This window comes from Thalassophryne amazonica, chromosome 20 (assembly GCF_902500255.1).
Source record: "Thalassophryne amazonica chromosome 20, fThaAma1.1, whole genome shotgun sequence".
Taxonomy (NCBI): Eukaryota; Metazoa; Chordata; class Actinopteri; order Batrachoidiformes; family Batrachoididae; genus Thalassophryne; species Thalassophryne amazonica.
This window is the reverse complement of record NC_047122.1, coordinates 12,251,360-12,386,408: the sequence shown is the minus strand read 5'-3', so window position 1 is coordinate 12,386,408 and position 135,049 is coordinate 12,251,360. Positions and strand designations below refer to the sequence as shown.

Below are 135,049 nucleotides of genomic sequence, written 5' to 3'. Positions count from 1 at the left end.
AATGATTCCAATTGAAAATAATGGAAAAACAACATGAGCTTCTTCTGGTATTTTTACATAAAACAAACACAATAACAGTGTCTATAAACCCAAAGGATATATTCAGGAAGGTTTTAGGCACAATATACAAAAGGTTTAATGCTGTTGTCCACGTGGAGCTTGAGCAGAGCGTCGTAAATGCATTTCTCCTGTCGTGAATGCACTGAGATTACCCATAATGCACTGGACACAGCATGTCCACACTAAAACCTTCAAAATTAGTGCATTACTTTAAAACTCAAACATATCTGATATTTTCACTTTATAAAACTTCATAAGTGATGTGAATTTAAATAACCTATCCATAATTAGTTTGGTTAAAATTTTAACCATAAGTTAAAACCGTGTGCCTCTGGATGACTTGGGTGATATTGCCAGCAAACTAGTATGAGGTTTTCAAAATGATCTGAAAAACTTTGGAATTGAGTGGTGTCTGCATGCATTTCACAAAGTAAGGGGAGGTGATGGTGGTTAAGTGGTTAAGGTGTTGGGCTTGAGTCCAGAAGATCATTGGTTCAAATCCCCGCCTGACTGGAAAATCACTAAGGGCCCTTGGGCAAGGCCTTTAATCCCCTATTGCTCCCGGTGTGTAGTGAGCGCCTTGTATGGCAGCACCCTGACATTGGGGTGAATGTGAGGGATAATTGTAAAGCGCTTTGAGCGTCTGATGCAGATGGAAAAGCGCTATATAAATGCAGTCCATTTACCATTTAAGCCTGTACCACGTCGCAAAATTAACTCTACTGGAGTTACAGGGTGCCAGCCAGTGGGCGGGCACAGCTAACCAAAAAGTTTGCTTCGATAACAGATAATCAGCTAACTGAAAAGTTATCTTTTATAAAGCTAAACCGATAAACCACCCAAAAATTTATCGGAAACTACAGCTAAACGATAACTTCCAGTATTGTTTCCGGTACACTTACAACTACTAACAAGCTGATTTTGAGTTTTAACACCACGATCGTTTCTGGTAGCATCAAAGGTGACTACAGACCCAAAAAATGACTCAGCACTTCTGTCTTTGTGCGCCCTGCCCACTGCCAGAAGCTCATGTTTACTACATAACTTGCAGCAGTGAAGCAGTTGAGAGGAACAGCAAAGCCCAACTCTCTACTCAATGGTAATGTGGCCGTGAGGCGGAGGGCTTGGGGGAAGAAGCAATGCTGACTTATGGTTTTGATTTAGAAATAAAATTAATATCGATAGAATAACTCCATTAATGTCAATTCTGTCATTTGTACAAAGTTAAAATATAACATATATCTTTTAATTTTAAATAATGCACTAATTCTGAAGTTTTGTAACAAACACAGACAGATGCCAAAGGGATTATGGGTAAAATGTGCCTCCACTAACACTGATTGGTTGACTCATTCATTTTACGTAAAAACCAACACATTAATGTGAGGTGTGTGTGTGTTCGTGTTTACATATAGATGTGCTTTTGTAAAATATGCCTTTTTTATTGGTAAAAACAAAGCCATCTGCAAAAAGCCAAAAAGTCAAGTTGTGGACTGATTTGACAACTGTGATATAACCAGGGTCAAAATAAATAGAAAACTGCCATCTACTGCGTCCACTCATACTGCCATGAACACTGAACACTACTGGCCAGTAGATGGCAGTAGATACCGTGAAAACTTGCCAAAACAAAATTCCAGATAATCCGTGTCTGCTACGTTTAAGATGCATGGAACTTAATAAATGCAAACTGAATTTCGGACATTCTATATATATTACTCTGGAACAAAGACGAGAGACAGTGTATGACATAAGCAGGACTCTAAATACAACAGGAATCAACTGCAATGATTCAAATTGAAAATAATGGAGAAGCAACCTAGGCTTCTTCTGGCATTTTTACATAAAACAAACACAATAACAATAATGTCTATAAACCCAGAGAATATATTCATGAGAGTTTTCGGCACAATATACAAAGAGTTTAATGATGTTGTCTGTGTGGAGCCTGTTCAGAGCGTCTCAAATGTATTTCTTGTCATGAATGTACTGAGATTACCTATAATGCACCTGGACACAGCATGTCCACACTAAAACCTTCAAAATTAGTGCATTACTTTAAAACTAAAACATACGAGGTCTATTAGAAAAGTATCCGACCTTATTATTTTTTTCAAAAACCATATGGATTTGAATCACGTGTGATTGCGTCAGCCAAGCTTGAACCTTCGTGCGCATGCGTGAGTCTTTTCACGCCTGTCGGTTGCGTCATTCGCCTGTGAGCAGTCTTTGAGTGAGGAGTGGTCCACCCCTCTCGTCGTTTTTTTCATTGTTTAGGAATGGCTCAGAGACTGCCGCTTTGCTTGATCAAATTTTTTCAGAAACTGTGAGGGACATCAAAGTGGACACCATTCGAGAAATTCAGATGGTTTTTGGTGAAAATTTTATGGGCTTCAAAGAGATTACGGAGTGTTACTGTTGCTTTAAGGATGGCCAAGAGCAACAGGTGGTGCGCCGCGCTCTGAAGCCGCCATCGACAGGCTGAGTGTCCATTTCATTTCTAAACGTATGGCTGTATGAATCCGTGACCATCGTGTGCAATTTCTCTGGTTATCACAAGAGCTGGACATCAACCATTTTCCGGCAGATTTCACTTTTAACAAGAGATTTTGTCATGGAAATCCGAGCAGAGGCTTCGCGCGTCACGATGGATTCGCTACTGGAACAAGACAAAACCACCTCCGTTTTGGTCTCACAGGACGGCTTTGAGATGGCGTTCAGACAGCTGTCAGTGGTTTTTCCATCGAGTGATTATCCAAGAAATTGTGGATGTGCCTGGACATGCCAGAACATGTCCCGTGAGGCTTCATCACGGCGTTGCTTTGTGCCATGCGGCACCACCGCGACGCGCGAAGCCTCCTCTCTTTCCATGACAAAAACTCCTGTAACAGTGGAATGTGCCGTTTATTTCCAAACTGGACGCTGTGTTTTATTCGGGATGTCATCTGACTAGCACAGGAATTGTGAAAAGACGTGGACATCAGCACTTTTTCGGCACATTGAGACAGACATGCTGAGGAATTCTGCACGTGGCGGTGGTGCCGCATGGCGCAAAGCAACGCCGCGATGAAGCCTCACAGGACATGTTCTGGCATGTCCTGGCACATCCACAATTTCTTGAATAATCACTCGATGGAAAAACCACCGACAGCTGTCTGAACACCATCTCAAAGCCGTCCTGTGAGACCAAAACGGAGGTGGTTTTGTCTCGTTCCAGTAGCGGATCCATCGTGACGCGTGAAGCCTCCGCTCGGCTTTCCATGACAAAATCTCTTGTTAAAAGTGAAATCTGCCGGAAAATGGTTGATGTCCAGCTCTTGTGATAACCAGAGAAATTGCACATGATGGTCACAGATCCAGACAGCCATCCGTTTAGAAATGAAATGGTCGCTCAGCCTGTCGATGGCGGCCTCGGAGCGCGGCGCACCACCAGTCACTCTGGGCCGTCCTTAAACCGACAGTAACACTCCGTAATCTCTTTGAAGCCCATAAAATTTTCACCAAAAACCATCTGAATTTCTCGAATGGTGTCCACTTTGATGTCCTGCACAGTTTCTGAAAAAATTTGGATCAAGCAAAGCGGCATTCCTAAACAAAGAAAAAAACGACAAAAGGGGTGGACCACTCCTCACTCAAAGACTGCTCACAGGCGAATGACACAACTGACAGGCGTGAAAAAACTCACGCATGCGCACGAAGGTTCAAGCTTAGCTGACGCAATCACACGTGATTCAAATCCATATGGTTTTTGAAAAAAATAATAAGGTCGGATACTTTTCTAATAGACCTCGTATATCTGTTATTTTCATTTTATAAAAGGTCAGACTTGATGTTAATTTAAATAGCTTGTTTGAAATTAGTTTGGTTAAAATTTTATAAAGTTAAAACTGTATACCTCTGGATGACTTGGGTGATATTGCCAGCATAACAGTATGGGGTTAAAAAAAAGAGAGCTTTTTTCTTTTCTGTGACCAGTTCTCCTTTGCCTGCAGAGGGTAGAGCAGTTTCTTTTAAAACCAGCTCTTTTTTGTTTGCAGAAGATAGAATTGCACATCTACTGCAAAACATTTAACAGGTAGGTACTCAACTGATTTTAGACTTAATAGATGTTTGTAACTGTTAAGCTTTGTTCACCACGCTATATATTAGCAGTTTAAAAATGATCGGACCAAAACGTATCCAAAGATAATTGGTCCGATGATGGTTTTCAAAGTTATCTGAAAAGCTAATCCGATAATGAAAACATTAGCTTTGATAATTATGAATGAGTGGATTAGCGGAACTGTGGCCACCACTGGTACCAGTGCACACAAAAAACTGTGCAAAACAGTTATTTTTCAAGGCTTTTAGCTCTCCAGCCCCAGTCAAAAGCCTAACAAGGTAGTTTAGACCCTTGTCCTGGAACTTTCTTTTCCTGGCCTTGAAAAAAATGTTCATCTTTGTAACAGATATTAAAGCAAAAATCTGCACAGCCTAAGCGGTCCCATGCAACAAAAACAAAAACTATTAATATTTTTTATTTTATTAGGGGTGTCTAATAAAGCAGCTGGTCTGCTCTGTGTCAGCCTGATCCTATCAGATCTCAGAAGCGAAGCAGAGCAGGATCTGGTTAGTACTTGGATGGGAGACCTCTTTGGAACACCAGCGGCTGTGTGTGCTTCTCGAACTAACACTGGAGTTGCGTCAGGAAGGGCATCTGGCGTAAAACTTGTGCCAAATACCAGTGCGGATCTGGCTGTATCTGCTGTGGCGACCCGAACAAAAACGGGAGCAGCCGATTGGACAACAACAACAGGGGTGTCTAATAAAAGATTGATTATTTATTTATTTATTTATTTATTTATTTTTGCATGGGAGCACTTAGGCTGTGTGGATTTTTGCTTTAATATTTGTCTCACCTTGATCCAGCACACCGTTTTACACATCTTGGATGTGCGTGTCTTTAAGATAAGATAAGAAAAGCCTTTATTCATCCCTCAATGGGGAAATTTCAGTGTCACATTGCAGCATAGAACAGTAGGAATAGACAGAAGGGCATGCAATAAAACAAACAAGTATCTCTTAAAAAAAAAAAAAACAAGAACTAAAAAAGCACTGAGTGCCGGGTAAAGGTAAGGCTACCTTGTTCAGTTCAATGCTGCACTGTCGGGATGTAAAAGTGATCAGATAAAGTGACTTCAGCGTGAAATGTACGATAAGTTACTCTGATATTTACAGTATGAACAGGTTAAATATATAGTTGGTAAAGTGACTTGAGTTTGCACCATAAGTTAAATTATTGCAGCTAATAAATACAGCAGGTAATGACATGATTATTGTCCTGGTTGCTATGGTTACCACAGTGCTAGCACTGTTCATTGTACAGTCTGACAGCAGCAAGCAGAAATGATCTTAACCAGGTAAGTAAAGCAGAGGAGTGTGTGTGTGTGTGTGTGTGTGTGTGAGAGAGAGAGAGATAAATAAATTCAAATGAACAATCCAAACTTGTTTCTTTACTAAATTATAGAATTAATTCATACATTTATCTATATGCCATACCATATGTCTTTGTTAAAGAGCATAAGACAAAGTCTTTCAGCAGGAAAGTACGTATTTTTAATGTGTGACAGCATCCTGTATCGTAACTGAATCTCTGCTGTTTCTAACAAACCAAACCGTGGGAAAATCGGGTAGAAATTCGGGGAGTTACGGATTATTGAAGCTGGGAATACACTTTCCTCAGTACAAATAAATGCACCCGGGGCGCAACAGGGACCCAGTCAAGATGGCGGCCAGTTGATACATCAGCTAAGCGTCTACATGTATATAATGTCTATGATTGCAACCGTAAGCAGCACAAAATACCGACAAATGTGCTCACTCTCCATTGACTCTGTGAACAACAGATGGCAGCACTATGCCTTGGATGCGTCTAGTCTGCTAATGTACAGCGGTTGGCAGCAGTCTGGTAAGTAAAAGAAGAAGAGGAAGACGACTCCGGTAGACTCTGGTGCGAGCCTATCGTGAAGAGACCCATCCAATATGGCGGTGACGCTGGATTACGTTGCAGCAAGGTATGAGGCGTCTACGTATATAATGTGTATGCTCCTCCCCACTGCTCAGTGTGGCGCTCTCACCATAAACTAAGAGAGTATGATAATCTGCTTCCGGGTGCAAAACGTGCAAACGTTGTACCACGTGATCGACAATGAAAGTAAAAAGTCGGACAGAATTCCAGCTTCGACTTCGACCAAACTCGGTAAGTAACATAAAACGATGCTCAACTTTAAGTTAGAGAATGTTCCAGAAAAAAAAGCATTTATGGAGCTGTCGGACAAAGTGAGACTGAAACCAGAACAAATTAAATCACCACAATTCATCAGCAACATTCTGCAGCTCGTTCATCAGGTCCTGGCTTCAGAACAAGTAACTTGTACTCACATCACTGTGGAATGAAACAAACTTGAAAAAACAAAACATTCTTTTTGTGTGCTCATGTAGAACTGCCAGAATCAGAACATCCAAAGAAAACAAAAACGAATCAGAACAAAAAAATAATCAGAACAGCCGCCGTGTTACTCAACAAACTAGGTTTCAGAAAGTCATAGTCCTCAAGTAAGCTGTACGGACGTCTAAGTCCAACAGGACAACAGTCCTGGACACCGTCCCTGTCCATGCTTCCTTTGAAATGTCCAGTTGTCCGTCACCTCTGGGACAGTCGTCCTCACCAAAGGAAGCTGCCAGCAGCAAGTCTTCTGTTCTAAGATTTCAGTCACCACGGTTTGACCGCAGACAGAGACCGAGATCAACATAATCACCCAGAGGAACCTGAAGTCTGAGGGTTTGCTTATTGATCTGGGTGACATCTGACGCTGTCACAAGGACACGGTCCACCACAGCAGCTGTCGCTCCGCTGCAGCAACCAGACCAAAAGTCTGTGGATGCACCCACTCAGATCTGCCACTTCCAGGACTTCAAATCAAAGCAGCCTGGGCAGGGTGAAGATTTCTAGGCTCCAGCAACAGCAGCAAAATCTGGTTATCCTGAATGAGACAAAGGACACTGCAGGTGGGACCCAGTCAGGGGTCCCATGAGTGGACGGTCCCTCTGCACCACACCACTCGCACCTTTTTAGAGATGAAGCTCCAAACAGCTTCATCCCATCCCGTTCCTTACACGTAGCACCCTCCAGTGGAAGGCATCCGCAGAGTTTAATGAGGTCTGTTACAGTGTTGAGCTCTGTGACGTGTTTTACAGGGACTGAATCCCTCCACCAACCCCCCAGAAGAGCTTTCTGACAGGACGGTGCCCACATACTAGAGTCCCTTGAGTGAGGAAAGTAACGACATGATGAGTTGGGGTCACATGGCTGGCTCATGGTGCCATCTTGGGTTCAAAATAGCGTTAATCTGTCTGCATGGAAATCCATCTTATTTATTTATTTGCTGAAAATGCCGGGTTGTTGTGCATTTGGAGGCAATAGACACAACAAGGGCTTCAAGATGTTCAGATTCCCTTCAGATCCGAACAGAAGAAACATTTGGGAAAATAAAGTCAGCCATGTGGGATGGGAGCTGACTTCATCGTCAGTTTTGAAAGTTTTGTTTGTATATAACAGATTTTGTACAACGGATTTTTCGCTCATAAAATGTCCCGTCCAGTTCCAATGCATTTCCATTAAAAACCAGAGCAGTCTGGAGGTGCAAAGTAACAGAGGAAGAAATTAAAGTTCAGCGCGCCGACACTTGCCAGTTTCAGGAATGTGGGACCGGAGTCATTTCCCTGATTAAAAGCCGGACCATTTATTTTTTTCAAAACGTGTTCAAACTCAGACCCGCAGCCTGACGTGCACCTTTGGAATCAGACACAAAAGGCTGTGATTTGACACTTTTCTGCTTTCACTCCTTCATCTGCCGTCATATTTTAATAGTTTTTGCAGTGCGCACGCTGATTACGAATGGATCAGAAAAGTCCACACATTTAATTCAATTCAATTTTATTTTATTTATATAGCGCCAAATCACAACAAACAGTTGCCCCAAGGCGCTTTATATTGTAAGGCAAGGCCATACAATAATTACGTAAAAACCCCAACGGTCAAAACGACCCCCTGTGAGCAAGCACTTGGCGACAGTGGGAAGGAAAAGCTCCCTTTTAACAGGAAGAAACCTCCAGCAGAACCAGGCTCAGGGAGGGGCAGTCTTCTGCTGGGACTGGTTGGGGCTGAGGGAGAGAACCAGGAAAAAGACATGCTGTGGAGGGGAGCAGAGATCAATCACCAATGATCAAATGCAGAGTGGTGCATACAGAGCAAAAAGAGAAAGAAACACTCAGTGCATCATGGGAACCCCCCAGCAGTCTAAGTCTATAGCAGCATAACTAAGGGATGGTTCAGGGTCACCTGATCCAGCCCTAACTATAAGCTTTAGCAAAAAGGAAAGTTTTAAGCCTAATCTTAAAAGTCGACAGGTTGTCTGTCTCCCTGATCCGAATTGGGAGCTGGTTCCAGAGGAGAGGAGCCTGAAAGCTGAAGGCTCTGCCTCCCATTCTACTCTTACAAACTCTAGGAACTACAAGTAAGCCTGCAGTCTGAGAGCGAAGCGCTCTATTGGGGTGATATGGTACTATGAGGTCCCTAAGATAAGAAGGGACCTGATTATTCAAAACCTTATAAGTAAGAAGAAGAATTTTAAATTCTATTCTAGAATTAACAGGAAGCCAATGAAGAGAGGCCAATATGGGTGAGATATGCTCTCTCCTTCTAGTCCCCTCAGTACTCTAGCTGCAGCATTTTGAATTAACTGAAGGCTTTTCAGGGAACTTTTAGGACAACCTGATAATAATGAATTACAATAGTCCAGCCTAGAGGAAATAAATGCATGAATTAGTTTTTCAGCATCACTCTGAGACAAGACCTTTCTAATTTTAGAGATATTGCGTAAATGCAAAAAAGCAGTCTTACATATTTGTTTAATATGCGCTTTGAATGACACATCCTGATCAAAAATGACTCCAAGATTTCTCACAGTATTACTAGAGGTCAGGGTAATGCCATCCAGAGTAAGGATCTGGTTAGACACCATGTTTCTAAGATTTGTGGGGCCAAGTACAATAACTTCAGTTTTATCTGAGTTTAAAAGCAGGAAATTAGAGGTCATCCATGTCCTTATGTCTGTAAGACAATCCTGCAGTTTAGCTAATTGGTGTGTGTCCTCTGGCTTCATGGATAGATAAAGCTGGGTATCATCTGCGTAACAATGAAAATTTAAGCAATGCCGTCTAATAATACTGCCTAAGGGAAGCGTGTATAAAGTGAATAAAATTGGTCCTAGCACAGAACCTTGTGGAACTCCATAATTAACCTTAGTCTGTGAAGAAGATTCCCCATTTACATGAACAAATTGTAATCTATTAGATAAATATGATTCAAACCACCGCAGCGCAGTGCCTTTAATACCTATGGCATGCTCTAATCTCTGTAATAAAATTTTATGGTCAACAGTATCAAAAGCAGCACTGAGGTCTAACAGAACAAGCACAGAGATGAGTCCACTGTCTGAGGCCATAAGAAGATCATTTGTAACCTTCACTAATGCTGTTTCTGTACTATGATGAATTCTAAAACCTGATTTACAGCACAAAAGCTGACCTTTGAATTGGAGGTGATGATTGTAGAAAGAAAAGCTTGTTGAAGGTCAAATTAATCCAGAATAAAGCATAATCCAGCGACGGAGAACTTTAAAACTGTCACGCACGTCATTGCATGACACGGAGTTAAAGAGCTGCAGCTGCATAAATCAGGCTTTAAATTAATTAAATAAATCATCATAAATTGTAGATTTATGCAAATTTGATAGTTTAACTATTATTATTTTGATAGCGCCTGTACCTGGATGTGTTGCTGTATGTGATTAAATGATTTAAAAAAATGTTTAAAACATTAAAAGTTCATTCAGTAGTTCAGCGCAGTTAGAACCAAAATGGCGCCGTGTTCTGAGTTGACGTTACTCTCCTCAATCAAGGGACGCTACCACATAAAGAATAACAGCACACACATAAAATACAACACAAACATAAACATTTAAAAGTTCATTCAGAAGTTTAAGAGAAATAAAACATTTATGACAAGATCATTACAATAAATCAGCAACGGCATTCTGTTTGAAAAAGTCATTAAAACATGAACTAAAATACAATTTAAGTATGACGGATATAAAATTCTACTCTTTTCAATAATGTTTAAAAATTAGACAAAGGAAAACAAATGGTGCTTACAAAAGTTGCTTTCATCTAGAATTTGTAATTTTTTTTCATTGTTTTAAATGCTAATGCTTTATTTCTTTAGCATTTGAAACAACTAAACTTAGGACAAATTGTGGATGTAAGCGACTTATTCCCCAGACCAAAAGTTGTGACATGACTGTTTCATGGAGATCAAGTCACTGATGAATGACTGGTTGAACTTTGAAATGTCGACACTGCTTCACTTTCACTGGCTACTAATTTGTGAGACAGAGTCCTACGTTTATTAAGGTTCCATAATATTTTTTGCACAGTGATGTCATGTTTTGGTGGTGATCCCAACTTCTGTCCTGAATGTGGGAATGTGCTTCCTCTGCCTGGGATACAGGACACAGTCCGCTGCCGGCGCTGCTCCTTCTGCATCCCTGTAACAGGTACTGTCTGCCCCCCCCCACTCTCTCTCTCACACACACACACACACACACACACACACACACACACACACACACACACACACACATAGGATCCTCATATATCCCCCCAAAATAAATAAAGAAAACTGGTGCTTCACAGATCCTACGTCAGCATCTCATTAATGTTCTTCAGGTCTGCCCTCGCCATGTTCTTAGGTAAGACAAACAGTCTACGTGACCGCGATTGAATATATATGTTAAAGCAGAACAGTCATCAATTTTCTATCAGCCAAGAGGTTTAATATATATATTTACAAATGACTTGATGAATTTCACATTTTCAGCTTTAGAGCCATATAATATATATTATACAGTGTTATAGACAAATATGTCTCATTCAGAGAGGCAGGATTGTTCTGAACATTTTGTTGTAGAACACATGGACATTATACTACAAGAAAGTGCCTTTGTCCCTGGTGACAATATGTGCTGTAAAACCTGGACACATATTGTCGCCAGCGCCAATATATAGTTTTCATTAGGGATGTCCCGATCCGATCGGAAATCGGGCCCGATCACGTGGTTTCAGACTTGATCGAAATCGGACGTTGCATTCCGATCAGGAATCCGATAGAGATTTTATCCTCATTATTTTGATTAGCGCTATTTCTGGCTCATTATTGCAGATTAAGGGGCCTTTCACGCGTCGGAAGCGTCAGAGGCGTGAGACGTGTTGCTTTTTAGAGGCGTCAGAAGCATCGCTTTAGCTCAGCTTTTGATGCGACGCTTCTGACGGGCGCACGTATTGCTGCTTGTCAGCAGGCTGACGCGGTCAAAGTTCAACCCAATTATTTTTTTTTTTCTTAATTGAACAAAAGAAAAAAACACAAGTTCAGCTGGACAGAGGTGGGGGGAGTTACACGCGCAAAGTTTCTTTCGCAGAACTGCTGTTGGTGTGTTTACACGCTCAGCTTGACGCCTTGATGGAATGGCAAGAGGATGGACACTTCCCACCGAAACTCTTGCTCAGTCATCCCTCCGTGCTCAGCAGGACCCGGTGCTGACCAAGTCCTCAGGACGGCGATCTGTCATCTGATTAACAAAAAGAAAACGGAGCGAGAGATGGAGTGCGCACGAGCGACGTGGACACTCATCACATTTAGGAGCGCGTCTTAAAGAGCTTCCGCCTTCATTCACGTTCACTGCGCTGCTCTGAACTTGTTGAACACTGATAAAGCATCAGAGGGACACTGAGGACTGTCAGGACGCAAATGTAAGTTTTTTTTTTTTTTGTTTTTTTTTTTAACTTTTACTTTTCAAGTTGACTTTTGAACTTTTGATGCTCTGAGCTGTGACGTAGCTTCGCGCTGTCCAATAGGAACGACGCGTTGGGCCAAAACACGGAAGTGTGGCAGAAACCACTGATCTGTACAAATGGTAAATGGACTGCATTTATATAGCAATTTTCCATCTGCATCAAACGCTCAATGCGCTTTACAATTATGCCTCACATTCACCCCGATGTCAGGGTGCTGCCATACAAGGCGCTCACTACATACCGGGAGCAATAGGGGATTAAAGACCTTGCCCAAGGGCTCTTAGTGATTTTCCAGTCAGGCGGGGATTTGAACCACAGATCAGTGCAGAAACCACATGTCTGAAGAAAAATCCTTGGGAATGTTTTTTATTGTTGTTTGTTACCTCAAAATTTCTGATTACTGTTTAAAAAAGTTTAGAACACTTGTAATTAAAATAGCTAAATCAATAAATGGTTCTTTAGAAACCTTTCATCTATAAATTAAAACCACCTGTTATTTCAGATTAGATAATTTCTTGTTTAACATAAGGAACCTTTGACATGGATTTTTAGTAGGGCTGGGCAACGTTAACGCGCTAACGTTGCGTTAATTATTGAGGTCATTATTGCCGACAATTTTGTTCCTCCCCTTAACGCTGCGGTTTTTTTTTTTTTTTTTTTTTTTTTTTTTTAGCCTTATGACTGTTGCTCGTTGCCTTTTTATTTTGAAAGCGTCAGTCGGGGGCAAGCTTATGCTGCTGCTTCCTGCTGATAGCTGAGTTCACACAGAAAACGACACGAGGATTGAGAAAAGTACAGGCTATGCACAACAAAACAAAATGCAGAAAGACGCCGAACTTTTGAATGGACATTTTCGGTACAAAGTTCTACAGGATCAGGCCCAGATCCAGACCGGTTTGGACCGATGCAGCTGCATCGGTCAAATTTTTTTTTTTTTATGCATCGTTCGTCATTGATTTAAAAAAAAAATCTTGAATAATCTCGAATAGCCGAACGTGTCCCCGCGGTGAACACAGCTTTTCGGTGGTTTTCATGTCAACCTATAGTCTGTAAATTATACGGATTTTTCCGAGTTTCAGAGTCATACGGACGTACAAATAAAGTTGGATATTCAGGGTTTGGTCTGTAATAAACCATTTCTGCAGCGCGGCTCCACTTTGAAACCATGAACCATTGAAGCAATGCTTCGATCCAGTAGCGCGTTGGTTCTTTGATTCACTGCTCTTCAGAAACGGCAAGCCGATTCTTAACCCCTCACAAAGCCATTAAAATATCGTCAGTCACTTTTGTGTGGATTAAAGTCACTAACTGGGACTCTTGTCTTGTTGCTGTCAAGAAACGAGAATCGTCCTCCGTTCCGTTCACACAGCTAGAAACGCTGCGCGGCTGAGACAGTGTCCGGTCAGAATTAATAACTTCAAAATGAATCGCCGCTTTAAATAAAATGACACCTCTTTCCAAATGTAATACAGACAAGAATCTACAGTCGACTAAAACGTTTTTTTTCCTCCCAAAATGAAACGTGCTGTTTTCTTTTCAAATTACATCCTGAAGTGAAGCACAGCAAGTGTAAGCTCAGCTCAGATATATGGAAACACATTCATGCCAATAATGTCTGAAAGGAAATGCTTTTGACAAAAACTACAGATTTTGTTTATTCCTATTTATGTCAAGATATCAAGGATTCACCATGTAGAGTTCATTATGTACAAAGTTTAAGGATCCAGTGACCAAATTCATATTTATTTACTTTAAGACTCAATAAAATGTTCAATTTCAGTTCAATTTAATCGGCTTATAAAGTGCCAAATCACAACAAAATCTAAATATACTAAAACAAATACATCACAATTGTACACATATCAAATTGTGGTATGTGTACAACTGTGACGTATTTGTTTTAGTACATTTAGTCACTGACATGAATATTATTTTGATATGAAACAGGATAACAAATGACCTGCCAGTGGTTTTATATTTGATTTAATTAGTATGTTTCAGTTGAAATTTACATTTTCAAATTTATGCAATGTTCATTTACATTTTCAAATAAAACTGTGCTTTTAAGCATCTTTTGAATTCATTTTTGGGTTTCACATATACCATGCGATTAATCATGATTAATCACAGAAAGTCATTGAGTTAATGCGATTAAGATTTTTTATGTTTGCCCACCCCTAATTTTTAGACAAATAAAATAACATGGAAACTTGTGCATTTTTTAAGTCTGGTAGATTATTACTTGATTGTTCAAGCTACCTCAACGAGAAGTGCCCTGTTTAAGTGATAAATAATAAAATATGGTGATTAAAATGAAAATATTATATATTTAGCATTTGTTCATTGTTCATTCAGTTTTTTTAAAGTATCGGATTGGGACTCGGTATCGGCAGATACTCAAAATCAGGTGACTTGGAATCGGATCGGGGCCAAAAAAAAACCTGATCGGGACATCCCTAGTTTTCATGGCGACAATACATGCACTGCAACAATGTGTGCTGTAACAAGGTCTCGCAGACCCTCTATTGGTTGATGTCATGAATAAGATTTTCTTTTTTTTTTATTTCCCCTAAGGGCCACTGATATCAATGTTTTTAATAAATGTAAATAAATAAAGTAAATCCTGTACTTTTGTGGAGACCTGATGAGGTACTAGCAAACATCTGGATTGTTCACCCACACATCTGCTGGTGTCTTTGAAGCCCAACAGCACTTATTTTTCTGCTATACGTTTCTCGGTCACTTTGCATGTGTCAACTTGCAGTCGCCTTTGAAACTCGCAAACAAATATGAACCGTCCTACGAGGTGAAAGCCACACTTTCACCTCGTCAGATACGGTGCCCGCTGTTACTGTGATCGGCATGTCACGTCCATTCCGTGGTTCTTCCTCACGTCGATGCGTTTATGATGCAGCGTCGTCACATTGTGTCGTTGTGTACTTTATGGACGACTTAACATTTCTTCCTCAGTCTATTTTTGAATACCGCTTCTGCCTTTGTTCTGCTTGAGCTCCCACATGCAGTGCAAATGAAAACGCGTTATCAGTTCGGCAATTCTACAGTAACGGAATTACAATCTGAGCTAATCTGTCGTGGTTAGATGCCATATGTCCAGATTTTGCTGCTGTTGTAATTCCGTTACCACAGAATTGCCCAGTTGTCATTTTTCATGGGACGACATGTTCCTACTGTGGGGAGAATTTCTGCCAAAATATCTAGCAATATGCTGTGGCCCGTCTTTGTTTCAACATAAAATTTTACTACAGAAGATTTGATTTTTTTTTTTTTTTTTTTTTTTTTTTTCCTTTGTCCATTTGACCAGTTTCAAATTTTAGGTTGTTTGTTTTGTAGCAGGGCTTCATTTATTGATTGCAGCCAACATCTGGGCCTTTGATTGACCTGAGGATCCTGGAATCAGCAGTTGTTTAGAAGTGGTTCCATGAGACATTCCTGACTTGTCCGATCCTCAGGCGTTTCCCTGCCTGTGGCAGATGATTACTCTCTTGGGGGGGGGGGTTGTGTTTCTGCCTGGGTGGTTGCCATCCAGGAACCAAGGTGGTTTCATAGTGTGGTGGATGTGGCGATGTGCTGCACCAGAGTGTGCTCCTATACTTGACCTGATCTGTATTCCAAAAATGTTTCCCTTAGACATCATTCGTTCCCATAATGAGAAATCACTGGAGACTCAGACTCACCCTGACATGCGTTTTGTGTTTGTTTCCACGATGTGTTTGTGGACTCAGTGTTTTGCACAGGACCTTCTAAGATGATGTTTTGTGTACTCTGTGCTCGGGGTGAGCCGGATACTCGTTTCAGATGAGTATCCGGTACGGATAAAGCATTTTTGACGAGCATGCTCCGAATAAAACTCGTCAATATCTGTGCTTGTGCTGAAGGAAAATTCTCATTGGCTAACTGACTGTCTTCACGCTTTGTGATTGGCCAGTCAGACACAGCGCCCGCCCCTCCCTACACAGACACGTCTCACTGCAGCTTGTCACACAGACACACAGGATCTCTCTCTGTGCTTGTCTTGGCTGCCTCACGTTTTCTTCAGCTCGCCTCTTTTAAGTTACTTGGTGAACTTGTTTCGTATCATACGCGGTGCTTTTGACAAGACGGAACTGAAAACGGCTCATGTTGTGTCGGTCACTGTCTCCGGTCGGGTTTTTATTTATTTATTTGTTTATTTATTTAACCGTTTGTTTGCTCTTCATTTTGTTGGTGAACAAGACTCACATATTATTTCCCTGTTTGCCATCGCTGGATGTTTACATGAATCACCAAGTTCACACAGATCATTAAAAATAAACAGTCTTACAGACCACTTACACACATGTAGCTGAACACACAAAGTAGCCTATATTCATGTTTTTATTGAACATGGCTGCATGCAGTATCTGACACATTCTCACTGCAGTTCTTAAAAATAAATTGGTCAGTCAAACAACCTCTCTCTCCCTCTCACACACACATGCACACACAGGCAGACAGTCATGCACACACAAACACACACACCTTAATCAATATTGTTTAACTTTGTGTGGAAAAAATGGCAAGAACGTTAGGTCGTAAAAATAAATAAATAATTGAAAAAAAATCACATTTGATCATAAAATTTTTAAAAAGTTGTGTTGAGTGCGACAACTCTTGTTCATGCATACCTAGTTTATATAATTTCCTACGACATTGAATGTCAATTCTGAGGCTGTTCTGTTATTCATTCATAGACTTAAGAATATTCATGTTCTGAGTTTATAAAACTTGTTCTGCAAATAGTTCTGTTACTTTTTTGATCAAAAACATTGATTTGAATCTCAATTTTGAGGCTGTTCTGTAAATAGTTTTCCAATAAACAATAGATATAGCAACTTCTGATCAATCCATATCAATTTAAGACTTAAAATAATGTACTGATTTAAGCCCCAGCCATTTCAGGTTAAACTATGCCCACTTCTGGTTTAGGCCCCGCCCACTACGAGTACAGATACAGATAATTTAGATGGTTGAACAGTTACAGATATTGGTGTACTCGCTCATCCCTATTCTGTACCCTGTCTGGGGGAATGTTCCCCTGTAATATTTTTTTGTGTTTTATATGTGTGCATTTTAGAGGTGGATGTATCAGTCTGACACATGGGCAAAAACAGACTTTTTTTTTTTTGGTCTAGAGTTGTTAGGCCAGGCGATCCAGTCCACAATCATCTTCAACCCAGCAGAGCAGTCATCTTCATCTGTGGAGAATGAGGAGGAGCTTAAAGGACCTGTGGTAAGAAGAATAAACTTCCTGCTCTTGTGATGTTGTTTTGTAGAAAACTATGGAATCTTGACATCATCTGTGGTGGTTGGTCCATTCAGATTGACAGACGCTGTGGCCGCTGTGGTAAAGAGGGGATGGTTTACCACACCAGGCAGATGAGGTCTGCAGATGAAGGCCAGACGGTCTTCTTCACTTGTACACACTGCAGGTAATGAATGGCAATGTTCTGGTTATCATCAAGATTAACTTCATATCATTTCTGACCCCATTGCCTTTTTCTGACATCTAATTGTACAAGCCCCCCCCCCCCCCCCCAAAAAAAAAATCAAATACCCAATCGGGGCATGAAAAGTTGTGTAATCTAGTGTAGTGTAATCTATAGTGGTGTTGTAGAATGTAGTAACTAAATAGGGAAAATTTTGAACATGTTCAAAAATTTGTGACTTTGTGAAATATTGTGTCCACAAAGGTGAGTATTCTGACATAATCTGCGCAGATGGTGGGTAATACACACATTTTACTTTGCTACTACAGACAGCATAGTTTTTAATTTTGCTTGTACATTTTTATGCTGCGTTTACACATAACGATGACAAGTCACGAATGCCACGAAGTATACATTCTTGGCCGCTGATCGTGAATGTGAAGATTCGGGGCAGAGGCATCAGGAGTCCTCAGGAACTGCTGCAACCTTTTACCACGTGTTATGATTAATGGCATGTGTCGCTGGAGAATGATCAGGAACCATTACGCATGGCCAAGAATAATGTTGCACGCTATCGCGTGTAACAGCGCATCGTTAAGTTCTGTCACATTGTGAATGAGGCGAATGTCTCCACACACACCCCATATTCATCCAACCGTCAGTTGCAGAACAGTTCAGATCACTCCAGTTTGCTCCTCAAAATCCACAGCAGAAGAACTTTGTGATTGCATGCTTAGTTGGGTGGTTGGCTCTCACTGCGGTATTGTATCACTTCCTGTTCCGGAGCACAGCGGTGTTTTTCTGTATCTGTTAGCTGTTTACTCTGCGCAGTTAGATTGATCTAGTTATCTAGATTACGATTTGTTTCCCAGTGTAATCTTTACGTGCCTTAACTAAAGCACTCCTTCTGCTGAATCACCTATAAATTATTTACACATTATTCACTTTGCGTGTTTTTAGGAATCCGCTAGCTTAGCGTAGCTACTAGCTCTTAGCCGATTTAGCATGGCGGCTTCTCCTGTCTCTCCCGCACTTTTCTGCTCTGGGTGTGAAATGTTTAGTTATTCCTCGGCCTCCTTTAGCAGTAATGGTACTTGTAATAAGTGTAGCTTATTCGTAGCTTTGGAGGCCAGGCTGGGCGAATTGGAGACTCGGCTCCGCACCGTGGAAAATTCTACAGCTAGCCAGGCCCCTGTAGTCGGTGCGGACCAAGGTAGCTTAGCCGCCGTTAGTTCCCCCCTGGCAGATCCCGAGCAGCCGGGAAAGCAGGCTGACTGGGTGACTGTGAGGAGGAAGCGTAGCCCTAAACAGAAGCCCCGTGTACACCGCCAACCCGTTCACATCTCTAACCGTTTTTCCCCACTCGACGACACACCCGCCGAGGATCAAACTCTGGTTATTGGCGACTCTGTTTTGAGAAATGTGAAGTTAGCGACACCAGCAACCATAGTCAATTGTCTTCCGGGGGCCAGAGCAGGCGACATTGAAGGAAATTTGAAACTGCTGGCTAAGGCTAAGCGTAAATTTGGTAAGATTGTAATTCACGTCGGCAGTAATGACACCCGGTTACGCCAATCGGAGGTCACTAAAATTAACATTAAATCGGTGTGTAACTTTGCAAAAACAATGTCGGACTCTGTAGTTTTCTCTGGGCCCCTCCCCAATCGGACCGGGAGTGACATGTTTAGCCGCATGTTCTCCTTGAATTGCTGGCTGTCTGAGTGGTGTCCAAAAAATGAGGTGGGCTTCATAGATAATTGGCAAAGCTTCTGGGGAAAACCTGGTCTTGTTAGGAGAGACGGCATCCATCCCACTTTGGATGGAGCAGCTCTCATTTCTAGAAATCTGGCCAATTTTCTTAAATCCTCCAAACCGTGACTATCCAGGGTTGGGACCAGGAAGCAGAGTTGTAGTCTTACACACCTCTCTGCAGCTTCTCTCCCCCTGCCATCCCCTCATTACCCCATCCCCGTAGAGACGGTGCCTGCTCCCAGACTACCAATAACCAGCAAAAATCTATTTAAGCATAAAAATTCAAAAAGAAAAAATAATATAGTACCTTCAACTGCACCACAGACTAAAACAGTTAAATGTGGTCTATTAAACATTAGGTCTCTCTCTTCTAAGTCCCTGTTGGTAAATGATATAATAATTGATCAACATATTGATTTATTCTGCCTAACAGAAACCTGGTTACAGCAGGATGAATATGTTAGTTTAAATGAGTCAACACCCCCGAGTCACACTAACTGTCAGAATGCTCGTAGCACGGGCCGGGGCGGAGGATTAGCAGCAATCTTCCATTCCAGCTTATTAATTAATCAAAAACCCAGACAGAGCTTTAATTCATTTGAAAGCTTGTCTCTTAGTCTTGTCCATCCAAATTGGAAGTCCCAAAAACCAGTTTTATTTGTTATTATCTATCGTCCACCTGGTCGTTACTGTGAGTTTCTCTGTGAATTTTCAGACCTTTTGTCTGACTTAGTGCTTAGCTCAGATAAGATAATTATAGTGGGCGATTTTAACATCCACACAGATGCTGAGAATGACAGCCTCAACACTGCATTTAATCTATTATTAGACTCTATTGGCTTTGCTCAAAAAGTAAATGAGTCCACCCACCACTTTAATCATATCTTAGATCTTGTTCTGACTTATGGTATGGAAATAGAAGACTTAACAGTATTCCCTGAAAACTCCCTTCTGTCTGATCATTTCTTAATAACATTTACATTTACTCTGATGGACTACCCAGCAGTAGGGAATAAGTTTCATTACACTAGAAGTCTTTCAGAAAGCGCTGTAACTAGGTTTAAGGATATGATTCCTTCTTTATGTTCTCTAATGCCATATAACAACACAGTGCAGAGTAGCTACCTAAACTCTGTAAGGGAGATAGAGTATCTCGTCAATAGTTTTACATCCTCATTGAAGACAACTTTGGATGCTGTAGCTCCTCTGAAAAAGAGAGCTTTAAATCAGAAGTGTCTGACTCCGTGGTATAACTCACAAACTCGTAGCTTAAAGCAGATAACCCGTAAGTTGGAGAGGAAATGGCGTCTCACTAATTTAGAAGATCTTCACTTAGCCTGGAAAAAGAGTCTGTTGCTCTATAAAAAAGCCCTCCGTAAAGCTAGGACATCTTTCTACTCATCACTAATTGAAGAAAATAAGAACAACCCCAGGTTTCTTTTCAGCACTGTAGCCAGGCTGACAAAGAGTCAGAGCTCTATTGAGCTGAGTATTCCATTAACTTTAACTAGTAATGACTTCATGACTTTCTTTGCTAACAAAATTTTAACTATTAGAGAAAAAATTACTCATAACCATCCCAAAGACGTATCGTTATCTTTGGCTGCTTTCAGTGATGCCGGTATTTGGTTGGACTCTTTCTCTCCGATTGTTCTGTCTGAGTTATTTTCATTAGTTACTTCATCCAAACCATCAACATGTTTATTAGACCCCATTCCTACCAGGCTGCTCAAGGAAGCCCTACCATTATTTAATGCTTCGATCTTAAATATGATCAATCTATCTTTGTTAGTTGGCTATGTACCACAGGCTTTTAAGGTGGCAGTAATTAAACCATTACTTAAAAAGCCATCACTTGACCCAGCTATCTTAGCTAATTATAGGCCAATCTCCAACCTTCCTTTTCTCTCAAAAATTCTTGAAAGGGTAGTTGTAAAACAGCTAACTGATCATCTGCAGAGGAATGGTCTATTTGAAGAGTTTCAGTCAGGTTTTAGAATTCATCATAGTACAGAAACAGCATTAGTGAAGGTTACAAATGATCTTCTTATGGCCTTGGACAGTGGACTCATCTCTGTGCTTGTTCTGTTAGACCTCAGTGCTGCTTTTGATACTGTTGACCATAAAATTTTATTACAGAGATTAGAGCATGCCATAGGTATTAAAGGCACTGCGCTGCGGTGGTTTGAATCATACTTGTCTAATAGATTACAATTTGTTCATGTAAATGGGGAATCTTCTTCACAGACTAAAGTTAATTATGGAGTTCCACAAGGTTCTGTGCTAGGACCAATTTTATTCACTTTATATATGCTTCCCTTAGGCAGTATTATTAGACGGTATTGCTTAAATTTTCATTGTTACGCAGATGATACCCAGCTTTATCTATCCATGAAGCCAGAGGACACACACCAATTAGCTAAACTGCAGGATTGTCTTACAGACATAAAGACATGGATGACCTCTAATTTCCTGCTTTTAAACTCAGATAAAACTGAAGTTATTGTACTTGGCCCCACAAATCTTAGAAACATGGTGTCTAACCAGATCCTTACTCTGGATGGCATTACCCTGACCTCTAGTAATACTGTGAGAAATCTTGGAGTCATTTTTGATCAGGATATGTCATGCAAAGCGCATATTAAACAAATATGTAGGACTGCTTTTTTGCATTTACGCAATATCTCTAAAATCAGAAAGGTCTTGTCTCAGAGTGATGCTGAAAAACTAATTCATGCATTTATTTCCTCTAGGCTGGACTATTGTAATTCATTATTATCAGGTTGTCCTAAAAGTTCCCTAAAAAGCCTTCAGTTAATTCAAAATGCTGCAGCTAGAGTACTGACGGGGACTAGAAGGAGAGAGCATATCTCACCCATATTGGCCTCTCTTCATTGGCTTCCTGTTAATTCTAGAATAGAATTTAAAATTCTTCTTCTTACTTATAAGGTTTTGAATAATCAGGTCCCATCTTATCTTAGGGACCTCGTAGTACCATATCACCCCAATAGAGCGCTTCGCTCTCAGACTGCAGGCTTACTTGTAGTTCCTAGGGTTTGTAAGAGTAGAATGGGAGGCAGAGCCTTCAGCTTTCAGGCTCCTCTCCTGTGGAACCAGCTCCCAATTCAGATCAGGGAGACAGACACCCTCTCTACTTTTAAGATTAGGCTTAAAACTTTCCTTTTTGCTAAAGCTTATAGTTAGGGCTGGATCAGGTGACCCTGAACCATCCCTTAGTTATGCTGCTATAGACGTAGACTGCTGGGGGGTTCCCATGATGCACTGTTTCTTTCTCTTTTTGCTCTGTATGCACCACTCTGCATTTAATCATTAGTGATCGATCTCTGCTCCCCTCCACAGCATGTCTTTTTCCTGGTTCTCTCCCTCAGCCCCAACCAGTCCCAGCAGAAGACTGCCCCTCCCTGAGCCTGGTTCTGCTGGAGGTTTCTTCCTGTTAAAAGGGAGTTTTTCCTTCCCACTGTAGCCAAGTGCTTGCTCACAGGGGGTCGTTTTGACCGTTGGGGTTTTACATAATTATTGTATGGCCTTGCCTTACAATATAAAGCGCCTTGGGGCAACTGTTTGTTGTGATTTGGCGCTATATAAAAAAAATTGATTGATTGATTGATTAGTTGGACTCTATGCCATGGAGTGGCGCAGAAAGGAGGAGGATACTAAGAGCCAGATGTGTAGCTCCATGCGGCTCTCATCTTACTCATTTTCCCAAACGTCAGGCACATGCAGCAGGTGGAACACCTGCAGGAGCGTGCTGATGAGCACTGGAACGAGACTTATAGCCGACTTGGCGTCACTGTCCTTCAGCATACTGCAGCAATGAAACTGAATGCAGTGCAGCAGGGTTTAATTGTGCACACATCAGAGAAGAACGTTGTCACACTCTATTAAGGATCACCACTAATCAAGACGGATCAACACGCTCAGTTGCGACCTCCACAACATGAGGTGAAATGAGGGTGGTGCGTGACATTCGTGAAAGATTTTTTGACAGCCAAAAAAATGCTCCACGAAAATCGTGAATATCACACAGCAACACGCACTATTAAGAAACCTATTCAGATGCGTTAAGTCATGTTAAGAATGTCAGGAATGTGCCAAGAATGATGCAAATATGACATTTGTAATGAGTCTTGCCTACGTGTAAACGCAACATAAAATAAGTAATTTCTGTTTGAATGTGGATTTGGCTGCTCAGTCACTTTGGTGCCAGGTTAGAATTAAAGCCTAAAATTAAAAAAAATGTTGCAGATTTTCTGTTTTGGAGCAGATTTCATTGACTGGAATGAGCAACAGAGCACATTGTGTGTAAAGAATGGTATGATTCACTGTTTGCTAACCTCTGTAAATCTCCTCTGGAGATATATCCATAATCTCATGGAAGTCATGTTGCACTCTTCAGCAGAAGACAGTTTTCAGTTGTTAACCTATACAGCGAATCCAGAAAGTATTCACAATGCGTCAGTGTTTCCACATTTTATGTTACAGCCTTATCCCAAAATGGAGTAATTTTTTTTTCCTCCCCTCACAATTCTACAGGACATGCTGTGACATGCCCACCTCTTCCACAATTTCTCGGATAGTCACACGACTGAAAAGTCACAGAAAGCCGTCTGAATCGTCCGAATGGTTTCCACCTGGCTGTCGCCCAGTTTTTGGCAAAATTTGATGCGACACTGCTCCAGTTGTTACGTCTTTTTCCTTGGAATGAAAATAAGCCGAGCGCACTACACACGTCCCACACAAAGGCTGCTTACCAGAACATGATGCAATCGACAGGCATGCAAAAGTTCACTCATGCGCACGAAGGTTCAAGGTTTGCTCATGCAAGCACACGTGATTCAAATCCATCAGGTTTTTGAAAAAAATAAAAAGGTCCGATGCTTTTCTAACAGACCTCGTGTGTGTGTGTGCGTGCGTGTGTGCAAGAAATAAAAAAAAAAATTCCGTCAATAAAAAAAAAAGACTCCATTTCGGAATAAGGCTGTAACATAAAGATGTGGAAAAAGTGAGCGCTGTGAAAACTTTTGGGATGCGCCGTATATTGTAGCTTTGCGATAACATCTTGGTATAACTATGGTCGATTTGCTGGGCCAGTTATTGCCGTTTTTCCTGATTAAACAAACAACAACAAACAATACTGATGCTGATATTCAGGAGTAAAAAATTCCAATACTGATATAAAAGAAAATTGTTTTAAATAATAAATATAAATGCCTTGCTGTAACAACTTACTTTTAATTTCAAATGCATTGTCCAAAAATAATAATTATTGCAACTATTTTTGCTATTTTCAGTACTTCCTATAATTTCAAAAACACCTTAAACTATTGCAACTTTTTAGAAAAGCTGCCAGATCATCATAAAATATCAAGACCTACCAGCAGACTTACCATGTGTGGGAAGTGTAGTGGGTTTGATGTCTTCCTCCTCTGTCTTTACAAATAAAAGCAACTGCTTGCAGCAGAATGCAGAAAAGACAAAAAGCTCTGTTTGCATAGGTGTGTACAACTTAGGTCATGGACAAACTGGGGAGAGCTAATATTTGCTGGGTGGTATATTTATGTATTTTGGGTCAAGGATGACTGGCGCCAAAACAGAACATTGATATGACTAATATTTTTGGAGAAACTACGGATATTAGCTAATTAGCTAATTAATTATATTCTGGATTCACACGCCATTCCAGCAGGGGGTAGTCAGTCATCTGTATATTAAAAATGTGAGTGCATACGTGTGTGTGTGTGATTTTTATTTAGTAAGTTCAATGTAAGTACATAATATAATAGTAAATACTTTAAAAATGCATGGATGACACAAGAGAGTGAAAACTCTTATTTCCATTCTTCTTTTTATTTCCGCTGCTCCCCTTAGGATTCACCACAGAAGATCAGTCGTTTCCATCTCACCCTGTCCTCTGTATCTTCCTCATGACATAATAATACGATAAAATAATAATACTGATGATGATAATGATAATAATAGTATATACCGTATTTTCCGGACTATAAGTCGCACCGGAGTATAAGTCGCACCAGCCACTTTATCCATTATAAAGAAAAATAAACCATAAATAAGTCGCACCGGAGTATAAGTCGCACCAGCCACTTTATCCATTATAAAGAAAAATAAACCATAAATAAGTCGCACCGGAGTATAAGTCGCACCAGCCACTTTATCATTATAAAGAAAAATAAACCATAAATAAGTTGCACTGGACTATAAGTCCCATGGACATACAGGTATGTTAACTTAACATGAAAAGTTCAGATGATAATATTTGTGACGGCTACCGTTTTCAGATGCATATTTCACCAGTCATAACTTACAATCTGCAGAGTATGATTTTCTTTTTGGTGGCATTTTTTCGGGCCTTCTCCATTGTCTTGTTAAGTTATCAGTAACGTTGAAATTTTTATTTTTCTATGGTAGTCAGAAGTCGCAGGAACAGTCACACAAGCCTTGAGTGCCCCCTTGTGAGCTGCATTTTACCTACAGATATGTTTGTATTTTGCGGACCACATTGCGAGCCGAACCATGCAGCACCTACCTGCGCAGCTCATGACCACCCAGCGTTGTCGATCCAGCTCCTTCCAAGTGCAGACGCTAATCCTCCGCCGTCGCTCAGTGCTCCCATGCAGCTCTCAGCGTCAACTCTGCTCACACTGATATCCAAGGGTTGAAGCTGTTTTGTTAGCCGTCCCGGAATAAACACCATGTTCGTCTGCTTCAAACGCTATTCACAATCTTCGACGCCAGCTCCTTCCAAGTGCACACACTAATCCTCCGCCGTCGCTCACCCGGTGCTCCCACGCAGCTCTCAGCGTCAACTTAAACACTCTGCTCACACTGATATCCAAGGGTTGAAGCTGTTTTGTTCGCCATGCCGGAATAACCGCAAGCACCGTATTCGTCAGCTTCACACGCTGTGGGTGAGGTGAGGAATACGCGTCCAACGTTCTGTTCTCTGATTGGTTATCGCGACCAGCGTGACTTATAGGAAGGCCGCCATACTACAGTGTCCATGATGCATTGCATTTCCTTTTCTGGTGGCCATTTTAAAACATAGATCGACTCTGTCACGTAAAATTGTTTTGTTACAGTAAATTAATCCTACCGGTATATTTTTCATTTATAAGTCGCACCGGAGTATAGGTCGCACCCCCGGCCAAAACATGTAAAAAAGTGCGACTTATAGTCCGGAAAATACGGTATGATAACAAGAACCTAAACAATTTATAAATACATTAAGACAGTTAATTAACAAACAAATTATGTAATTAACAGGAAATAAAAGGATTGAGTTCTTCTAAAAATTGTTGAGGTCTAAGGTTCTAAAAACATTCTGGACTTCCATGCCATTCCAACTCATCATAGAAACATTGTATAATTTATTACCACCCTTGAAAAATGTCAGCTACCTATTTTATAAACACTACCCAATCTAGGGCCCATGAATCCCCACGGGCAGTGGTGGGCACAGTTCCGCTAATCCATTAACCGCTAATTAGCGAAGCTAACTTATTTGTTAGCAAATTAGCTTTTCAGCTAACTTTGAAAACCATCAGCAGGCCAATTAGCTTCCGCTAAATTTAGTTCCACTAACATTTTTTTTGCTGGCATAGTGAGTAAAGCTTAATAGTCAAAAACATTTGTAAATCCTAAAATCATACATTTTAGGCCCTGTCTATTGCAACAGTCAGACCGCTGTGAAGAGCTCCCCCTGCAGAAGGGGGCGGGGTGGCTGCTTCTGCTACTACAACAAAAAAAGTGTAATTTACTTTCCACATGCAACAGCACAGACAGTGGGCAGGAGACATCAAACACAAAGCACTTTTCACTCATGGTTTCATTTATAAACCAAACTAATTCCAGACAGTATATGGACATTAATGGCAACTCTCTCATTTTTCAAAGTGAAAATATCATGCATATCTTTTAAAGCAGTGGTCTCCAAACTATTCCAGAAAGGGCCAAGAGGGTGCAGGTTTTCTTTGCAGCCACTGACTTCAGCAGGTGATTTCACTGATTAACATCACTTGGAGCAGGTGGGATGAGTTCATCAGTGAAATCACCTGCTGGAGTCAGTGGCTGCAAAGAAAACCTGCACCCTGGATGCCACTGTTTTAAAGTAATGCACTCATTCTGAAGGTTTTAAGCATTAACAGACACATGCTCCAAAAGGCATTGCGGGAAAATGAGTCTCCTGTCAATCCCCCCCCCCCCTGTCAAAATGCATAAAACACTGCCATCTACTGGATGGGAGTATGAATAGCGACCAACATGTGATCGTTGTTGCTATGTTGTGCTGAATCACACTTCACAAACATTTTGTTTTGCCAATGCCATTTTTTTTTACAAATGAAAGACATATTTACAAATACACATTATTTTAAAAAAACCCAACACACGTTACAGTAATGTGTGTTGGTTTGTACTAATAAATAAACCAACCAACCAGTGAATCAGATGAGACTCATTTTCCCATAATGCTTTTTGGCACTTTTGTCTGTTAACTTGTTAACGCTTAAACCTTCAGAATTAGCACATTACTTTAAAAGATATGTGCAATATTTTCACTTTGGAATCCAAGGACAGAGTTGACATTAATGTTGATAAACTGTCCAGAATGAGTTTTGTTTGTTTTTAAAAGTGCTGTGCTTTGCATTTCGTGTGTCTTGTCCACTGTCTGTGTTGTTGTATGTGGAAAGTAAATGACACTTTTTTTGGTCGGGGGCAACAGCAGGCAGAGTGCATAAAGCTGTGCAGAAGCTGTGGCTCGTTGTTCGTTTGGGGGTTTGTGATTTGATTTTGCTCAGAAGCCTCGGTGGTGCTTAAACTTGAAACTGGCTTATCAGTAGACGACAGTGTACGAGTTAATACTAAAAATTAGCGGTTAGCTCTAATTTCCTCTTTTTTTTTAATCGGTTTAGCATTGGTTATCGAAGTTACGTTTTTGGTTAACTCTGCCCACCACTGCCCACGGGCAGCGCACTAATTATATTGATTAGCTTATTTTTATGTTACTCTATGCTGGTAACTGCTCACCAGCAATTGAGTTTGAGAAGCGCTGCCGCATGCTGCTATCCAAAGTGAGAGTGGAGATTGCAGCTTGCTGACATTGAGTCAGACGCGGCAGTTAATGTGCATCAGTGACATTAGATGCATTGCAAGCAACCTAAATTCAGATGCATTTCAGAAACTTCCAGTGATGAGATGAACACCATGAAGTCCAGTTGGAAGAAAATATCTCTGCTCTTCAAAATGGGACAAAAGTGTCAACAACTCCACCAGAGGTCAAAGCTGCAGAAGAGACCTTCATCTGGTTAAATGTCCAGAGAGTCCAGCAAACAATACCTGCTTCTACGTTTCTAAATAAAACAAAGGCTCTTTAAACGGCAACTATTTTATTATTTTTTAAAAACCTGTTTTATTTTATACTTTAACGTTAAATGAATGAATCATTGAAAACATGACTTTTTACCAAAATTGGAGCAACTTTAACTTCAGCTCACGCCCCATAACTCCATAACATTCAGTTACAGTTAGTCCTTTTTGGAATATTTATGATCAGACAAATACTGTTATAGTTTTCAATATGATTGGAGCATTTTTAAATTTTGACCCCTGTGTAATTCTTCATTGACCCCTACCTGGCCACCATATTGGATTTTCAAGTGGCCAGCACTTTTTTTTTTTTCCTCAAACACTGATTTATGGAGAACATTTATGGCAAACCTGATGCTGGTATCACCATGTGAAGGATTGTTTCCGTTATCTGCTGCACTAGGAGATTAAAGCTCAGTATTTAGTTTTTCCTGCTCCTAATATCATACGTATGCAATGTTTACTGTCCATAAGATGACATTTGCTGCAGTGTTTTGGTGATAGTAATTTGCTTCGTGAATCTGCTTCCTCCAATTAATCTCATCAATTTACCGTCAGAAGACAGACATATCCCACGGTTGTGGACAGAACACGGTTTACATCATCCTGACAAAGGTTAATGGAGCACATGGGTGGACTGGGATTCATCAAACCTGCCTGCAAAAAAGTTACCAGCTTCATGTATTGTCCATCAGCCGCCCTGCTCTCTAAATATCTGTGTCAGCGTTGGCCTTTGAGAATCCCGTACCAGATGATCAGTAGTTCTGCGCGCAGACTTTAGCACACAGACGTTAGTGCACGGTCGCACTGTGATTAGTAGTTTTCATGTCATGGTGCTGCGTTCAGGTCACCTGTAACCTGGTGTGTAGTTGTGTATGACATCTTTAGGCTGTTAGTCACCCAGTTCTCTCATTTTTGGAACCTGGTTGTCAGTCAGGACCTGGAATTGGTGGTGGGAGGCCGGTTTCAGCGCCCCCCTGCTGTTACCTGTTTAATGTGTTTGTTTTTGGGATTTTGCAGATATCAAGAGAAGGAGGACTCCTGAGGGCGCTTGTGTGCTGTGATACCCGTTGTCTCCGTGTGCCTGTGCTGAATTCAGACACGTGGCTGCTTGGTCTGTTTGAGACCTCAGCCTGGAGCTCTGACTGGGGTGTGAGGTGGTGCCATTTGGTAATGTGACCTTCATCCAGCCTCCAATATTCACAGTAAAATCTAACTGAACCATCACAGTGCTTCAGTTATTTTTTGTTATGAAGCCATGTGCAATGTAATCATGTGGCACCGTTTTCCAAAATTCCCCCCAAAAAGAAGCCAAATACAAAATGATAATTGTGACAAATAAGAATAACAAGCACAGGAATAAGGATGTAACGATGTGTTGTGGATCGGTTAAAAATCTGTATGAATGTGTGAAAGTTGAAATTGGATGAGGTGAAAAATCTTTTGAATCTCCATCCTAAAACAGCCAAAAGTGTGGATTATCGATGTAACGCTTTCATGAGAAGACCCAGTGACCCAGAGCGTTACTGATGTGAAAATGGCATTAATATTTATGTTATTGAAATAATTCAGGATGTGAAAGATTTAAAGCTTTTTTTTTCAAACCCATAAAAGGCTGATCATGCTGGATATTGTTGGTCTTCAACTGTTTTTCATGTTTAATAATAAAGTAATGTACTTTATCAGAACTTTAGTTTTTATTTCTTAAACAGCGGTGCAGCAGCCTAATTTTATTTATTTTAAGAAAACCTGTTGCTTTGCACAGTTCATAGAAATAAAGGCATATTTTTCAGTCATAATTTGTCTGTAGGGCTGTACATACTGCATACAGTATTTCAACAAGGGTTTCTCGGACGTGTTGGTCAAAGTTTGACGGATCGGAAGATGAGAACGTCCAGTAATGACAGCAAAGTTTCATCAAAGCGAAAAACTAAACAGTTGCTCAGGTGACGGCAACACAGAAAAGCCAATGGCAACCTGCTGCTCTGGGACAGCTGATGGAAAAATGCCTGAAATATTAACATTTCACTACTGCAGCTGTCCCCTGATACTCAGGAGGACAAAAACCACTCACATCTTCATACAGACACGTTTCAAATCTGATAACACACTTCCTCTTAACACAAAGTACATTAGGCTGCTCGTTTTTATGGTTATTGCATAGAGACACATTTTCATTATTTTATGTCTCAAAGCAAAGAAAAGCTAAACAAAGTGAGGAGTTTAAACCTCACAAATGTAACAGTAAATATACTGAATCACAGTAGGTGGGTTTTCATTACCATCCAAATTGTGCAATTTGAAGTAGCAAATTGAAAATACACTTAAAGGAAACACATGCATTTGAGAAAACTCAAATATCACTAAAAACATTTTATGATGTTGTTGAGGAGAAGAAAAAAAAAAGCCCTTCAAAAACTGAAATGGAAACATTTTAGATACAGCACTTTCAGTGTTTTGTTTCAGCTTTCTATTAAAACAGGAAGCGCTGTCTCAGAGTAGCTTAAAGTTCACTTTTTGTGAAGTTTTGAATTACTTTCTGAAATATCGCACAAATTGTTCACATTTACCTGTTTAAAACCAGGCGACTCTGCACTTGATTAATCCATCTTCACGACCTATTCTCCCTCCTCGTTCAAGATAAAACAATATTTCTTTGTCATTGTGGTTAGCAGCAAAAGTTGAAAATTAGCTTATCTAGCCAGCCTTAGCAGTGTTCATCGTAGCTTACAAAATAGTTAGTTCTTTTGTGTTTGATAACCCACATTAATTCATACTTTTGCCCACATTTATTTTATATGTATTTGTTAATACATTTACTGTAGGTTTAACTGCGCTATTATACTTTATACACTAATTATAGTTTTTTGTTTATTGTGTTAGCTTGCTGGGTACGGTTGCTTATTCACGGCTAATTTAGCTCTTCTACCATAACTAGCTTATTTTTACCATTTACAATTCTATTTTACATGGTGTAGATTTTTAATGATTCATCAGTTTGTGTTCCTCTAAAGACATCAGAAGTTCTTAGGTTTCCATTTGATAGCATAATGATTATATTTTTTATTTTCCTATAGTATGCTAACAGAGTTACTTTAGATAGATACCAGTACACTCATACACTCACAGCTTCTGCTTCTACAGCTTAGCCTACTAACTATATTTGATTTTACTACTAGTCTACATACTAATTACCTGTACTACAATCTTCTCCTGTGATGTCTTATCCTTCTTATGTCTTATTATTTATTATATATACCTTTTTCTTGAGCTGCTTGGGTGGGTAGGGAGAGTTCTCATGGGATAAAAAAGCTTTTTAACCTACCATCCCTGGTTCTCAAGACCAGGCACCTAAGTGGCTCTACTCTACTCTTTTCTACTCTCCTATTTTACTCTTCCTTTTTAGATATTTAGATATACCTTTGTATACTGGCATAGTTCAGGGCTGTGGAAACTCTGAGGATTTCATCATGGGGAGGGGGGTTGGATGTGTTAGTGATGTACTCTTTAATCGTGAACATCACTGAGTTTCTAAAATGCTTATCGCAAAGCGTTCTCTTTTTTTACGACATCGTGTAAGTTTTATAAGTCCACGGACACTGATCCTTGTGTTACAGATACAAATCAGTTTCCTCGGATCCGCGGAGTTTCGCGGAGGAAAAATGCCACTCAAAGTGTAGCTGTTACGACAGTTGTCGTAAAGCAGGACTGGTTGGTTGCTGCGGCGACGCTGTGTGGCTCCTGTGCGAAGCTTAGCTAAACGTAGCATGTGGACATCGCACACTTTTAGAACTTTCAAGTTTTTAAAAGAAGAATTTTGAATCATGTCTGTGTCACGGAGCGACGTCGCACAGTGAGATGATGGCGAGAAAGACGGTTTGAAAAAGTCTTATAAGGACAAGAATCCGTGGAATTGCTGGCTTCATCAACACACCTGAAAGATAAAAGAAACGGGAAAAGTGAACTGTGCCCTCTCAGGAAACATGGTAAGAATTTTTCTCTCCCTGGAAAATAAACATTCTGCTGTTCAAACAGGATTTTAGACATGATTATGTGACTTTTTTTCACTAATCTATTTTCTTTCATTTCATTGTAAAAAAGACATTGTGGCTTTGAATGGAAGCTGCATGAATTTACACAAGAATATAACTGACTTTTTACTATAAGGTATGTTATTAATATTTTACCATGATTTTCCAAATATTCTACAAGCTTTAGCTGTGGTTTTTGAAATGCTGTAACAGTCTTTAGATGAAATTCATGAAGACTGAAGTTTAATTGTTCTGAGTTAATGCATAATTTGGTTTACAATTAAAAGGTCCTACTTCCACGTCATACTCGTATTCTGTTATTTCAACATCAATGACGGGTTGAATATAGGATCATTTAAATATCCACTAATTTTGAGATTTGTTCTTCCAGGAGATGCTGAAAAAGTATCATTAGATAAAAATTTAATTCTGGGGCCCCACAGGGCCCTAGACCCCAACCCCCCCCCCGCAAATTCTCCTCGGATTGCACAGTTTTCATTTCACAGCCCTGTAGTTCCACCTTAGAATTGGAATATAATATATAAGATATACCTTACTGAATTTTCATGTCATCAGTGAAGTACCTAGGGCCATACGGGGTTTCGGATCTTTCAACTTCAGATCCACTTACCCTGGCAACCAGATCAGGAGTGATCAGTTCTGGTCTGTGTCCAAGCCGCATTCACTCAGTTCTTGTTCTGCGTGATCCACAACCACCTTGGGGCCTTTTCTGTGTCTTTTGAGGCCTTGCTGATGGTTTTCTATTTTACACCAGTGATGCTGTAGGCCTTGCATAGTGATCTTCACGCAACTCCCTGCTCCCCACTTTGATGGGCACACACTGTGCACGCCACCCACAACTGCGACAATCCTCCACCAAATCTGCATATTTCTCCATGTTCCTTTTGCTGGACTACTACATTCTCTCTTCCCAGGATGCTGTGAGCTCAGGCATGACCACCAGTTTGGATGTCTCAGAGAACAGCATGATGTCTGGTCTGCAGCTTGTCTCTAGTGATGGTTTCTGGGAATTTGAGTTGCTTCCCAAGGTCCACCCTTGTCTGCCAGTCATGAGATGTTCCCAGGAGTCCCGTTTGGGCTTTTGCCTGTTCTCCTGCTCTAGTGAATGTTACAGATGGTTTCAGCAATCGCTTTCAGAACCTCGTCATGGTGCCAACAGTAGCAGCCTTCTCCCAGTGCTTTGGGGCAGCTGCTGAGTATATGTTCCAGGGTTCCTCTTCCTTGGCAGAAGGTGCATGCTGTTGCCTTGCTGATGTCTTGCCCCAACAGAAGAGGTTAGATGGGTTTGGCAGCACGTTGTATACCGACTGGATGAGAAACCTGATGCGGTAAGGCACAGCTTCCCACAATTCAGCCCATGAGATATTTCTGTCCATAGCTTGTTCCCATCTGGTCCAAGCGCTCTGCTACCTCAGTCCCGCCATCTGGCTTGCACGCTCCTCCTCCAGCTCTCACCTCCTTTTGGACCAGGTCCTGCCTTACTTTGCCGTGTAAGGCAGCTGTAGTTGGCTGTTGGAATGCTGCCCAATCCTGCATGTCCTACTGCCACAGTTCCCACTGGTGCTTTGTGATGAAGCTTCGACTCTGCCTGGTCCGCTGCCTCCTGTGCCCTCCACTTTCTTCCTGTCCCCACATCAGTGCCAGCTTGGGAAAATTTTGGATCACTGGACAGCACGAGCGCCTCTCTTGTTTGAATAACCTTGATCGCTTCATAGAGGCTGCTGATGAGAAGGATCAGCCTGTTTGTATTGCCATAGAGAGCGATACTACTCAGATTTTTGGGTAATCCCAACCACCTTCGGAAGTGGCTACTGATCCTCCTCTCGAACCCTTGGAAATCGATATACCAGCAATGGCCTAGGAAGGATGCCATGCTGGTACATCCAGACTTTGAATTTCTGTGGTAGCCCTGATTTGTCAGCAGCTGCTAGCCACCCCTCTAGTTCTTAGTTTGCTGCTCTGATGTAAGCTGCATCCTTTAGGGTGCAATCAAAGGTCTTTCCAAGGGTCTTCACAGGTTTCTTTGTAACTGAAGGGATTTGGGTTCCTCTTAGAAAGAAATGGAACTGGTCTGTCACCTTCCCTTTTCTCAGAACCAACGACCTCAAATTTTCTGGCTTGAAGGACATCCGAGCCCGGGTGATTAGCCTCTCCAAGCCTTGGAGGATCCATCTGCTTCCTGGGACTGACAGTTGTTACTGTCACATCATCCATAAAAGCTCTGATGGGAGGTTGCCAGACTCCAGACTTGGTCTTGGGGCCTCTGCACTCTACTTCAGCTGACTAAATGCTGTGATTTTGCTATTGTGGTTCGTTGACGTTCTAAAAATATCGCTTAACTTTTGCACAAATCTCTAATGGAGTCCCGGCTTCTGTTTCGTAGTTGTTAGGTTGTGTTGCATTTCCGCCCTTTGCTGAATGTTCAGAACATTATTGATAGTCAAAGCACACGAAGCCCAGGACTTTTTCTTTAAAGTTATCTCAATACTCACCTGTGATATGAAATGTTAATCCCAGCTTGACTGTTGCTGTAATGTCTGTAGCAAGCGCACAGGTTGGGCACAAACACAGAACCAGGTTCCTGCTGTTGTGTTTGTGTTCTCTGTGGGTCTGATTGAGTAAAATGTTCCTGTCTTTGGTGATGGTGACTTGGTCTTCTTGGCAGCACATGGTCACATGATGGCAAACTGCAGGTTGACAAAACTCCTGTCTACAGGACACCTGCTGAGCAGATGATCTGTCCCCCAACATGCTCATCACTGCATCCCAACATGTACCCTGAATGCCCAGATGTGATTCTGCTAACTTCACAACAATTGCCATTTTTGATGTTCTAGTAGCCTGTGCTGAGCAATTTGTGGCCATAAATGGTACAAAATTGGTTTCTGCTCCCAGCAGCCTGACTCTTACCTGTGGTTTTTTACTGGAGGAAATGATGGAGCGGCTAAACCTCTTGATGCAGTTATTTGGACAGCCCCTGCCGAAGAAATCCTGAACTACACCTACAGGAGTCAAGCTGTTGTCCTTCTCCACATTCCCCATAGTCATGGTCTCCAGAACCTGACAGCAGACTTTCAGTCAGATCGGGATGGGCAGCATGAGCTGGTGCACAGTCATCCAACATGCTATAGAACTGACAACCACCCAGGCAAATCACCGGTCCATCCTCACCTCCTAAAAGGAGCCATCAATCAGCTGCAACCAGGTTGTTGTTCCCTTGGTCTTTTCTAGTTCTTGCAGCAGTCAGTCCTGAGGCACTTGCACACTGGATCAGGTTCTGCAGTCCGGTTAGCTCACAACAGGGCTGTAATCTCATAGCTGATACTGTCTCGCATGTAAAGGCCCCCCGACACGAGCATGACTTTTAATTCACGCACTTGCACGCCCATCATTGTGATGATCCCACCCACTGTGTTCCCAGCTGGACGCCGTTCTTTGTTCCACCGCCTGCCACCTGCTTTGCGCTTGATGCTGTGTATATAAAATAATTATTTTTTGTCGGATTAATCATTTTCTCTACAAATTAGCCGTTGAAAACAGCTGTAATCGCTTTCTGAATCACAGAGGGCCGCTTCAGCTTCAGGTGTTCAAGCTGCAGAAAGTATTTTGAGCCATCTAAAAAGGTCATTATTTGTCATGTTTACATTGTCATGGCTTGGTGTAACATTTGTGTGTTCTTTCCTTCTTGTGTGCAGCTGTTAAAGTATGTTTTTGATAGATTTAACATCTTGTTATAATCCTTCAAAGGAGCTGTGCTCTGATGCGATCTGCTGACGTCACCGCTTGCTCTGTTCACTTCTTCTTTACTCAACTTGATGAGCTGCACGTCGTGTTGGCGATTAGATCGAGCCACATAGCATGACATTTATGCGTGAAGGATTTTTTTGAACATTTCAAAATTCTCTGTGCGCAATTGCACGTGCCGGCGCCCCTCTCAGGCTCAGTCTACACCAGTTAAAGATGAGTTTACTCTCCTACATGACACAGGTCATGCAAGTGCGTGAATCAAAGTCATGCTAGTGTCGGGAAGCCCAGGGGGACCTGTGGCCTCATTTCTAAAACTGTACGAATCCTCCTAAAAGTTCAAATTCAGCGGGATCTTTAATTTGTGAGTTGATAAGTGCTCAGGCAATTGGGCACCGCAGTCTTGTTTGAGGGCGGGTGCTAAAGGGGTAAAACGACGCATACGATATAATTTTTCTACATATCAGAAACATGGCACTGTCTTTGAGTTTCTGGGAAAATTACATGCAAACAAAGTGAAAATGCAAAGAATAAAGTGATAACGCGGTGGAAAGTGGACGTGTTGTGGTTTGTTTATGACCCGGAGCTCAAACGTGTCGAGACGGATGTGCAGGCGAGAGAACACAGCTACTCTGGCTAGGTGTGTACACTTACCGACATGATCTCTCCCATTTGCCTTGTCTTACCTTTTCCACTGGGACCCAAAAAAATGCACTTTTCTCGACTTCATCGGTGATTGCAGCCAAAAACAAAATGGTACACCATTTTTCTGTTATAAGTGATGCTGTTTGTGGGCAGAGACTAATTCCCGGGCAGAGTGTGGGAGTGATGGCACAAAGCATTCGGAGGATGGGGGTTTCAGTGGAAACAATTTTAAACCGGCATGTCTTGTAGGTGGCGGCAAGTATGCTTTTAAGTTTACCGAGCTGGGTCAAATGGTTTGTGCTGAAACTCCCACACTACGCCGGAGATTAGGCTCTTCAGTGTTTGTGCATTCTGTTCCCTGAATGTGGTCAAAGCCCACGATAGCACGCAGGGATTCAAACGAGACTGCGCTGCCCTATTGTCAGCAAAAAGGGACAGCTGGATTGAGCCAAGGCTTCTGGAGAATGAGAAGCCAGAAGATCCTCATGGTCAGAGTAGGACTCATTTGTGGTTCCTCCTCGGCGACACCGGCATGTCCACCAGGTGGTGGCGAGTGTGCTTTTAAGTTTACCGATCTGGGCTGAATGGTTTGTGCTGAAACTCCCACACTCCACCTGGGAATTAGTCTCAGCCATGTTCGTGCAGGCTGTACCTAGATGTGGTCAAATCCCGCAATATCACGCAGGTGTTCAAATGAGACTGCACTGCGCTATAGCCTTTTTTTCCCCAAGTATCTACAAGAATACAAGGAATTTGACTCCGGTTTGAGCTGTACTCTCTCTGTACGAGCATGTATAAATATACAGTAAACACTGAATAATTCACAGTAAAAATCTGCAAATAAAATAAAATGTGTGCAAAGGAGAAACAGGAAAACAGACCAAAGGTGTTCATGAGGTATATGAATTAGTGAGTTTTTTGGCAGGTTAAGTTGTTCATCACTGTGACGGCCTGTGGAAATAAACTATTCCTGTGTCTGGTTGTTTTGATGTACAGAGCTCTGTAATGTCAACCAGAGGGGAGGAGTTTAAACAGTGTGTCCAGGGTGTGAGGGGTCTGTAGCAGGCATGTGGGGGTTAATCAGTATGAATCGGTATCTAGATACAAATGTGCGTGATGTGAGTGCATTGAATCATTCAGTGTGCATTGATTCAGTTGACAGGTTGAATTGTGTTGCATCGCTCGCGGCCTGCTTGTCGACCCCCCCCCCCCCCGTGGCCATTGTTTTTCAGGGTGTTTATCGAGAAAATGATTATTTCTCTACGTTGATTGCAGACTGCAGCAGGTCTGCTTGAAGCAATGAAGCAGTGCTTCGACCCACTGTTCGCTGTTTCTCTGCTTTGCTGGTTTTATGAAGCGGCAAGTCCACTGGCGTGAGCACTAGCTCCTGCGTAAACTGAAGTTGTCCATTGGGTGAAGGTAATAATAATATTATCCTCTATTTTGTGGGACTAAGTGCACAGCTCCAAAGAGCCGTGCAGATTTTGGTCAGAATTAATAACTTGAGAGCAAATTGCTGTTTTAAAACAGATGACACCTCTTTCAAATGTTATAATGCAAACAGTAGAACTACAACCGACCAAAACCGTTTTTTTTTTTTCTCACCCAGATGAGACTGTTATAAAAATGAATGTTAAAGCTTTTTCAAATATATTTACCATTCTAATTGTCTTAGCAATTGATTGAACAATGCTATGGAAGAGGAAGAGAAAAGAGCACATAACATTGAGGTGAGACATGTGAGACTGTTTGTCTTATGCTAAGTGATGAGACATGATTTAATCAGTGTATAATGAACGACCAGCAAGAGACTTTGACACGGACTGTTATGCTATCAAATCATTTCATTGAATGGACTTTGGAACACCTTGGGATTGTATATAAGTGGCATGAAAACTGAATGTACTTGTATTTTGTCTTCAGACCTACACTCTGTATGCCATCTACATTTAAAGCTTTAAATAACAAAAGGTCTTAGAAACTGAAACTTGTTTCCTCTGGTGTCTCATTTGTTGTCTGTGTCAGTGTTTTTAGGTAATTTTTCCTAACAGAGATGTCCTGCATTTTTTTATTAATTGCGTCCTGACATGCAGCAGCCGGCTGAAGAGCTCAGCTCAGAGTCTGTGGAGTTACATTTGTGCCATTAATAACTGAAAGGATATGCTATTGACAAATACTACAGATACAGATTTATTGATTTTTATTTATGTCCAGAGATCAAGGATCCACCATGTACAGATTTTATTGATTTTTATTTATGTCTAGAGATCAAGGATGCAGTGATCAATTTCATATTTATTTACTTTAAGACTCAATAAAATGTTGACATAGAAAATCTGTAAAGCTGACTTTTAGTACACAGAAAATTCGCAACAGGTATTTATAAGGAAATCGATAAAGAATCCGCTCGATAAGCGGAATCAATAATGGCATCGATATCAATAAAATCTTAATAACACCCATCATTAATCATATCGTACCAAACCACATCGTATCACATTGTGAGGAATTGAATAGCCATCAAATATATATGAAATTGCTTCGAATCAGGAACAGGGGTGAATCATATCATCAGTATTGTCACGTATTGCTATATGAATCGTATCACTGGTAGCGTATCAAGGTGCATATCGAATCATTGTCAGTGATGAGATTCAGATGCCTAGTCTGCAGAGATAATACCAGCTTGCTTCCTGAGCCTGGACTGGTTCTGCATGGAGGACAGGCTGGCTCCAGTGTTTTTTTTGGGTTTTTTTTTTTCTGCAGAGCTGACGGTTGAAGTCTGTGCCTGTCATCTTTGGAGGCAGAGGGAAACCAATCAGAGACAGAGATGCACAGGACAGACTGGATGAAGGATGTGTCAAAGATGAGGAGCAGTTCCTGGGGCAGGTTGCACTTCCTGAGCTGTCTGAGGAAGAACATCCTCTGATGTACCCTTTTCCTGATGGAGTCTATGTGGGAGGTCCACTTCAGATCCTGGGAGATGGTGGATCCCAGGAACCATGATGACTGCAAAGTGTGTCTGCCATAAGTTCATATTATCTTCTACTCCTAAACATAGGTTTTGTTTTGTTTTGTTTGGTGGTTTGTGCTAGAGAGGTGATGTTTGCGAATGAGTTGAGGCTTTTAAGTAAACGATGAGAACCTCTTCACAGTTGGGAGTGAGCCGTGTGTTTGCGAGCCATTATTAAGTGCAAATATAACCACCACGGAAGTAGGTCGACAAAACAAAGCCCCTGTTTAGGAGTAGATGATGATATAATGGTAGAATTTATTATATCATTGAGAAAAAATAAGTGGCAGAAATAATGTGTGCTGGAAATTCGATGGTGTCGCCGAACCAACGGTCCCATCCTAAAAATCGGTCCGTCCTGCCTTCACTGTGCATGTGTCATCAGCCACGGTTCACTGATTATCACCTCATTTCTGCTTAAAACTGCACTCCAGTCATCATCTATCTCAGTGACAGATATCTGAAGCTTTTGTACAACAATCATTTCCACATAAATTCAGCATTATTTCATGATAAAAGACGGAGGAAGTGATCAGAGCACCACAGCTACATGAGCAGCAAGCTGATGCATTCCTTGCTTGTCCGTCATTTCAAAGCATCACCAATTATCGCCTCATTTCTGCTTAAAACGGCCTAATTTCTGCAGAAAACTGACTTTAGAATGATTTAAGAGTTTTACCTTGTCATCTGATGACATGGTTATAATCCCATTAATCTATTTGTTCGCTTTGGGTGTAGAGAGTCCGTTGTTATTTCTACCTGGTTCTTTTTATGTAAAATTCTGCCCCTTATCAAAAACCAAACCATCGTAGTCCTCATTTTGAGTTTATTCAAGGTCACATTAGAAACCAGGCCTGGAACCCTCACAGACACTTTTTATACCTTTTGAGTGTTAACATGGGTGTGGTTTAGTCTCATATTTGTAATGTTACTGGCTCTCACCAGCAGGGGGAGCTCTCCCTGTATCTGAAACTTGGACAGATGATAGAGTAAAACAACATATTTCTCAGAATTTCCAAACAACACAAATACTTAATAGCTAACATAAAACAAAGATTTAGCACAGATATTATTTAACACTGCCGTGGTTGCAAATGAGGCATGCGCAGTGGAGGTAGGGTGGACCAATTTTTAGGGGCAGACTGTTCAGTCTGTAACAGTGGTTTTGAAATTTAAAGTCTGATTTTGATGCAAAAAAAAAAAATCATTAGAAATTCAAATTCAAACTCATGGCACAGATTTACTTCCAAAACAGGGAGCTTAGTTTTGCTACAGTTCAGTGTACGACATAATACAGAACAAATATAAGATGTGAAAAATATACCCCCTCCCCCTATCGTTTGGTTTATCCTGTTCTTTTTTTTTAATTACTGTGGGTAAATATAATTTTAAGTACATAATTTTGACAAAACTGCAGCTGCGTAGTTTACACCCCGAACCTGCAGGTGGCGGTAGAGTGCGGCAGGACAACCGCCGTGAAGGAAAAACAGGAAAACAAAAACAAGCAGAAGAAGAATCCAGACCGCAGAGTTTAGTTCCGGATGGGTTATTTGTGGAAATTAACATTTGTTGCTTTTATTTCTTGGCAAAGTGGACTTTTCGATACATACACACTGAAGCTGTTTTCACAGCGTTTGGCTGCTCCTTTGGGACAGTGTTTGGAGCAGAATAAGCTGTAAATCGCTGTGTGTGAGTCATGAAGCTGCGCGTGCAGCTGCAGTGTAAGAATCTGCACGAGTACCTGAGGGAGCTGAGTGCTGACGTCATAGACAGACTCTACAGCCACGCGGCCACGTGTTTAGCTGTTCACAGGCAAGTCAAACACCTGAACCAAAGGAGACACTTTTCACTTTGACTGTCTTCAAAGTAGAAATGCCAGATGTGTAATTATTCTCACCATGTCTGAGCTTCCAGTTGTCCTAAATCCAGACTACAGTCCAATACTTTAATTTGACTTCTTCCTCATGTGGCCACGGGCTGATATCAAGTCAAGTCAGAGCAGATGCTGGTGCTGCGTTTTGCTGCATCCACAGCGCCACAGAACCAATCCGGGTCTTGGATGGAAACCACTCAGACAGCCAGTATGTTCCCACAGCTCTAAAATAACCATATATCTGCCACAGTCAGGTGAAATGTGGGCGTCCCCTCGGCCTTCTCCAGCTACTGGGGTCCTTAACACACCGGCATCTGTGTGCCAGATCATGCACGGAGAAACGGGTCACATGGCCAAAGTGTTGTAGCTGACACTCCCTCACAATGCAGCTGATCCTCCTCATCTTTGTCTCTCTTCGTAACCACTCTTTGATACAAAGTCATTCCAGTGGTACCCAAGGATCCTTCAAAGACATGGTTGTCGCTTTGGGTCACTGCTCAGTGTCCAAGTCTTGCAACCATACAACAAGGCAGGCAGCACCATGACCCTAAAGAGCGTTCACCTGCAAAGATATCAGGATCACCAAACACCTTTGTCCAGTGACCTCATGACCATGGCTGACCTGCTTCACCATAAAGCAGAGGTCTCAAACTGATTCCAGAAAGGATGGAGAAGGGTGCACGTTTTCTTTGCATACGCCCACTCCAGCAGGTGATTTCAGTGATTAACTGACTTCATCTGCTCAAAGTAAAATAAAAATGTCAGCTGGTTTTCACGTGACTTAAGCCATACACACTCATGCACACAGAGGCCACTTTGCTGTTATAATGCAGATGAGTCATGCCTGGTTCTCTCCGGGTGCTCCGGTTTCCTCCCACATCCAAAGACATGCAGGTTAGGTGAACTGGAAAGTTTAAATTGTCTGTAGGTGTGTGTGCAGGTGTTAATGGGCCTCATGTATCAACGTTGCATACGGTGATATTTGAGCATATATGGGGTGTACGCCAAAACAGCTGCGCTACTTGGCATTTATCAATGTGGTCGTTGGCGTACGCTGCGCTGAAAATATACATCAGGTCGAGAGGTGGCGTAAATTATACACCAAAATGAACCAGCGCTGGAATCCACATAAAAATCAATCAATCAATTTTTTTTTATATAGCGCCAAATCACAACAAATAGTTGCCCCAAGGCGCTTTATATTGTAAGGCAAGGCCATACAATAATTATGTAAAACCCCAACGGTCAAAACGACCCCCTGTGAGCAAGCACTTGGCTACAGTGGGAAGGAAAAACTCCCTTTTAACAGGAAGAAACCTCCAGCAGAACCAGGCTCAGGGAGGGGCAGTCTTCTGCTGGGACTGGTTGGGGCTGAGGGAGAGAACCAGGAAAAAGACATGCTGTGGAGGGGAGCAGAGATCGATCACTAATGATTAAATGCAGAGTGGTGCATACAGAGCAAAAAGAGAAAGAAACAGTGCATCATGGGAACCCCCCAGCAGTCTACGTCTATAGCAGCATAACTAAGGGATGGTTCAGGGTCACCTGATCCAGCCCTAACTATAAGCTTTAGCAAAAAGGAAAGTTTTAAGCCTAATCTTAAAAGTAGAGAGGGTGTCTGTCTCCCTGATCTGAATTGGGAGCTGGTTCCACAGGAGAGGAGCCTGAAAGCTGAAGGCTCTGCCTCCCATTCTACTCTTACAAACCCTAGGAACTACAAGTAAGCCTGCAGTCTGAGAGCGAAGCGCTCTATTGGGGTGATATGGTACTACGAGGTCCCTAAGATAAGATGGGACCTGATTATTCAAAACCTTATAAGTAAGAAGAAGAATTTTAAATTCTATTCTAGAATTAACAGGAAGCCAATGAAGAGAGGCCAATATGGGTGAGATATGCTCTCTCCTTCTAGTCCCCGTCAGTACTCTAGCTGCAGCATTTTGAATTAACTGAAGGCTTTTTAGGGAACTTTTAGGACAACCTGATAATAATGAATTACAATAGTCCAGCCTAGAGGAAATAAATGCATGAATTAGTTTTTCAGCATCACTCTGAGACAAGACCTTTCTAATTTTAGAGATATTGCGTAAATGCAAAAAAGCAGTCCTACATATTTGTTTAATATGCGCTTTGAATGACATATCCTGATCAAAAATGACTCCAAGATTTCTCACAGTATTACTAGAGGTCAGGGTAATGCCATCCAGAGTAAGGATCTGGTTAGACACCATGTTTCTAAGATTTGTGGGGCCAAGTACAATAACTTCAGTTTTATCTGAGTTTAAAAGCAGGAAATTAGAGGTCATCCATGTCTTTATGTCTGTAAGACAATCCTGCAGTTTAGCTAATTGGTGTGTGTCCTCTGGCTTCATGGATAGATAAAGCTGGGTATCATCTGCGTAACAATGAAAATTTAAGCAATACCGTCTAATAATACTGCCTAAGGGAAGCATATATAAAGTGAATAAAATTGGTCCTAGCACAGAACCTTGTGGAACTCCATAATTAACTTTAGTCTGTGAAGAAGATTCCCCATTTACATGAACAAATTGTAATCTATTAGACAAATATGATTCAAACCACCGCAGCGCAGTGCCTTTAATACCTATGGCATGCTCTAATCTCTGTAATAAAATTTTATGGTCAACAGTATCAAAAGCAGCACTGAGGTCTAACAGAACAAGCACAGAGATGAGTCCACTGTCCGAGGCCATAAGAAGATCATTTGTAACCTTCACTAATGCTGTTTCTGTACTATGATGAATTCTAAAACCTTGACTGAAACTCTTCAAATAGACCATTCCTCTGCAGATGATCAGTTAGCTGTTTTACAACTACCCTTTCAAGAATTTTTGAGAGAAAAGGAAGGTTGGAGATTGGCCTATAATTAGCTAAGATAGCTGGGTCAAGTGATGGCTTTTTAAGTAATGGTTTAATTACTGCCACCTTAAAAGCCTGTGGTACATAGCCAACTAACAAAGATAGATTGATCATATTTAAGATCGAAGCATTAAATAATGGTAGGGCTTCCTTGAGCAGCCTGGTAGGAATGGGGTCTAATAAACATGTTGATGGTTTGGATGAAGTAACTAATGAAAATAACTCAGACAGAACAATCGGAGAGAAAGAGTCTAACCAAATACCGGCATCACTGAAAGCAGCCAAAGATAACGATACGTCTTTGGGATGGTTATGAGTAATTTTTTCTCTAATAGTTAAAATTTTGTTAGCAAAGAAAGTCATGAAGTCATTACTAGTTAAAGTTAATGGAATACTCAGCTCAATAGAGCTCTGACTCTTTGTCAGCCTGGCTACAGTGCTGAAAAGAAACCTGGGGTTGTTCTTATTTTCTTCAATTAGTGATGAGTAGAAAGATGTCCTAGCTTTACGGAGGGCTTTTTTATAGAGCAACAGACTCTTTTTCCAGGCTAAGTGAAGATCTTCTAAATTAGTGAGACGCCATTTCCTCTCCAACTTACGGGTTATCTGCTTTAAGCTACGAGTTTGTGAGTTATACCACGGAGTCAGACACTTCTGATTTAAAGCTCTCTTTTTCAGAGGAGCTACAGCATCCAAAGTTGTCTTCAATGAGGATGTAAAACTATTGACGAGATACTCTATCTCCCTTACAGAGTTTAGGTAGCTACTCTGCACTGTGTTGTTATATGGCATTAGAGAACATAAAGAAGGAATCATATCCTTAAACCTAGTTACAGCGCTTTCTGAAAGACTTCTAGTGTAATGAAACTTATTCCCTACTGCTGGGTAGTCCATCAGAGTAAATGTAAATGTTATTAAGAAATGATCAGACAGAAGGGAGTTTTCAGGGAATACTGTTAAGTCTTCTATTTCCATACCATAAGTCAGAACAAGATCTAAGATATGATTAAAGTGGTGGGTGGACTCATTTACTTTTTGAGCAAAGCCAATAGAGTCTAATAATAGATTAAATGCAGTGTTGAGGCTGTCATTCTCAGCATCTGTGTGGATGTTAAAATCGCCCACTATAATTATCTTATCTGAGCTAAGCACTAAGTCAGACAAAAGGTCTGAAAATTCACAGAGAAACTCACAGTAACGACCAGGTGGACGATAGATAATAACAAATAAAACTGGTTTTTGGGACTTCCAATTTGGATGGACAAGACTAAGAGACAAGCTTTCAAATGAATTAAAGCTCTGTCTGGGTTTTTGATTAATTAATAAGCTGGAATGGAAGATTGCTGCTAATCCTCCGCCCCGGCCCGTGCTACGAGCATTCTGACAGTTAGTGTGACTCGGGTGTTGACTCATTTAAACTAACAAATTCATCCTGCTGTAACCAGGTTTCTGTTAGGCAGAATAAATCAATATGTTGATCAATTATTATATCATTTACCAACAGGGACTTAGAAGAGAGAGACCTAATGTTTAATAGACCACATTTAACTGTTTTAGTCTGTGGTGCAGTTGAAGGTGCTATATTATTTTTTCTTTTGAATTTTTATGCTTAAATAGATTTTTGCTGGTTATTGGTAGTCTGGGAGCAGGCACCCTCTCTACGGGGATGGGGTAATGAGGGGATGGCAGGGGGAGAGAAGCTGCAGAGAGGTGTGTAAGACTACAACTCTGCTTCCTGGTCCCAGCCCTGGATAGTCACGGTTTGGAGGATTTAAGAAAATTGGCCAGATTTCTAGAAATGAGAGCTGCTCCATCCAAAGTGGGATGGATGCCGTCTCTCCTAACAAGACCAGGTTTTCCCCAGAAGCTTTGCCAATTATCTATGAAGCCCACCTCATTTTTTGGACACCACTCAGACAGCCAGCAATTCAAGGAGAACATGCGGCTAAACATGTCACTCCCGGTCCGATTGGGGAGGGGCCCAGAGAAAACTACAGAGTCCGACATTGTTTTTGCAAAGTTACACACCGATTTAATGTTAATTTTAGTGACCTCCGATTGGCGTAACCGGGTGTCATTACTGCCGACGTGAATTACAATCTTACCAAATTTACGCTTAGCCTTAGCCAGCAGTTTCAAATTTCCTTCAATGTCGCCTGCTCTGGCCCCCGGAAGACAATTGACTATGGTTGCTGGTGTCGCTAACTTCACATTTCTCAAAACAGAGTCGCCAATAACCAGAGTTTGATCCTCGGCGGGTGTGTCGTCGAGTGGGGAAAAACGGTTAGAGATGTGAACGGGTTGGCGGTGTACACGGGGCTTCTGTTTAGGGCTACGCTTCCTCCTCACAGTCACCCAGTCAGCCTGCTTTCCCGGCTGCTCGGGATCTGCCAGGGGGTAACTAACGGCGGCTAAGCTACCTTGGTCCGCACCAACTACAGGGGCCTGGCTAACTGTAGAATTTTCCACGGTGCGGAGCCGAGTCTCCAATTCGCCCAGCCTGGCCTCCAAAGCTACGAATAAGCTACACTTATTACAAGTACCGTTACTGCTAAAGGAGGCCGAGGAATAACTAAACATTTCACACCCAGAGCAGAAAAGTGCGGGAGAGACAGGAGAAGCCGCCATGCTAAATCGGCTAAGAGCTAGTAGCTACGCTAAGCTAGCGGATTCCTAAAAACACGCAAAGTGAATAATGTGTAAATAATTTAGAGGTGATTCAGCAGAAGGAGTGCTTTAGTTAGGATAAAAATGAAGATGATCAACATGATAAACACTGCCATTATACAAATCAATGCATATGTTACATAAATAACACTTTCCTGATTATACTACATAATAATCAATACAAATCCTGCCTTTGCGGGATTGTTATGGAGCATGAACCGTGGTCACAGCGCTGACTGCAAAGAAAGCGCTGCTCGCCTTTTTCTCCAGACTTCGAGCCTGGAGCCAGAGCAGCGCTGAGCTTAACTTCATGTGGTGTGATCGTTTTAGACAATGAAATTGATAATAACTGTAGTTTCGTCATTCCCTTAATTCGCCCGTGCTGCAACCAGGTTTTGTCGTCTCCTTTCAGTTGTCACAATAAAATAAATACAGAAATACATTTAAAAAATAAAGAAATCTGACAGATTAGGCGTGTCTTATTAATTGAGCGAGCAAATATCCAGGTCAAGAATTATTGACATTTGAAAAGAGAATACAGTGGTCCCTCACTATAACGCCGTTCACCTGTCTTGGCCTCAGAGTCTTGCGGAGTATTTAGTCCAATTTTGTATGCCCTTTTTTTTTTTTTACAGTGTTCTGTGTTCTGCGTATCTATTTATATGAATCTTGTTGCCCAGAAGAGAAAAGAGCGCCAACAACTACTCATAACTGTTTGTCACTCGGAAACAGACACCTGCAGCCAGGTGTGAGTGGAAAAAGGCGCAGCGCCAGGACGCAGAGGCCCGATCTGTGAAATACTGGTCAGTCACTATTAATAGTTTCTTATGTGTCCGACCTCGTTCGTTGATCGTTAAAATTAATTCGCTAGTTCTAAATGCCATCATAATTATTTATAGGAAAACGTTCTATTTTTATTTCTCAAACAAATGTTTGGGCCTGAAAACAGTTTGGTATTATTTTCCTACTAAGGTTTGAACTTTGAGAGTGTTTACACATGAGAGAAAAGTGAGAAAATGTTCATGCCTGATTGAGAAAGTGTATAAACTGTGTAGTGAGGGATTTTACAGCTTTGAAACATCTATAATAATTGTAAAAAAATAACGCTGAGTACGTCGCTGTTTCGCATATTACAGGCTATTTTTTAGAACGTAACTCCAGCGATTAATGAGGGACCACTGTAACACTTTGATTATATACTACAAAACAATTGATATGACGGCCGCTTTTGACGCTCTATTGGCACGCATCGTGATTGGTGGAGTTCTTAGTCATTCCCGTCTTCCCGGCTTCCATGTCGTAAAATGAGGGTGTGTCTGAAGCGGAGTCTGAATATTTATGGGCGTGTTTATTATAATTCCGATCGTTTCCACCCGCCGCATTTATCAAGATCACGTCAGGCGTACGCCGGAAATGGGCAGGTGTGCACTGCTTGATACATGTTACGGCGACTTTGGTGTATTTCAAGTTTACGGCGTAAATTTACGCCACAAGTGCGCAACATTGATACATGAGGCCCAATGTGTTTTGTTGTCTATATGTGGCCCTGAGGCAGAGGGTGCCCTGTACCCCGCCTCATGCCTTTTGACTGCTGGGATAGGCTCTAGTCCCCTGCGACCCGATCTTGGATAAGTGGTTGAAGATGAGCGATAGATGAGCGATTTGTACACGGCTATAAGGGGCTGAGCATTTTGTACACGGCTATAAGGGGCTGAGCATTTTGTACACGTCTATAAGGGGCTGAGTACTTTGTACACGGCTATAAGGGGCTGAGCATTTTGTACACGTCTATAAGGTGCTGAGTACTTTGTACAAAGACTCTGTGCTTTGCACAGAGTCTTTGTACAAGTCTTTGTACAACCCCATTTCCAATGAAGTTGGGACGTTGTGTGAAATGTAAATAAAATTAAAAACCCAAAAGTACCATGACATTCATGCCCATGGTGAGTGTATGTACACCTCCAACCACAACCGTATATACAAAGTTGTAATTCAATTACATTTTTTCCGCAAATCTGATTATCTGTATACAACCCCAATTCCAATGAAGTTGGAACGTTGTGTAAAATGTAAATAAAAACAGAATCCAATGATTTGCAAATCCTCTTCAACCTATATTAAATTGAATACACCACAAAGACAAGATATTTAATGTTCAAACTGATAAACTTTATTGTTTTTGTGCAAATATTTGCTCATTTTGAAATGGATGCCTGCAACACTTTTCAAAAAAGCTGGGACAGTGGTATGTTTACCACTGTGTTGCATCACCTTTCCTTCTAACAGCACTCAATAAGCATTTGGGAACTGAGGATACTCATGATTTGGTATAAAAGGAGCACCCCCAAAAGTCTCAGCCATTCATAAGCAAAGATGGGGTGAGGATCACCTTTTTGTGAAAAATAGTCCAGCAGTTTAAGAACAATGTTTCTCAATGTTCAATTGCAAGGAATTTAGGGATTCCATCATCTACAGTCCATAATATAATCAGAAGATTCAGAGAATCTAGAGAACGTTCTACACGTAAGCGGCAAGGCCGAAAACCATCATTGAATGCCCGTGACCTTCGATCCCTCAGGGGGCACTGCATTAAAAACCAACATCATTGTATAAAGCAGGGGTGCCCAAGTTCGGTCCTCGAGATCTACCTTCCTGACACTCTTAGTTGTCTGCCTGCTCCAACACACCTGAATCCAATGAAAGGCTCATTAAACGCCTACTAATGAGTCTTTCATTGGATTCAGGTGTGTTGGAACACGGAGACAACTAAGAGTGTCAGGAAGGTAGAGCTCAAGGACCGAACTTGGGCACCCCGGTATAATTGAACTTACCGCATGGGCTCAGGAACACTCTACCATGCAAAGTGAAAGCCATACATCAACAACATCCAGAAACACTGCTGCCTTTTCTGGGTCCGAGCTGATTTGAAATGGACAGACGCAAAGTGGAAAAGTGTGCTGTGGTCTGATGAGTCCACATTTCAAATTGTTTTTTTGAAATCACAGACATTGTGTCCTCTGGAAAAAAGAGGAAAAAGGCCATCCAGATTGTTACCAGCGCAAAGCTCAAAAACCAGCATCTGTGATGGTATGGGGTGTGTTAGTGCCCATGGCATGGGCAACTTACACATCTGTGATGGCACCGTCAGTGCTGAAAGGTACATCCAGGTTTTGGAGCAACACATGCTGCCATCCAAGCAACGTCTTTTTCAGGGACGTCCCTGCTTATTTCAGCAAGACAATGCCAAGCCACGTTCTGCACGTTTTACAACAGTGTGGCTTCGTAGTAAAAGAGTGTGGGTACTAGACTGGCCTGCCTGCAGTCCAGACCTGTCGCCCACTGAAAATATGTGACGCATCATGAAGCGCAAAATAAGAACGGAGACCCCAGACTGTTGAACAACTGAAGTCATACATCAAGCAAGAATGGGAAAGAATTCCACCTACAAAGCTTCAACAATTAGTGTCCTCAATTCCCAAACGCTTATTGAGTGTTGTTAGAAGGAAAGGTGATGTAACACAGTGGTAAACATACCACTGTCCCAGCTTTTTTGAAACATGTTGCTGGCATCCATTTCAAAATGAGCAAATATTTGCACAAAAACAATAAAGTTTATCAGTTTGAACATTAAATATCTTGTCTTTGTGGTGTATTCAGTTGAATATATGTTGAAGAGGATTTGCAAATCATTGTATTCTGTTTTTATTTACATTTTACACAACATTCCACCTTCACTGGAATTGGGGTGGTACACAGCTATAAGGGGCTGAGTACATTGTACACGGTTCTGTGCTCTGCTGATGATACCTAAGTCTTTGTACTTTGATGTTGACTGATAATAGAGTGTTTATATTCTGTGTTGTTCATCAGAATTCCTCAAATAATCTTTTTTATTTTATTTTTTTCATTGTCTTTCTTTCTCTACAGAGAACTTCCACCTTTGGCCAAGAATTATGTGATGCGTATGCTGTTCCTGGATCAGCCTCTTCCCCAAGCTGCAGTGGCTTTGTGGGTAAAAAAAGACAGCCAGAGGTTAGTAACGTCTTTGTTTGATTGTCCTCCTCCAGCACAATGTCAGCGTATACCACTCATTGGAAGTATTTTTTATTGTTATACCATCACAAACAAAATTGTAGGAATCATCCCGTCTGTCTGTCTCTCCATGAATCTTATAAGTGCAACTCCTTCTAAACTTAATAATTTTTTTCTGCTCTGGACTGGCTTACGGTGGCAGCAGGGGCACCAGTCAACATTGGGTGCTGATAGAGAGTCTAGGCTACATTACCGGTGATGTCATATTAAATATTGCAGGACACCACAACATTCATGATTTTTGTATTAATTTGACTGGCCAGCCTCATTTTACACCAATTTGACAACATTTTACTTTGTAGCAGAGAGCCAACCTGAAGACCAGCGTGCTGTATGTTCAACAGCATGGTGACGAAGCAGTAAACTTCGATATTCTCCAATGAAGCCCACCTGAAAAAAGAACAGTTGCAGTTTCTTGACTGGCCACTTGAGGCTGGCTCCAAAAGTGAGCAGGTTCCCATTTAACTCAGTGTTAATGTGTCCAACTTTATAACAGAAATAATATCAGTTATCAAGTTGTTACTGAGTCTGCGGGCCACTCACACCGCCACGTCTGCTGTGCCGAGCTGCATGCAGCAACAGGTCCAGAGACTACGCTCGCTGTTTTGCTGCATGGTCTCAGTAACCGCAGCCGCACAGCTCCGTGGCCATGACTTGGATTCTTTGCGGGTCCCGCATCCGTACCCCCGGAGCCAGTGAGCGAAGGGAGAGCATGTGCATTATGTTCTGCGTGCATTTATCATTAATATATATATATATATATATATATATATATATATATATATATATATGATAAAATCGTTATAAGGTTGTTTTACCAAGGAATATGGCTTTATACACCCTTCAGAAAACCATACACCTCGGCCGAAGGGTGTATGGTTTTCTTCAGGGTGTATAAAGCCATATTCCTTGGTAAAACAACCTTATAACGATTTTATCATATATATATATATATATATATATATATATATTAATGATAAATGCACGCAGAACATAATGCACATGCTCTCCCTTCGCTCACTGGCTCCGGGGGTACGGATGCGGGACCCGCAAAGAATCCAAGTCATGGCCACGGAGCTGTGCGGCTGCGGTTACTGAGACCATGCAGCAAAACAGCGAGCGTAGTCTCTGGACCTGTTGTTGCATGCAGCTCGGCACAGCAGACGTGGCGGTGTGAGTGGCCCGCAGACTCAGTAAGCGCATCAGAGGCAGTGAGAGCAATCGCGGTGATGCCGACCGGTGTCACGTACAATTCTTTCCGCCTCGCTTAGGAAACAGCGCTTGGAACTTGAGGTGGATGGATGATGAAAGAAGCAAAACACCTTCACAATTTACGTCGATATTTTGATGAATTTTTGATGATTTCTTCATTTACAGCAACTTCTTTAAACAAATGTACTCGAATGATTATCAGCACGATGGCGGGCTTACAGGCTAACCTTCACTAACACTAGAAGACAGTTGCCAGTTATGGCTTCTGAAACAAGGGAGAAAAAAAAGAAACAGCACAGTTCAGCTGAAGCATTAGTGGACGTACGTGACACCGGTGGGAAATACACACGTGGAACAAGAGGTGAAGCTCTTAACAGACAGAATATTTTAAGTCGACTAGTGCTTCAGCTGAACGGTGCTGTTTCTTTTTTTTTCTCCCTTGTTTCAGAAGCCATAACTGGCAACTGTCTTCTAGTGTTAGCGAAGGTTAGCCTGTAAGCTCACCGTCATGCTGATAATCATTCGAGTACATTTGTTTAATGAAGCTGCTGTAAATGAGTCAATTCATCAAAGTATCAACATAAATTGCGAAGGTGTTTTGCTTCTTTCATCATCCGTCCACCTCAAGTTCCAAGCGCTGTTTTCTAAGCGAGGCGGAAAGAATTGTACGTGACACCTGATTGGCTGATTACTCAGGCGGTATGAAAAATATTACCCGTCCGCGAAAAGGGTGTATTGCTATTTATTCTTTAGTGTTTAATCCAATCATATTGGCGTATCATTTATAGGTATATGATAAACATGTTTACAGCCTGGTACAAAAAACGGTTTTGGTGTCTACAGCAGTTTCCTTCTCCATAAGAACATTAAGATGTTTTAAGCCATGACGAGGGTTAGGGTTAGGGTTAACCCTAAATTAGGGAATAACCCTGTTGTGTCTGATTTGTGGAAGTTAATGCTGGATTTTACGGTTGCAAATTGAGTTTTAAAAGGGATATATTTGGACCTTAATCCAGCATTAATGTTCGCAGATCATCAGAAAACAAGGGGGTTATTCCCATTCTAGTCCAACTCCGACGTTTGCATGGATCCATGTTCACCACTGAAGGCTAAATCTTAAGACACATAATTACAGTGAGGAAAATAAGTATTTGAACACCCTGCGATTTTGCAAGTTCTCCCACTTAGAAATCATGGAGGGGTCTGAAATTTTCATATTAGGTGCATGTCCTGCAAAGCTCTTGATTTATCGATCGATCTGCGTTCCAATCCTCACCTATGGTCATGAGATTTGGCTCATGACCGAAAGAACGAGATCGCGAGTATAAGCGGCTGAGATGAGTTTCCTCCGCAGGGTGGCTGGGCACTCCCTTAGAGATAGGGTGAGGAGCTCGGAGTCGAGCCGCTGCTCCTCCACGTCGAAAGCAGTCAGTTGAGGTGGCTCGGGCATCTTTTCCGGATGCCCCTGGAGGCCTTGCTGGAGAGGTGTTCCAGGCACGTCCCATTGGGAGGAGGCCCCGGGGAAGACCCAGGAGACGCTGGAGGGACTACATCTCTCGGCTGGCTTGGGAACGCCTTAGGGTTTCCCCGGAGGAGCTGGGGGAGGTGTGTGTGGATCAGGAGGTCTGGGCGGCTTTGCTTGAGCTGCTGCCCCTGCGACCCGACTCCGGATAAAGCGGAAGAAAATGGATGGACGGATGGATCGTGCATGTCCACTGTGAGAGACATAATCTAAAAAAAATAATTAAAAAAAAAATCCAGAAATCACAATGTATGATTTTTTTTTAATAATTGTATGATGTGTGATATTTCCACCCCCATGTTTCACAGTTGGGATGGTTTTCTTGGGGTTGTTCTCATCCTCTAAACATGGTAAGTGGAGTTGATTCCAAAAAGCTCTATTCTGGTCTCATCTAACCACATGACCTCGTCCCATGCCTCCTCTGGATCATCCAGATGGTCACTGGTGAACTTCAAACAGGCCTGGACATGTGCTGGCTTGAGTAGGGGGACCTTGCTGCCCTGGAGGATTTTAAATCATGACAGCATCATGTGTTACTAATGTAATCTTTGTGACTGTGGTCCCAGCTCTCTTCAGGTCATTGACCAGATCCTCTTGTGTAGTTCTGAGCTTTCTGAGAATTATCCTTACCCCACAAAGTGAGATCTTGCATGGAATCCCAGAATGAGGGAGATTGACAGTCATCTTGTGTTTCTTCCACTTTCTAATAAATAATCATAACAGTTGTTGTCTTCTACCAAGCTGCTTGCCTGTTGTCCTGTAGTCCATCCCAGCCTTGTGCAGGTCTACAGTTTTGTCCCTGGTGTCCTTAGACAGCTCTTTGGTCTTGGCTATGGTGGACAGGTTGGGTGTGATTGATTGATTGTGTGAACAGGTGCCTTTTATACAGGTAACAAGTGCAAACAGGTGCAGTTAATACAGGTAAAGAGTGCAGAATAAGAGGGCTTCTTAAAGAAAAATTACCAGGTCTGTGAGAGCCAGAATTCTTGCTGGTTGGTAGGGGATCAATTACTTATTTGCAGCAGTAACATACAAATAAATTATAAAAAAAAATCATACATTGTGATTTCCGGATTTTTTTTTTTTTTTTTAGATTATGTCTCTCACGGTGGACTTGCACTGAAAATGAAAATTTCAGACCCCTCATGATTTCTAAGTGGGAGAACTTGCAAAATCGCAGGGTGTTCAAATACTTATTTTCCTCACTGTAGCTAATGTGACCAGAGGGTGAGGCCCACTGGTGGTCGTGCTTATCCCCTGGTACCATAGATGAGAGGCTGCCTCTCCTCCTGGACAGAACACCAGTCCATCACAGGTTACTTCCCGTCTGAGGTCTGTACCTAATTACAGCTGGGTGGACTGAGACAGTGCAGATGAAATGTCTTGACATATGACAGTCAGGTAGTGTGGCAGGGCCGTTAAACCCTGATCTACCTGGCAACCTAACTCCTCATTCCACTGAACACTTAAGTACTGTTCCTTGGTTTCCATATCTGCCCCTGGATGTTCACCAGTCTTGTCTGGGGAAGGTTCCTGCAGATGTCTACCAGCACCTCCTTTGGCTGACTGGCATTTATCTTAATACCGTCAGCAGCCTGAAAACATGACCTCTGTGTCTCTGAGAATGTTTTCAGAATGATCCTGATAAATGACAGATACCAGCACAAACTGATTTTTAAATTTCATGATACATTGTTGATCTTTTGGTGTTTGCTTTTGATGGTTTTTTTCCCCAGATATTCTTTTTTGTTTGTTTGTTTTTTGTTGTTGTTGTTGTTGTTGTTGTCACTGTTGTTTTAGGGTGAAACTTTGACAGTGTTCCACAAACACCAAAATCTTAAAGTCGAGTCTTCCTTCAGTGTTACATTAGAATACACAGACCATGACTCCACATGTAGAAATGTTTTTTTTATAAACACGTGTGGGGATTTCCAGACTGACGGCTGTTTCAATTCTGTGTTTGTTTGTTTTTTATCATCCTTTGTCTCTTCGACCTGCAGGGACCACGATGAATGTGTGTCATTGTTAGTGGGTCTCCGTCTTTGGCACAGTCAGCAGCTGCAGGGGGGACTACAGGGATATGTTCTGAGTACAGTGTTCAAAGAAAACCTGAGGATCGCACTGCTGGGAGGGTACGTCTGCTTCCTTCATCTCTCACTCTTTTTTTTTATTTTACAAGCGGAGATGGAGAGAAACATGCAGCAAAGGTCATCCAGGCTGGGATTCAAACCTGCAAATCTCATGTTGTCGTGTGTCCTCACTCTCACCGACTGAAACACACACACACCTCCCTGTCAGTCCACATTGTACTGAATGATATTGGCTCATGTTTTGGTGCAAGATATGGCACATGTTGTGCGGTCGAGCCTTGTTTCTCAACTCTCCTCCAAGTTTGATCCAGACACATGACGTATATTTCCCAGAAGCTGGACATACAGTTGTATGCAAACGTTTGGGCACCCTGATAATTTTCATGATTTTCCTTGGTTAAAATATCTTTGTTTTCAGGTCATTTGAGAGTTGTTTAGAGGCTCCCATGTTGCCACTCATTAGAAGAGATGCAAAGATGAAAAACATTTGCAAATGGCCAATTTAAATACCCTTTCTCATGACTAGATTCACCTGTGTAAGGAGGCCAAGGGTCAGTGAGCTTACCAAACTAATTTTGTGTTCCAATAATTAGTGCTAAATGTATTCAAATTAATAAAATGACGAGGGTGCCCAAATTTATGCACCTGCCTAATTTTGTTTAAATAATTATTGCACACTTTCTGTAAATATTAGAAATTTCATTTCACTTCTCAAATATCAGTGTGTTTGTCTGCTATATGATATATTTAACTGAAATTTCTGATCCAGACAACCAATGATTTATAAAGGAAAATCATGAAAATTATCACGGTTGCCCAAAAAAAACTGTAAGTTTACAAACACCATGCCAAAAAAGAAAAACCTTTTAAACTCAAGCTGCTCTATTTCTGTGAAGGCTCTCACTTGTCCAGGTGGATTTCATAGTAGAGAAGCTTGAATCTTCGACTTCGAGCGTCAAGCAACCCAGTCCAGTCAAAGATTCAAGCTTCTCTACTCAAGCTGCTCTAGTGAATGAATGTGTGATTAAAAACAAATAAATGTCTTATAGATGTGGTGGTAGATGCTGAATCAATTTTATATATATATATATGTGTATATATATATATATATATATATATGTACACACTCAACAAAAATACAACCCCTGGCAATAATTATGGAATCACCGGCCTCGGAGGATGTTCCTTCAGTTGTTTAATTTTGTAGAAAAAAAGCAGATCACAGACATGACACAAAACTAAAGTCATTTCAAATGGCAACTTTCTGGCTTTAAGAAACACTATAAGAAATCAAGAAAAAAAAATTGTGGCAGTCAGTAACCAAGCAGAGGGAAAAAAAATATGGACTCACTCAATTCTGAGGAATAAATTATGGAATCAGCCTGTAAATTTTCATCCCCAAAACTAACACCTGCATCAAATCAGATCTGCTTGTTAGTCTGCATCTAAAAAGGAGTCATCACACCTTGGAGAGCTGTTGCACCAAGTGGACTGACATGAATCATGGCTCCAACACGAGAGATGTCAACTGAAACAAAGGAGAGGATTATCAAACTCTTAAAAGAGGGTAAATCATCACGCAATGTTGCAAAAGATGTTGATTGTTCACAGTCAGCTGTGTCTAAACTCTGGACCAAATACAAACAACATGGGAAGGTTGTTAAAGGCAAACATACTGGTAGTCCAAGGAAGACATCAAAGCGTCAAGACAGAAAACTTAAAGCAATATGTCTCAAAAATCGAAAATGCACAACAAAACAAATGACGAACGAATGGGAGGAAACTGGAGTCAACGTCTGTGACCGAACTGTAAGAAACCGCCTAAAGGAAATGGGATTTACATACAGAAAAGCTAAACGAAAGCCATCATTAACACCTGAACAGAAAAAAACAAGGTTACAATGGGCTAAGGAAAAGCAATCGTGGACTGTGGATGACTGGATGAAAGTCATATTCAGTGATGAATCTCCAATCTGCATTGGGCAAGGTGATGATGCTGGAACTTTTGTTTGGTGCCGTTCCAATGAGATTTATAAAGATGACTGCCTGAAGACAACATGTAAATTTCCACAGTCATTGATGATATGGGGCTGCATGTCAGGTAAAGGCACTGGGGAGATGGCTGTCATTACATCATCAATAAATGCACAAGTTTACGTTGATATTTTGGACACTTTTCTTATCCCATCAATTGAAAGGATGTTTGGGGATGATGAAATCATTTTTCAAGATGATAATGCATCTTGCCATAGAGCAAAAACTGTGAAAACATTCCTTGCAAAAAGACACAGGTCAATGTCATGGCCTGCAAATAGTCCGGATCTTAATCCAATTGAAAATCTTTGGTGGAAGTTGAAGAAAATGGTCCATGACAAGGCTCCAACCTGCAAAGCTGATCTGGCAACAGCAATCAGAGAAAGTTAGAGCCAGATTGATGAAGAGTACTGTTTGTCACTCATTAAGTCCATGCCTCAGAGACTGCAAGCTGTTATAAAAGCCAGAGGTGGTGCAACAAAATACTAGTGCTGTGTTGGAGCGTTCTTTTGTTTTTCATGATTCCATAATTTTTTCCTCAGAATTGAGTAATTCCATATCTTTTTCCCTCTGCTTGGTCTAAAAAAGTAACCGTTACTGACTGCCACAATTTTTTTTTTCCTGATTTCTTATAGTGTTTCTTAAAGCCAGAAAGTTGCCATTTGAAATGACTTTAGTTTTGTGTCATGTCTGTGATCTGCTTTTTTTCTACAAAATTAAACAACTGAATGAACATCCTCCGAGGCCGGTGATTCCATAATTTTTGCCAGGGGTTGTATAAACGCAACGCTTTTGGTTTTGCTCCCATTTTGTATGAGATGAACTCAAAGATCTAAAACTTTTTCCACATACACAATATCACCATTTCCCTCAAATATTGTTCACAAACCAGTCTAAATCTGTGATAGTGAGTACTTCTCCTTTGCTGAGATAATCCATCCCACCTCACAGGTGTGCCATATCAAGATGCTGATTAGACACCATGATTAGTGCACAGGTGTGCCTTAGACTGTTCACAATAAAAGGCCACTCTGAAAGGTGCAGTTTTGTTTTATTGGGGGGGATACCAGTCAGTATCTGGTGTGACCACCATTTGCCTCATGCAGTGCAACGCATCTCCTTCGCATAGAGTTGATCAGGTTGTCAATTGTGGCCTGTGGAATGTTGGTCCACTCCTCTTCAATGGCTCTGCGAAGTTGCTGGATATTGGCAGGAACTGGTACACGCTGTCGTATATGCCGGTCCAGAGCATCCCAAACATGCTCAATGGGTGACATGTCCGGTGAGTATGCCGGCCATGCAAGAACTGCAGCTTCCAAGAATTGTGTACAGATCCTTTCAACATGGGGCCATGCATTATCCTGCTGCAACATGAGGTGATATTCTTGGATGTATGGCACAACAATGGGCCTCAGGATCTCGTCACGTATCTCTGTGCATTCAAAATGCCATCAATAAAATGCACCTGTGTTCTTCGTCCATAACAGATGCCTGCCCATACCATAACCCTACCGCCACCATGGGACACTCGATCCACAACATTGACATCAGAAAACCGCTCACCCACATGACGCCACACACGCTGTCTGCTATCTGCCCTGGACAGTGTGAACCGGGATTCATCCGTGAAGAGAACACCTCTCCAACATGCCAAACGCCAGCGAATGTGAGCATTTGCCCACTCAAGTCGGTTACGACGACGAACTGGAGTCAGGTCGAGACCCCGATGAGGACGAGGAGCATGCAGATGAGCTTCCCTGAGACGGTTTCTGACAGTTTGTGCAGAAATTCTTTGGTTATGCAAACCGATTGTTTCAGCAGCTGTCCGTGTGGCTGGTCTCAGACGATCTTGGACGTGAACATGCTGGATGTGGAGGTCCTGGGCTGGTGTGGTTACACGTGGTCTGCGGTTGTGAGGCTGGTTGGATGTACTGCCAAATTCTCTGAAACGCCTTTGGAGATGGCTTATGGTAGACAAATGAACATTCAATACACGAGCAACAGCTCTGGTTGACATTCCCGTCAACCATACCCGTCCGCACGTCTTTCATTAAAAAAATCTCCTTTAACAGTGGAATATCACTTCCTGTTCCGGAGCACAGCTGTGTTTTTTCTGTATCTGTTAGCTGTTTAATCTGCACAGTTAGATTGATCTAGTTATCTAGATTACGATTTGTTTCCCAGTGTAATCTTTACGTGCCTTAACTAAAGCACTCCTTCTGCTGAATCACCTCTAAATTATTTACACATTATTCACTTTGCGTGTTTTTAGGAATCCGCTAGCTTAGCGTAGCTACTAGCTCTTAGCCGATTTAGCATGGCGGCTTCTCCTGTCTCTCCCACACTTTTCTGCTCTGGGTGTGAAATGTTTAGTTATTCCTCGGCCTCCTTTAGCAGTAATGGTACTTGTAATAAGTGTAGCTTATTCGTAGCTTTGGAGGCCAGGCTGGGCGAATTGGAGACTCGGCTCCGCACCGTGGAAAATTCTACAGCTAGCAAGGCCCCTGTAGTCGGTGCGGACCAAGGTAGCTTAGCCGCCGTTAGTTACCCCCTGGCAGATCCCGAGCAGCCGGGAAAGCAGGCTGACTGGGTGACTGTGAGGAGGAAGCGTAGCCCTAAACAGAAGCCCCGTGTACACCGCCAACCCGTTCACATCTCTAACCGTTTTTTCCCACTCGACGACACACCCGCCGAGGATCAAACTCTGGTTATTGGCGACTCTGTTTTGAGAAATGTGAAGTTAGCGACACCAGCAACCATAGTCAATTGTCTTCCGGGGGCCAGAGCAGGCGACATTGAAGGAAATTTGAAACTGCTGGCTAAGGCTAAGCGTAAATTTGGTAAGATTGTAATTCACGTCGGCAGTAATGACACCCGGTTACGCCAATCGGAGGTCACTAAAATTAACATTAAATCGGTGTGTAACTTTGCAAAAACAATGTCGGACTCTGTAGTTTTCTCTGGGCCCCTCCCCAATCGGACCGGGAGTGACATGTTTAGCCGCATGTTCTCCTTGAATTGCTGGCTGTCTGAGTGGTGTCCAAAAAATGAGGTGGGCTTCATAGATAATTGGCAAAGCTTCTGGGGAAAACCTGGTCTTGTTAGGAGAGACGGCATCCATCCCACTTTGGATGGAGCAGCTCTCATTTCTAGAAATCTGGCCAATTTTCTTAAATCCTCCAAACCGTGACTATCCAGGGTTGGGACCAGGAAGCAGAGTTGTAGTCTTACACACCTCTCTGCAGCTTCTCTCCCCCTGCCATCCCCTCATTACCCCATCCCCGTAGAGACGGTGCCTGCTCCCAGACTACCAATAACCAGCAAAAATCTATTTAAGCATAAAAATTCAAAAAGAAAAAATAATATAGCACCTTCAACTGCACCACAGACTAAAACAGTTAAATGTGGTCTATTAAACATTAGGTCTCTCTCTTCTAAGTCCCTGTTGGTAAATGATATAATAATTGATCAACATATTGATTTATTCTGCCTAACAGAAACATGGTTACAGCAGGATGAATATGTTAGTTTAAATGAGTCAACACCCCCGAGTCACACTAACTGTCAGAATGCTCGTAGCACGGGCCGGGGCGGAGGATTAGCAGCAATCTTTCATTCCAGCTTATTAATTAATCCAAAACCCAGACAGAGCTTTAATTCATTTGAAAGCTTGTCTCTTAGTCTTGTCCATCCAAATTGGAAGTCCCAAAAACCAGTTTTATTTGTTATTATCTATCGTCCACCTGGTTGTTACTGTGAGTTTCTCTGTGAATTTTCAGACCTTTTGTCTGACTTAGTGCTTAGCTCAGATAAGATAATTATAGTGGGCAATTTTAACATCCACACAGATGCTGAGAATGACAGCCTCAACACTGCATTTAATCTATTATTAGACTCTATTGGCTTTGCTCAAAAAGTAAATGAGTCCACCCACCACTTTAATCATATCTTAGATCTTGTTCTGACTTATGGTATGGAAATAGAAGACTTAACAGTATTCCCTGAAAACTCCCTTCTGTCTGATCATTTCTTAATAACATTTACATTTACTCTGATGGACTACCCAGCAGTGGGGAATAAGTTTCATTACACTAGAAGTCTTTCAGAAAGCGCTGTAACTAGGTTTAAGGATATGATTCCTTCTTTATGTTCTCTAATGCCATATACCAACACAGTGCAGAGTAGCTACCTAAACTCTGTAAGGGAGATAGAGTATCTCGTCAATAGTTTTACATCCTCATTGAAGACAACTTTGGATGCTGTAGCTCCTCTGAAAAAGAGAGCTTTAAATCAGAAGTGTCTGACTCCGTGGTATAACTCACAAACTCGTAGCTTAAAGCAGATAACCCGTAAGTTGGAGAGGAAATGGCGTCTCACTAATTTAGAAGATCTTCACTTAGCCTGGAAAAAGAGTCTGTTGCTCTATAAAAAAGCCCCCCGTAAAGCTAGGACATCTTTCTACTCATCACTAATTGAAGAAAATAAGAACAACCCCAGGTTTCTTTTCAGCACTGTAGCCAGGCTGACAAAGAGTCAGAGCTCTATTGAGCTGAGTATTCCATTAACTTTAACTAGTAATGACTTCATGACTTTCTTTGCTAACAAAATTTTAACTATTAGAGAAAAAATTACTCATAACCATCCCAAAGACGTATCGTTATCTTTGGCTGCTTTCAGTGATGCCGGTATTTGGTTAGACTCTTTCTCTCCGATTGTTCTGTCTGAGTTATTCTCATTAGTTACTTCATCCAAACCATCAACATGTTTATTAGACCCCATTCCTACCAGGCTGCTCAAGGAAGCCCTACCATTATTTAATGCTTCGATCTTAAATATGATCAATCTATCTTTGTTAGTTGGCTATGTACCACAGGCTTTTAAGGTGGCAGTAATTAAACCATTACTTAAAAAGCCATCACTTGACCCAGCTATCTTAGCTAATTATAGGCCAATCTCCAACCTTCCTTTTCTCTCAAAAATTCTTGAAAGGGTAGTTGTAAAACAGCTAACTGATCATCTGCAGAGGAATGGTCTATTTGAAGAGTTTCAGTCAGGTTTTAGAATTCATCATAGTACAGAAACAGCATTAGTGAAGGTTACAAATGATCTTCTTATGGCCTCGGACAGTGGACTCATCTCTGTGCTTGTTCTGTTAGACCTCAGTGCTGCTTTTGATACTGTTGACCATAAAATTTTATTACAGAGATTAGAGCATGCCATAGGTATTAAAGGCACTGCGCTGCGGTGGTTTGAATCATATTTGTCTAATAGATTACAATTTGTTCATGTAAATGGGGAATCTTCTTCACAGACTAAAGTTAATTATGGAGTTCCACAAGGTTCTGTGCTAGGACCAATTTTATTTACTTTATACATGCTTCCCTTAGGCAGTATTATTAGACGGTATTGCTTAAATTTTCATTGTTACGCAGATGATACCCAGCTTTATCTATCCATGAAGCCAGAGGACACACACCAATTAGCTAAACTGCAGGATTGTCTTACAGACATAAAGACATGGATGACCTCTAATTTCCTGCTTTTAAACTCAGATAAAACTGAAGTTATTGTACTTGGCCCCACAAATCTTAGAAACATGGTGTCTAACCAGATCCTTACTCTGGATGGCATTACCCTGACCTCTAGTAATACTGTGAGAAATCTTGGAGTCATTTTTGATCAGGATATGTCATTCAAAGCGCATATTAAACAAATATGTAGGACTGCTTTTTTGCATTTACGCAATATCTCTAAAATCAGAAAGGTCTTGTCTCAGAGTGATGCTGAAAAACTAATTCATGCATTTATTTCCTCTAGGCTGGACTATTGTAATTCATTATTATCAGGTTGTCCTAAAAGTTCCCTAAAAAGCCTTCAGTTAATTCAAAATGCTGCAGCTAGAGTACTGACGGGGACTAGAAGGAGAGAGCATATCTCACCCATATTGGCCTCTCTTCATTGGCTTCCTGTTAATTCTAGAATAGAATTTAAAATTCTTCTTCTTACTTATAAGGTTTTGAATAATCAGGTCCCATCTTATCTTAGGGACCTCGTAGTACCATATCACCCCAATAGAGCGCTTCGCTCTCAGACTGCAGGCTTACTTGTAGTTCCTAGGGTTTGTAAGAGTAGAATGGGAGGCAGAGCCTTCAGCTTTCAGGCTCCTCTCCTGTGGAACCAGCTCCCAATTCAGATCAGGGAGACAGACACCCTCTCTACTTTTAAGATTAGGCTTAAAACTTTCCTTTTTGCTAAAGCTTATAGTTAGGGCTGGATCAGGTGACCCTGAACCATCCCTTAGTTATGCTGCTATAGACGTAGACTGCTGGGGGGTTCCCATGATGCACTGTTTCTTTCTCTTTTTGCTCTGTATGCACCACTCTGCATTTAATCATTAGTGATCGATCTCTGCTCCCCTCCACAGCATGTCTTTTTCCTGGTTCTCTCCCTCAGCCCCAACCAGTCCCAGCAGAAGACTGCCCCTCCCTGAGCCTGGTTCTGCTGGAGGTTTCTTCCTGTTAAAAGGGAGTTTTTCCTTCCCACTGTAGCCAAGTGCTTGCTCACAGGGGGTCGTTTTGACCGTTGGGGTTTTACATAATTATTGTATGGCCTTGCCTTACAATATAAAGCGCCTTGGGGCAACTGTTTGTTGTGATTTGGCGCTATATAAAAAAATTGATTGATTGATCAGCCCATCACATGGCAGCAACTGATTGCATTCAGGCATTTAGGGTTTGTGAAGAACACTTGCTGAAGTTCAAATGAAGTATCAGAATGGGGCGAAAGGGGGCATTTAAGTAACTTTCAATGTGGAATCGTTGTTGGTGCTAGACGGGCTGGTCTGAATATTACAGAAACTGCCTGATCTATTGGGATTTTCACACACAACTATCTCTAGGATTTACAGAGAATTGTCCGAAAAAGAGAAGATATCCATTGAGCAGCAGTTGTGTGGACGAAAATGTCTTGTTGATGTCACAGGAGAATGGGCAGACTGGTTGAATGGGTGATTGCATGATGCCATCATGTCAATATGGACCAACATATCTGAGGAATGTTTCCAGCATCTACTTGAATCTATGCCACTATCAGGTTTGACAGTCAAGGCAGACTGGATGCAAATGCAGGAAGCAGGTACACAGCTCCATGGAGTAAAAGTGTTTAATGAGTTAACAGGCTGGGGTTGGTACACAGAGAGGCAGTCAAAACAGAGCAACAGTATCAGAAGCATCAGGCAAAAGGTGTGGTCGAGGTACACAAGCAGGTAGTCAAAAAACATAATGAGGCAATCAGAGCAAGACAAAAAATACAAGAACTGAGCTGGAAAGAGGCACTAGCCACATCAATCTGGTGAGGGACAAAGGCAAACTGTGAGGCTTATAAAGCACCCAGGTACTGCAAATCAAGAACACGTGTGTGGAGAAGCTCCCAGATCCGGGGTGTGGCCAGACAGAGAGAGACACCCACCACCAAGAGCCAACAGAAAGAGACAAGAAAAAGCAGGACAGAGAAAACCCAAGCGGAATGACAGAGTAAGAAACAGACAGAACACAAAGACGACCCAAACAAGACAGTAACATAAAACACAACGACCCAACAGTCCAAAACCTGACAGCCACAAGGAATTAAGGCAGTTCTGAAGACAAAAGGGGGTCCAACCTGGTATTAGCAAGGTGTACCTAATAAAGTGGCCGGTAAGTTACAACTGATTATGTGTACATGTTCTCCTCTTGAATTGAGCCATACTTGGTTGTACACACATACTTTGACATATGGAGAGTGACATACACTGTTGAGCTTTCAGTAGTAGCAGTAGTAACAGCAGCTGTCTTTTCTTGAGGCAGTTTTAGTTGTACCCTAACAGTTTTCTGGAATTTGAGATAGGTGGGAGGTAAAAGCTTTGTTGGAGAAGATGATGCTTTAATTTCACACTCTGAATCAAACCTGCCCTGGGGTGGGTAATCAGCTAGTGGGGAAATTAAGAGGATTTAAATCATGGATAGAACATGTGGCCAAAACTTACCAAAACACTGATCCAGAATGTTTCAAGACCTGATTTGAATGTTTCTGTTGTGAAAGTGACGTGACACGGACCCACAACAGGGGGCGTTAATGAACGGACAATGGATAACCCAAAAAGTAACAATTTAATGTTGTGAATCGCACAACAACGTACAGACAATAACAATATGGTGACTGTCAATCATACACCAGGTGACGTGTGGGCAGGCTCGACGATACAAGACGCCTGGAGAGAGAAGAGCTGGATCCCCACACAGCTTCCACCACCAATGGAGCTGAAGAACACCGGAGCGGCCCTGCGCCCCAGGTGGCCGCTGTCTTCAGCAGTCAGACCCGGTACTGCTGGCAGAGAACAAAGACAGTCCAGATGAGTGTGAGTTCGCACACTCAGTAATCCACAGTCTGTCTTAAGTAAAGGAGGGAAAACCTCCACCTCCAATCACACACACTCGTGCAGCTCCTGGTCAACCACTTATCTGAGTTGGGGTGTGACGCGAAGCCGTCGCTGTCACACCAAACGCCAATCCTCCAGATAAGGAAACACTCCAGCAAAACGGCTGCAAATAGAAGTTCAGGTTAAACACACACAGTGTCAGGCAGCAGAGAAATTACCTGAATGGTAGTTGATTTCTCGGCGAGGAGGTGGAGTTGCAGTCCGGTCTTTGTAGTGGTGATGATCAATCAATCAATCAACTTTTTTCTTGTATAGCGCCAAATCACAACAAACAGTTGCCCCAAGGCGCTCCACACTGCAAGGCAAGGCCATACAATAATTATGAAACACAGTCTACATCTAAAGCAACATAACCAAGGGATGGTCCAGGGTCACCCGATCCAGCCCTAACTATAAGCCTTAGCGAAAAGGAAAGTTTTAAGCCTAATCTTAAAAGTAGAGAGGGTATCTGTCTCCCTGATCTGAATTGGGAGCTGGTTCCACAGGAGAGGAGCCTGAAAGCTGAAGGCTCTGCCTCCCATTCTACTCTTACAAACCCTAGGAACTACAAGTAAGCCCGCAGTCTGAGAGCGAAGCGCTCTAATGGGGTAATATGGTACTACGAGGTCCCTAAGATAAGATGGGACCTGATTATTCAAAACCTTATAAGTAAGAAGAAGAATTTTAAATTCTATTCTAGCATTAACAGGAAGCCAATGAAGGGAGGCCAACACGGGTGAGATATGCTCTCTCCTGCTAGTCCCCGTCAGTACTCTAGCTGCAGCATTCTGAACCAACTGAAGGCTTTTTAGGGAACTTTTAGGACAACCTGATAATAATGAATTACAATAGTCCAGCCTAGAGGAAATAAATGCCTGAATTAGTTTTTCAGCATCACTCTGAGACAAGACCTTTCTGATTTTAGAGATATTGCGTAAATGCAAAAAGGCAGTCCTACATATTTGTTTAATATGCGCTTTGAATGACATATCCTGATCAAAAATAACTCCAAGATTTCTCACAGTATTACTAGAGATCAGGGAAATGCCATCCAGAGTAACGATCTGGTTAGACACCATGCTTCTAAGATTTGTGGGGCCAAGTACAATAACTTCAGTTTTATCTGAGTTTAAAAGCAGGAAATTAGAGGTCATCCATGTCTTTATGTCTGTAAGACAATCCTGCAGTTTAGCTAATTGGTGCGTATCCTCTGGCTTCATGGATAGATAAAGCTGGGTATCATCTGCGTAACAATGAAAATTTAAGCAATACCGTCTAATAATACTGCCCAAGGGAAGCATGTATAAAGTGAATAAAATTGGTCCTAGCACAGAACCTTGTGGAACTCCATAATTAACTTTAGTCTGTGAAGAAGATTCCCCATTTACATGAACAAACTGTAATCTATTAGACAAATATGATTCAAACCACCGCAGCGCAATGCCTTTAATACCTATGACATGCTCTAATCTCTGTAATAAAATTTTATGGTCAACAGTATCAAAAGCAGCACTGAGGTCCAACAGAACAAGCACAGAGATAAGTCCACTGTCCGAAGCCATAAGAAGATCATTTGTAACCTTCACTAATGCTGTTTCTGTACTATGATGAATTCTAAAACCTGACTGAAACTCTTCAAATAGACCATTCCTCTGCAGGTGATCAGTTAGCTGTTTTACAACTACCCTCTCAAGAATCTTTGAGAGAAAAGGAAGGTTGGAGATTGGCCTATAATTAGCTAAGATAGCTGGGTCAAGTGATGGCTTTTTAAGTAATGGTTTAATTACTGCCACCTTAAAGGCCTGTGGTACATAACCAACTAACAAAGATAGATTGATCATATTTAAGATTGAAGCATTAAATAATGGTAGGACTTCCTTGAGCAGCCTGGCAGGAATGGGGTCTAATAAGCATGTTGATGGTTTGGATGAAGTAACTAATGAAAATAACTCAGACAGAACAATCGGAGAGAAAGAGTCTAACCAAATACCGGCATCACTGAAAGCAGCCAAAGATAACGATACATCTTTGGGATGGTTATGAGTAATTTTTTCTCTAATAGTCAAAATTTTGTTAGCAAAGAAAGTCATGAAGTCATTACTAGTTAAAGTTAATGGAATACTCAGCTCAATAGAGCTCTGACTCTTTGTCAGCCTGGCTACAGTGCTGAAAAGAAACCTGGGGTTGTTCTTATTTTCTTCAATTAGTGATGAGTAGAAAGATGTCCTAGCTTCACGAAGGGCTTTCTTATAGAGCAACAAACTCTTTTTCCAGGCTAAGTGAAGATCTTCTAAATTAGTGAGACGCCATTTCCTCTCCAACTTACGGGTTATCAGCTTTAAGCTACGAGTTTGTGAGTTATACCACGGAGTCAGACACTTCTGATTTAAAGCTCTCTTTTTCAGAGGAGCTACAGCATCCAAAGTTGTCTTCAATGAGGATGTAAAACTATTGACAAGATACTCTAACTCCCTTACAGAGTTTAGGTAGCTACTCTGCTCTGTGTTGGTATATGACATTAGAGAACATAAAGAAGGAATCATATCCTTAAACCTAGTTACAGCGCTTTCTGAAAGACTTCTAGTGTAATGAAACTTATTCCCCACTGCAGGGTAGTCCATCAGGGTAAATGTAAATGTTATTAAAAAATGATCAGACAAAAGGGAGTTTTCAGGGAATACTGTTAAGTCTTCTATTTCCATACCATAAGTCAGAACAAGATCTAAAATATGATTAAAGTGGTGGGTGGACTCATTTACTTTTTGAGCAAAGCCGATAGAGTCTAATAATAGATTAAATGCAGTGTTGAGGCTGTCATTCTCAGCATCTGTGTGGATGTTAAAATCGCCCACTATAATTATCTTATCTGAGCTAAGCACTAAGTCAGACAAAAGGTCTGAAAATTCACAGAGAAACTCACAGTAACGACCAGGTGGACGATAGATAATAACAAATAAAACTGGTTTTTGGGACTTCCAATTTGGATGGACAAGACTAAGAGACAAGCTTTCAAATGAATTAAAGCTCTGTCTAGGTTTTTGATTAATTAATAAGCTGGAATGGAAGATTGCTGCTAATCCTCCGCCCCGGCCCGTGCTACGAGCATTCTGACAGTTAGTGTGACTCGGGGGTGTTGACTCATTTAAACTAACATATTCATCCTGCTGTAACCAAGTTTCTGTTAGGCAGAATAAATCAATACGTTGATCAATTATTATATCATTTACCAACAGGGACTTAGAAGAAAGAGACCTAATGTTTAATAGACCACATTTAACTGTTTTAGTCTGTGGTGCAATTGAAGGTGCTATATTATTTTTTCTTTTTGAATTTTTATGCTTAAATAGATTTTTGCTAGTTATTGGTGGTCTGGGAGCAGGCACCGTCTCTACGGGGATGGGGTAATAGGGGGATGGCAGGGGGAGAGAAGCTGCAGAGAGGTGTATAAGACCACAGCTCTGCCTCCTGGTCCCAACGCTAGACAGTCACAGTTTGGAGGATCCCAAAAAATTGGCCAGATTTCTAGAAATGAGAGCTGCTCCCTCTAAAGTGGGATGGATGCCGTCTCTCCTAACAAGACCAGGTTTTCCCCAGAAGCTTTGCCAATTATCAATGAAGCCCACCTCATTTTTTGGACACCACTCAGACAGCCAGCAATTCAAGGAGAACATGCGGCTAAACATGTCACTCCCGGTCTGATTGGGGAGGGGCCCAGAGAAAACAACAGAGTCCGACATTGTTTTTGCAAAGTTACACACCGATTCAATGTTAATTTTAGTGACCTCCGATTGGCGTAACCGAGTGTCATTACTGCCGACGTGAATTACAATCTTACCAAATTTACGCTTAGCCTTAGCCAGCAATTTCAAATGTCCTTCGATGTCGCCTGCTCTGGCCCCCGGAAGACAATTGACAATGGTTGCTGGTGTCGCTAACTTCACATTTCTCAAAACAGAGTCGCCAATAACCAGAGTTTGATCCTCGGCGAGTGTATCGTCGAGTGGGGAAAAACGGTTAGAGATGTGAACGGGTTGACGGTGTACACGGGGCTTCTGTTTAGGGCTACGCTTCCTCCTCACAGTCACCCAGTCAGCCTGCCTTCCCGACTGCACGGGGTCTGCCAGGGGGGAACTAACGGCGGCTAAGTTACCTTGGTCCGCACCGACTACAGGGGCCTGGCTAGCTGTAGAATTTTCCACGGTGCGGAGCCGAGCCTCCAATTCGCCCAGCCTGGCCTCCAAAGCTACGAATAAGCTGCACTTATTACAAGTACCGTTACTGCTAAAAGAGGCCGAGGAATAACTAAACATTTCACACCCAGAGCAGAAAAGTACGGGAGAGACAGGAGAAGCCGCCATGCTAAAACGGCTAAGAGCTAGTAGCTACGCTAAGCTAGCGGATTCCCAAACAGGGAATCCGACACTAGACAGGCTGTGGAGCAGCACAGGTAACGCACGACAACAGTGCTAAAATAAAATAAAAATCCACTAGACAGGCTGTGGAGCAGCACAGGTAACGCACAACAGTGCTAAAAAATAAAATAAAATAAAATAAAAATCCACTGGACAGGCTGTGGAGCAGCACAGGCAACGCACGACAACAGTGCTAAAACAAAATAAAAATCCACTAGACAGGCTGTGGAGCAGCACAGGTAACGCACGACAACAGTGCTAAAACAAAATAAAAATCCACTGGACAGGCTGTGGAGCAGCACAGGTAACGCACGACAACAGTGCTAAATCAAAATCCACTGGACAGGCTGTGGAGCAGCACAGGTAACGCACGACAACAGTGCTAAAACAAAATAAAAATCCACTAGACAGGCTGTGGAGCAGCACAGGTAACGCACAACAGTGCTAAAAAATAAAATAAAATAAAAATAAAAATCCACTGGACAGGCTGTGGAGCAGCACAGGCAACGCACGACAACAGTGCTAAAACAAAATAAAAATCCACTAGACAGGCTGTGGAGCAGCACAGGTAACGCACGACAACAGCGCCAAAAAAAAAATAAAATAAAAATCAAAATCCACTGGACAGGCTGTGGAGCAGCACAGGTAACGCACGACAACAGTGCTAAAAAATAAAATAAAAATCCACTGGACAGGCTGTGGAGCAGCACAGGTAACGCACGACAACAGTGCTAAAAAAAAAAATAAATAAAAAATAAAAAAATAATAAAATAAAAATCCACTGGACAGGCTGCGGAGCAGCACAGGTAACACACGACAACAGTGGTAAAAAATAAAATAAAAATCCACTAGACAGGCTGTGGAGCAGCACAGGTAACACACGACAACAGTGCTAAAAAAAAATAAAATAAAAATCAAAATCCACTGGACAGGCTGTGGAGCAGCACAGGTAACGCACGACAACAGTGCCAAAAAATAAAATAAAAATCCACTGGACAGGCTGTGGAGCAGCACAGGTAACGCACGACAACAGTGCCAAAAAACAACAAAAATCCACTGAACAGGCTGTGGAGCAGCACAGGTAACACACGACAACAGTGCCAAAAAATAAAATAAAAATCCACTGGACAGGCTGTGGAGCAGCACAGGTAACACACGACAACAGTGGTAAAAAATAAAATAAAAATCCACTGGACAGGCTGTGGAACAGCACAGGTAACGCACGACAACAGTGCTAAAAAATAAAATAAAAATCCACTGAACAGGCTGTGGAGCAGCACAGGTAACGCACGACAACAGTGCTAAAAATAAAATAAAAATCCACTGGACAGGCTGTGGAACAGCACAGGCAACGCACGACAACAGCGCTAAAATAAAATAAAAATCCACTGAACAGGCTGTGGAGCAGCACAGGTAACACACGACAACAGTGCTAAAAAATAAAATAAAAATCCACTGAACAGGCTGTGGAGCAGCACAGGTAACACACGACAACAGTGCTAAAAAATAAAATAAAAATCCACTGAACAGGCTGTGGAGCAGCACAGGTAACACATGACAACAGTGCTAAAAAATAAAATAAAAATCCACTGAACAGGCTGTGGAGCAGCACAGGTAACACACGACAACAGTGCTAAAAAATAAAATAAAAATCCACTGAACAGGCTGTGGAGCAGCACAGGTAACGCACGACAACAGTGCTAAAAAAATAATAAAAATCCACTGGACAGGCTGTGATGGGTGACAGCTTGTGTTGATTGTTGACAGCTGTCACCTCCAGCAAAGCCGACGCCCTCTCGTGCTTGAAGCCCGCACTTCAATCAGGGCGCCATCTTGTGGTGGTGGGCCAGCAGTACCTCCTCTTCAGCGGCCCACACAACAGGACCCCCCCCCAACGGGCAACCTCCTGGCGCCCGACCAGGCTGTCCGGGTGCCGCCGGTAGAAGTCGGCCAGGAGGGCCGGGTCCAGGATGAAGCTCCTCTTCACCCAGGAGCGTTCTTCGGGTCCATACCCCTCCCAGTCCACCAAATACTGGAACCCCCGGCCCTTCCGACGGACGTCCAGGAGCCGGCGCACGGTCCAAGCCGGCTCCCCGTCGATGATCCGGGCAGGAGGCGGCGCCGGTCCGGGGGTACAGAGGGGTGACACGTGGTGAGGTTTGATGTGGGACACATGGAAAACCGGGTGGACTGAGGACCTTGAGGATGGGGAAAGGTCCGATGTATCTGTCCTTCAACTTTTGGGATTCCACTTGCAGGGGAATGTCCTTTGTGGAAAGCCAAACCTCCTGCCCAGGCTGGTACGCAGGGGCCGGGGCACGCCGGCCGTCTGCATGGTTCTTGGCCCTCGTCCGGGCTTTGAGCAGGGCAGAGCGGGCGGTACGCCACACCCGACGGCACCTTCTCAGATGGGCCTGGACCGAGGGCACCCCAACCTCTCCCTCCACTAGCGGGAACAATGGGGGCTGGTACCCCAAACACACTTCTAGTGGGGAGAGGCCGGTGGCAGACAAGACTTGGCTGTTATGAGCGTACTCGATCCAGGCCAGATGGTCACGCAACGGAGGGCCTGCTCCAGTTCCTGGTTTGTCCGCTCTGCCTGCCCGTTTGTCTGGGGGTGGTACCCAGACGAGAGACTGACGGTGGCCCCCAGTTCCCTACAGAAACTCCGCCAGACCTGGGAGGAGAACTGAGGACCACGATCCGAGACAATGTCTGATGGAATCCCATGCAGACGCACAACGTGGTGGACCAGGAGGTCTGCAGTCTCCTGGGCCGTCGGGAGCTTCGGGAGGGCCACGAAGTGGGCCGCCTTGGAGAACCGGTCCACTATCGTTAGGATGGTGGTGTTTCCCTGGGACGGCGGGAGGCCCGTGACAAAGTCCAGGCCGATATGAGACCAGGGGCAACGAGGCACTGGCAGAGGCTGGAGGAGGCCTTGGGCCTTGTGATGGTCAGCTTTGCCCCTGGCGCAGGTGGTGCAGGCCTGGACATACTCCCGGACGTCGGCTTCCATAGACGCCCACCAGAAGCGCTGCCGGACCACTGCCACGGTTCTTCGCACCCCTGGGTGACAGGAGAGCTTGGAACCGTGACAGAAGTCAAGGACCGCAGCCCTGGCCTCTGGTGGGACGTACAGTTTGTTCTTCGGACCGGTCCCCAGGTCCGGGCTCCGTGTCAGGGCCTCCCGGACGGTCTTCTCCACGTCCCAGGTAAGGGCGGCCACGACAGTGGACTCGGGGATGATGGTTTCAGGGGGGTCTGACAGCTCGGTCTTGACCTCCTCTCCGTGCACCCGGGACAGGGCATCAGATCGTTGGTTCTTTGTCCCGGGGCGGTAGGTGATCCGGAAGTCAAAACGCCCGAAGAACAGCGACCAGCGGGCTTGCCTGGGGTTCAGACGCTTCGCGGTCCGGATGTACTCTAGGTTCCGATGGTCCGTGAAAATTGTAAATGGTACCGATGCTCCCTCCAACAGGTGTCTCCACTCTTCAAGAGCCTCCTTCACCGCAAGAAGTTCCCGATTGCCGACGTCATAGTTCCGTTCAGCTGGGGTCAACCTGCGGGAAAAGTAGGCACATGGATGGAGAACCTTGTCGGACTCCCCGCTCTGGGATAGCACAGCTCCTATCCCTGAGTCAGAGGCATCCACTTCAACAACTAACTGGCGCTTCGGATCGGGCTGCACCAGAACTGGTGCAGTCGAGAACCGGCGTTTCAACTCCCTAAACGCGGCTTCGCACTGATCCGACCAGGTGAAGGGGACTTTTGTGGATGTCAGGGCTGTCAGGGGGCTAACTACCTGACTGTAGCCCTTGATGAACCTCCGGTAGAAATTTGCAAAACCGAGGAACTGTTGTAGTTTCCTGCGGTTCGTTGGTTCGGGCCAATCTCTCACCGCCGCAACCTTGGCCGGATCAGGGGCGACGGAGTTGGAGGAGATTATGAACCCCAAGAAGGACAAAGAAGTGCGGTGGAACTCACACTTCTCGCCCTTCACAAACAGCCGGTTCTCCAACAACCGCTGTAGGACCTGACGTACATGCTTAACATGGGTCTCAGGATCCGGAGAAAAGATGAGTATATCGTCTAGATATACGAAGACAAACCGATGCAGGAAGTCCCGCAAGACGTCATTAACCAATGCTTGGAATGTCGCGGGCGCATTGGTGAGGCCGAACGGCATGACCAGGTACTCAAAGTGACCTAACGGGGTGTTAAATGCCGTCTTCCACTCGTCTCCCTCCCGGATCCGAACCAGGTGATAAGCATTCCTAAGATCCAATTTTGTAAAAATTTGGGCTCCGTGCAGGGGCGTGAACACTGAATCCAACAGAGGTAACGGGTATCGGTTGCGAACCGTGATCTCGTTCAGCCCTCTGTAATCAATGCATGGACGGAGTCCGCCGTCCTTCTTGCCCACAAAAAAGAAACCAGCACCCATCGGGGAGGTGGAGTTCCGGATCAACCCGGCAGCTAACGAGTCCCGGATGTAGGTCTCCATTGATTCGCGTTCCGGACGTGAGAGGTTGTACAGCCTGCTGGACGGGTACTCAGCGCCCAGTATCAAATCAATGGCACAATCGTACGGACGGTACGGGGGCAGCGTGAGTGCCAGATCCTTGCTGAAGACGTCAGCAAGGTCGTGGTACTCGGCTGGCACCGCCGCCAGATTGGGGGGGACTAAAACCTCCTCCTTAGCTGTCACACCGGGTGGAACCGAGGATCCTAAACACTCCCGGTGGCAGGTTTCGCTCCACTGAACCACAACCCCAGACGGCCAATCAATCCGGGGATTGTGTTTTAACACCCATGGAAAACCCAAAATCACTCGGGAGGTAGAAGGTGTTACATAAAACACAATCTCCTCCCTGTGATTCCCAGACACCACCAATGTCACTGGCTGAGTCTGGTGTGTGATTAGTGGAAGAAGGGTGCCATCTAGTGCCCGCACCGACAATGGTGACGGTAAGGCCACTAGAGGGAGCCCAACCTCCTTTGTCCATCTGCTATCCAGCAGATTTCCCTCCGACCCCGTGTCCACCAGTGCTGGGGCGTGAAGGGTTAAATCCTCACTCAGGATCGTGACTGGGATTCGTGCAGATTTACGGGGTCTCCCCGCGTGGGTATTGTGACCCACCCTTAGCCCAGTCTCTAAGGACGAGTGCTGCTGTTTTGACCATTTGGGGCATTCTCTCTGTGTGTGCTCGGTAGAGCTGCAGAGAAAACACTATCCACGGATCAGCCTCCTTTGTCTCTGATCTGATCGTTTTTTGGCCCTGCTCGTTTCCATAGCAACATCAGCAGGGGGAGCTGTTGTCACGTGGAGAGCCCTGGCAGTGGAGCGTGGGGAAGTCGGCTCCCTTTCAGACCCGGGAGGAAGAGGGACGGCTTGTGCCTGACCACGCCCTTCGTCTCGCTCCCGTCGGTGTTCTGTTAATCGGTTGTCTAACCGTATAACCAGGTTGATAAGCCCGTCTAAATCCCGCGGCTCGTCCTTCGCCACCAGGTGCTCCTTAAGAACCAGAGACAGTCCGTTTACAAAGGCGGCGCGGAGCGCAACAGCATTCCAGCCGGCTCGCGCTGCCGCGATGCGGAAGTCGACTGCATACTTAGCTGCGCTCCGACGCCCCTGCCGTATCGACAGCAGCACACTTGAAGCGGTCTCGCCTCTATGAGGGTGATCGAACACCTGTCGGAACTCCCTCACAAACTCAGTATAAACCGTTAGGAGCCGTGAATTCTGCTCCCAAAGCGCCGTAGCCCAGGCGCGTGCCTCTCCTCGAAGCAAATTTATAACGTAAGCCACCCGGCTGGCGTCTGCTGCGTACATGACGGGACGCTGTGAAAAGACGAGCGAGCACTGCATCAAGAAGTCCGCGCACGTCTCCACACAGCCTCCGTACGGCTCCGGAGGGCTTATGTATGCTTCAGGGGAAGGTGGGGGTGGACGTTGAACGACCAGCGGAATGTCTGTTTCTGGCACACGATCAGCAGGAGGAGGTGCTGCAGCAGCGCCCTGAGCATGCGCTTCCACCTGGGCGGTGAGAGCCTCTATCCTGCGATTGAGAACACTGCTCTGCTCAGTAACTAAGTCCAACCGAGCGGCGAAGGCGGTTAAGATGTGCTGCAGCTCACCCAACACGCCTCCTGCCTGTGCACCTCGCTCTCCCATTGGCTGTTCAAGCGATGGTTGATGCCCCTCGGGATCCATGATGCTGGCCGAGAAATCCTGTTGTGAAAGTGACGTGACACGGACCCACAACAGGGGCGTTAATGAACGGACAATGGATAAGCCAAAAAGTAACAATTTAATGTTGTGAATCGCACAACAACGTACAGACAATAACAATATGGTGACTGTCAATCATACACCAGGTGACGTGTGGGCAGGCTCGACGATAGAAGACGCCTGGAGAGAGAAGAGCTGGATCCCCACACAGCTTCCACCACCAACGGAGCTGAAGAACACCAGAGCGGCCAAGCCCTGCGCCCCAGGTGGCCGCTGTCTTCAGCAGTCAGACCCGGTACTGCTGGCAGAGAACAAAGACAGTCCAGATGAGTGTGAGTTCGCACACTCAGTAATCCACAGTCTGTCTTAAGTAAAGGAGGGAAAACCTCCACCTCCAATCACACACACTCATGCAGCTCCTGGTCAACCACTTATCTGAGTTGGGGTGTGAGGCGAAGCCGTCGCTGTCACACCAAACGCCAATCCTCCAGATAAGGAAACACTCCAGGAAAACGGCTGCAAATAGAAGTTCAGGTTAAACACACACAGTGTCAGGCAGCAGAGAAATTACCTGAATGGTAGTTGATTTCTCGGCGAGGAGGTGGAGTTGCAGTCCGGTCTTTGTAGTGGTGATGATGGGTGACAGCTTGTGTTGATTGTTGACAGCTGTCACCTCCAGCAAAGCCGACGCCCTCTTGTGCTTGAAGCCCGCACTTCAAGCAGGGCGCCATCTTGTGGTGGTGGGCCAGCAGTACCTCCTCTTCAGCGGCCCACACAATAGTTTCACAGTGTGAATCTGAAGGAAGCCATCTCAAGACTACATTTTTATTTTTCCATCTATAGCAGGAACTCAAAATTCTTTACATCAATGCCTCACATTCACACACTGTTATGGTGCTGCCCTCCAAGGTGCTCACAACACTCCGGGAGCAACTTGGGGATTAAGGACCTTGCCCAAGGGCCCTTAATGATTGTTTGGCCAGACAGGGATGTGAACTGAGGATCCTCTGTTCTCAAGCTCACTGCTTAACCGCTAAACTATCACCTCCCCCACACTCAGTCTGAGCTAAATGGGCCTCAAACTGATTTGAAACAAGTGCTTTGAAACCTTCCTGTTGACTTGCCCCCTCTGTGGTTGAAACATGAAAACGAAATTGAACTTGGCTCACACACTTTTTAGATTTAATTTTTAAAGTATACACTCAGCACAGTACATGCAGGTGTGTTGCTTCACGTATTCAGTTTTATCAAACAGTTTGTGTTAATCAGTTAGAATATCTATTTTTTCCATATAAAAGTATTTTAAAAAGTAATGACAGGATGTATTTCAGGTTTTCTTCACATTCTGGTTTTTAGTGGGTTAGGTGTATCCGCTATGGCGACCCCAGACGAAACGGGAGCAGCCGAAAGCACAACAACAACAACCCTTTCACATACGCCACAATGGAAATAGTTTGGAAATGTTCTGAGTGATTAAATTGCATAATTCAGGGTTAATTGAACCATACCTGAATGACTGGTGCTTTATTGCTTTTAAGAGCAGCAAATAAATAAATAATTGGAATATTATTTATTTACAAAGCAGTACCCCCATCACACTGTCAACAGCAGCTCTCAGTCAGCCCACAATGCTTATCAGGATGGGCCTGATAAAAGTTGCAGAAGAGGGAGGGATCCAGGATGGGGCCGGGACATCCAGGAATGTTCCTCAGATCCATAACCCTCCCAGCACACCAGATACTGGAATCTATCACAGCAGTCATAGAGTTTGAGGCAGGGTGCACCCTGGACAGGACTCATGTAGCACCAGATCACACCATACATTGTTTCAAGGCGCTTCACAAACGTAAGGTCTAACTTTACCAACCCCTCTGTGCAAGCAGCTTAGGCAACAGTGATAATGAAAAACTCCCTCCAGCCTTTTTTGGATAAGAAACCTCAAGCAGACCAGACCCAGAGGGGTGACCATCTGCTTAGGCCAATAAGAAAGATCAAATAAACTAGGTGCAACAAAGAATTGACAAACACGCAAAACAGGAATGAAACAAAAGTCCATTTCTAGATTAGTGTTATTGCCCATGTCTTCATCGAGGAAAAAGCAGTTTCAGGGTTTGCTCGACTGCATCCTCAAACAGTGGTCCTGTAAACGGGATCCGGCTTCCTAGCGCCTCAGACAGAAAAAGAGAGAGCAGAATCAATCAGCTGGAACTAACAGCACAGAAAACACAACCAACAGAATAACAAACAGGGATAATGGGATGTTGGGTTCAGGAGCTGGAGTGTGGTCAGGAGCAGTGGACTAGTGTGAGAGTGAGTCTGGTTTTGTGTTCTTGGATCTTGATTTGCAGGTGATGGGTGACCAAGTTCCTCCTTTCTTCCAGTGCGGCTTAAATAGCCAGACATTCTTTGTTGCCAGCATCAAAGTTGCAGCTGGAATCAGTGATGACAAATAAAGCACAGGGGTGTTGCTTGTTATCTGTACCTAATTAAGAAAAGGCGACCTCAGTCCTGATATGTGAGGAACGATCTCCATGACGAACTGAATGCTAGGTTCTGGGTGTATTAGGATGGGATTTGTTAGGAATAGCTGTTCAAGTTTTGGAAAGCCTGATCTGTGGTGGGGGTTCAGAGGTACGGAACCTCAAGGGATGTTAATTTTGACAGACTTGACTGTAATTATAGGTGAATTTTCAGTCTATGTTGGCTGAAGCTGTTTGACATGAGATGGGGTAGACCAATCAGTAGCAGCTGAGATCATGTCTGTGTGGATGAGAGAAGATCCATAATAAATGTAATATTGTGGCACACAATTCTTGTTTTTTAGAGTCATTAACAATGTATGCTGTACAGTCATTCCACCCTGGCTAAAGAACAGTTCAGACGTCATTAAAAGCCCAAAAGTACCATGACATTCATGCCCATGGTGAGTGTATGTACACCTCCAACCACAACTGTATATACAAAGTTCTAATCCATACATTTTTTTTCCACAAATCTGATTGGTTAATCGTGTGAGATTACAGGCCGTATAATATTGGGGTAAAGGTGGCAAAATATTCGGCCATTTCACATTTGGATGTATTTCTCCGTGCCCTGACCGATGTTCTGACAAGAGGTCATGCCTGTCGAATATCATTCCTGTCCTCCAATTATAGATCAGTGTTTTGTATATGTGTGTGTGTGTGTGTGTTTTTTACATTGTACAATGAAGTTTTGCTTGAGTATTTAATGTGTTTTTATGTGAGCCACTTGAAGAAGAATTTCTGTAACCTTTTTGGGACAGACAATAAAGTTTATTCTATTCTATTAATCCTTCCACTGAAAGAAAGAGATGATGAGTCCCAACGAACCTCCTGTTGCCCATGAGTCCAGAGGGGTTGGTAGTTTGCATTACATAGCTCTTTATAGTTACATGTGATCCATACACCTGAGTATTGTAAGTCCTCATGGGTAATTTCAAAAGGAGTTTAAAAGGGAGTAATCTCTGAGGTTATTTCCTCAATAGGCACACTTGCTTTTTTCTTTTTTTTTTTTCTTTTGGAAATTGACCTTATAACCAAATAATTGACTGAAATAACTGTACTCCAGAGCCACTCCTGTTTAAAAAATAAGTGACAGAAAGTTTGCTTGAGGATTTTATTTGGAGTTTGACTATGGATCACTACTTTACGGAAACCTGTATCCTACAAAAGAAGTTCCACTTGTGTGGCAGTATAGGACACTCTCCAAAATTATTCAAGTTGCTTGTGTGTCTGCCACATCTGTGCCAGCTAAGAGGTTTTTTCTGTTTCTCGACTGACTTGTTGACATGTTAATTTTGCAGAACAAAAATGTTTCTTCAGTGGACTACAGTGCCATTTATATGGGGAGAGCTTACGGTCTGTCCTCAGAGTTAATTTCATCCATATTTTTTCCATTGTCTGAATATTGACAAATTCAGATTAAACTGAGCAAGACACAACCCCAGCACATGGAGAAGACCACCGACAACCACGATGAACCCATTTCAAGTGTGCGCTCAGCTTTCTTTTCTAGTATCCACATATTGTAGTTGTTGATAATCTTGCCTAAGGGCCTGGTGACACAGACATGTCATGGCTGGATTTTCACCCTTCAAACTCCACCCACCTCCTGACTGTCCTGACATCCACACAAAAACTCATTCCTCGGTGAATGTCCGTATGTGCACAGCCCTCCACCGTGAGGAGTTCAATAACAGCAGGTTGTTTCCAACACATTTTCATGTGTGTTACCATTTTTACTGACGACTGTGTGCATGTCAATCATTCAATCAATCAATTTTATTTATATAGCGCCAAATCACAACAAACAGTTGCCCCAAGGCGCTTTATATTGTAAGGCAAGGCCATACAATAATTACGTAAAAACCCCAACGGTCAAAACGACCCCCTGTGAGCAAGCACTTGGCGACAGTGGGAAGGAAAAACTCCCTTTTAACAGGAAGAAACCTCCAGCAGAACCAGGCTCAGGGAGGGGCAGTCTTCTGCTGGGACTGGTTGGGGCTGAGGGAGAGAACCAGGAAAAAGACATGCTGTGGAAGGGAGCAGAGATCAATCACTAATGATTAAATGCAGAGTGGTGCATACAGAGCAAAAAGAGAAAGAAACACTCAGTACATCATGGGAACCCCCCAGCAGTCTAAGTCTATAGCAGCATAACTAAGGGATGGTTCAGGGTCACCTTATCCAGCCCTAACTATAAGCTTTAGCAAAAAGGAAAGTTTTAAGCCTAATCTTAAAAGTAGAGACGGTGTCTGTCTCCCTGATCCGAATTGGGAGCTGGTTCCACAGGAGAGGAGCCTGAAAGCTGAAGGCTCTGCCTCCCATTCTACTCTTACAAACCCTAGGAACTACAAGTAAGCCTGCAGTCTGAGAGCGAAGCGCTCTATTGGGGTGATATGGTACTATGAGGTCCCTAAGATAAGATGGGACCTGATTATTCAAAACCTTATAAGTAAGAAGAAGAATTTTAAATTCTATTCTAGAATTAACAGGAAGCCAATGAAGAGAGGCCAATATGGGAGAGATATGCTCTCTCCTTCTAGTCCCCATTAGTACTCTAGCTGCAGCATTTTGAATTAACTGAAGGCTTTTCAGGGAACTTTTAGGACAACCTGATAATAATGAATTACAATAGTCCAGCCTAGAGCAAATAAATGCATGAATTAGTTTTTCAGCATCACTCTGAGACAAGACCTTTCTAATTTTAGAGATATTGCGTAAATGCAAAAAAGCAGTCCTACATATTTGTTTAATATGCGCTAAAAAATGAGATATCCTGATCAAAAATGACTCCAAGATTTCTCACAGTATTACTAGAGGTCAGGGTAATGCAATTCCAGAGTAAGGATCTGGTTAGACACCATGTTTCTAAGATTTGTGGGGCCAAGTACAATAACTTCAGTTTTATCTGAGTTTAAAAGCAGGAAATTAGAGGTCATCCATGTCTTTATGTCTGTAAGACAATCCTAATTGGTGTGTGTCCTCTGGCTTCATGGATAGATAAAGCTGGGTATCATCTGCGTAATAATGAAAATTTAAGCAATGCCGTCTAATAATACTGCCTAAGGGAAGCATGTATAAAGTGAATAAAATTGGTCCTAGCACAGAACCTTGTGGAACTCCATAATTAACCTTAGTCTGTGAAGAAGATTCCCCATTTACATGAACAACTTGTAATCTATTAGATAAATATGATTCAAGCAGTGCCTTTAATACCTATGGCATGCTCTAATCTCTGTAATAAAATTTTATGGTCAACAGTATCAAAAGCAGCACTGAGGTCTAACAGAACAAGCACAGAGATGAGTCCACTGTCTGAGGCCATAAGAAGATCATTTGTAACCTTCACTAATGCTGTTTCTGTACTATGATGAATTCTAAAACCTGACTGAAATGTTGTGAAAGTGTAGGAACACGGACCCACAACAGGGGGCGCAAATGAACTGACAATGGAGGAAGTCAAATAACAACACTTTACTGTTGTGAATATGCACAACAAACACAACGGATCACACAATAGACAGAGAAGTCAATTCACAAGAATGTGTCACGTGGGCAGGCTCGAAGGTAAGAGACGTCTGTCCAAAGTAGAACCGGAACCACACGATTTCCTCCGCCACCGAACCCCGGGAATACTGGAGCCGCCAAGTCCCGAACTCCCAGGTGGCCACTGCCTCCGCGTGTCGGATCTGGTACTGCTGGCGAGGAACAAAAACAGTTAAATGTGGGTGCGTTTGCACCCAGTAATCCGTAAGGCGGGAAAACCACCTCCACCTCTCGTTGGAAGAATATCTGCTAGTTAACGCACAAAAGTAGTAAAGGGTTACTGTCAAAAAACACAGTCAGCTGAGTACGGTACCTTCTAGGTAGAGCGATATCTCGGCAAAGAGGTGGAGATGTCGTCTTGCTGATATACCACTGAAGATCAGATGATTGGTGACAGCTGTCGTAGGTGATAAGTGACAGCTGTCACCCCGGCTGCTCCTGTGAGGCGGCAGCGCCCTCTGGTGCCTGGAGCCCGTACTCCAGGCAGGGCGCCCTCTGGTGGTGGTGGGCCAGCAGTACCTCCTCTTCAGCGGCCCACACAACAGGACCCCCCCCTCAACGGGCGCCTCCTGGCGCCCGACCAGGCTTGTCCGGGTGGCGGCGGTAGAAATCGGCCAGGAGGGCCGGGTCCAGGATGAAGCTCCTCTTCACCCAGGAGCGTTCTTCGGGGCCGTACCCCTCCCAGTCCACCAAATACTGGAAGCCCCGGCCCATCCTTCGGACATCCAAAAGCCGGCGCACAGTCCAAGCCGGCTCGCCATCGATGATCCGGGCAGGAGGTGGTGCCGGACCCGGAGTACAGAGGGGTGAGGTGTGATGTGGCTTAATCCGGGACACATGGAAAACGGGATGGATCCGCAGTGAGGCCGGAAGCTGAAGCCTCTCTGCGGCTGGACTGATGACCTTAAGGATTTTAAACGGACCGATATACCGTTCCTGCAATTTAGGGGAGACCACTTGGAGGGGAATGTCCTTAGTAGACAACCACACTTCCTGCCCTGGACGATACGTAGGGGCCGGGGTCCGCCGACGGTCTGCATGGGCCTTCGTCCTCATCCGGGCCCTCAGCAAAGCAGAACGGGCGGCACGCCACACCCGACGGCACTTCCGCAGGTGGGCCTGGACCGAGGGCACACCGAATTCCCCTCAACCACCGGAAACAAAGGAGGCTGGTACCCCAGACACACCTCGAAAGGGGAGAGGCCGGTGGCTGACGACACCTGGCTGTTATGGGCATACTCAATCCAGGCCAAATGGGTACTCCAGGCCGCCGGGTGCGCGGCTGTCACGCAACGCAGGGCCTGTTCCACCTCCTGATTGGCCCGTTCTGCTTGCCCGTTGGTCTGGGGATGATGCCCGGATGAGAGACTCACCGTGGCCCCCAGTTCCCGGCAGAAGCTCCTCCAGACTTGCGAGGAGAACTGGGGACCGCGATCGGAGACAATGTCTGTGGGAATCCCATGCAGCCGGACGACGTGGTGGACCAGGAGGTCCGCTGTCTCCTGGGCCGTCGGGAGCTTCGGAGGGCCACGAAGTGGGCCGCCTTGGAGAATCGGTCCACTATCGTGAGGATGGTGGTGTTGCCCTGGGACGGCGGGAGGCCCGTGACAAAATCCAGGCTGATGTGGGACCAGGGGCGATGAGGCACGGGCAGCGGCTGGAGCAATCCCGAAGCCCTGCGATGATCAGCCTTGCCCCTGGCGCAGGTGGTGCAGGCCTGGATATAATCCCGGACGTCGGCCTCTAGGGACGCCCACCAGAAGCGCTGCCGGACAACTGCCAAAGTTCTTCGCACCCCTGGATGACAGGAGAGCTTAGAGCCGTGACAGAAGTCCAGGACTGCAGCCCTGGCCTCTGGTGGGACGTAGAGTCTGTTCTTCGGCCCAGTTCCGGGGTCCGGGCTTCGTGCCAGGGCCTCCCGGACGGTTCTCTCTACGTCCCAGGTGAGGGTGGCCACGATAGTGGACTCCGGGATGATGGGTTCCGGTGGATCCGACAACTCCGCTTTGACTTCATCTTCTTGTACCCGGGACAAGGCATCCGATCTCTGGTTTTTGGTCCCGGGACGGTAGGTGATCCGGAAGTCAAAACGGCCGAAGAACAGTGACCAGTGGGCTTGCCTGGGGTTCAGCCGCTTGGCGGTCCTGATATACTCCAGGTTCCGGTGGTCAGTGAAAACCGCGAATGGCACGGACGTTCCCTCCAACAGATGTCTCCACTCTTCAAGAGCCTCTTTCACCGCAAGGAGTTCTCGATTGCTGACGTCATAGTTCCGTTCGGCCGGGGTCAACCTGCGGGAAAAATAGGCACACGGGTGAAGGACCTTATCGGTCTTCCCGCTCTGGGAAAGCACAGCTCCTATCCCTGAGTCCGAGGCGTCCACTTCAACCACTAACTGGCGACTAGGATCGGGCTGCACCAGAACGGGTGCAGACGAGAAGCGCCGTTTCAACTCCTTGAACGCGGCATCGCAACGATCCGACCAGGTGAAGGGGACTTTTGGTGAGGTCAGGGCTGTCAGGGGGCTAACTACCTGACTGTAGCCCTTAATGAACCTCCTATAGAAATTAGCAAAGCCGAGGAACTGTTGCAGCTTCCTACGGCTGGTGGGTTGGGGCCAGTCTCTCACCGCCGCGACCTTGGCTGGATCAGGAGCGACGGAGTTGGGGGAGATGATAAACCCCAGGAAGGACAGAGAAGTGCGGTGGAACTCGCACTTCTCACCCTTCACAAACAGCCGGTTCTCCAACAACCGCTGCAGGACCTGACGTACATGCCGGACATGAGTCTCAGGATCCGGAGAAAAGATGAGTATATCGTCTAGATATACGAAGACGAATCGGTGCAGGAAGTCCCGCAAGACATCATTAACTAATGCTTGGAACGTCGCGGGGGCGTTTGTGAGGCCGAACGGCATGACCAGGTACTCAAAGTGACCTAAGGGGGTGTTAAATGCCGTCTTCCACTCGTCTCCCTTCCGGATCCGAACCAGGTGATACGCATTTCTAAGATCTAGCTTAGTGAATATTTGGGCTCCATGCAGGGGCGTGAACACTGAATCTAACAGGGGCAACGGGTATCGATTATGAACCGTGATTTCGTTCAGCCCCCTATAATCAATGCATGGACGAAGTCCGCCGTCTTTTTTACCCACAAAAAAGAAACCTGCACCCATCGGGGAGGTGGAATTCCGGATCAACCCGGCGGCTAAAGAGTCCCGGATGTAGGTCTCCATTGATTCGCACTCAGGTCGTGAGAGGTTGTACAGCCTGCTGGACGGGAACTCAACGCCTGGAACCAAATCAATGGCACAATCGTACGGACGGTGGGGGGGAAGGGTGAGCGCCAGATCCTTACTGAACACATCCACAAGGTCGTGGTACTCCACCTGCACCGTCCCTAGATTGGGCGGGACTCTGACCTCCTCCTTAGCCTGGGAACCGGGAGGAACCGAGGAACCTAAACATGCCCGATGGCAGGTTTCGCTCCACTGAACCACTACCCCGGACGGCAAATCGATCTGGGGATTGTGTTTCAACATCCAGGGGAACCCTAGAATCACACGGGAGGTGGCAGGAGTCACAAAAAACTCGATCTCCTCCCGGTGATTTCCTGACACCACCAGAGTTACTGGTGGTGTCTTATGTGTGATTAGAGGGAGTAGGGAGCCATCTAGTGCCCGCACCTGCACAGGCGAGGTAAGCGCCACCAGAGGGAGCCCTATCTCCCTGGCCCATCTGCTGTCTAACAGATTCCCTTCAGAGCCTGTGTCCACCAGTGCTGGGGCCTTCAGGGTTAAATCCTCATAAAGTATTGTCACTGGGAGTCGTGTGGCAATATGGGTATGTCCCACGTGAATGTTTTGGCCCACCCCTAACCCAGTGTCTAGGGGCGGGCTTTGGTGTTTAACCGCTCGGGGCAGTCCCTCACTTGATGCTCTATTGAGCCACAAACAAAGCACGCTTCGCGGGCCAGCCTCCTCTGTCTATCTGGTGCCCTAAATGTGGCCCTGCTCGTGTCCATAGCTTCGTCAGCAGGGGGAGCTGTCACCACACGGAGCGTAGAGGCCGCAGAGCGTGGGGAGGGCGGAACTCGGTCGGAACCGGAAGGGAGAGGGACGGCGCGTGCCCGGCCACGCCCTTCATCTCGTTCCCGACGGCGTTCTTCTAACTGATTGTCTAATCGTATAACGAGATCAATAAGCCCGTCTAAATCTCGCGGTTCGTCCTTGGCCACCAGGTGCTCCTTCAGGACCAACGATAGTCCGTTTACAAAGGCGGTGCGGAGGGCAGTGCTATTCCAGCCGGACCTCGCAGCCGCGATGCGGAAGTCGACTGCATAGGCAGCTGCGCTCCGGCGCCCCTGTCTCATTGACAGCAGCACGGCTGAAGCGGTCTCTCCTCTATTTGGGTGATCGAACACTGTTCTGAACTCCCTCACAAACCCATCATATGTCTGAAGGAGCCGTGAATTCTGCTCCCAGAGCGCTGTAGCCCAAGCGCGTGCATCACCGTGAAGCAGATTTATTACATAAGCTATCTTGCTGGCATCAGTCGCGTACATGACAGGACGTTGTGTGAAGACGAGCGAACACTGCATAAGGAAGTCCGCGCACGTCTCCACACAACCTCCGTACGGCTCTGGAGGGCTTATGTATGCTTCCGGGGAAGGTGGGAGGGGTCGTTGAACGACCTGTGGAACGTCACTGTTGCGCACAGGACCGACAGGAGGGGGAGCCGCAGCAGCGCCCTGAGGGCGCGTTTCCACCTGCGCGGCGAGAGCCTCCACCCTGCGGTTAAGGAGGACGTTCTGCTCGGTCATTAGATCCAACCGAGCCTTAAAGGCGGTGAGGATTCGCTGCAACTCACCGATCATTCCTCCTGCAGACGCCTGTGCGCCCTGCTCTTCCATTGGCCGTTCAACAGCCGGTTGACGCCCCTCGGGATCCATGACGTTGGCCGAGATATCCTGTTGTGAAAGTGTAGGAACACGGACCCACAACAGGGGGCGCAAATGAACGGACAATGGAGGAAGTCAAATAACAACACTTTACTGTTGTGAATATGCACAACAAACACAACGGATCACACAATAGACAGAGAAGTCAATTCACAAGAATGTGTCACGTGGGCAGGCTCGAAGGTAAGAGACATCTGTCCAAAGTAGAACCGGAACCACACGATTTCCTCCGCCACCGAACCCCGGGAATACTGGAGCCGCCAAGTCCCGAACTCCCAGGTGGCCACTGCCTCCGCGTGTCGGATCTGGTACTGCTGGCGAGGAACAAAAACAGTTAAATGTGGGTGCGTTTGCACCCAGTAATCCGTAAGGCGGGAAAACCACCTCCACCTCTCGTTGGAAGAATATCTGCTAGTTAACGCACAAAAGTAGTAAAGGGTTACTGTCAAAAAACACAGTCAGCTGAGTACGGTACCTTCTAGGTAGAGTGATATCTCGGCAAAGAGGTGGAGATGTCATCTTGCTGATAAACCACTGAAGATCAGATGATTGGTGACAGCTGTCGTAGGTGATAAGTGACAGCTGTCACCCCGGCTGCTCCTGTGAGGCGGCAGCGCCCTCTGGTGCCTGGAGCCCGTACTCCAGGCAGGGCGCCCTCTGGTGGTGGTGGGCCAGCAGTACCTCCTCTTCAGCGGCCCACACAACATGAAACTCTTCAAATAGACCATTCCTCTGCAGATGATCAGTTAGCTGTTTTACAACTACCCTTTCAAGAATTTTTGAGAGAAAAGGAAGGTTGGAGATTGGCCTATAATTAGCTAAGATAGCTGGGTCAAGTGATGGCTTTTTAAGTAATGGTTTAATTACTGCCACCTTAAAAGCCTGTGGTACATAGCCAACTAATAAAGATAGATTGATCATATTTAAGATCGAAGCATTAAATAATGGTAGGGCTTCCTTGAGCAGCCTGGTAGGAATGGGGTCTAATAGACATGTTGATGGTTTGGATGACGTAACTAATGAAAATAACTCAGACAGAACAATCTGAGAGAAAGAGTCTAACCAAATACCGGCATCACTGAAAGCAGCCAAAGTTTGATCCTCGGCGGGTGTGTCGCCGAGTGGGGAAAAACGGTTAGAAATGTGAATGGGTTGGCGGTGTACACGAGGCTTCTGTTTAGGGCTACGCTTCCTCCTCACAGTCACCCAGTCGGCCTGCTTTCCCGGCTGCTTGGGATCTGCCAGAGGGAAACTAACGGCGGCTAAGGTACCTTGGTCTGCACCGACTACAGGGGCCTGGCTAGCTGTAGAATTTTCCACGGTGCGGAGCCGAGTCTCCAATTCGCCCAGCCTGGCCTCCAAAGCTACGAATAAGCTACGCTTATTACAAGTACCATTACTGCTAAAGGAGGCCGAGGAATAAATAAACATTTCACACCCAGAGCAGAAAAGTGCGGGAGAGACAGGAGAAGCCGCCATGCTAAACCGGCTAAGAGCTAGTAGCTGCGCTAAGCTAGCGGATTCCTAAAAACACACAAAGTGAATAATGTGTAAATAATTTAGAGGTGATTCAGCAGAGGGAGTGCTTTAGTTAAGGAACGTGAAGATTACACTGTGAAGCAAATCGTTATCTAGGTAACTAGATCAATCTAACTGCGCAGATTAAACAGCTAACAGATACAGCAAAACACAGCTGTGCTCCGGAACAGGAAGTGATACAATACCGCAGTGAGAGCCAACCACCAGTAGAGGCAAGCAAGACATATGTCGTCGTCCTCTGTGTGATGTTGAACCTGATTCTGCGCATGCTTGAAATTGCAGCCTAAACCTGTTTGGTGTAGAGATAGTCAACAAGCAAAGGATTATTCAGGTATCAGTTTCACTTCGATGTATTGCTTGGTATCCGTATAGTCATGTTGGAGGCAGAACATTCAGCTGACCTTCATATTCAGATGATGTTTAGTCGTACTGTAGCTGGCAACTTCCTCCGTTGTGCCTTTTTTTAATTCAAGGTGAAAGAGTGAACATCCCCATGATGTCAGCTTGTTAATTATCACTGTGACCTGACTCTTGGGGTTCAGTTGGGGTGCTTCATGATGTAGTTGTTGGAGCTAACGTTTGCTGCAGTATAGGTCTCCTCTTTGAAAGCATGGTTTGCACGGGTTCCAGTTATGTGAAGTTCTCAGACTGAACTGTGTGGATTTACTTCATTCATTTTGTGCAATTTACACAAATTATTAGAACCATGGTGTGTTTGCCATGAACCTTGGAACTGTCCCTTGCTTCCTATCTGATGGACTCCTCTGCTGTACTGACATGCAGGGGCAAAGCATGGACAGACGAGGGCAGCACTCTGGGTCCGGATCGCCATGCACGAGACATCGAGAGTCTGGACCGCTATGCTGTGGAGCGCTGGGAGGTTATCTTACATTTCATGGTGGGTTCTCCCACTGCTGCCGTCAGCCAGGACCTCGCTCAGCTGCTGGTTCACGCTGGCCTCATGAAAAGGTACGAGCTCTCTATAGCACGCCCATTTAAGAAAATTGCTCAGATAGAGGTTTACTTTGTTTTTATGACACTGGTTCATTAGTACATACTGTACAAATGTAAATTGCCTCTTTATTTATATGTGTGTGTATCTGTGTATGCATGTATTAGGGATAGACTGATAATTGGCATCGCCCGATAATCGACCGGTGTTTGTGTGTGTGTGTATATATACAGTGAGGAAAATAAGTATTTGAACACCCTGCGATTTTGCAAGTTCTCCCAATTAGAAATCATGGAGGGGTCTGAAATTTTCATCTTAGGTGCATGTCCACTGTGAGAGACGTAATCCAAAAAAAAAAAAATCCGAAATCACAATGTATGATTTTTTTTAATCATTCATTGCATGTTACTGCTGCAAATAAGTATTCAGCACCTGCCAATCAGCAAAAATTCTGGCCCTCAAAGACCTGTTAGTCCACCTCTAAAAAGTCCACCTTCCCTCCACTTATTAATCCAAATTAGAAGCACCTACTTGAGGTCGTTAGCTGCATAAAGACACCTGTCCACCCCACACAATCAGTAAGACTCCAACTACTAACATCAAAGAGCTGTCCAAAGACAACAGAGACAAAATTGTAGACCTCCACAAGGCTGGAAAGGACTATGGGGCAATTGCCAAGCTGCTTGTTGAAAAAAGTTCAACTGTTGGAGCAATTATTAGAAAATCTCAAGAGGGGTGAAAAAGAAATTTGGCGAATCCCTCTTGAGATGTGTGGCAATGTCATCACAAACTTCAATGTGCGTGTTGCAGCTGTAATCCAAAGAAGAGGAGCGTGGATTGAACACATGTCATCAATTATTGAACTGTGCGGAAAACAAGAGACAGAGTGGGAAACCTTTGGTATCAAATGTTAATTTGATGCTTCTGTTACAAGTCTGTAAAAAAAAATTTAATAATTTCTCATTTCAAAAACTTGTGTACGATCAGAAAGTGGTAACATTTTATTGGCCAACCCTGTATATTGATTTATAACAGAAAACTGTCAAAAGGGGGAATAAATATAAGTGTAAAGATGATTGAATATATCAGCGCAGTAAATTGATCCCACGTGCAGTTATTTCATGAACTGCAGCTGATCCACAGTGTGAATTCTGCCTTCCAAATCAAATCAAATCAATTTTATTTATATAGTGCCAAATCACAACAAACAGTTGCCCCAAGGCGCTTTATATTGTAAGGCAAGGCCATACAGTAATTACAGAAAAACCCCAACGGTCAAAACGCACAGAACCTTGTGGAACTCCATAATTAACCTTAGTCCGTGAAGAAGACTCCCGATTTACATGAACAAATTGTAATCTATTAGATAAATATGATTCAAACCACTGCAGTGCAGGGCCTTTAATACCTATGGCATGCTCTAATCTCTGTAATAAAATTTTATGGTCAACAGTATCAAAAGCTGCACTGAGGTCTAACAGGATGAGCACAGAGATGAGTCCACTGTCTGAGGCCATAAGAAGATCATATTTTGTAACCTTCACTAATGCTGTTTCTGTACTATGATGAATTCTGAAACCTGACTGAAACTCTTCAAATAGACCATTCCTCTGCAGATGATCAGTTAGCTGTTTTACAACTACCCTTTCAAGAATTTTTGAGAGAAAAGGAAGGTTGAAGATTGGCCTATAATTAGCTAAGATAGCTGGGTCAAGTGATGGCTTTTTACATAATGGTTTAATTACTGCCACCTTAAAAGCCTGTGGTACATAGCCAACTAATAAAGATAGATTGATCATATTTAAGATCGAAGCATTAATTAATGGTAGGGCTTCCTTGAGCAGCCTGGTAGGAATGGGGTCTAATAGACATGTTGATGGTTTGGAGGAAGTGACTAATGAAAATAACTCAGACAGAACAATCGGAGAGAAAGAGTCTAACCAAATACCAGCATTACTGAAAGCAGCCGAACATAAAGATATGTCTTTGGGATGGTTATGAATATTTTTTTCTCTAATAGTTAAAATTTTATTTGCAAAGAAAGTCATGAAGTCATTACTAGTTAAAGTTAAAGGAATACTCGGCTCAATAGAGCTCTGACTCTTTGTCAGCCTGGCGGCAGTGCTGAAAAGAAACCTGGGGTTGTTCTTATTTTCTTCAATTAGTGATGAATAGTAAGATGTCCTAGCTTTACGGAGGGCGTTTTTATAGAGCAACAGACTCTTTTTCTGGGCTAATTGAAGATCTTCTAAATTAATGAGATGCCATTTCCTCTCCAGCTTACGGGTTATCTGCTTTAAGCTGCGAGTTTGTGAGTTATACCATGGAGTCAGGCACTTCTGATTTAAGGCTCTCTTTTTCAGAGGAGCTACAGCAACCAAAGTTGTGCTCAATGTGGATGTAAAGCTATTGACGAGATAATCTATCTCACTCACAGAGTTTAGGTAGCTACTCTGCACTGTGTTGGTATATGGTATTGAAGAACATAACAAAGAAGGAATCATATCTTTAAACCTAGTTACAGCGCTTTCAGACAGACTTCTACTGTAATGAAACTTATTCCCCACTGCTGGGTTGTCCATTAAAGTAAATGTAAATGTTATTAAGAAATGATCAGACAAAAAGGGGTTTTCAGGGATTACTGTTAAGTCTTCAATTTCTATGCCATATGTCAGAACAAGATCTAAAGTGTGGTTAAAGTGGTGGGTGGGCTCATTTACATTTTGAGCGAAGCCAACTGAGTCTAATAATAGATTAAATGCAGTGTTGAGGCTGTCATTCTCAGCATCTATCTGGATGTTAAAATCACCCACTATAATTATCTTATCTGAGCTAAGCACTAAATCACACAAAAGGTCTGAAAAATCACAAAGAAACTCACAGTAACGACCAGGTGGACGATAGATAATAACGAATAAAACTGGTTTTTGGGACTTCCAATTTGGATGGACAAGACTAAGAGTCAAGCTTTCAAATGAATTAAAGGTCTGTCTGGGTCTTTGATTAATTAATAAGCTGGAGGGGAAGATTGCTGCCAATCCTCCTCCTCGACCCGTGCTTCGAGCATTCTGACAGTTAGTGTGACTCGGGGGTGTTGACTCATTTAAACTAACATATTCATCCTGCTGTAACCAGGTTTCTGTAAGGCAGAATAAATCAATATGTTGATCAATTATTATATAATTTACTAACAGGGACTTAGAAGAGAGAGACCTAATATTTAATAAACCACATTTAACTGTTTAGTCTGTGGTGCAGTTGAAGGTGCTATATTAGTTTTTCTTTTTGAATTTTTATGCTTAAATAGATTTTTATTGGTTGTTGGTGGTCTGGGAGCAGGCACCGTCTCTACGGGGATGGGGTATTGGGGGGATGGCAGGGGGAGAGAAGCTGCAGAGAGGTGTGTAAGACTACAATTCTGCTTCCTGGTCCCAACCGTGGATAGTCACGATTTGGAGGGTTTTCCAGAACAGCACTTTATATAATCTTGAATCCTGAATTATCTACCTGTTGCCACATGTACATAAGGGCTGGATTGTCATTCTTACATTCATATTGTTATAGTTAATAAAAAATAACAAGCGCACGCAGGAGCTGCTGTTGTTGCTGACACTGCGTTCAAGTACCGTTGAAAATTACACAACTTTTTTGTTGTTTCAAATTCAGCAGTTGCTTGTGGCAAAACAATTAATTGTATCCACACAAAAGATTAATTCTGGCCTATATAAGGTGCCTGAGCCCATTGAAGCTGCCCCCCCACCCAGATAAAAAAAATCGAAGCAAGCAGGCTGAGTTTGCCCTGTAATTTCTGACAGTACATGAACGCAGCAGCAGCAACAGCGCTCAAAAACCGGCTTCTGCACTGTATGAAAACATTCAGCTGGTCGAACGAAGTCAAACATGAATGTTACAAAAACTAAACAAACGATTAAAAACATCAAGGAAAGCAAAACGAAACATGGACAAATTGAGGTTTTCGTTGTTCTTTGTTCAAATTTCTCGACAGTTTAAAATTCCTGACGAAGTGCCAGCTGCAGGAACGAAGCTGAACCAAGGTTAAACGATGCTAACGAAAGTCAATGAAAGTCCAAATTTCTTGTGTCGTTAGGGCTTCGTTGCCCTTCGTTAAGTGCTGTGTGACTGGGCCATTAATGTGTTACTCATGTAATCTTTGTGACTGTGGTCCCAGCTCTCTTCAGGTCATTGACCAGGTCCTCCCGTGTAGTTCTGAGCTTTCCCAGAATCATCTTTATCCCACAAGGTGAGATCTTGCATGGAGCCCCAGACTGAGGAAGATTGACAGTCATCTTGTGTTTCTTCCACTTTCTAATAAATAATCAAAACAGTTGTCTTCTACCAAGCTGCTTGCCTGTTGTCCTCTACCAAGCTGCTTGCCTGTTGTCCTGTAGCCCATTCCAGCCTTGTGCAGGTCTACAGTTTTGTCCCTGGTTTCCTGAGACAGCTCTTTGCTCTTGGCCATGGTAGATAGGTTGGAGTGTGATTGATTGTGTTGACAGGTGTCTTTTCTACAAATAACGAGTTTAAACAGGTGCAATGAATGCAGGTAAAGAATGTAGAAGAGGAGGGCTTCTTAAAAAAAAAACTAACAGGTCTGTGAGAGCCAGAATTCGTGCTGGTTGGTAGGGGGTCAAATACTTATTTCATGCAATAAAATGCAAATTAATTATTTAAAAATCATACATTGTGATTTTCTGATTTTTTTTATTTCATTTTTTTTAGATTCTGTCTCTCACAGTTAAAGTGTAAATATGATAAAAATTACAGACCTCTCCATTCTTTGTAGGTGGAAAACATGCAAAATCAACAGTGGATCAAATACTTACTTGCCTCACTGTAGGTTTTGAAGGATTACATCAAAACCACTTAACAGATTCCCACCAAATTTGCATCACAGATACTTGTATTAGGGCATGGAAGACTACACTGAATTTTGGAGGTGATCCAGATCCAGATTGGCGGATGTCAGAAATCTCAGATTGCTCTTGTTTTTAAGAAATATTTTTTTCAAATTGAGGTTCACCAATCTGCCAAGGAAATTGGTAGGATCTGAGTGGACATTGTCCCAGGCTAAACTAGATTTAAAATGTATTGAACCAAACCCAGACTGAAGAAGAAACTCTGATTAAAGATCGCAGCAACACATCTGACACATGGATTCTAACTCTGAATTTAGTATTGGACTGGCAAATGCTGGAACAAGAGAATTAACACGTTGAGGAAACAATCTATTTCCTGTACATTGAGTGTGACTGCAGTGAGTCAGGTTGGATCTGCAGGTTTTACACACACAGAGAGTTCAAACATTCTGACATCAGCTGCCCCAGTATTCCACTGTGGCCTCACACACCTGTCATTACTTAAAGATAAAATAATAATTGCTAACAACCAGGCCATTTAGTAATAATTCTGCTCCTCACAGCCATTTGTCAAGTGATAATTCACAGTTACACCTTAGTGGCTTATGCAGGGTTGGCGACCAAGTAGTTTGTCTGTTTGGTTTCAGTGCGGAAGGTTCTGTGTTCAAATCCCACTCCTGTCACATTTCTCCATGTAATGTGGAGTTGCATCAGGAAGGGCATCCTGCATAAAAAAGTGCCAAAATTAATACGCAAATCCACCTTGGATCTGCTGTGGCGACCCCGAGTGAAAACAAGGGAGCAGCTGAAGGGACTCACTTTTTACCTTAATGACTTATATTGGACAAATTTCAATTTGTTCAGGTTTTCGACTATTTTAGAAAATATTTTTAAAAAAATATAGAACAAATAATTACAACCCCAATTCCAATGAAGTTGGGACGCTGTGTCAAATATAAATAAAAACAGAATACAGTGATTTGCAAATCCTCTTCAACCTATATTCAATTGAATACACCACAAAGACAAAATATTTAATGTTCAAACTGATAAACTTTATTTTTTTTAATTTTATTATTATTATTTTTTTTTTTTTTTTTTTTGTGCAAATATTTGCTCATTTTAAAATGGATGCCTGCAACACGTTTCAAAAAAGCTGGGACAGTGGTATGTTTACCACTGTGTTACATCACCTTTCCTTCTAACAACACTCAATAAGCGTTTGGGAACTGAGGACACTAATTGTTGAAGCTTTGTAGGTGGAATTCTTTCCCATTCTTGCTTGATGTGCAACTTCAGTTGTTCAACAGTCCAGGTCTCCGTTGTCGTGTTTTGCGCTTCATAATGCGCCACACATTTTCAATGGGCGACAGGCCTGGACTGCAGGCAGGCCAGTCTAGTACCCGCACTCTTTTACTACGAAGCCACACTGTTGTAACACGTGCAGAATGTGGCTTGGCATTGTCTTGCTGAAATAAGCAGGGACATCCCTGAAAAAGATGTTGCTTAGATGGCAGCATGTGTTGCTCCAAAACCTGGATGTACCTTTCAGCATTAATGGTGCTATCACAGATGTGTAAGTTGCCCATGTCATGAGCACTAACACACCCCCATACCATCACAGATGCTGGCCTTTGAACTTTGCGCTGGTAACAATCTGGATAGTCTTTTTCCTCTTTTGTCCAGAGGACACAACGTCTACGATTTCCAAAAACAATTTGAAATGTGGACTTATCAGACAGCACACTTTGACTTTGCGTCTGTCCATTTCAAATCAGCTTGAGCCCAGAGAAGGCAGCGATGTTTCTGGATGTTGTTGATGTATGGCTTTTGCTTTGCATGCTAGAGTTTTAACTTGCACTTGTACATGTAGCGACGAACTGTGTTAACTGACAATGGTTTTCTGAAGTGTTCCTGAGCCACGCGGTAAGATCCTTTACACAATGATGTTGGTTTTTAATGCAGTGCTGCCTGAGGGATCGAAGGTCACAGGCATTCAATGTTGGTTTTTGTTCTTGCCGCTTACATGTAGAAAGTTCTCCAGATTCTCTGAATTTTCTGATTATGGACTGTAGATATTGGAATCCCTAAATTCCTTGCAATTGAACGTTGAGAAACATTGTTCTTATACTGTTGGACTATTTTTTTCATGCAGTTGTTCATAAAGTGGTGATCCTCACCCCATCTTTACTTGTGAACAGCTGCTCCTTTTATCTCCACTCATGAGTGTCCTCAGTTCTCAAACGCTTGAGTGTTGTTAGAAGGAAAGGTGATGTAACACAGTGGTAAACATACCACCGTCCCAGCTTTTTTGAAACATGTTGCAGCCATCCATTTCAAAATGAGCAAACATTTGCACAAAAACAATAAAGTTTATCAGTTTGAACATTAAATATTTTGTCTTTGTGGTGTATTCAATTAATATAGGTTGGAGAGGATTTGCAAATTTACATTTTACACAACATCCCAACTTCTTTGGAATTGGGGTTGTATCTGTATTAGTTGATCCTCTAGTCTGGAATTTGTGTAGAAGATAAATTTTCCTTCATGTGGAGCATGAACGAAAACCAACATTACCTGTAGATTAATTTCTAGCAGTAATAATGACACAGGACTCCATGGCAGGTAAAACGTGTGTGTTTTGCACATATTTGTCAGTGAGCCAGGAGAGTCGCCCTACATCACGTCAGCTGGTTTCCAGTTCCTCCTGCTGGACACTACCTCCCAGCTGTGGTACTTCATGCTGCAGTACCTCAAAACCGCACAGGTGAGTCTTTGCACCATTGAAGTGGATTTAGAATTCAAGGCTTATTTTGTAGGTGGAGATCATGACTCATCTAAATTCGGGCACTGTGGGTGTGGAATGATTACATCCTTGAATCAGTACTGCGGGCTTTCAATGACTTTTTTGGACTGGGCCATCAAAGGTGTATCTGTATGCAATGAAAGCATCAAGCCTTCAGAGACATTCACTTATCTCAGCACTGATATTCATGTCTCCGGGTTCCACTACACACACATGAAGCTCCACGTCAGGAGTCCCACAACACACCAACACGTGAAGCTCCGCGTCAGGAGTCCCACAATACACCAACACGTGAAGCTCCGCGTCAGGAGTCCCACTGCACACCAACACATGAAGCTTTGCATTTGGAGTCCCACTACACACCAACACATGAAGCTTTGCATTAGGAGTCCCACAACACACCAACACGTGAAGCTCCGCATCACGAGTCCCACTGCACACCAGCACGTGAAGTTTCGCATTTGGAGTCCCACTACACACCAACACATGAAGCTTCGCGTTAGGAGTCCCACTACACACCAACAAATGAAGCTTCGCGTTAGGAGTCCCACTACACACCAACACATGAAGCTTCGCATTAGGAGTCCCACTACACACCAACACATGAAGCTTTGCGTTAGGAGTCCCACTACACACCAACACATGAAGCTTCGCGTTAGGAGTCCCACTACACACCAACACATGAAGCTTCGCGTTAGGAGTCCCACTACACACCAACGCGTGAAGCTTTCGGTTAGGAGTCCCACTACACACCAACGCGTGAAGCTTTGCGTTAGGAGTCCCACTACACACCAACACATGAAGCTTCGTGTTAGGAGTCCCACTACACACCAACGCGTGAAGCTTTCGGTTAGGAGTCCCACTACACACCAACGCGTGAAGCTTTGCGTTAGGAGTCCCACTACACACCAACACATGAAGCTTTCTGTTAGGAGTCCCACTACACACCAACGCGTGAAGCTCCGCGTCAGGAGTCCCACTGCACACCAACACATGAAGCTTAGGCATTTGGAGTCCCACTGCACACCAAAACATGAAGCTTCGCGTTAGGAGTCCCACTGCACACCAACACGTGAAGCTTCGCGTTAGGAGTCCCACTACACACCAATGTGTGAAGCGCCGTGTCAGGAGTCCCACTACACACCAACGCGTGAAGCGCCGTGTCAGGAGTCCCACTACACACCAACACGTGAAGCTCCGCGTTTGGAGTCCCACTACACACCAACACGTGAAGCTCCGCGTTTGGAGTCCCACTACACATCAACATGTGAAGCTCCGCGTTTGGAGTCCCACTACACACCAACGCGTGAAGCTTCGCGTTAGGAGTCCCACTACACACCAACACGTGAAGCTCCGCGTTAGGAGTCCCACTACACACCAACGCGTGAAGCGCCACGTCAGGAGTCTCACTACACACCAACGCGTGAAGCGCCGCGTCAGGAGTCTCACTACACACCAACGCATGAAGCGCCGCATCAGGAGTCTCACTACACACCAACGCGTGAAGCGCCGCGTCAGGAGTCCCACTACACACCAACGTGTGAAGCGCCGCGTCAGGAGTCTCATTACACACCAACGCGTGAAGCGCCGTGTCACGAGTCTCAATACACACCAACACGTGGAACTTGAAGGTTCTGTGGATCTCTTTAAATGAACTCTGATCTTTAGTTCTTTCCATTGATTTTCTATTGGGTTCAGGTTAGGTGATTGGCTGGACCATTCTACCAGCTTTATTTTCATTCTCTGAAACCAACTAATTTCTTTGGCTTTGTGTTTGGGATCATTGTCTTACTGAAATGTCCACCATCATATAATCTTCATCCTGCTGGTAGATGGCAGTAGATTTTTATCAAGACTCTCTCGGCACATTTTTCCATTCATCCATCCTTCAATTATATGAAGTGTTTCAGTGCTGTCTGCTGAAAAACAGCCACAGTATTGTGGATGATCACACACCCCTCACACTCACTCTTCACCCTCCTACCGTCTGGAAAAAGGTACCAAAGCATCCGGGCCCTCACTTCCAGACTGTGCAACATCTTCTTCCCGAAAATAATCAGACTCCTCAACAATCAGAGTCTGGTCTAAACAGTCACACATATTCCAGTGACTGGACTACAATGCACGCGCGTGCACACACACACACACAATCTCATCTTTTAAGAGTGCAATGTTTACAGTCAATAACTGCTGCTATGCTTTTCACTTTATAAAAAATGGTCACAACCGCACTTTACTGCTTACCTGTATTTATTATGGTTTATCATGATAAACCATAATAATATTCTTTGTAGCACCTTCGGTCCTGGAGGAACGTTGTTTCGTTTCACTGTATATATGGTTGAAATGACAATAAAACAACTTGAACTTCATGTTCCCACCTCCGAATTTTACTGTTGGTATGGTGTTTTTCGGCTGATGTGGAGAGACATTTGACCTCCAAGCATGGTGTGTATTATGGCATCCAAACAGTTCAGTTTTGTCTCATCTGACAAGACTGTATTGTCACAGTATTTGACAGGTTTGTCTAAATCAAGGGTCTTCAACTCCAGCCCTCGAGTGCTGGTGTCCTGCACCTTTTAGATGTGTCCCTAGTCCAACACACCTGAATCAAATGGCTGAATTACCTCCTCAGTATGCAGCCAAGTTCTCCAGAGTGCTGCTAATGACCTCATTAATTGACTCAGCAAGAAGCTCAGCAATGGTGCCTCACCTTCTTGCTAACCACTAATCCACTGTGCCGCCCATAATTATTAGATGGACCTCACCAACACAACTCAGTCACCTCAAAAAGACCATGTCCTCTTATGCTGTGGAAGAACAATTAGCTTTGAATTTAGGAAAACCTGCAAACTACAAAAGGACAGCTTTCAATGTCAGAATCCTTGGAAAAATACAAAGATGCCATAATGTTGAGAAATTGACAAAATAATTATGCCTTTTATGTTCTTTCATGTACTAGCACACAAACATTAATGACATATTAGGCCAATTTTGTTGCAGTTGAAAGGTTTTCTTGACACAACTTGCAGAAGTTTGAAATTAAAGCTTGCAGAGTGTTTTGATTTTACACATTTGCTGTTAATAAGGTAACAGGCTGAGTGTCGGCACTGGGCCTAACTCTTATCAAGACAAACTTAGGGAATACATGTAATTCATGAACTGTAACAAACACACCGGTGGTTATCCACTTGTCCCCTTTACTGCATATGATACAGGCTGCTGGTAAAATAGTTCACTTTCTGAACCAGGCTGGTGCTACCACTTCTTAAGTGTGTTGTTTTTTTTGTTTGTTTTTTTGTTTGTTTGTTTGTTTTTTTTGGCTGGTGGTTCATTCAGTGGTGCAGCGTCTTGATCTTTGGCTTTGTTTTCAGCCTGAAGAATGAGGAGGATCACATTTAATTAGTCAATCAAACAATCAATTTTATTCATATAGCGCCAAATCACAACAAACAGTTGCCCCAAGGCGCTTTATATTGTAAGGCAAAAGCCATACAATAATTACAGAAAAACACCAACGGTCAAAACGATCCCCTGTGAGCAAGCACTTGGTGACAGTGGGAAGGAAAAACTCCCTTTTAACAGGAAGAAATCTCCAGCAGAACCAGGCTCAGGGAGGGGCAGTCTTCTGCTGGGACTGGTTGGGGTTGAGGGGAGAGAATCAGGAAAAAGACATGCTGTGGAAGAGAGCAGAGATCAATCACTAATGATTAAATGCAGAGTGGTGCATACAGAGCAAAAAGAGAAAGAAACACTCAGTGCATCATGGGAACCCCCCAGCAGTCTAAGTCTATAGCAGCATAACTAAGGGATGGTGCAGGGTCACCTGATCCAGCCCTAACTATAAGCTTTAGCAAAAAGGAAAGTTTTAAGCCTAATCTTAAAAGTAGAGAGGGTGTCTGTCTCCCTGATCTGAATTGGGAGCTGGTTCCACAGGAGAGGAGCCTGAAAGCTGAGTATTGAGTATTATTGAGTGTTGTTAGAAGGAAAGGTGATGTAGCGCAGTGGTAAACATACCACTGTCCCAGCTTTTTTGAAACGTGTTGCAGGCATCCATTTTAAAATGATGAAATATTTGCACAAAAACAATAAAGTTTATCAGTTTGAACATTAAATATCTTGTCTTTGTGGTGTATTCAATTGAACATAGGTTGAAGAGGATTTGCAAATCATTGTATTCTGTTTTTATTTGCATTTTACACAGCATCCTAACTTCATTGGAATTGGGGTTGTAAATAAGGTCCAAGACATATGAATGACTTAGAAATGTACATGTATCCATCCCCTGCCTCCCATTCCACTCTTAAAAACCCTAGGAACTACAAGTAAGCCTGCAGTCTGAGAGCGAAGTGCTCTATTGGGGTGATATGGTACTATGAGGTCCCTAAGATAAGATGGGACCTGATTATTCAAAACCTTGTAAGTAAGAAGAAGAATTTTAAATTCTATTCTAGAATTAACAGGAAGCCAATGAAGAGAAGCCAATATGGGTGAAATATGCTCTCTCCTTCTAGTCCCTGTCAGTACTCTAGCTGCAGCATTTTGAATTAACTGAAGGCTTTTCAGGGAACTTTTAGGACAACCTGATAATAATGAATTACAATAGTCCAGCCTAGAGGAAATAAATGCATGAATTAGTTTTTCAGCATCACTCTGAGACAAGACCTTTCTAATTTTAGACATATTGCGCAAATGCAAAAAAAAAGCAGTCCTACATATTTGCTTAATATGTGCATTGAAGGACATATCCTGATCAAAAATGACTCCAAGATTTCTCACAGTATTACTAGAGGTCAGGGTAATGCCATCCAGACTAAGGATCTGGTTAGACACCATGTTTCTAAGATTTGTGGGGCCAAGTACAATAACTTCAGTTTTATCTGAATTTAAAAGCAGGAAATTAGAGGTCATCCATGTCTTTATGTCTGTAAGACATTCCTGCAGTTTAAGTAATTGGTGTGTGTCCTCTGGCTTCATGGATAGATAAAGCTGGGTATCATCTGCATAATAATGAAAATTTAAGCAATGCCGTCTAATAATACTGCCTAAGAGAAGCATGTATAAAGTGAATAAAATTGATCCTAGCACAGAACCTTGTGGAACTCCATAATTAACCTTAGTCTGTGAAGAAGACTCCCCATTTACATGAACAAATTGTAATCTATTAGATAAATATGATTCAAACCACCGCAGCGCAGTGCCTTTAATACCTATGGCATGCTCTAATCCCTGTAATAAAATTTTATGGTCAACAGTATCAAAAGCAGCACTGAGGTCTAACAGGACAAGCACAGAGATGAGTCCACTGTCTGAGGCCATAAGAAGATCATTTGTAACCTTCACTAATGCTGTTTCCGTACTATGATGAATTCTAAAACCTGACTGAAACTCTTCAAATAGACCATTCCTCTGCAGATGATTAGTTAGCTGTTTTACAACTACCCTTTCAAGAATCTTTGAGAGAAAAGGAAGGTTGGAGATTGGCCTATAATTAGCTAAAATAGCTGGGTCAAGTGATGGCTTTTTAAGTAATGGTTTAATTACTGCCACCTTAAAAGCCTGTGGTACATAGCCAGCTATTAAAGATAGATTGATCATATTTAAGATCGAAGCATTAATTAATGGTAGGGCTTCCTTGAGCAGCCTGGTAGGAATGGGGTCTAATAGACATGTTGATGGTTTGGAGGAAGTAACTAATGAAAATAACTCAGACAGAACAATCGGAGAGAAAGAGTCTAACCAAATACCAGCATTACTGAAAGCAGCCAAAGATAACGATATGTCTTTGGGATGGTTATGAGTAATTTTTTCTCTAATAGTTAAAATTTTATTAGCAAAGAAAGTCATGAAGTCATTACTAGTTAAAGTTAAAGGAATACTCAGCTCAATAGAGCTCTTACTCTTTGTCAGCCTGGCTACAGTGCTGAAAAGAAACCTGGGGTTGTTCTTATTTTCTTCAATTAGTGATGAGTAGTAAGATGTCCTAGCTTTGCGGAGGGCTTTTTTATAGAGCAACAGACTCTTTTTCCAGGCTAAGTGAAGATCTTCTAAATTAGTGAGACGCCATTTCCTCTCTAACTTACGGGTTATCTGCTTTAAGCTGCGAGTTTGAGTTATACCTCAGAGTCAGGCACTTCTGATTTAAGGCTCTCAGCATCCAAAGTTGTGCTCAATGAGGATGTAAAACTATTGACAAGATAATCTATCTCACTCACAGAGTTTAGGTAGCTACTCTGCACTGTGTTGGTATATGGCATTGGAGAACATAACAAAGAAGGAATCATATCCTTAAACCTAGTTACAGCGCTTTCCGAAAGACTTCTACTGTAATGAAACTTATTCCCCACTGCTGGGTAGTCCATTAAAGTAAATGTAAATGTTATTAAGAAATGATCAGACAGAAGGGGGTTTTCAGGGAATACTGTTAAGTCTTCAACTTCCATACCATAAGTCAGAACAAGATCTAAAGTATGGTTAAAGTGGTGGGTGGACTCATTTACATTTCGAGCGAAGCCAATGGAGTCTAATAATAGATTATATACAGTGTTGAGGCTGTCATTCTCAGCATCTATGTGGATGTTAATGGGGGTCTCAGCGAAATCCCGCAGACAACCGGCTACATCCATGTGCGTTTTTGTCTAAGAAACTGTCCTCAACGGAACGGAATTACGGCATCGGCGACCGCGAACTGTTAGCGGTAAAAGTGGCCTTGGGGGAGTGGCGGCACTGGCTAGAGGGGGCACAATACCCATTTGTGGTCTACACAGACCATAAAAATCTTGAATACCTCCGCACCGCAAAATGCCTTAACTCTCATCAGGCCTGTTGGTCCATTTTTTTTCAGTCGTTTCAATTTCACCTTGTCCTACCGTCCGGGCTCTAAAAATGGTAAACCAGATGCTTTATCTCGTCAGGGGAGCCTGTTGACGCGTCCGTAGAGCTGGAGTCGATTCTGCCCTCCTCCTGTTTTGTGGCCGCCCTTACTTGGGACATCGAGTCACGTATAAGATCCGCTGTAGGGGATGCACCAATCCCCACTGGGTGTCCACGAGGGAAGCTTTTCGTTCCTCCGGCCCTCAGGGGCGAAACCATACGCTGGTGCCACGACACTCGTATGTTTTGTCACTCAGGTATTAGGAAGACCCTTTACCTTGTGCAGCGGAGATTCTGGTGGCCTGGCATAGTCAAAGATGTCTCAGAATATGTATCTGCCTGTCAAGTTTGTGCTATGCACAAATCGTCCAATCAACCGCCCGCTGGTGCCATACTGCTGTTACCAATCCCAGTTCGTCCATGGTCTGACATCTCGATGGATTTTGTAATTGGGTTTCCTCCTTCCAAGGGACATACGGTGGTGTTGACTGTCATTGACCGCTTATCTAAAATGGTCCATTTTATACCTTTGAGCAAACTCCCGTCGGCTAAAGAAACTGCTGTGGTAATGTTGAATCACATCTTCAAGCTACATGGGTTGCCTCAGGATATAGTATCTGACCGGGGCCCACAGTTCGTGTCCCATTTTTGGAGGGAGTTTTGCCGTCTCCTTGGGGTCACCTCCAGCTTAACCTCGGGCTACCACCCACAGGCCAATGGGCAGGCGGAGCGGGTTAATCAGGAGTTGGAGAAAGGGCTTCGGTTGCTAGCGTCACGTCATCCCGCTTCCTGGGCCGATCAACTCCCTTGGGTGGAACTCGCACACAACTGTTTGCCCTCCGCTTCCACTGGTTACTCTCCGTTCCACGTGGTCTTCGGTCATCAGCCCGCGTTCTTCTCTTCTGTCGACCTTAACTCCCCGGTTCCTTCGGCGCTTAGCCTGATCTTCCGTTGCCAACGTACCTGGGAGCGGGCTCAAGCTCTTCTGTTGCGTTCTGCGGTCTCTTATAAAGCCTCCGCTGACCGTAAACGGTCTGCCGCTCCTTCTTACGCCATGGGCCAGAAGGTATGGTTATCGACCCATCATCTGTCCCTTAAGGGCGTGCCCCGGAAACTGGCCTCCCCGGTTTGTTGGACCGTTCCCAATCTCCAGGGTCATCAATCCTGTCTCAGTCCGTCTTCGTCTCCCCCGGTCCATGCGTGTCCATCCCACGTTTCACGTCAGTTGTGTCAAACCCGTTTGGTCGAGCGTTTTGTGGCCTCCGGCCGTTCCCCTGCCGTCCACCCGCTAAGTGGATGGTGGCCCTGTTTTTTCTGTGCGCCGGCTCTTGGTCTCTCGCCGTCGTGGGCGCGGTTTGCAGTATTTGGTTGACTGGGCGGGGTTTGGTCCTGAGGAGCGGTCGTGGGTCCCCTCCCATTTTGTTTTAGATCCTGGTCTTGTTCGTGCTTTTCATGCTGCCCACCCTGCTGCGCCTGGGCCGCCCGGGGTCGGCCGTGGCGGTGGGGGTACTGTCAGGGTGTGAGGTTGCTCTGTTTTGCCTGGTTTTGTTTTTTCTGTTTGATTGTTCTTTTATTTGTTTCTTCTTTTGTGTGGTCTTTTTCTGTGTCTCTCTTGGTGGGTGTGTCTCTGCCTTCTGGACCACGCCCTGTTCTGGGCTCCTCCCCGCGCACCTGCTGTCTATCTTCTGCTAATCACCTGGATGTATATATACTGCTCATTTTGCTCTGTTTCCTTGCCAGATTGATGCGTCCTGTGCCTTCTCTCCAGCCTTTGATTCCGTGTTCTGCCCGCCTCATAGTGTCCTCGACCTCCAGCCTGTTTATTCCGACCTCGTCTTAGCCTGATGTTTTTGGTTCTGTCGCTGTGTTTTTTGGACTGCCTTTTTGTGTACCGACCCTTGCTGTATCCTCCACTATAGACTTCCAACCAGAGCTACCCGTGTGAGCCTTGCATTTGTGTCCAAGCCAATCATCCCGACAGTTAAAATCACCCACTATAATTATCTTATCTGAGCTAAGCACTAAGTCAGACAAAAGGTCTGAAAATTCACAGAGAAACTCACAGTAACGACCAGGTGGACGATAGATAACAACAAATAACACTGGTTTTTGGGACTTCCAGTGTGGATGGACAAGACTAAGAGTCAAGCTTTCAAATGAATTAAAGCTCTGTCTGGGTTTTTGATTAATTAATAAGATGGAGTGGAAGATTGCTGCTAATCCTCCCACTCGGCCCGTGCTACGAGCATTCTGGCAGTTAGTGTGACTCGGGGGTGTTGACTCATTTAAACGAACATATTCATCCTGCTGTAACCTAATGAGACTTAATGTTTAATAGACCACATTTAACTGTTTTAGTCTGTGGTGCAGTTGAAGGTGCTATATTATTTTTTCTTTTTGAATTTTTATGTTTAAATAGATTTTATTGGTTGTTGGTGGTCTGGGAGCAGGCACCGTCTCTACGGGGATGGGGTATTGGGGGGATGGCAGGGGGAGAGAAGCTGCAGAGAGGTGTGTAAGACTACAACTCTGCTTCCTGGTCCCAACCCTGGATAGTCATGGTTTGGAGGGTTTAATAAAATTGGCCAGATTTCTAGAAATGAGAGCTGCTCCATCCAAAGTGGGATGGATGCTGTCTCTCCTAACAAGACCAGGTTTTCCCCAGAAGCTTTGCCAATTATCTGTGAAGCCCACCTCATTGTTTGGACACCACTCAGACAGCCAGCAATTCAAGGAGAATTAGTGGTTACAAATGTATTCAATTAAAAACATACTAAATGTACATGTATGTATGTTGTCTGCTCTGTACAGTGACCGCAAGCATCCATGTGCAAGTAAAGGAAGAACCCTTTAAACAGGTAAACAGGGCCTTCAAGTACTCCATCAACAGTGAGACCTGAAATATTCCACAATATTCTCCTAATGTACCTTGGTGATCAGATTTACGAGGGTAGGCTGAAAAGTTCTAAGGCTCACCATGAAGGAGTAATGCATTAACTGCATCATAGTGAGCCTTAGAACTTTTCAGCCTACCTCGTATGTCGGTGAGTTGACAATAACACGTCGGCTGAAACCTGAAGTCGGGGTGACAATATCATGAAAGGACTTTCCTCCATTTTGCCAGGATTTACAGCAGTCGATGACCTTAATCCACCTTGCTGCTGTTATTGGGGTGGATTTCTCATAATTTACAGATCAAGGGTGGGAAAAACATTTAATTACTGCTTCTCTAGCTAGCGAGCCATTGTCGCTGACTGAATGGTCGCCCCCAAAAATTGGTCCACCCTGCCTTCACTGCGCATGCGTCATTTGGGACCACAGCAGCACGTCTGAGTCTGACTCTCTACACCCAAAGCTATCAAAGTGAATAATGTGATTATTATCCGTCAGATGACAAAGTAAAACCTCTTAAATCATTCTAAAGTCAGTTTTAAGTAGAAACAAGGCCGTTTTAAGCAGAAACGAGGCAATAAGTGAGCCGCTACTGACGCTTTGAAATGACTGAGGTGCAGTGACCGCAGCAGCTTGTCTGGCTGCGGCGCTCTGATTGCTTCCCCCATCTTTTATGTTTTATGATGAAATAATGCTGAATTTATGTGGAAATGATTGTTGTACAAAAGTTTTAGATATCTGTCACTGAGATAGATGATGACTGGAGTGCAGTTTGAAGCAGAAATGTCGTGATAATCGGTGAACCGTGGCTGCTGCACAGAAATGACACATGCACAGTAAAGGCAGGGCAGACCAATTTTTAGGGGGGGCCGTTCGGTTGGTGACACTGGCACTCGCCATATTGTTTACATGCACACCTACATACACATACATTACAGTCACCTACCATCCCTGGTTCTCAAGACCAGGCATCTAAGTGGCTCTATTTTACTTTATTCTACTCTTCTATTCTACTCTTCCTTTTTTAGATATTTAGATATAACTTAGTATACACTAGTAGAGCTCTACCTTAGAAATGGAATATATTCTAGAAGACATACCTTACTGAATTTTCATGCTGCTAGGATGTGAAAGCTGAGCAGTGATTGGTTCAGACGGATCACGTGGGGGTTCCGTTTCTCGGTGAAAAAATTAGATACATTTTTTTTCTTGGGTTTATATATCACTGCTGTGCAGAGTAGAGATGGACTCCATGAAATGTGCTTTTCTATATTTTTTGCAAAATTGTGTAAAATAATTTAGACCAACTTTATTGGAACGGAATGTAAAAAACAATTTTTCATCTGATCGCCTGTATGGACACAAACCTTTATGTCATGAAATACATATTTGTTGTTTTACATACATAGATTGTATGTAATTTAAGAAAGCTGGGTCATAGATCAGGAAGGGCATGTCCCCCTGCTCCGCTGTTGCATTAAACTGAAAAATCTCCAATCGGTCTCACCGATTTTGTGCTACTTGTGCTACCTGTCACCAGTGTTTCCTTTACAAAAGCTGTAAAATTATTAGGAATATATTATAAATTCAGCAGCATGTGTTTATGTGTTTTCTTAAAAAATAAATAAAAATGTTTCAGCACATTTTCTGTTTCCGATGCAGTCGAGCCAGTTAATTTTCCGTCCTCTTCCTTCTTGTAAATTGCCTTACAGTGATTACATTTAAATATTTTGGAAGAGCATGAGAAAGAAAAAATAATGCCCCCACACACAAAAAAAAGAAGAAAATGTGGTTTGCAAATATGATTAATTTTGTATACTTAAAAGAGCAAATTTGGCAGAGATTTAAGAAATTTTTGCTCAGGAAATTTTTGCTTTGGTCAGGTGCACTTTATAGTTGATCTCTGTAACAGGCAGAGAGAAACCCCGCCAGGCCAGAAATATTTTGTTGACACCATCCATTAATGTGGATGTCTGTATTTCACTGGAGGTAACCTGATGTTTCTTTTTTTTTTTTTTTTTTAAACTGTAGCTGGTTGGTGCGTGAATGATTAAATGTGCTGATGATTCTGTCATTGTATCTCTTTTAAATAGATGACCAAGACCACGGCCCTGTCATGTCAGATTTTATCAGTTGGTGTAATTTATCGTTTTTAAACATCAGTGTGAACAAGACCAAACACATGATTATTGAGTTTAGAAAAAAAAAACAGGAAGCCATCTCCCCTGTAGTTATTAATAGTGTGGCTGTGGAAATTGTACATAATTTTAAAAACTTTGAGACTTTTATTGACAATAGACTTATGTTTGAGCATCATATGGAGCAGGTATGTAAGAAAGCTCACCAAGGTATGTATTTTTATCATCAACTCAAACATTTGAATGTGAACAGCACTTTTATGAAGATGTTTTATTGAATTTGTTCTTACCTTTTCTTTTATTTGCTGGTATGGGTTTTGAACTTTAAAAAATATCTGCATCATATTATAAATGAGTGTAACTCATGTACAAATAATACATAGTCAGGTGCTGGAAAGCCAAACTGTTCACTGCGTGAAAGTGACCAGAAGTTTGAGTGCCTAGCAAAAAAACCACTGAATGTTAACAAAACAATACATAATGTCTTTTTTTTTTCCTTTATACAATAGAGAATTGGAAGATCGGGTAGAGATAGAGAATTATGCTGGGCCAGGTTCCTGACAGCCATCGCTGTGCAGCGCCCTGAGTGGGTCCAATAGTTTTTACGTTGATGTTTATATTTCTGTTGCAGTCACGTGGGATGGACCTGGTGGAGATCTTGTCATTCTTGTTCCAGCTCAGTTTCTTGACTCTGGGTCGAGTGAGTTCACAGCTATTTGCTTGTGTATATTCTTGGAGCATATTATAGCTGTGCTAAAAAGAAACATGTCAAAGTGAGGTTTTGTTGTCTTGTTGCATGCTTCAGGATTACTCGGTGGAGGGGATGAGCGAGTCGTTACTGACCTTCTTACAACACCTTAGAGAGTTTGGCTTGGTCTTCCAGAGGAAGGTAAGGCAGTGAAAACATTTAGTTCTCTGTTGTTTTTCTGTTTAATAAGGAAAGAAGCTGAGCCCTTGTTACAGCAAAAATGGGATTTCACCTGTATCACACCTACAATATCAACTTGAACCTCATGAAGTCCCTAAGATTTAAAAACTTAGAAACTGAGGTAGGTCTGTGGGTTGTTTTGTTTTTCAAGCACATGCATGTTTTTGTTTTTGTTTTTTCACATTGCTCCAAATAAGATTGAACACATGTGGCCACCATGAGTAAATGAGCTGCTTCCTGCACCTTTATTTCAGAACACTCCTTTATTGTGCAGCCAATCTGAGCACTTTATAAGTTGGCAATGAATCAGATGGGGCAAAATTTGTCATCCTGACAGACACCACAAAAACAAACTGCTACTTCCAATTTTGTGGTTGTTTACAGTCCAGTGATGTATCAAAAAAAAAAAACCTAGCACAATAGAGACCAAAAGCTGTTTGTGGGAGCAGATTGGACAGACACTATGGTCCTGCTGAAAGTGAGTGCTTTTATCTTAGTAAGCATTATAAACTGTTTATTGTTGTCATAGAAACAAATCCCACAAACAGGGCTTTTTGAAAATGAAAACAATGAAGTGCATCTGTGTTCCCTGTCAACGCTTTTCTGCTAGAAAAAAATGTAATATGGATGCAAGGCCTTATTATTTGCAAATAGTGCTCATACAGTAAAGGCATCCTGACCGGTAAAACCAGCCCATATTGCATAAAGTAGAGCAAACTGGCTTATCATGACTCCTCAAATCATCATGGTGTTAGTCTCAGAGTTTCTGAACATCCTCACTACTTGCATAATGACTGTGTTGTTTTTGACACCAGAACGTGAACATACACAGGAAACATTTTCAGCTTTTAATTTCACTGAAGCTCTAAAGTGTTACATAAAGGAGGAACTGTGATGAACCTATGACCTTTCTCAGGAATATTTTAGTGGGTGAGCTTCAGTAACCCTGTCACACTATAGCACGAATGAGCGCGAATGCTGTTTGAGTTACCCGAATGGGGAAAAACAGCCAGAATTCGAGCCTCATTTGTATGGGACAGACATTTGTACAGCCATGTATGAATGCCGTATGAATACACAGAATGTGTTTCGAAGGTGCCTCGAATGAGTCGCGCACATTCAGAATGCAGTAGCTCCAGAATCTAGGTCGACTACTCAGAGTGCAGGTTGAATACGGACTCTCTCTCTCTCCCACCCACCCACCCACCCACCAGAGAATCACCTGATCAGATACATGTTCATGCCCTCTCATGGGTTACATAGTATATGTGAATTATCATCATCATCATAGCTGTAACATCACATGCAGCTACGTGGCGCCCTACCCCACAGTGAGTCAAAGGGTCTGCGCGGTGCCCCACTTATGCCCATAATGTCCATGCCATTACAGATCCATTGTCAGTCAGCACCTGCGCAGCACCTCTGATAGTTGTTTAACATCCAGAATGAGCATAATATCACAGATCCAATGTCAGTCAACCTCGTGTCAGAGCATGTAGCTGTATGATCATGCTATCATGGCTGTTAGACCTCATACAGATGGCCGCACTGTGCGTCAGCACGTCTTCCTGACATGCAGCACCTGAGATGGTGGCATAATGTCCAGAATGAGCATGATATCACACATCCATTGTCAAACCCACCTCATGTCAGAGGATGTATCGCTGCGCATGTTGGACACAGTGATACAGGTACATTATGTTTCCCATAAGTGAGGATGTCATTGTACCTGTAATCTCAAGCCTATTATGGATGTGACAGCACGATCAGCCGTGCGCAGTGTAGCACGGCTCTGAGACACACTGAGTGGCTGTGACACATGGTGTATTCGGTGTGATTGCATAATGTTCACGTCTAGTGTTCATGTTCAGGCTCTAGTGTGACAGGTATAAATGTGAGTCTACTGCCAGGAAAAATTAGATTAATTAAAAAATCCAGTTGAACACTTTGGGCCTGATTGACTAAAATTCCATATAACAAGTATTAGATTGAGTAGGTATTGTACAACTTTGCACATTGGATTGCTGAACTTTTGCAAGGGATTTACTACGTGTGTAAATTAAAGCATGTGGTCATGTAGACAGCAGTATGTAAATGAGGATTTTGCTTGTGTTAATGACTGTAAGCACAAAATAAAATTTAATCAGCCACTTGTAGTTTTGTGCAAAATGAAACAAACACACACATTTCAACTGAAAATGTTATTTATTGAATATTTACCAAATAAAAAGTGAATGTGCCTTTAAAATTGGTGGTTTACTATTCCATGTGAGGTGTGTGGTACACACACACCAGTGGTGGGCACAGCTAACCGAAAAGTTACCTTCAATAACCGGTAATCCACTAACTGAAAAGTTAACTTTTATAACGCTAAACTGATAAACCACACAAAAAAAAAATTAGCGGAAGTTACAGCTAACTGCTAACTTTTAGTATCGATTCAGTACACCGTCAGCTACTGATAAGCCAGTTTCGAGTTTAAGCACCCACAGGCTTCTGAGTAAATTCAAAGACGATCACAAACCCAAAACAAACAATGAGGTAGAGCTTTTGTCTTTATACATCCTGCTGGCTGCTGCAAAGAAGTGTTATTTATTTTTCGCACACAACAACACAGATGGTGGCAGAAGAGAGCAAACACAAGGCACTTTTCACTGAGGGTCACAACATAACTCATCACCAAACTTTTATTTGCAAGGCACAATGAATCTATAACACCAACAACACTGCTAAACTAACATTTACTACAATAATAATAAACTAGATACATTCATCACGAAATGCCCCGGGCACAGTATTATTTTCCATGCAAAGTGTAGTAATATGTACTTTATGGGGTGGGTATTTGGTTGAAGCCTTATGTGTTTGATGTAACCTGGGATATACAATGAAAAAATTGGAGATTGGCATAAAAGTTATTTAGAGGATGTGACAAACAGTGACCATAAAAAGTCGGTCACAGTCGCCAGCCTTGAAAACAAATGCAACCACTGGTGACCTTGAAATGGAAGTCAAGGTGACCGGCCTTCAAACCCATGAGAAGTACTCCTCCAAGGCATGTATGTACCCACCAAGTATGAAGTTTCTACGAGCAAAAGGTGCAGAGCTACGTTGTGGCAAAGGATTTGACAGTCGTGAGCGTTGGTGACCTTGAAAAGTAGGTCAAAGTCACTGGCCTTCGAACCCATGCGAAGTACTCCTTCAAGGCATGTACCCACCAAATATGAAGTTTCTGCCAGCAATAGGTGCAAAGCTACGTTGCGGCCAAGGATTTGACAGGTGTGACCACTGGTGACCTTGAAAAGTAGGTTGAGGTCACTGGCCTTCGAACCCGTGCGAAGTACTCCTCCAAGGCATGTACCTGCCAAATATGAAGTTTCCGCGAGCAGTAGGTGCGAAGCTACATTGCGGCCAAGGATTTGACAGTTGTGACCACTGGTGACCTTGAAAAGTAGGTCGAGGTCACTGGCTTTCGAACCCATGCAAAGTACTCCTCCAAGGCATGTACCCACCAAATATGAAGTTTCTGCGAACAATAGGTGCTGAGCTACGTTGCAGCGAATGAATTGCGGACGGATGGACGGACAGACAACCTGGATGCTATATGCCCCACCTCACGGCGCATAAAAACAAATCCCGAACTCCTGGGCTGAGCTCCTCACAGTGGCCTGACTGTTGCAAAACACACAACAGACAGGAACTAACATATGATTTTAGGGTTTACCAATGTTTTCGACCGTTAAACTTTACTCACTATGCCAGCAAAAAATGTTTCCACTTTCAGCGGACTGAAAGTTAGCGGAACTAAATTTACCAGAAGCTAAATGGTCCGCTGGTGGTTTTCAAAGTTAGCTGAAAAGCTAATACGGTAACGCAAAATTTAACTTTGCTAATTAGCGGTTATCAGAACTGCGCCCGCCACTGACACACACACACACACACACACACACACACACACACACACACACACACACACACACACACACACACACACACACACACACACACACACAGAGAGAGAGGATTACTACTCCATTCTAAAATTCTACTGGGAAAAACTGATATGCAAAGTGAAAATTGTTGTATAGCACACAATTGCTATTTGTCATTAAGCTTTGATAAATAAGGAAATATGGTAGATTCATATGTTTTTGGAGCATGACACCATGTTTGTAATTTTGCCTTTCTACAACATCACAGTAGAGCTATTGACCTTATTGTAAAATTACAAAGACATTCACCATATCTCAATATTTTCCACAATAAAAACTGTCATCCGCAGGGGTTATAACCCAACAGTGTCCTGTTTTGATGTAAGATTTTTTCCTCCTGTTTCACATCAGAGGAAGTCGAGGCGGTACTATCCCACCCGTCTTGCCATCACGCTGGCTGCAGGAGTCACCACCAGCTCCTCTTCCTCAGACACCTCTTCCTGGAACCAGGGTTCTGCTCCAAGCACTGCAGACACCGGATTTGTTATAATGGAAACCAATTATCGCATCTACGCCTACACAAGTACGTCTGAATGCTGTACCAGTAAACTTCTGGTTTACACCAAGATTCAAATAACATTCAACACAACCAAGCTGTGAGTCAAAACACACCAAAATATAAACAGATATTTAAAGTATGCGTTTAGAAAAGAGGGGTACATTAGGGCTGTTCATGTTATATAATGAAAAAAATAAAAGTTGTGAGAGACTTTGGGCCACATGTTGTTTTTGTTCCACTTGGGGTTTTATAGGTGCAGACCAAATTTGAACCCAATCAGATAAGATTTAGAGATCCCCCAGAGTGACGCATTCTCCTCTCCCTCCGCTGGCAAGACAACGTCACCCTAACGGGAGAAGACTCTGATGCCATTATTTTTCTTTTACAGGTACATGTGATGGCTTCTAATCGAAAAAAGGTGAAGGACTGATAGTTAAGGGCTACATGGTGAAGGACTGATAGTTAAGGGTTGCGTGGTGAAGGACTGATAGTTAAGTATGCTGTGATTGGCTGCTGCCCCCTCTGCCTGTTGACTGGCTCATTGACTTGCTTCTGTCACACCTGCGACAAATATGATGTGATAGTAGTTTTTATGTGATGTACGTGATTGCACCGTTATGTTTTCACCCCATCCAGGTCTCCCTCCACCTGTCTGGCTGTCTGACTTGAGACTTTTCCACACAATAACTAAAGAACACCTCATTTGATTGAAACCATTTCTTGATGTATAGGGGGAGGTTAGAAGAAGGTTCCCTTTGAAAATGGTCCTCGCCTGTTATCCACCATGGTTACTACGGATGCCATCTTGGTTTTAGTTTCCATCCAATAAGTAAAAAATATTCCTCCACCATCCTTTGTCACAATCATGCCCAAACTCTGACATCTTCTACTTCCTCACTTCCAGTCTTCACTTTGAAGCATCTAAACAAAGCACAAGGAGCTTTTCTCAACCTGCTAAAGATAAGGAAAACAGAATATGGTGCGGAACATGAAAAAAAAAAACAGCTTGGCCAAAGTTGGGGACGCAGCACAAAGCAGGACGAGTTGGAGAGTGAGAGTTGCAGCCTGATGTGCCTCATGGATGAAGAGCTGTGATGATGATGATGATGAAGTAAAAAAATACCTCATCTGATTGAAAGCTTTTCTTGGTGGTGTATTGGGGGGAGACGTCAGCCACTTCCTTTTGAAAATGGGAATCAGTACAGCACATAGCAATTGTAAAACCTCAGTTGTGTTACTCTTGTTGCCAAGAGAAATACTTTTGAGCTTTTGAAGTGTGAGCATTATGTAGGCTTTCTTGACTTTTCAGTTTAATATTTTTCCATTCCATTATTTCAACTATAAATTCTTGTTTGTTCACCATAAGTTGAAAGGTTTTTTTTCAGTCATTGTATCTTTGGCAGCACAACCGACCTTTTCTACTGACCTGCTGTTTCTCCAGACTCAGAACTTCAGATCGCTCTTGTGGCTCTCTTCAGTGAAATGTTGTACCGGTTCCCTAACGTTGTGGTGGCACAGATTACAAGGGAGTCTGTGCAGCAGGCCATCGCAAATGGAATTACTGCACAACAGGTACTCAGCTGCTGCATACACGGGACTTCTTGTTCCAGATCAGGATTCAGGGTTTCCAGCATGCAAACAAAAGTTAACCCTCTGGAGTCCATGGGTGGTTTCTCAGTTTCACCATGCTTTCAGTAATTCTTTTTTATATTTCTTTTAGTATAGTGTCCATGTGTGGTACACCAAAATGTCCAGCTAATTCTCAATTTGTTAGATGTATATTTGTCTTCAACATGGTGTAAAAGATACTATTAGGCTATAACAATGAAAATCTGAAAACCTTTTCAAAATTCTTCAAATGTTTCATGAATATAAATACCTTTATATTCATGTGGACAAACTGCAAGGGTGGTAGCAAAGTGGTTAGTGCGCTTTGTTACAGCGTGGAATGTTGCCGGTTCAGAGCCCACCCCTGCCACATTTCTTCATGTAATTGTGGAGTTGCATCAGGAAGGGTATCCGGAGTACCACTTGTGCCAAATCAATATGCAGATCCACCTTAAATCTACTGTGGTGATCCAGAGTGAAAACAAGGGAGCAGCCGAATGGACTTATTTTATATTCATGTGGATAAACTGTTTTGGTGTATAATTCGTTTGAACATCTGACTCTCCGCTCTGTCCAGGATACTACGTATAGCTGAGGTCAGAAGAATAAAAATCAACCATGCTATTTTGTCACCATATATAGGCCCACATTCTGAATTCTTCTATGAACTTGGTGAGTTTATATCTAACTTGGCAACCTGTGAAGGTAACATTCTGATTTTTGGTGATTTCATCATTCATATAAATAAGCCTTATGACCTCCTCTGCAAATCATTCATGGACATTATGGATGTATTAGTATCCAGCAATGCATTCACGGTTCGACACACGAGTGGAAATACCCTGGATTCGGTCCTTATTCACGGTATTGCCGTCAGAAATAACATCATGCCTCTTGTGTGAGTGGTCTCCGATCACTCACTTTACAGTCCAGGTGCCGTGTTTACTGGAACAAGAACCTTAATTATCATTGTGACAGCACATCAACTCTTCAACTACAGTTGAACTTGGAGCCAGACCACCAGATTATCTTTGTGTTACTTTAGGAAAATGACCATTTAGTAGACAGCCTTGTGGACAGGTTAAAATCAGTGCTCACAACCACACTCGACATGATCGCTCCACCTATAATAAAACCACGCCACTCACCAAAACACAGTCGCCTTGGTTCAGTGATCATGTATTTGGCCTCAAGCATAAGGGTAGAGGTCTAGAACAAAAATGGCGTAGTTCAAAGCAAGAAGTATTCCACCTCATGTGGCGTGATGCCATTCTAGACTATAAGCACGTACTACATGATACAAAGCGGGCCTGTTACTCTGATTTGATCAACAAAGACAAGTATAATTTAAAGTTCCTGTTTGACACGGTGGTAACACTTATTCATGGACAACCACCTGTAAGTTGCTCTCCCTTTACAGCCCAGATTTCTTAGATTACATTGAGAAGAAAATAGATGACATTAGGTTAAAAATATCCCAGCATGCCTTAATCCAGCCACTACACCCTGTTATCGAGGTGGGTGCCATCACTGATATATTACCTAGATTTACCGAATTTGATAGTATCTCATTTGGTGTGCTGATGAAACTGATGTAACGTCTGCTAAAGGCACAACCTGCTTATTTGATCCTATACCAACAAAACTGTTTACGGACATGTGGCCCACTCTTGGGCAGACTGTGCTGGAAATAATCTGTCACCGACCTCAGGATCTGGTCCTGAATGTTTCATATTTGTAGTGAGTAAACCATTACTTAAGAAATCTAATCTTGATCCTAGTATATTGAAAAATTAAGGCAGATATCAAATCTATCATTTTGTTCTAAAATTCTGGAAAAGTGGTTTGACAGCAGCTCGTGGACCACCTAAGTGAGAATAATCTCTTTGAGCCCATGCAGTCTGCATTTAGAACACATCATTCCACAGAGACGGCTCTCACTTCTCTTTGAGCCCATGCAGTCTGCATTTAGAACACATCATTCCACAGAGACGGCTCTCACTAAAGTGGTAAATGATCTCTTGCTCACAATGGATTCAGACACCACTACGGTTCTGATGCTGTTAGATCTTAGTGCTGCATTTCATACGATGGATCACCATCCATTTGACCTCCACATTAGAGAGAGGACTGCTTTGTTCCACCTGCAAAATATAGTGAAGGTTCATCCCATCCTGTCTGTGGCTGATGCTGAGACCCTGAACAAGTGCATTTGTCTCTTCTAGATTGGACTACTGCAATGTTCTATTTTCTGGTTTACCGCAGTCCAGTATTAGGGGTCTCCAGTTGGTTCAAAATGCTGCTGCCAGACTCTTGACAGGAAGCAGAAGGTTTGACCACATTACACCCATTTTGGCATCTCTTCACTGGCTTCCTGTCTCAGTGAGGTCGGATTTTAAGGTTCTGCTATTAACCTATAAAATTATTCACTGACTAGGACTTCCCATCTTAACTGACCTAATTAAACCCTACATATGAGCCCGGGCTCTGCGTTTTCAGGGAGCGGGACTACTTTGTGTCCCTATGGAGATAAGAGTCAATTTCTGTAGAGACTCTCAAGTCCAGACTTAAGATGCATTTATTCTCCTAGCATTCTCCTAGGCTAGCATACTGGCATAGTATGGAACTGTGCTTCCTATCCTTTTAAATTAATTTTATTAGCAATGGAACAGGTCTCTGCCTCAACTTTTCTAAATTTTGGGTCTGTTAGTGAAGCTTAGGGCTAGCGGCTGGCAATCACCTTAGTTTTTTCTCTGCTTTCCTGTTGATTTAATGTTGATGAATTATACCTTTGGTAGGAGTGGCATCTGTAGACAACTGGATGCTGGACTGACCGTGAGATTCCATACCTGAAGCTGATGCAGCAAATATTTAAAATTCCCTGTTTTGTGTTTATTAAAAAAACCTTGTAACTGTTAGAATGGCCTAAGCAGTGGTTCACCCCCCTGAGTCTAGTCTGCTTGAGGTTTCTTCCTCATTATCGTCACAGGGAGTTTTTCATTCCCATTGTCGCTTGTGTGCTTGAGGCAGCTTTGTTGTGATTTGGCGCTATAAAAATGTAATAAATTGAATTTAATTGTTGTTTGAAATGGGTTTTGCCAGAGTTTTTAAGTCACAAAAGTATTGTAAATTTGAATAGTTTTAAAAACAATGTATAATTAAAAAAACAAAAACTAAGCACTGTGCAGTGCAGCGACACCACCCACTGGGAACTACAGGGTGGAGACTGACAACATTCCAAAAGAGCATATACATAAAATAGTATCACTTACTGTTCTGCTGGATGTCTTCTCTTTTTGATTCATTCCATTTTTGGATGAATAAAATCCATTTGTGATGAAAACTGATGTCAGAAATGTCCATTGCAGACTTGGGGGAACAAAATTACAGGCCATTCCTGAAGAAAATAATCTTCCATGTGTTTTTCCAGAACAAGTTTCTTTGTCTGAGAGACTAAATAAAAATAGTTTTTTTCAGGTTGACAGAACTGTTCTTTGAGAGTTTACTGGTGTTTACTGGCGTATTTCAGTTAGGATCTCCCACGAACAGATTTCTCTAGCCTTTCAAATTGTCTGTGAGTCAAAGATTGTCTCAGGGAGAAACCCATTTTACAGCTAAGAATTTGTGGTTTCAGAAACTGGTCGAATGAAGTTTCTGTGACGTTCTGTCATTAATCTATTAATAGAAACATGATGAACAGTACACTTAGACGCACTGTTGTGTCCATGGACTCCAGAGGGTTCAGGCAAGGGTCAGTGTTACTAGTTAAAAGCTGTAGTGCCATGAAAATAAATGTTTAAGAACACTGTCAAATTTTAAAGTGTATTCTTCATTTGGTCCTTGTTTTACATTTATAGATTTTTTTTTTTTTATATTGATCATTGTGTTGTTTTCTAATCCTTTTGGGTGAAAATATGGTTAATCATTAAATGTATTTTATCATCTTTTATTTTTACGATATTGTTCCTAATCACTGTTTTTCTATTCAGATTATCCACTTCCTAAGAACCAGAGCACACCCCATCATGCTCAAACAGGTACTTTCACCCCGCACACTCACTCTAAAGAACAATGAGGTGAAAAGGTCCAACCCAAAGTCTCCATCCCTCAGAGTCCAGTGCTGCCTCCGACTGTAACAGATCAGATCAGACTGTGGGAGCTGGAGAGAGATCGGCTACAATTCACAGAAGGTGAGTGTGTGCATGTGCACGTACCTGAAGAATGAATGCAGCAGTTATTTAGAGTGTGTGTATAATAAGGGTAGGCCAATTTGGTCTGGCAGATTATCAGTGCCAATATTCAACTTTTTTGTGACTATTGTTATTGGCTATTTATACAACCAATATGACAGTTTAATTTTGCATTGCTCAATGTGGTGACTCATTGGTTGCAAAGTTTCACTTTCATACATTATTTAAAAGCAAGCGCCATTCAGCAACTTGAATTTTTCATGTGGCTAGAGCACTCTGCTTTTTTGCATGTGTGGCAGCTCAGAGCGTTTTCTGCCCAGTGCAACACAGAGCTGAAGTCGCATCTCTATAGAGAATATAGAGGAGGGTTTTATTAAAAAGAAGACCTGAAAGTTCAGCTACAATTTGCCAGAAGGTACATCTGAGATGCAAGTGTTGATTTAATGTTTTGGTGAAAGAAACCCTCCTCTATACCACTTCATCATGAAGCTGTATAACTGGGGACACAAAATGCAAAACATGCACTATGCACAATTTCTTCAGTCACAGCCACAGAAGCCTGTAACTTATTCTGGGTTGTCTGGGTGTCTTGGTGGCTTTCTTAACTCTTCTTGCACACTAAGAACTGTCTACTCCACACAGATTTACCACAGAGTACCATACTGTTTGAATTTCTTCATAATTGATGTAAATAAAGTAAATAAAGACATATTCAGTGACTTGGAAATGTTCATGTATCCATCCCCTGACTTCTGACTGTCTGAAGAAAACTGTCAATTGAACTGATTATTTACAGGTATTATACCAAAGGGCTGATTACTTATGCAACCTGTCATCTTGACTTTTATATTTTTAATTAATTTATATCAAATTATAGAGATTTACTTTCAGTTTTAGTCTAAGGAAGATAATTTTAGAAATTTTTATATTGAGAAGCCTGGTTTACTTTTTGTATCTGAAATACCAGAAACAAATTAAAATGCGTGAAATACCCAGGGGCTGAATACTTTTGCAAGTCAATGCAATGAGCTTAAATGATCATTCTTCAGCACACAACCTCATGTTTGTGAAACAGAAAAGTGTGTGAAGGACTATGATTCAGAAAGTTTTTTCATCAAGGTTTTATCCTTTAAAGACAATGAAATCAGTCCAGGTTGAGCTCTTGTTCAAATAAGACAATTATTAAAGGAGCTATATTGTTTTAAAAAGTAGCATCATCCAACACAAATGACAACAAATGTAATCCAGTTAAAATGTTGAAAGAAAAAAAGTGTCTGATGATAGAAAAAGTCAGTGCTTGATGCATCTCTCTGCCTCACTGGATTAAAGCTACTGTGTGTAAATTTTGAAGAACGTACCAAATGCCACGTCCAGCCAATATTAATGTGTTTTTAACCTTTAAAACATTATTTATGACCTAGGATACCGTAATTTCCAGACTATTAGCCACTACTTTTTTCACAAGCTTTGAACACTGCGGCTTTTACAGTGATGCGGCTAATTTATGGATTTTTACAGGCTTTTTCATAAGTCAACATACGTCAATTGATGCTGTCAATTGATTTCCTGAAAGCTGCGCTCCTCATGCGGTGTAAATACACACAGTGTAAATATAAGGTCTTACCCTTTTGTTTAGAAGAAAACAGAAAGCACCCTTTGTTTAGAAGCTTAGGAGCTTCTAAACAAAGGGAGCTTGTGGAGCTTGTGCGGGAGGGGGAGTGATACCAGCTATATCTGGTGGGCCTCGCTTGTACGCACAGCCTCGGTTCCAGAACCACTCTCCTTGTTAGGGGTTGGACCTGATTCTTCTCTGGAGTTGCCCAGGGTGTGAGGCACTGGGCAGGTGTGGGGATACTCAGGAGTCCCTGGCTGAGCATCACTACATTGGAGTTTACCCCGGTAGATGAGAGGGTTGCCTTCCTGCGCCTTTGAATGGCAGGGGGGGTAAAAAACTCTGACTGTTGTTTGTGCGTATGCACTGAACAGCAGTTTGGAGTATTCAGCCTTTTTGGAGGCCCTGAATGGAGTCCTGTATGGGGCTCCAGTGGGGGACTCCATTGTTCTGCTGGGGGATTTCAACACACACGTGGGCAATGACAGAAACACCTGGAGAGGCACGACTGGGAGGAACGGCTGCCCCGATCTAAACCCGAATGGTCGTTTGGTATTGGACTTCTGTGCTAGTCATGGACTGTCCTTAACAAACGCCATGTTCGAACATAAGGATGCTCATAAGTGTACATGGTACCAGAGTACCCTAAGCTGAAGTTCGATGATCAATTTTGTGATTGTATCATCTGATCTGAGGCCGCATGTTCTGGACAGTTGGGTGAATAGAGGGGCAGAGCTGTCAACTGATCACGATCTGGTGGTGAGTTGGATCAGAGGGTGGGGAAGGACTTTGGACAGACCTGGTAAATGGGTAAACTGGGAACGTCTGGAGGAGCCCACTGTCCAACAGATCTTCAACTCACATCTCTGGCGGAGCTTTTCTAGCGTCCCTGTGGAGGTTGGTCGCATTGAACCAGAATGGGCAATGTTCAAAGCTTCCATTGCTGAAGCTGCAGTGGGGAGCTGTGGCCTGAAGGTCTTAGGTGCCTCAAGGGGCGGCAACCCTCGAACACCGTGGTGGTCACCAGTGGTCAGGGAAGCTGTCCGACTGAAGAAGGAGTCCTTCCGGGATATGTTATCTCGAAGGACTCTGGAGGCAGTTGCAAGATACCGACAGGCCCAAAGGACAGCAGCCTCTGCTGTGGGGGAAGCAAAGCAATGGGTGTGGGAGGAGTTTGGAGCAACCATGGAGGACTTTTGGTCGGCATCAAGGTGCTTCTGGCAGACCGTGAGGCACCTCAGGATGGGAAAACAGGGAAGCATCCAAGCTGTCTACAGTAAGGATGGGACTCTGTTGACCTCAAGTGAGGATGTAATCCGGCGCTGGAAGGAACATTTTGAGGAACTCCTGGGCTCTCTCTCTCCGACCGGAGAGCCCTCTATAGTAGGGGCAGCGCTGGAAGCTGATGGAGGATTTTCATAAATTTCCCTGGTGGAAGTCACTGAGGTAGTCAAACAACTCCAGTGCAAGAAATGCTGAAGGCTGTGGGTGTGGAGTTACCGTCTTGGATGAGACATCTCTTCAACATTGTGTTGAGGTCTTAGATAGTGCCTAAGGAGTGGCATACCGGGGTGGTGGTCCCCATATTTAAAAAAACAGGACCAGCGAGTGTATGCCAACTACAGGGGGATCACACTATTGGCGGATAGGCCGATAGTCAAACCTCTGATTGAAGGGGAACAATACGGGATCCATCCTGGTCGTGGAACACCCCCCCCCCCCCCCCCCCATCCCCTTAACTCTAAACATAACCATAACGTAAGTGTGTCCCTTCTAACTCTGACCATAACCCCCCCCCCCCCCCCCCCCCATGAGATTGGGTTGAAAAATGTAATTGACGATCAGTGTCAAAATGACAGGGATAAACTTCGCTCAAAGTCTTTACCAATTATTCCCACCCCAACCAAACACAGTTTATTTTGTTTTAGATCAGTTTAGGCAAACTTCATTCCGAAATGCCTTAGGATTAGGAATTAGCAAACCATGGATGAAGACACGTTAGTACTGATGCAATGCAACGGAAAAAATAATTCGTTATTCATATTATGTTTACTGTACCTCAACTGGTCGCGTTTTTCATCCTTGAATTTTCTTTTTGTTTTTCCTCTCCTGGGAACCAGACAGTTTGGTCCGTTTTTACATTGTTGACATTGTTGATCGTGACCCGACACCAGGTTTTGACTGCCCTTTTTTTTTTTTTAAGAAAGGCTCTGCTAATCAGAAACTTGGTGGGGGGGGGTACTTATCATCATTATTCTTATTTAAATTGGCTTTGCTGTGCTGTTAAAGCAATATGGGATTATATTTATTTTATATTAAATAATATTAACTGGCTTTAGTATAAGAAAAGTGAAAATTGACTTTATTTTTTTCCCCTCGTTTAATCAATCAATTCAATCAATCAATTTTTTTTTATATAGCGCCAAATCACAACAAACAGTTGCCCCAAGGCGCTTTATATTGTAAGGCAAGGCCATACAATAATTATGTAAAACCCCAACGGTCAAAACGACCCCCTGTGAGCAAGCACTTGGCTACAGTGGGAAGGAAAAACTCCCTTTTAACAGGAAGAAACCTCCAGCAGAACCAGGCTCAGGGAGGGGCAGTCTTCTGCTGGGACTGGTTGGGGCTGAGGGAGAGAACCAGGAAAAAGACATGCTGTGGAGGGGAGCAGACATCGATCACTAATGATTAAATGCAGAGTGGTGCATACAGAGCAAAAAGAGAAAGAAACAGTGCATCATGGGAACCCCCCAGCAGTCTACGTCTATAGCAGCATAACTAAGGGATGGTTCAGGGTCACCTGATCCAGCCCTAACTATAAGCTTTAGCAAAAAGGAAAGTTTTAAGCCTAATCTTAAAAGTAGAGAGGGTGTCTGTCTCCCTGATCTGAATTGGGAGCTGGTTCCACAGGAGAGGAGCCTGAAAGCTGAAGGCTCTGCCTCCCATTCTACTCTTACAAACCCTAGGAACTACAAGTAAGCCTGCAGTCTGAGAGCGAAGCGCTCTATTGGGGTGATATGGTACTACGAGGTCCCTAAGATAAGATGGGACCTGATTATTCAAAACCTTATAAGTAAGAAGAAGAATTTTAAATTCTATTCTAGAATTAACAGGAAGCCAATGAAGAGAGGCCAATATAGGTGAGATATGCTCTCTCCTTCTAGTCCCCGTCAGTACTCTAGCTGCAGCATTTTGAATTAACTGAAGGCTTTTTAGGGAACTTTTAGGACAACCTGATAATAATGAATTACAATAGTCCAGCCTAGAGGAAATAAATGCATGAATTAGTTTTTCAGCATCACTCTGAGACAAGACCTTTCTGATTTTAGAGATATTGCGTAAATGCAAAAAAGCAGTCCTACATATTTGTTTAATATGCGCTTTGAATGACATATCCTGATCAAAAACCCCACGTGTTGTGTTTTGGTTTTTTTAGGAGTGCTCTACAACCAGTTCCTGTCCCAGGCTGACTTTGAGGTGCTTCGAGACAGAGCTCAGGTGAGAATGATAACTTTTAAAAATGTAATTGGTCTGTCATCATAAAATCTAGTTTTCTTTTGTTGCACACATTTTGCAGTGCTGCATTTCTAAAAATGTTTAGAGTTTTACACATTTGCAACCAGAAAATGTTTGCTGTTTAACTACAAATCAGAAAAACCCCATCAATGGCAGAATAGGAACAAGTGATCCCATAATAAAGTGAATTGCTCCCTTTACTGCATGTTAAGGCACTGCGTAACAAAGGGTCACTTTGTTGGACCTCATTCACATGGAGGTGCCTATTACCACCATGAACTGTGCGTACGACATCCCTACAGGACCACGTCATGATATAAACTCAGCAAATACTACACAGAATTTTGCCATTTCTTTCCAGTTATATTCAAGAAAGTCACCAATGTGTGTGTGGAAGTTTGCCCTGTCCGAGCACAGCACTCCAGACCCTTTTACACTTCAGTTGTGGGTGGTGAACCCACATAGAGGTGAAACCATGCATGTTATTTTTTTCAGGCTGTCATACGGTTGTAGACCCAGCCACCTAGGCAGGTCTTACAGGTACATGTAACAGCTGCTGGCACCGGGCTCGATCAGCGAACAAAGACATAGTGTACACACCATGTGGTGGTGATATCACAGTACTGTCACACAGATGGGCAAACCGTGAAAAATTGGTGCCTTGTGTCAAATAAAAACATTTCTCTCTGATTCATAGACTGTAATTTGACTTTACATGAGATTAAACATAAATGTGATTTAAAGATGACTTATAGCTCATGTTGATGTAAAATAAGCCTTGGATGAGTCAGCTGCGTTGCCTCGGTGTCGGGTACAGTTTGCGTTTTGCAGTGATGTTCATCGATTAAAAGTGCAACAAAGTTATGGCTGCGACTGGCTGAGCTGCTTCAGTGGCAATGAAAAAGTTTAGGTAGTTCACCGAATTCAGCATATCGCTAACAAAAACTCCCGTTAGCATTACTGTCATTCCTACAGGTTCAGTGAAGCTGATAAAAATCATATTGATCATAAGAGGACAATGAAGTTGTTACTTCTGAGTAAGGATGAATGATACAATGTGAATCCATTAAAAATTGACCTAAACGTGAAGATTCACATTTAGGACACACACACACACACACACACACACACACACACACACACACACACACACACACACACACACACACACACACACAGCAGAAGCTGCTGTGAAGTTAGTTTGGTGTTGGCTTTATTGACGTGTTTGTTATTGTTGCCGTTTGTTGTTGTTGTGGTGCAGAGACTGGGCTGTCTGGTGTGGCAGGACGTGGCTCACAGGGTCCTCGTGGTCACGCCTGAAGGTCATGGTGAGGTCAAGAGGTTCTGGAAACGACAAAAGGCTCACACATAACCAGAGAACTTCGGTTACTTTCAGCAGTTACGGTTTTAATCCACGTTGTTGTTGTTTTGATGTGAAATCTGTTCATGTACAAAAAATAAATAAAATGCTCACTTTTGTCTGAGATTCATGTAGCTTGGACAACATTCTTAAAATATGAACCTTTATTTTTCATCTGTTTGAAAAAAATTCGATGTAGTGGTAATTTGTCAGTAATAAAATTCTGTTATTTGCAGCTTTGTACATTTTGTCCACTGATCACTGACTTCCTTGAAACAAATCCAGCACTTTGTAAAGTTAGAAATTATTTAAGGCAGCTGGAATATTTGTGCTGTTTTGTCAGAGGTGGATAGAAAGCCGTACTGTGACGTGGTCTCCGGTTTCGTGCATGTGCCGCCACTGCAGTCAGTGGTCTTTTGGAAAGAACTGAACAGACGATCTGACCACACCTAACCTTTAATAGGTTACCTACAGATACAGACCAGGGGCAAATCAAGGGCCAAAACCTGAATGACACACAAATGGTCCAAACCATGGAGCACGGTGAATCACTGCATGAGTCATTCTAATCCAATTACATTTGTGCCTCTAATCTGATTGGTTAATCATGTGAGATTTCAGACCATAAAATATTGTGTTGACAAAATATTCAAACATTTCATACTTGATGTATTACTGTGCGTCCTGACCGCGCGCATTGCACCGCAGATGTCAATAATGGCGCTGTCAGCTGAGAGCAAGCGAAACTTGCGGCGCGACGCCGCTGCCAAAATGGATTAATATAAGCTACCATACAAAAGTATTGATGAGGATTCTGCTCACAGAATTTCCAGTTTGGCATGAAGACGCTGTTCCTACGGTAAGCTTTGACGAGCCGACCACACCCTTTGTCTGCGTAACAGTTTTATCGAACTATATTGTGATGTGGATTAAGATGTAGCCTTTCGCTGTAAATACAGATCCGTGCAAACGTTGGAATTGGATTAGAATGGGAATAACCCTTGTGCCTGATGATTTACGGATGTTAATGCTATATTACGGTCACAAATATCCATTTTAAAACCAAAATTGCAACCGTAAAATCCAGCATTACCGTCCGCAAATCATCAGACACAATGGGGTTATTCCCTAAATGAGTAGGAAAACAATGTGAATCACGTCTGTTGGCTTCATAGTCACCAGATCTCAACCTAAGTGACCACCATGGCAGCCGAGTTCCACAGACTTCTAGAATTCAATTTATTTCATTTATATAGCGCCAAATCACAACAAAGTTGCCTCAAGCCGCTTCACACAAGTAAGGTCTAACCTTATCAAACCCCAGAGCAAGCACACAGGCGACACTGGTAAGGAAAACCTGATGAGTTGATGAAGAAACTTCAAGCAGACCAGATTCAAAGGGGTGACCCTCTGCTTGGGCCATGCTACTGACACAATTGGCAAAATGAATATACAGGACATTTTGGGCGTCCATGCTGGTGCGCAGGATGGGAAGCTTGCAGAAGAAGACATCGCTCCCATCTCTGGATGGAGCTGCACCTCAAACAAAGAGAAAAAAAACAATCAGGCATCAGAAAGACAACAAATACAGTATAATTTATCAGCATTAAGCAACAAGAAAAAATAAGAAATACTAAGGTGACCACCGGCCACTAGCCCTAACCTTCACTAAAAGACTTGAGGCTGCGACCTGCTCTGTTTACTAATAAAATTAAATGTGTAAAAAGCATAGTACTATACTATGGCAGTATGCTAGCCATAAGAAAGGGAAAAGAAACACATCTTAAGTCTGGACTTGATAGTTTCTACAGAATCTGACTGTTTTATTGATGGAGATCATTCCATAAAGCAGGGGCATGATAAGAGAAAGCTCTGTGACCTGCAGACTTCTTATTCACCCTAAGGACACAAAGTAGTCCTGCACCCTGAGAATGCAGAGCCTGGGTCCATATGTAGGGTTTAATTAGGTCAGCTATGTAGGGAGGTGCTAGTCCATGAACAATTTTATAGGCTAGTAGCAGAACTTTAAAATCTAATTTCACAAGGACAGGAAGCCAGTGAAGGGATGCCAAAATGGGTGTAATGTGGTCCAACTTTCTGCTTCCTGTCAAAGGTCTGGCAGTAGCATTTTGAACCAATTGGAGACCCCTAATGCTGGACTGTGGCAAACCAGAAAATAGAACATTGCAGTAGTCCAATCTAGAAGAGACAAATGCATGAATCAGGGTCTCAGCATCAGCTAGAGCTAGATTGATAGAGCTACAGTGAGGAAAATAAGTATTTGAACACCCTGTGATTTTGCAAGTTCTCCCACTTAGAAATCATGGAGGGGTCTGAAATTTTCATCTTAGGTGCATGTCCACTGTGACAGACATAATCTAAAAAAAAAAAATCTGGAAATCAACAATGTATGATTTTTTAATAATTTATTTGTATGTTACTGCTGCAAATAATTATTTGAACACCTACCAATCAGCAAGAATTCTGTCTCTCACAGACCTGTTAATTTTTCTTTAAGAAGCCCTCTTATTCTGCACTCTTTACCTTAATTAATTGCACCTGTTTGAACTTGTTACCTGTATAACAGACACCTGTTCACACACTTAATCACACTCCAACCTGTCCAACATAGCCAAGAACAAAGAGCTGTCTAAGGACACCAGGGACAAAACTGTAGACCTGCACAAGGCTGGGATGGACTACAGGACAACAGGCAAGCAGCTTGGTAGAAGACAACTGTTATGATTATTTATTAGAAAGTAGAAGAAACACAAGATGATTGTCAATCTCCCTCGGTCTGGGATTCCATGCAAGATCTCACTTCGTGGGGTAAGGATGATTCTGAGAAAGCTCAGAACTACACGGGAGGACCTGGTCAATGACCTGAAGAGAGCTGGGACCACAGTAGGGTTGCCAACTCTCTGAAAAATAAATAAGGGACACCTCACCGCCAGGGCCGACCGGGCGACTAACCATTGCCTTCACCCTTCCCAGCGTCTGTGTGAAACGATTTTTAACCATTTGACTGACCCTGAATTTAGGTAGATGCATACATGCATTTGTTCTGATCTGAACACGTGGAAAACAAATTATTATTTAGCAATTTATTTTTAGTGCAAAATAAATTTTCACTCACAATTTAAATATGAGCATTCCGTCTTCTTTAAAAAATAAATCTCTGTAGTGCTATTGCTTAACTTAAAATTGTATAAATTAACAACAAAAAAAAAACAATAGAAAATTTGCATCATCCAAAACAATGTAACAGTGCAAAAGAATGTAACAGTGCACATTTACACATTTAGTGTAATAAAAAGTGCAAAAAATAAAGTCTGAAAAGTAAACAATACTGTTGTCGCGCACCTTTTCCACCCAGCCATTTTCCTTTTCTCATTCTCCCCTGTATTTTTGCATTCTTTTTTGTTTGTTTGTTTTTTAGGAGGAGTAGTAACGACGTTACAGACATTGCTGTCCGTAGACATATCTGCAGTGTCGGTGTCTGTATCGATATCAGCCATACTGATTTGTTATTGTCGTCCAGCGACCATCGTCGGCTCATGACGTCATTATCTTCTTGCGAGCAGATGTCCCTCGACCAATGAGATAAGAGTGATTCCGTTTTTCAAGGGACGGTTGGCAACCCTAGACCACAGTCACAAAGATTACATTAGTAACACATGATGCTGTCATGGTTTAAAATCCTGCAGGGCAGCAAGGTCCCCCTGCTCAAGCCAGCACATGTCCAGGCCCGTTTGAAGTTCACCAGTGACCATCTGGATGATCCAGAGGAGGCATGGGAGAAGGTCTACCATCCCTCGTTCTCAAGACCAGCCACCTAAGTGGCTCTACTCTACTCTTTTCTACTCCTATTTTACTCTTCCTTTTTAGATATACCTTTGTATACTGGCATAGTTCCACCTTAGAATTGGAATATAATATATAAGATATGCCTTACTGAATTTTCATGTGGTCAGATGAGACCAGAATAGAGCTTTTTGGAATCAACTTCACTTACCATGTTTAGAGGATGAGAACAACCCCAAGAAAACCATGCCAACCGTGAAGCATGGGGGTGGAAACATCATACTCTGGGGGTGCTCTTCTGCAAAGGGGACAGGACGACTGCACCGTATTGAAGGGAGGATGGATGGGGTCATGTATTGCAAGATTTTGGCAAACAACCTCCTTCCCTCAGTAAGAGCATTGAAGATGGGTCATGGTTGGGTCTTCCAGCATGACAATGACCCCAAACACACAGCCAGGGCAACTAAGGAGGGGCTCCGTAAGAAGCATTTCAAGGTCCTGGAGTGGCCTGGCCAGTCTCCAGACCTGAACTCAATAGAAAATCTTTGGAGGGAGCTGAAACTCCAAACCTGAAAGATCTAGAGAAGATCTGTATGGAGGAGTGGACCAAAATCCCTGCTGCAGTGTGTGAAAACCTGGTGAAAAACTACAGGAAACGTTTGACCTCTGTAATTGCAAACAAAGGCTACTGTACCAAATATTAACATTGATTTTCACAGGTGTTCAAATACTTATTTGCGCCACTAACATACAAATAAATTATTAAAAAAAATCATACATTGTGATTTACTGATTTTTTTTTTTTTTTAGATTGTCTCTCACAGTGGACATGAATATGAAAATTTCAGACCCCTCCATGATTTCTAAGTGGGAGAACTTTCAAAATTGCAGGGTGTTCACATATTTGTTTTCCTTACTGTACATTAACTCCCGCTCTATCAAAGTGGATTGACTGCTTGACTGAGACTGAAGCCCAGTTGTTTGGGTCTTAACTGAGGTGGACACATTGTCTGATGGACAAGGTGGCAAACGCCAATGCAGATTATCCATGTACAAAGAAACATAAGGTCATTTTTGTATCTGATTGGATGAAACTAAGGTTATTCTCCAGCCTGCCACCTTTGCCACTCCTGTAACTCCTTTGACATGACAATCAGCATCTAACCCAATGAAACTGACTTCAGAGTGTGAACAAACTGCTGTTGGGGTCTTTTCCTGTCCTACGTGGCCAGATTTTCAAAAATGATTTAAGTTCCAAGTAGATGCATCATCTAGTGTTGGTGAGTGCTTCAGTCGTAAACTCCAGCCTCCTCGCTACTCAACAATTGAGAATGACTAGCTATCAAATAGGACTTAAACAACCCGAGATACTACTGAACCAAGTTGATTTAGACACATCATTGAGCACGTAAAAGGATTTGCACCTTTGGGTACTTTTGATCCTTGAGCATTCAGTGACTTGTTCATCCCCTGGCTTGTCTCAAGAAAACTGGCTGTAAAAGTGATGATTTAGTCCTTATTACATCTGCCAAGGATATAATAAAAAACTGTTTTGTTGTCTGTCTGTCTGTTGACAGGATTACATCAGAACTGTTGCATGGATTTTGACAAAATTTCCCCATAGATACATATTAGGCTCTGGAAGACTCCATTAAATTTTGGAGGCGACACAGATCCCAATCTGGATTTTGGATCAAGATTTCACTTTATTTAGGTTTAGAAGGATTATGTCAAACTACTTCATGGATTCTCACCAAATTTGCAGGATTTCAAATATATAGGCTTTGAAGGATTACGTCAAAACTGCTTCATGGATTCTCACCAAATTTGCTCCACAGATAGATATTAGGGCATGGAAGACCACTGAATTTTAGAGGTGATCTGGAACCGGATTGGCAGATGTCATAAATCTCTGATTGCTCTTGTTTTATATGCAGCTTCCATAATATCCAACTTTTTCGGATTTGGGGCTGTAACTTTGTTTTCTATCTTGTCAAAGTGTTTTTACTTTTGTAAATGTCTTTCTCTGCTTTTTATAACATTTTGGACATTTTTCTAACGTAAATTTGATTTTCCACAGTCAAGCCACCACAGAACGTTATCGAAGAGATCATGAATGTAACTCAATCAACCTGATCCACTATACTGTCAGTGCTGTGGGTGCTGATACAATTTATTACAATAATCATCATTTATCACAATTATCAAAATCATCATGAGGTAAAGTCTGCTAAGACGGTGTGAACAATGGGTTCATGCACCATCAATCCAGTGGCGGTGCCAAGGGGGGGCTTAAGCCCCCCAATAATGAGCCAAGCCCCCCCAGCCCCCCCCAAATAATTCTGCCAATAATGTGAATAGCAACTGACCTATTTGTGGATCTCAACTGCAGTTTTGCGCTGACAATGTCTCAATATTGCGTAACTGAGCAAAGTGATGACTGTGTGTGTTCGGTGATCCACCAATGCTGAATCACCCTTCACAAACAGAATTTTCAGTTTTGCAAATAAACATTTATTTGTAAAAACCCACACACAAGTTACAAATCAGAAATTTGTGTTTGTGGCTCACACAGCACGTGTACAAATCAAAGGATATTTGTAAATCACCCTCTGTGCTTTTGCAAGTATTAATGAGACAAATTTAACTCCACACTCCAAAAACGTAGGACGTAAGGTTGATTCCATGCATTGTCTTGAACACCATTTCAATGAATTCAGTTTGTATACCTATGTGCAAGTTTACTGAACTTGCAATCATTCTAAGTGATGTGTGTGTGCATTGATACCACATTTTAGAGGCGCACGGGTGACTAAAACATATACCTTGGTATTTATAAAGCAATTTACTATATATTGTTCATTTCGATGACATTTTGTGGA

The 135,049-nt window shown here is 43.0% G+C and overlaps 2 protein-coding genes across 3 annotated transcripts; both read left to right on the top strand.

Annotated features, from left to right (window-relative positions):
* Positions 1 to 6,171: 6,171 nt before the first annotated feature.
* On the top strand, positions 6,172 to 29,860 carry polr1h (RNA polymerase I subunit H). 2 transcript variants are annotated; one of them, XM_034161506.1, is made up of 5 exons: positions 6,172 to 6,298; positions 10,596 to 10,715; positions 17,184 to 17,281; positions 17,371 to 17,480; positions 29,652 to 29,860. In XM_034161506.1, exons 1-5 carry the CDS (start codon positions 6,193 to 6,195, stop codon positions 29,674 to 29,676), a joined length of 459 nt encoding a protein of 152 aa, XP_034017397.1. In that variant the 5' UTR covers positions 6,172 to 6,192; the 3' UTR covers positions 29,677 to 29,860. The 2 variants fall into 2 exon arrangements, with proteins under 2 accessions (XP_034017397.1, XP_034017398.1); XM_034161507.1 differs by having other exon boundaries at positions 6,248 to 6,299; positions 10,592 to 10,715.
* Positions 29,861 to 41,587: 11,727 nt separating this feature from the next.
* Positions 41,588 to 128,598, top strand: gtf2h4 (general transcription factor IIH, polypeptide 4). The gene is made up of 13 exons (XM_034160965.1): positions 41,588 to 41,897; positions 51,430 to 51,534; positions 56,329 to 56,460; positions 90,901 to 91,086; positions 98,605 to 98,713; positions 111,287 to 111,355; positions 111,461 to 111,544; positions 115,927 to 116,098; positions 117,516 to 117,646; positions 121,672 to 121,719; positions 121,794 to 121,872; positions 126,924 to 126,985; positions 128,265 to 128,598. Exons 1-13 carry the CDS (start codon positions 41,782 to 41,784, stop codon positions 128,373 to 128,375), a joined length of 1,404 nt encoding a protein of 467 aa, XP_034016856.1. The 5' UTR covers positions 41,588 to 41,781; the 3' UTR covers positions 128,376 to 128,598.
* Positions 128,599 to 135,049: the final 6,451 nt, after the last annotated feature.

Coding starts and splice junctions, on each gene's coding strand:
- polr1h (XM_034161506.1), top strand. CDS start 6,193: ATGATAATCTGCTTCCGGGTGCAAAACGTGCAAACGTTGTACCACGTG. Junction 6,299..10,595: donor TTCGACTTCGACCAAACTCG/GTAAGTAACATA, acceptor TTTTTTGCACAG/TGATGTCATGTTTTGGTGGT. Junction 17,481..29,651: donor TTCACTTGTACACACTGCAG/GTAATGAATGGC, acceptor GGGATTTTGCAG/ATATCAAGAGAAGGAGGACT.
- gtf2h4 (XM_034160965.1), top strand. CDS start 41,782: ATGAAGCTGCGCGTGCAGCTGCAGTGTAAGAATCTGCACGAGTACCTG. Junction 91,087..98,604: donor CACGCTGGCCTCATGAAAAG/GTACGAGCTCTC, acceptor CATATTTGTCAG/TGAGCCAGGAGAGTCGCCCT. Junction 121,873..126,923: donor TCGGCTACAATTCACAGAAG/GTGAGTGTGTGC, acceptor TGGTTTTTTTAG/GAGTGCTCTACAACCAGTTC.